Source organism: Mchenga conophoros, linkage group LG12 (assembly GCF_057382185.1).
Source record: "Mchenga conophoros isolate Kocher_MC1m ecotype Shallow Benthic linkage group LG12, M_conophoros_male_GT1.1, whole genome shotgun sequence".
NCBI lineage: Eukaryota > Metazoa > Chordata > Actinopteri > Cichliformes > Cichlidae > Mchenga > Mchenga conophoros.
Window position 1 is genome coordinate 15,177,117 of NC_140537.1, and position 140,127 is coordinate 15,317,243.

Here is a 140,127-nt window from a genome sequence, read left to right on the forward strand (position 1 = left end):
TCTATAAAACCTGCTGGACAGTCATGCTTGGCAGATTCAGGCAGCATTTACAAAGAATCACAGACACGTCTTACCTGCTACACCACATTTCTTCCTGAGTTATCTCCTGATGCATCTGCGCCGCTATCTTTCTGCATTATGAACGGTGAGGCGCTCATCTGCAGCTGTTAAAATAGCTGCTGTACGTTCGCTGAGTCCTTCCAGAATAGACCACTGTAAGAGTTAATATCATATTTACATAAAGTCAAGGTTATTGTCATTCTTTGTGTCTGGCGACAGTGACTATTTGTGTTCTTTGCTTCTTGCGCTTTTTACATAATACAGTTAAGTGTGGCTGGTGCAGTGTGTCTTCTGAAATAGACTGTGGTCAGAAAAGAGGGTTTAGCAGCACAGCGAAAGCCTACTGTAAAAAAAAAAGTCCTCAGAGTGAACAAAACCACCTTGAAGTTATTACCTGTAAACAGAGAGCAACTTTAACCATATTAAAATTATCTCAACCAGACTGCTGCTCTTGTTTCGTTCTAATTCCACCATACAATTATCACTCAGTGAATGGAAAGGTACGTGGCAATAAAAATAAGTCATTTCTGTTTTGCTTTGGCCCACCTCTCTGTAATGCTTAACTCTGCAGCTGCACTGTGAGCTGTGGAAAACAAACAGTGCAGTGCAGCTGGGCTTCTCAAGACAGCAAAAGGGGAATTTTAATCCCTTTTTTTTTTCTTTGGCACCAGTCTGATTTATTTGGTCATAAAGAAAGGAAAAGCACCCCACCATCTGAGAAGGATTGGGAGGTGAGAACGCAAATTATGCCAGAACCCCAGTTGCAGACTGAGAAGAACAACAGACCAGGAAATGAATCCCCAACAGGTCAAAGAGCTCAAAAAACACAGAAGAGGTCATTTAACTATAGTGACATGTTACTGGGATGCTGGGACAGCGCAAATCAGTTTATCATATGCCCCCTAGCAACCAAATATGCTACAATGCGGGTTTTTTGCAGCGACACTATCTCTGAGATACAAAAGAACTACAAGGAAAGGCTAACCTACACGTGTCTCTCGTCCAGTCCCGCAGTCTGCTCTGAAAACAAACTATCCGGAGAGCCTCAAACCATTTCCAGCTGTCACGTCCCAGCTCCAGTATAAGGCCTAACTTGATATGACAGGGCAAGGCGAGGTAAGGGTCAGGCTTCGGGCTTGGACGAAGATTCAAAACATGTAACTCAAACTATGAGCATTATATTCATAATTGCCCGTGGTTGAAAAATGAAGATGCTTGTTGTCTCTCATGTTACCTTTAGCACCTTCTCATCTTACATCACACAGCGCGAGCCTTCCCACAAACAATAACACGGCAAGGAAGAACGTATAGAACAAATTTGTAATATTATATGATAATACACCAGAGCTAGCTCCTTTTAAGTATGCTACACTGACACACACAAACACGCACTGCTGATGAACGTTTTAGGGGCAACGGAAACTTACACCATGACTCCTTTTTTTAATACTAAGCTGCTACACAGTATATAATTGCCTGTAATTTAACCATGTAACTATAAAGACCTACTTCTACAATGCATGGGTTAGGATGTAACAATAATGTAATATTGCTACATTCTCTCACAAGCCTCTTTATTAGACTCAACAAGTTGCTGGAACGTTCTTGAGAGATTTTGGTTCATATTGACATGATGACATCATACAGTTGCTGCAGATTTGTTGGCTGCACAGCCCTGATAATAAATAATAATAACTGAGATTTGAATAGCACCTTTCAAGGAACCCAAGGATGCTTTACAAAAGCTTAAATAAAGCCACGATGTGAACCTCCTGCTCCACTATCAGATTGTGATCTGATGACTGTAGAGGCCATTTGAGTTCAGTGAACTCATTTTCATGTTCAGGAAACCAATTTGAGATGATCTGAGCTTTGTGACACTGTGCACCCTACTGGAAGCAGCCATCAGGTGATGGGTACACCAAGGACATGGTCAGCATCAGTACTAAGCTGAGCTGTGGTGGCATTTGAACATTGCTCAGTTAATATTAATGTGCCCATATCTGGGTAACTGAAGCATGCCAAGAAAATAATCCTTGCACGATTACACCAGCAGCAGTCTGAACCGTTGATACAAGGCAGGTTGGATCCACGCTTTCGTTTTCTTTGTGCAAAATTCTGGCCCTACCATCCAAACATTACAGCACGTCACGGTGTCAGTATGTCAGAGACTGAAATAACACAAATAGGAAAAAGTAATAAATACAGTACAACAAATTTAAAAGAAAAAAAAAGCTTTGCAACAATCATCTGGAATAAAGCTCAAAATTCTGGTTTACTCAGCTTCATAAAGAAGATAAATGTCCAGAGAATAGCATGTCTAATCAATCGACTCCACCAGTGCACTGAGGCACAGGACAGGCCCCAGAAATTCTTTGGTTAATGTGCAATAAAAGACTACTGCTCAAAACATTTTAAAACTAAACTTCACAGACGACATTACAGCAACGCCGCTGCATAAATGGAGGAACTCAAACGGACACAAACCTCAGCCTCCGCTATCGCTCAGTACCGAGTGTCAAGAGACGTATAAGATGTTTCCTCACGGGCATCGTATTGTCAAAAACTGTCTCCTTTTCTGAGCTGACGTGTTTAATTGAGCAGCAAAAAAACCTGCATCTGACATGAAGTTCTGCTTAAAAGGTTAATGCAATCAGGGGGCACGCATCTGCCCCATGTCACAGCCATTGTTTAAGATCCATCTGAGGTTAACGTATGTAAAGGAATGAAAACAGTACAACAATCCCTTTCTGGACTCTTTTTCTTCCTTGATACGACTATCCTGCGTTCGCTGCTAAGATTCGATTTCCAGGTTTTGCACGAGAAGGTGTGTTGACTGTCCATTGAAGATATGCGAAGAATGCACATGAGAAACAGAAAACAGAGAGCGCTGCGCTCAAACTAATCAGGATGTTCAATATGAAATAGTGAGTTGGAGCATTGTCCTGATTTCATTTCCTGAAACTCTTGATAATGACTCAGAATTGACAAGAGAGGGGAGGGAGGCAAAAGAGAGGCGATTTTGACATTTTTTTTTGTTTTAAGAAGTGTGTGTGCGTGTGTGTGTGTGTGTGTGTGTGTGTGTGTGTGTGTGTGTGTGTGTGTGTGCGTTTGTGCTGGCGCCTCACTATCCAACCTCTTACCTCCCTTTTGGGGCCTTTAGGAGCATCCTGTGACCTCTGACCTTGCAGACAATAGAGGCCGGGACGTTTCCCAGTGAGCGCCGATGGAGCCAACAACAGGAACATGAGGGGTGCTCCTGGGAAACAAACTGTTTATTGTGCAGCAGGATGGACAGCCCCCCATGTCCCAGTCACTTACTTTCACACACAATCAGCGGCACTCACTACGCACCTCTGCACAGTAAAATCCTGTCAAACAACAGGTGGCTGCTTTAAAGGCCGATGTACGCACCAGCAGCAATGCTCAAACGTCCCGTATCTTCCGAGGAAAGGGGTGTGTGTGTGTGTGTGTGTGTGTGTGTGTGCTTGGCAGTGACAAAAGCCCAGAGATAAGAACACGTCCCTTTCACCTAAGTCACAAAATATTAGCATGTGTTGCAACTCCATATATACTCTTTTCTTCTTTTATCATTCAGTTGTTACACAAATATGCAATCTGTGTCCCTGTGTGCAGCCTACAAAAAACGTGTTTCAGCTGCTTTTTTTTTAATTCTGTACTGGTTTGGACTACAGATGATAAGTTTATATTTAGTGAGACTTTCTATTTGATAACAGTACCAGGCCATTTGTTGGTGCTGCCACTGCCTGTCTGTTTCAGAGGAAATCCCTCCTTTGTCTCTCAAGGAAGCTCAACAAACTGGGAAAACCTGAATTTGTCATCAGAACTCAAACAGCTGGAACGCATTTGATTAGGGAGAGTCACCACTGAATGCAATAGTCAACACTAAAGATTAGTTATTACCAAGACTCAGGAGACTAGTCATTTCAAGAGCAGCACAGTAAAACGGTTTCCAGAGCTGTCAATCACCTTTCCACAAGTGTGGCGCAACGCAGAGTCACAGAGGCCTCTGGGGATTCTTCTGTAAGTGCTAAACCCCGATGGATTACTGGTTCTTTATGACTACATGTGTGGTTTGGGTCTGTGCTCCACATGATGCACATCTGATAAGGGTGAATCAGACGGGATAGGCGCAGGAGGCCTGGATCTGCTGTCTCCGGAGAGACATTAAATCATGATAATCAGAGATCAATTGAAATAAAGCCATTAAGAATATGAATCCACAAATAAGGATTGTGCAGAGCCTCTTAAAAGGCAAATATGGCTGTTTTAATAGCAACATTGTTTTAATATCAATATTACTGAACCTCCCATACTTGCGAAACATGTGTTAAAGCTTTAAATCTAATACAGTGTTTGTTTCTTAAACAACAGTGTTTCTACTCTTCAATTGTTATTCGGGGGGCTTTTTTTTTTTTAGATTTGCTGGAAATAATATATAGAACAAATTGTACAAAAGACTGTGATTCAGAAAACAGGTCATTAGTTGCCCTGTGACTGTAAACACTGCACGGCCTCTCAAAAACACTAAAATGTTGTAACGTTTTTCTTCTAGGCCCCCTGCTGCTTGTAAAAGTGAAATTCCACAAATGAAACCTGCAGAGCTCTCTATGTCCGCAATTATAGCATTTAATGTCATTTAATAATAACATCCTCGAAGCTATAAAAGTTTACATCATTGCATCATGTAAACTCTGCGAGCCAAAGGAGCACACAGTCATGTACCAGCTTGTTTTTATGTCCAAGGGAGCACAAAAGGGAAAGCTCTTATCATGCCTGTTTACTTATTGATGCGAGCTGTAAAATTCACAGATACCCACAGAAGCAAAAAAAAAGAAAAAAAGGAAGATTTGAGGAGCAATTTGGAGATTTTTCTAGGTCAAAGGCCAACTTAACACTGACAAGCAAAATCAAATCACAGCTGAGGAAATGAACCATGAAACAGTGATTGCTTCATACATAATGACCCTTTTTCCAGTTTCTTAGCTCAAGAATTATTTGATTGTGCAGAGTGCTGACTTCACTGCAAACATGAGTACTACTTGCACATATTGCCTGAGTATATAATCAAATCTAGACCATTGATACAAGGGGCGAACAAATATCTCTTAGTATGCATGAACAATAGATCTTTGTTCCATAAGAGAGCCCTCAGAAAGCTAACAGGCTGACCTGAAGGTAGAACACCTCTGGGGATTGTGAGCAAAGCTTGTGCTCAGCATTAATTGGTTGCGCTTTTATTGGATAATTTAGACATTAGTAAGACCCATTTAAGTTAATTTTGAAAATGACATGCAATATATGTGCTTTGTCACAGCAGCCATGGGAAAAGGGCCATTGAAAGGAGCATGGGCACAGACGCAGCTTTTGCATGATTGCTAAAATAAGTGGAATGCTTTCTGTTATATAATTGAACTTCGACTAATGATGATTCATGTGACCAAAAAGACAGATCACTGGAGTCTGCTGAGCCCGTGGTTTCAAATAACAGCACTATAGGCTATATCCCACATGAGACAGGTCAGCTAAGCTCCTACCCCCACCCATATCATCCCAGTTCTGACACATTCACACTTTGAGTCATACATCACTGGAACTTGGGGCACCGGTCATGTAACTAAAAACTCAACCTCTGGGTATAGGTGGGAAATTCCCCATACAGGTCAATGATCTGTTACCTTATTGAAACAGAGACATTTTACTTATTGCCTTCATCCCCTAAGCATCCCCTCCACCCCCTTTAATTGCACTTATCCCTATGTCAACTACAAAATCCCTATAGATTTGAAGGACACAGTAGCAAACAAATCATTGTGATTTGAGATTTCACAGGAAACTGTACAGCAAGGCGAGCTCTGTGCACTGAGGCCTTAAGCCAACAGTGTAGGCTTGGCTTTGTCTGAAAACCTCATGCTGATAAACAGCCTCTCCAAGAAGACAAACTCAGGCCCCTGCTGCACAAGACTCAAAACTTCAGCTACCTCTGCTGCTTGCTGAATCTGATTACAGGCAAGCCCCGAGGACAGGCAGGTCATTGAGAGCACAGAGATGAGCAAACAATAAGATATTATCTGAAGGAATCTTCAGTTTTCCAAAGGAAAATGGTCCCTCTCAGTGTCACATTGACGATAGGATCCTCAACCTGACACTGAATCAGCCATTTAAGAAGAATGAACACTGCGAGCCATTCATGCATACTCACTAAAATAATGAGAGCTCTTTTTTCACTCTTGTTTAAGACATATAAAGAGAAGCTCATGAGGCTTTGCAAGACAAGGCCATGCAGAAACTGGAGCATGCAGCTGACTCAAATGAATATGACTTTACAGTGATTGGGTATTGAATGAACAATTCTTTAGTCTTTTTCTCTATTCTTTATGTGCGTGTAAATAATAGACGTGTTTGACCTCATTGTACTTTACTCATCGATTGTTATGCACTTGAAATAAATAATTTGAAACAACATTGTAAAATACAATCCTTTGATTCTGGGAAGTGCAGTGTTTGGTTAGAAAAATTGTGCTTTAAACCCCGAAAAACTATTTAAAGTAAAAGTTGAACAGCATAATCTATTCTGACCATGTGGTTTCCTTGTGCATTAGCTGTTTTCAAACAGTGACATCTTGTGGACACCTCTGCTCAATTATTGTTGAAGCCTTTGTGTGTAATAATGCTTGAAGACATGTCGCTTGCCACTGTCTGTCTATTTAAACTTGAAGGATGCGCATTGAGGGATCACGCTTCATTTTGTCTGGGTGCTTTTAAAACAAACAAGCAAGCAAAAATCATGAAATCATTAAAATATGAATACATTTTTAAAACAAAAAAGTAAATACGTTAATTTAATAGTTTTTGTTTTTAAACAAATCGAAATCAGATTTCTTTCTCTAGTTTTCTTTTTTATTTATACAGATTTTTTACTTTTATCGTGACTCGAAACTGGTTAAATTACAGTTTGAACTACAACAATGGAAGTTGTAGGTCGGTCAATTCGTGAATTTTAAGTAAAGTCTCGCGATATTTAAACTGGCTGCCAGGCACCCAAAGAAGAGCAGTAATGAGAAGGAGACAGCAGCAAAATAGCTCAGTTGTTCCTAAGAAAGATCAACATATAACTCATTGTTGGTCACATTGCTTATACTAGAAACCAAACGTTCAGACTTAGACGGCATTTGTCGTTTATACGCACACTGAGATTTGAAAGTACGCGGCCTCAGAAGCCAAATTTTATGTGTGAAGTGCTAACTGTTAGCTGACAGGCTACCTAGCATAGCCATTGAAGCAATGGCGTTGAAAAGAATTCAGAAGGTGAGTGTATATTTGCTTACAAGTGCTAGCCATATCTTCAATATATAAATTTTTTAAGCTTGAGTCCCCTCTGTAACGATGTTGCCTGTGTCTAAACTTTTCTTTGGGTCGAATTAGCAGTGCTAGCTTGATTTTTCTGCTCCTGTTTAAAATAATTTATAGACAAAGAATGGCTAACCCACCGGTGGCCCCATTGGTGCACTGCTACAGTAACGGTCGCAGTTAACAAACACGCTGTTTATTTTAAATGTTTCTTTGTGTGAAATTATGCCTTTTTCTCCTGAAAGGTTACTAAGCACTCTTGTTAGTGTTTCTAGTTGTGTTTCACAGTGCAACGTATAGCTCGGCTTTGACATTATTGAGTGTGTGCTCTTTGTTTTTATTATTGTTAGGTATGTAGATGACCTGTTGATAAATCAGTGGGCGGACAGTTGTCTTTATCGTTGTATCAGTAACTGTCGCTGATGATGTTGCTGAATGACAGCTGCTTGTTGGTTGCCAAAATTGAACCCTAGTGTCAGTGTTGCCATATATGGAATGGCAAATGGGGCACTGGAGCAGGGCACTGTGTATATTTATATAACAGAATAGATAGGCTTTCATTCAAGAGATGTTTAATAACGGGCCTTATTTCTGTTTGAATATCTGCTGAATATCTTTCTGTGTTCAACCAAGCTTTGATTTGAGTTAATTACATATCACAGCATGCCTCTTGGGGGGGAGGAGAATTAGATTTTAATTTAAAATAAATGTTTTTAATCCGTGGGTATGTAGTTCATCAAACTACTGATGAGGCTTCAGTTTTGGCCTATTTTCTCCTGCTACAGATGTGTTATTTCTATATAAAACAGCCTGTCAGATGGAACATATGGGTGGGACAAAATATTTATGACATTATATTGCAGTGCAGCATCTTGTGTTATAATATTGTTCCTTTTAGAGTGCAGGCACTCTAAAAGCGTTCCCACACCAGTTTCACTTACCAGCGTTAGTGGCTCATAAGACCTCCAGGTTATGCTTAACGATTGAATTCATCTCTTATTTATGTACACAGAGACTGCAGTGTTTTGTAGACTGTTGTGTAGTCTATCAAGAACTGTTGATGGTGCCAGTATGCTGGTACATGGATTGTGATAGCATCACATCAAGAGTTAATTTGTGTTTTCTTTGAACTTCAAACGTTCTGATTCACTTTGTAATTACCCTGACTTTTAGGAACTGTCGGACCTGCAGAGGGATCCTCCTGCCCAGTGCTCTGCTGGACCAGTTGGAGAGGATTGTAAGTAGTTTAACAGTTGTTGAGTAATCTTTGAAGATTTATGTGTGATTTACATAATTTTGTTTTTCCTCCTCTCAGTGTTTCATTGGCAGGCAACAATAATGGGTCCAGTAAGTGAAACACTTATCACACCCAATACAGTTAAAGTGCGCTTATAAATGAAAATCATGACCCCTTACTTTATTTCTCTTCCTATTTAAACAGAGTGACAGTCCATATCAGAGTGGAGTGTTCTTCCTCACCATTCACTTCCCAACGGATTACCCCTTTAAACCACCAAAAGTGAGTAAAACAGTGAGGCACAATGCTTCTTATTTTTTAAATTTATTCTGTCATATAATTGGCCTTACATCATTTTTTTTCTATGTTTTGGAACAGGTTGCATTCACAACAAAAATTTACCACCCAAATATCAACAGCAATGGAAGTATTTGTCTGGACATTCTGAGGTCACAGTGGTCACCTGCACTTACAGTTTCGAAAGGTAAAAAAATAAATTAAAATGTGTGGTGTGGGTGTACATATACCCAGTACATGAGCCAAAAAGTGTTTGGGGAAAAAAGATTTAGCCAACAGATTTATGATAAACAGATTGTTGCCTGCTTGTTGAGAGAATTGAAATGATGCCAAAGCCATAACATAAAATTACACTCTACGTAAAATTATACCTTCCGTTTCTTTGGATTGTACTGTAGATGGGTCCAATTCATCTGCTAATTTTGGGCTAGTGCGTCGATGTAGTGATTGATTAACAAATTATTATTGAACTTATTTGTAATGGCACATATGAAATGATTGGAGTGCTTCTAGATGTGATTTTGATTATTTAAGAAGTTAAAATGACATCTTGCTGTGCTGATGGTAGGAGTAGAACACAGTTATGTCTATAATAAATCCCCTCTCAAAGATTTTTAACTTTGATTCTTTCTTCCACAGTATTATTGTCCATCTGCTCTCTTCTGTGCGATCCAAACCCAGATGATCCGCTGGTACCAGAGATCGCCCACACGTACAAGGCTGACAGGGAAAAGTAAGTGTAAAACATGACTGCTTTTGCCACAGTTGAGCTCACAGCCAGGTACACTCATGCTGCAAGATTAACTTCTGAGTTTGAGGTTAAGTTAAACTTTTCACATTGCATGTGTTTTACAGGTACAACAAACTAGCAAGAGAATGGACACAGAAGTATGCAATGTGAGAACACCAAGGAGATCAGAACGAGATCAGAACTACAAGAACAAAAGAAACACAGATGATTTGTAACTTGAAGTAAATGAGCATCAAAGTAGTTGGGGGACTTTGGGGGAGGGGGGTAAACTAAACAACAGCCCACTTTTTGGAGAAGGAAGCGGTACTATGAGGTACAGTGCCACTTGGCTTTGTGTGTGTTGAGCTGATACAGTGTGCTCTGCTTCATGACTTGTATGGATCTGCTGAGCAGGACCTAATGGACTCCTTAAAGCACTCCCACATGGAATACCAGAAAACTCTTTACAATCCCTACCACCGTACTCAGACTTTAAACTGTTACTCTTGCTATTGTGATGATCATTATAATTGTTGCTTTCTATAAGCATCATTTTTACCATCATTGAGTCATATCGTCGTGCTACTCAGAAACAAAATGTTTGATTTAGGAGATTATTTCTCCCTTCATTTCAGAGGTACTATCTGCACCCCACTGGATGTCTTGTTACTGTATTTCATGTTTTCTGGTGGCCTTTCTGTGTTATGTTGATGTGCAATTTAGACAGAATGTTTCCTGTTGAACACAAAAGTGTGCAGTGCCATTACCAGCAGCTGATCTGTTGGCACGTAACTGTCTCTGCCCTGAAACAATGTGAAAGGTGTTAAGAAGGATTTGTCTCCATCATCCGCTGCAATTGGAGTTGTAACAGTATTGAGTTGTTTTGAAAACACTGGGGAGCTGCTGTTTATAAGTTAGCGGGTAGGTTAACGTCCACCTCCATCTTTCTCACACATGCCATCGTTCTTCTGTCTTGAATAATAAATGACGGCTGGTGTCCATAGTGCTCAAAAACTACTGCTGTTTAACATGTTATGCTGTGTAGCTATGAATGTGGCTACTCTTTGTCGTGCAGTCATAGCTGTGCGCCACTTCCTCAGTACAGTTACTCAGGTATCTTTAAGAAGATCATCAGCCTTTTACATGCGGTGACCCATGGTGAGAAAAATGATCAGGGTTAACACAGTCCGACTTCTAAAAATAGCACTTGCCTAATTTTGCTGTTCTGTTCAAATAACGACCCATCACTGACTGCAACTTACTGCAGTGTGATCAAAGACATACCACAATGGGTCTGTGCTGCACAGAAATATATGCTGTCCGAAACATACTGTTACTCTCATTATTTCTCTCCACTTATTTCAGTGTTTTTAAAGCGACTGGTTGTGTGGTTGTGAACAGCTTGCAAATGATGCTGTTTTTGAACAGACTTGATGTTTTGCAGCTCTGTGGCACTTACAGTCATAACATTACAGTTTGGTATGCTTTAAATATCAGGATTTATGTTCATTTTCATCATTGTTCTGCCTTTTTTTTTTTTTTCTTCCCTCCTCCATTAATAAGCAACACTGACAGTAAACTTTTTCCTTTTTTTTTTTTTTTCTTTTTTTTTTTTTTTAGGGTATAATGTTTGGCTTTTTTTTTTTCTTCTTTTTAAATTGTATCTTTGAAAGTGTGGGTTTTTTTTGTTTTGTTTAGATTTTTTTTTCTCATTTGTGTCATGAATATTGAGCACGATTTTGATGTGTCATAATGTAATAGTAAGATAATCCATTGTAACTGTTGGACAAAGTAGTTGGAAAAGTTGTCAAAAATCACAATTCAGTGCGTCGACGCTGCCAGTATAAAGGGAATTATTGGATATTAGGAGCAAGAAATTTCTGCTATTGAGCTATTATTTAATAGATTCATACAGAAAGGTAAATAGCTAAGCATGATTATTTAAGAAGCTTTGATTGTAGAATTAACACCATTGTTTAGATGCTGACTATAGATTTTTAATATTCTACTGTAAAAATAAAAACATGTCAAAACAAGTTGTCCTAAAAGTATACCGTATATACTAAAATGTTTTGAAAATGTACCCACCGAATGCTCCGACACCTCCGCTGTAATACTACAAGTCCAGTCTTTGTGTGCATTGGTGTTTATTCATCTAGCTATTTATTTATTAGAAAGCTGGGTATCTTCCAACTATTCAGCAAGAGCCTCAGTTCATAATATGAGTAATGCTACATTGACTTCCTTTAACCCACGTGTTCATTACGGTTTCATATAGGCAGCTTGGCATGCTTTGCACTCTGGTGATCCTTCTCAGCCATTTTGCAGAATATCAGGGATTTCGTTGAATTTCATCTGCCTAACACCTCTGACTAAAAGTTTAGCCTTAACCCTCCTTAACCCTCATTTTTGTGTATATATATATATATATATATGGAGAGAGAGAGAATGTGTCATATAAACTGTAAATTTGCTATCAGGGCTGTATTCCCAAAATGGGTGATTCATTATATCAGTAGAACTGGAAGCCTGCATAAAGAGTTCACAATGTTTTGTTTAAAGAAAAAAAAATCAGCTTAGCTTTTACTGAATGCAGGACCAGCCTTCACGCATCTTAAAATCTGGAATATATGTGTGCTTGAACTGCCATCATGAACAGTCACGTCTTCGCGTAACCTACACAAGATAATTATGACCTTGTTATAACATGAATAAAGTTCATCTTGATTTCTTGTTGTTTGCAGTCATTTCATGGAGAGCCTGACTGATTTCTCAGCGTATCACACAATGTTTCTGTACCCAACATAATCAGAAAAAATGTTTGGGGTCATTTAGAAATGGTGTCACCTCACAGCTTGTCCAGCAGAGTGCTCTCTGACTCATTTACAATGCTTTTGGCAACCACTGCAGCACCTGTTTGCATTTGTTCCTCATCACGGGGGATTTTAAATTGGGTATTTATGATTTTTTTTTTTTGAGTTGGCATTGACTTGACATTAAAAGACATTCAATTAACATTTTGCAGACATTTTTTTAAAAAAATACTTCTTAAAGACAAATGGTAAATGGTTCCTTTATTTTATAATAAAAGTTTAGGTTCATCTCTGGAGAGAGAGAAATATGTACTATAGTCACAGCAGTGATTCATGTCTCAGTCCTTTAAATGTTGCTATGAAGACATTTTCAGGGTAGAAATAGAGAAATGTGTGATCTGGTTTGTTTTAGGGCCTTAAAGCGGGTTTTATTATACCTAAATTACATACACTGGTGTTTATTTTTACTGTGAGTCCTATTACTGCTAAAATTTATTCACTGTTACGATTCCTTCCACTGTGGTTGGATATTGACTAAAATGTGTCTTACTTTTCTTTTGGAGCTGTCTACTCGGCTCTTTTGTGGATGCCAGAACATCAAGTAACCCTGCCATAGAGTATCACAACCTAGTTTAGGGTGTGGGCACATGCACAGTTCAGTGAATTAACTTTAAGCACATTATCACCATATTACAGCAGCTTTGCCAGGTATTGAGAAGCAGATGTCTGTGTGATATATTTATCAAAATTCCCAGTGTGAATCAAGACAAATGTTCATAATTTTCCTTTACATTTGATCCCTATAGTTGTTTCCTATACTTCCTATATAGACACTTTTGGGGGAAATGTATATCTTAAACGGGAGAGAAACCATATATTTTGCACCATTTTTTTTTGTTGGTTTGTTTGTTTTAAAGTTACACAAGTTAAAAAAAAATAATCATGTAATATGCTCTAATAACTGTAGGGTTAAAATTTTGAATTTCTAATTTATTTCAATGAGTTCCCAGTAAAAGGTGAGGCCTTTACTGGTCCTGTGGACGTTTGATACGTAACATTATGGGAGATTTTTGCGGTGCAGACAGCAGTGATTGCGTAAAGGTCAGTTTCGTCTGATCTCACTAAACCTTTGATATTTGCATCATGATTTTTCGGAAACATCGCTGCAACTAATTATAGTCGACCCGGTAAATTATTAGAAACAACGCACACAACACTGTTATCATTACCATGGCTGACATCTAGCCTCTAGGCTAAACTAGCCCCCCCTCCTCCGGCTGAAAGTCAGCAGCATCATTGCCACTCCTCCCAATAGGAAGGGCGCATCCCGGTAGCTAGCTGGCTAGCTGTACTCAGAATAACGATGGCAGTTAACCTCAGCAAAAATGGCCCTGCATTAACAGCTGCATATAAAGAAGTGGTAGATGAAAAATCCAATACCAACTGGTAAGGAGAAACATTTTCATAGCAGTATTAGCTGTTTGTACGAGGGAGGTTGTTAGCTACATTGTTGGCTAGCTTTGAGCGAGTCGACAAGTAACTTAACCTATCGTAAAATAAACTTAGCCAGTTACCTAGAAATAATGGTAGTTTGGGAACCACATTAGAGTTTGTAGTTTTTATATAACCGATAACGTTTATTAAGAGTCATCTTTGTATAATGTAGGAGTTTAGTTTCTGACATTTATTGGTGATCTGTTGATTAATAACCTTAAAGATGTGCTAACGAGATAGCTAGTTACAGTGTTGTCAGTTGACGGCTATACTGAGCCAACTAAGATGCTCTGACTGTATTTTTAGCTCAAATTAAATGAAATCATGAAAGGGCGTGAGGTAAGTCGCTAGCGTCCTTGCCCACTTCCTGGTAACATATCAGAAGTAATTTATAACCAGTAAGTGATACTAGAACTTCCTCTTTGTTTTACCCAACGTTACAGAAAGTGTTTGTGGTTTGAAATTTAAACCTGTTGAAGTTCAGCCGCCGTGTTTAATGATGACCCGAATTAGATAATCCCCGAGAGGACGTGTTCAGAGAGAGGACTACTGGCTCTGTGTGGACTCTGAAAATGTCTCTCATCAAACCAATGTTTGCCTTTCTTCCCTCATTTTAAGCAGTCGACAGCCACCGCCTACCAGCTCAGCAATTTGCTTTTTTTTTTTTTTTTTTTAAATGGTGCTGCTAACAGGATTAAGTAAATGTAGAATAAAGAAGTGAACTTTCGGAGTGAGCAAGTTCCTCTGATATGAACTGCTACGTGCTGTGTCCTGATAACAAGCAAATGCCCTTTAAAATCCACAGCACACTGGATTTTTACTTTGTAAGCGTTATTGTTGGGCTTAAATTAGCAGCCTGTGTTGAGCTATAATTAGCATTATAACATGTGGCTGCTTTTTATGAATTCTGTGGAGGAACAGATCAGTTCATCTGTGTAGTAAATCATAAATGCATCCTGGGTTGTCTCTGGAAGGAGATCTCCAAGCCAAGTGAAATAAGAATGTCACAACACGTCCCTGAATTACACCATACACCTACCTACAACTTACTAAAAACTGACGCAGTTATGAGTTCATATCAGCCAAATCTCTGTTAACTTCATGTGGAACTCCCCTGCTATTCATCACCTAAATAAATATTTTGTTGCATACAAATAACCCACAAAAACTCGTTTAGACTGACCCCGACACGAAAAACCAGACTCTATGAAAGGCTTCTTCAAATGCCTCCATTATTAATGTATTTACACACAGAAAATGGAGCTATGTATTAACTAAAGCTTGTTTGTTTAGGTCTGCTAGTCTTTATTTTTACTAGGATTTTCACAGCAAAGAAATTTCAGTGGAACTTTTCTTCTTGGGCCTGCGGCCTGTAAAGATTACTCAAAAGGCTGCTAGAAATGAGGGTTAGAAACTGCAGCAGTGTTTACACTACACCTGTTTCCCCTGTATCGTGTGTAAATGGGGCTTAAGTGATACTTTGAATAGGTTTGCAAAACAACTCTTGTTTACTGTGAAATGATGCGTATCCACTTTTCTGTCTGTGGGATCTGTTTTCAGCCAGTGGCGTAATTAGGTGTAATCTGGTGCTTTATACAGGGCCTTGTTCACCTATGAGGGAAACAGCGATGACATCCGACTGGCAGAAAAAGGGGGTGAGTAACCATGTGGATATTTTAATCAAGTTTTTATGATCTCGACACGATATTAGCAAATGTGTGCAGGAATGCCACCGTCAGCATAGCGGTACTGGAATATCAGCACAAAAGGACTGCTTGCCTCTGCTTTCTCACCCCATGATTTGCAATGGGGAAAAAATGCCAACAGTTACACAATGAACCACAATAACCATTTGACTTTTCCACGATGTTTATGCATCAGATGGAGGACTGGAAGAGCTGGTTGAAGAACTCAACAGTGGAAAAGTGATGTATGCTTTCTGCCGGGTCCAGGATCCAAATTCCGGCCTGCCCAAATATGTCCTCATCAACTGGGTCAGAGCGACACTCAGCTATTAAACATGTGTTTGCCGTCTCTGTTATGGTCACTAACCCTCTAAATGTTGTTGCATTTCAGACTGGAGAGGGAGTTAAGGATGCCAGGAAGGGAATATGTGCAAATCATGTCAGTGCCATGTCCAATTTTCTGAAGGTAGTGTGAAACCTTTGAGTCTAGTTCAAATACACATTGGAATTTGTACTGCTGTCTGCTTGTGTTTGCAGAGGAGGCCTAACTGCATGCACCTTAATGCTGACTTTACCGCATGACATTCAGTAAATGGATACACATTCCTGCTCCTAGAATTGTCATTAATGTAATAGCTTTGCTGGAATGATGTCAGTGTTATTAATGCCACACTTGCAAGGAGTTCATTGCTGTGGCTGGTTTGTGTGTCGGAACCAAGATGAAACTAGAAGGGTGTCCTCCTTTGTGTTTTAAAAGGAACTGTTCTTCTTTGCTGTTTCAGGGGGCCCATGTCACAATAAATGCTAGAGCAGAGGAGGATGTGGAGCCCGAGTCGATTATGCAAAAGGTGGCTAAAGCCTCAGGAGCCAACTACAGCTTCCACAAAGAAGCTTCCAGCCGCTTCCAGGACAGCGGTCCGCAGGGTCCCGTGGTATGCACTTCCACTTGCCTGTCAACAATAGAACAAGATAAGCAGTGAACTAGATCTTAACTAGACTCCTTTATCTCAGATCATGCACACATCTTAAATGTTTTGTTTTTTTTTTGTTGTTGTTGTTGTTGTTTAATGGTCATCTGCAATCTGATTTATAAGAGTTAATTGGATCCATATTAAAAATAGTCATTATTCCTTTTACAAATCACAGTCTACCTCTGCACACATGTTTCAGCATCATTTCCCTGCCCAAACATCTGCATTCAGTCATAAACAGTCACAGAAATGAAGCTGCTGATCCAGACATCCAAATATTGGCACTCGTACTGCTGTATGAGCATTTTCACGGTGAACTCAATCTGCATTATATTGAAAATGTGCCATGCAGTGATTGTGTGAGATCTCTCACTGTTTTTGCACAGTGCGTGTGTGCCAAGTGAGAATGCAGAAGGAAGAGTGTATTCAAGCCACCCTGGTGTGGAAATGCAGTCACGTTCACACAGAAAATAAACAAAGGCAACATTGTTCTTGGTCACTTGTGCACATATTATAAAATGAGTCATCCTCTGTTCTGATTTTCTTCAGCGCTCTTTGATGTATCAGATTTTTTTTTTTTTTTTTTTTGGTTTATCAGTTAGCCTTGTTAATGTGATGTGAAAGCTGCTTCATATTGAGGAAAGGCGAGCCAGGCCTTCATGCATCCTGTCACATCCTGGCCTCATTCTGCATTTCAGCTGCTGTGTGCTGCTGACCGCCGGTGTCAGCAGCATACAGTCTCGCCCTTTCCACTGCGCTCTGTGTTGGGAATGATGACAAAGTGATGACACAGCACTGATTAAAAGCTGAGCAGATTTTTAGATTTTGTGTCATATATGATGTGTTTATGAAGTTTGTCCACAAGTAACCTGTGAAATAAAATACTTTTTTTGTATTTTAATTTAGTCTGGCAATTCTGCCAACACTGGACGGCATATCGATGTTTGTTTCCTTGTCATACAGGGCTCAGTCTACCAGAAAACCAACGCCATGTCAGAAATCAGAAAGACCAACAAAGACAACTTCTGGGCCCAGGCAGAGGTACACTCATTAAACAATATGTACTTGTCTCTTATCTCTGTGAAAATGCAAGAAATGCCTCAAATATTTTAACATATTACACATCCTGCCTTTTCTGTTAAGCTCCTTAGTGCCATGTATTTTTCACTCTATAAAAAATACATGGCACATAGCCTTTTCCATCACAAATGTAACTGTGATGAATAACCGCTTAGTTACAACTTTTTGGTGGTGCTAATTTCCCAGCAGTTTTCTTTTGTTAATCATTGTAAAATCAAGCTTTTCAACGACTGTGACGTTTGACCTTGTTGCTGTGATTGGCTTTTAGAAAGAAGAGGAGAAGCGTCGACTGGAGGAGCGGCGCAAGGCAGAGGAGGAGCGCAAGCACCTGGAAAGGGAGAGGAAAGACAGAGAGGCCAAGGAGGCAGCGATGAGGGAAAAAAGGGACAAGGAGAGGTCCTCTCAAATTGACCAACAAAAGTAGGCTTGTCTAATAATGAGGCCAGTTTGCAATTGTTTCTTTTTATCTTTTCTTTTTTTAAACAAAGGTTCAAATTACATTTTCTCTGTTTTCTCATTATTAATTAGGAAGTACCAGCAGCAGCAGGAAGCTGAGAGTAGAGAGCAGGAAAAACCCCGTTGGGTGAGTGCCTCACTGGGCCACTGACACGACTACATTTAATTAACCGTGTTCATTTTTGAGTACTTTTTGGTGGTGCTTACACCTTCTAAACGCAAGTCAGGAAGGTAGCAAAGTCAGCAGTGCCAATATTGATATTAACATTATCAGGAGGAGCAGGAGGAGAACCAGGCAGCCCAGACGAGAGCAGTCAAGAGAGGTGAATCTGTGGAGAAGGCCAATGTGAGTTCCCCTTCACCCAAGTGCTCTTCTTCTGGCTAATTTACTCTTTTCTTTTGCCTAAATCAAAATCTCTAATCCAGTGTAAGCCCTTTGATGCTCAGGGGAACGCACCTCTCTTCCAGCTTCTGTCTCGTATGACGTCAATCTTCAGATTGATTTGTTATTTTTGTGTCGTTTGACAAACGCTTTCCACCACATTACCGACGACCTCGGTCTAATGCTTTTTGTACATATTATTGGTTTTCTTCCTCTCAGGAGGCTGCTTCTCTCATCTCTCAGCGTGCTGTGAACCCCAGAGAAATGTTCAAGCAGAGAGAGAGAGGAATAACTCCCAGTGACTCAGATGTACCTCCTGCTGCTCCTGCAAGCCCTCAGCCAGGTATTTTCGCACTGTAAACAACGACTTGGTCATGTAAATCATTGAATGTCAGCATCTTTTTCAGGTAGTGGTAGGTATAAATTCTGTAAGTGATTATTTCCCCATCACTGTCCTTTTCCATAGTTGAAATGTTCCATCAGACTGTCTAGTTGTCTCGTAGTTCATACTTAACTCTGTCGCCATAACGCTGTCTCTTCCTCTGCTCAACCTGTCTGGTCTTTGTTTTCTGTCTCTTCAATTTTTGTTTTGTTTTTTGGGGGGTTCTGGGGGCTCAATGTGCATCTCTGCTCAGGGCGTCTTCAAAGCCCCTTTCTGTCTAAGCAAGTGTATGAATCTAAGCGAGCCAGCTCACCTCAGCGCCAAGCTTCTGCTGTACCTGCAGGCTCTGCCTCTCCTGTCCATGCCACAGGTGTGAGCTTTAAACACACACACATGCGCACACACACACAAACAACAAGTTGGGTGTCAGACTGACACTTAACAACAGCGAATCGCTTCGTGTCTCGTTGTTCTGGTGTCTCATCTTTCACATTTCTTGTAATCTGCCATTTCATCATGAGTCATGCTTCCATTCTGTTTTCTTAAGACTTGTTTTGATACTCCTTAAGTTAAGCAGACCAAGAACGCCCTTATGTCTGAGCCTGGTGGTGGAATTTAAGCTTGTGTGCTCTTGTGAATGTCTTCCACATGCATGTCTGTGCTGGTGTTTTGGGTGATAAGAGCCTGATGGTGGTGGTGATGATGATGATGATGATGGGCCGTCCCGGTGTGAGTATGATGAGCAGGACGCAGCCCCTCAGGAGCAGCAAGGTGGGGTTCATTTCACGGGCAGTGTTATCCTTTATATCATTTTCCCAACCCTTCCATCTGCTTCAGTATAAACACATTGTCGTGATTTGCTGTGATAAAACAACTAAACTTGCATCTTGATAAAAGGCTGTTCCTGAAACCTGCTGGTAAGGCTGACAGCCCAGGCCCCCCACACACTCATTCTTACAGTTCTCTCTCTATTCCAGAAGAAGCACCGACTGCTAACTCGTGCGTCACAGAGCCAGTTTATGAAGACCCTCCTCAAGTGAGTGTTTACTTACCTTTGGCTGGACAGTGATAGACATAAGCAGCCACTATTAAAACCAATTTCTCTGTTCTCTCCTAGGCAGAGGAGACTAACACCTATGAAGTGACTGCTGAGGAGACATCAGACAGAGGCATCTGTGCGAGAGCTTTATACGACTACCAAGCTGGTCAGTCTCGGGTTAAAGTTCTTAGATATTTGACCAAATTCCAACACATGGCCATTTATCTATGGGACACATTCTTGATAGAAGGAATATGGGTGTATATTAATTTTTTTTGTGGAAAACCTAATTATCCCTACTACACATGACAGTCATCAGCAGCTCTCACACAGTAGCTACTAAGTAATGCAGAGTTCAGAATTGCTTTATCTCGCTGTGCTTGTTGTTTCCAGTTAGCTTCAGTATCTCAGTTAAGTTGAAAATGACGCTGAAAAGTCACCCTAAAAGTAGCAGTATGTTTTGTAAAAAAAATAAACTGGTAAAAGACAGTAAAGAGTGACAGAAAAGGGGGACGTGAACAAAGATTAGGGAGAATGAAAATAGAAGTTGCAGCATCCACGCTGCCCTGGCTCAACATCCCAGATATCCAACCTATTCAGCCCTTCAGCTATTCATCTTTTATCTAAGTCAAGCGCACCTCACTGGCTCTGACTCATTTTAATTCAGCCTTTATGTTAAAATGTGTGTATTTCATACTGATGCCTATCAGGGTCACAATGACTCTTTTGGTGCTTCTAGGTAGAGGTGTGTTGTTTTTTCTTTTTACCCACACACCCTAGAATTCACTGTATGATTAATAAACCCATTTTAGGAAAAGTCCTGAAATCTGAGATCATGGGGTTTTATTTTAGTGCCAGAGCACTTTCAGTGACACCTTTGATGGTTTTAGTGTTTAGGAAGTTTGACTGAAGTATGTGTTGAGAAATTTCTTAAAATAAACCCAAACTTCTTTTCTTTTAGCTGATGACACAGAGATCTCTTTCGACCCCGACGACATCATTACCGGGATTGAGATGATAGACGAGGGCTGGTGGCGAGGCTACGGCCCAGATGGCCATTTTGGAATGTTCCCGGCCAATTACGTGGAGGTCATGTAAGCCCGGCGCGCCGCTTTCCCCACCGATCATCGATCGGAGCGGCAGGCCCGTAGGACCTCTGCAGTAAACACGACACACAGCAACGTCAGTCCTCACACACTAGATATCAGGCCGAAGTGAAGCAAATGAGCCTCCACTTCCTGGATAAAAATAACATGAATGGTCATCGCGGGCCTGAAGCTTTTGATTTCAAGAAAGTATTTCCATTAAATCGTTGATGTTATAAGCAAGTGATGGCATAGTGTAGGGATTTGTGAAGACCTACAGGCCAACCAAACACCTCCCTTTGTCATTCCAAAATTAAGTCCTGTAAATGTGATGCAGTGTCAGCCTCTTTAATTTTGTTGTGAGCATTTCTATTTCACGTTTCTTCCAAAGTGGCTTCAGTTTGATTTCAGGTATAATTTCGTCGTTACTTTGTAGCAATTGCTCCTCTCCATTTCAGGAAAGAAAAAAAATCAAAGGTGGTGGTACCAGCTACAGAATAAACTTTTGCCTTGATTTTTGCCTTTCTGTACCGGCAGACTGAATAATTTTTTATTATTATTATTGTTATGTGACTGAATTTGCATCCTGTGTGAATTTGAAACCTTTACTGATACGACTGTGGTTAATTACATATTTAAAAAAAACAAAACTTGTTTGCTGTGCTCTGAGTGGTAGGCTCTGTAGTAGGAAATGCATAAAGTGGTTCCTTTTTAACTGTGAGCAAACGTTTTTGCTTTCATTTCATTTCAATTCCTTCCTCATATGGGCCGCATCATTTCACCATTTGAACATATTGAACTTTTCAGGGAGAAGTTGAAAAGAAGAAGGCGTAATCAGCATTATTTCTGTTCTGTTATATTTGGATCTCGCTGGACTGAGGTTGACTGAGTGTATAATAGATGTCTGACGATAAGTGACGATATTATGGTGCCATTATGACAGGGCGTTAATGCAGTGATAACATTTTATTGACACGTTTAAGCAGCTTGTCGGCACATTTTATGCAAGACCACTATTTTTTATCATGGAACAAAATGTTTTGCTCTTTTGAACTTTGAGGTCAGTTAACAAAAGGAAAGAAATGAGTTGATCGCAAATAGCAAAGGGCATTGTTTATCCATTCCAATGTTTCATGTTTGAGGTTTCTTTTTCCAGAGTCTATTGTAATGCACAAACGTCCTTCATAATAAAAATAAATAGGCAATCTGTGTTGTCATGTTGTTATTTTTATTTTTTTTAAACAGGCGTACATTAGAAACACATTGAAATAACATAGAAAACCTTCAGGGATTTTCAGAGGTGTAACAGGAACTCAGATGTATACACAAGCTTTAACGTCAGTTTCCTGGAATGAGACAACAGCTGGGGAATTCACCTCTAATGCATAGGTTTCATTTTCACACGAAAATCAGATTTTGCTTCTCCCACATCCTTCAGTTAAATCTTGTGTTCAAGTGAAGAAATTACCTGCTTTATAATATTGCAAACTTGATTTCCAGAGAAGAGCAGTTCTGTTGTTGTTTTAGCAGTGTCACATTGTCACAAGGCCTCTTCGTTGCATGTGTCACATAAGTGCCTTATATCTTCTCGCCTTTTATGAGCCTTTATCATTCGTATCTTGAGTTTAAATGCAGTTAAAGAACTTCCCACAATGAGATGGCACTTTAATAACGGTCTGAAGAGCGCGCTTCTTCCTCCTGCTTCGCTTTAAATACATGAATATTTTGTCTGAGCTTGTTTAAATTCAAAATTTTAACTGAAACTCTTTTTTTCTAATGTAAATTAATATTGGCTTGTCAAGAAATTAATCAGCCAGTTTAGTTTCAGGACAAGTTCCACATACGCCTACACAATCTAGAAACTAAATTTTAAACCTCTGCTTTAAATTATTGCGAGTTCACTTCTGAAGATCCGTGCCGATCCCTAAAACAACCGGGGAGAGGTGCAGATCTTTTTTAAATCCCTAATCTACAAAAACAAAAAAGCAAACGCAGGATTTTTTTGCAGCCTCCTTAATAACCATTTGTCACCGTGACTGGAATCGTTATGTGCCAGTTACACACTCTGCAGATTGTTCCCAGGATAGTGAGTCACTTCAGACAGGAAATCAGTGTTTTGAAATCACAATATTCTCTCCATCTCATTTACATTGAGCTGCCCTCCTCTCAACCTCACAGTGTTTATGTCAGTGAAAGTCACAAATGAAAAGCTGGGGATTTTCTCATTCTTACGAATGATGTTTTTGCTCATCTGCACATCAGGTCTGTGCGTTTGTTTTCAGCGGCAGGAGATACAAAAGCTCACAAGATTTCTGCAAAATTCATTGTCACAGTTACTTGGAATTAAGATACATTTCCTATAAATCCTCAAGGGGAGGGCGCAAACATTTTCTCACACCTGATATTTCTAAGTTCATTTTTTCTCAGCTTGTCTTAACGGCTACGATCACGTCTTCCACTGTTTTTTGAGCAGCTTTGCTCGTGTTCTCAAAAAACCAAAACAAGAACATGACTATCAGTCGTGAAAAAAAAAGCCCTTTGAAATTTGGGCAGTTTGTAGATATTTGGTTATTTTGACATTTGAAGTGTTAATCATTTTGAAATGTCACACTCTATCCGCAACAGATGGAGGAATAGGGCATCCCCCTTTCAAACAGATCAAAAACATGCGGAGGAAATGTGGATCACGTCAAGTGCAGCATCTCTTGACTCGGGTGCTTTATCACGAGATCTATATAGGTTTGCTGTGTGTGACATAGCAAAAGGAAAATTAAGGGGAAAATACACTTTTAAAATGAGATTCAGGTGAAAAAAATTAAGAGCAACAAAATATATATATTACTCAAATAAGAAAAACAACTTGTGTTGAAAAGTCACTCCAGTGCATCCCGAGTTGCAGGAAATCTCAAGACTCTGACTCATAACTGGTAATAAGGAGACAGATGACCGTTTTTCTTTCACGCACTTTTTTTTCCTTTTTTTTTGGGGGGGGGGCACTCATCTCTAGTGGAAAATTCTGTTTCTGCCATATCCTGGCATTTTATTTTTAAACGTGATATCTTTCTGCAATGGTCAGTAGAAACCGTTTTAAAGAAGTAGAACATTCACACTTCCTTAAAATACAACCTACGGGCTTAAATCCCTGCAGCTGCCAGGAAATTTCAAAGCTTTCATTTACCTACATGTTACTACTTAGAGTATGTCTTTAATTTCTATAAGTTGCTATGAGTCAAAGGCGCATACATGAGTGAATCCAGTCTAAAACACCTTCACCCAAATGGTGCAATTTTAAAATACCATTTCAGGTTTGCATACATCCCACTCTAGTAACAGTGGAAAGTTGAACCTTTTAGACATGATGCACTGAAAAACGAACATTCTGAATATACTCGAATGATGTCAATAAAACAGACACTCCTACTTGCATAATAACACTCCTGTAGCCTGCATGGATTTTGGATGACTCCTATCTTTGCTGTGTTTTATGTTACCTATACTTTGTTTGGCCCTATGTTTCCTCCGTCACACATGTGAATAAGTGTGCTGTCACTTGATGCGTGACAGGGATTTTTTAACGCTGGACAGCCTTACGGGTGTAATGATGATTCACCTTACATCTGCTGTAAGGCTGGCAAATTTGAAAACCTGTATTCAGTACATGCAACAAGCAGATAAAGCTGACCTTTTAAAATAATAAGAAACTTGACTGCACAGTTAGCCTAGCCTCACCGTTATATATAGGGCAAGCATTGATTACACACAAAGATACACAGTCTGTGGTTCAGCAGCTTGATTGAAGTAAATGTGCCAGGTGTGACCTTTTTTAAGGGACAGTACGCAACGAGCAAAAGATGCAATAGCTTACATATAAAAGTCTTTATAGATATATGTATATATATGCATAAAGATCCTATTAGCTTTATTATAGAAACCTTCAAATCTTACGAGTCAGAACGCACATCATGTGGTCAGAGTATAAGACCTCTATGTGAAAAATAGTCCCCATATCTTCCATTGCTCATGAAGTAAACAAGCATTCCTCTGTGATTCAATTTACATTGTTGGCCACGTAAAGCCCGCTTTAATCTTAAGCAGGCCAGACCATTGAAACTGGCTTTTCTAACAGTCTAATTTAGCTACACACTGAATGAAATAAGAAGTGCAATGAAATGCTGCTGCAGGGAATGCAGGAAACCTTTTAGCATGACTCTTTGGGCTTAAATAGTAAGAAATAAAAGTGTAAAATTACGGGAAAGGTTCTGGTAGCACATTGTCCAGAATGATCAGTAATTATAAAAGAAAGTTTGTAAGGTTTTTTATTCACAGAAAATGTATTTTTGTATCTTTGTTCTAAAAAAATAGATATTTCTATGGTATGGAATGAAAAAACAGGAACTTGTTAGTCATTTAAATGTTTATCTAGTTATTTTAGTGCACTATGAGTGGTCATGGGGGAGGCCCTTATCAGCAGGAACTTACAGCTACTTCAAAATCTATGCCCTCCCTCACATTTTCCATTGGGCCAGATTGGAGTGTTCGGCAGGCCGAATCTGGTCCCGGGGCCCTATGTTTGACACCGTCTGCTTTAAAGAAATATTTTTTACCTACTTAAGCACTGATGTTAATAAGTGATAGCTTCCTATGTTTACCTGAGAATAGTCATTAGTGTACATGTTCAGGAAATGTTACGCCCCCATTTAAACTATATTTGAACTTACATGTGACTGGAGGTATTTGTGAGTCGGTATGTTTGTTTAAAATGAAAGCTGTATAAGAAATCTTCAATAGAATCACTTGTAGTAATCTCTACAAAATCAGAAATATGTGTTTCATGTGCTGATGACACCACAAGTATAGACAATAGCATGTCCTCAGGAAAAAAACAGATGAGAAACAGCACACTGTGAGCTACAGCTGTCAGACTGTAAGATACCCAAATGCAGATTTTAATAAAGTTTTAAGCTGACTATTCAAACACAGCTGATGGAAGAAGAAAAAAAGGACTCAGTTTCCCAGACTCATTTGCGGTGTTACATCAGTCAACCAATGAAACTGTCCTGTGGAGACACCTTCCTATTTTGTGGTGTCAAGTTGACGTGAGTGCTGCATGAATTACTGTCACAGTTAAGCCGGAGACTAGAAGGCAACATCTGGAAATGGGTAAGAACGATCTTGATTTTGTACTCAAAAGTAGATGCTGTTTACATGTGTTGCTTTATGAACGTATAGAAACGAGTTAAACACATCATTTTAGGGATGATTTTAGTTCTTCTGAAGTTTTTTATAAAGACACTTTGAAGATTTTTGCAAAAGTAAATTCATGTTCATGACATTCATCTGTGACAGAAGCGACTGTTAGACCCAAAACGTCACAAAGTGTCACAGGAGTTCTCGCTGGCTTTTAAAGTGCCGCAGTTAATCTGTCACAATAATGTGACTCCGATCGATATCTGCTTCAAACAACAAGCGCGTGTTTTATGTGAAGCTAAGTAACCTCTGAGAGGCAAAGGAACGTTTTTTAAAAACAATATGTCAAAAATATTTCTCCAACACTCAAAATGGAGAAGTTCAGGGCTACTGAAAGCAGAATTAAAGGTTCAAGCCGCAGCACAGGAAATAAATGATCTCAAAAGAGAAGCATATTGGTTTTGCACACAAATGATATCACTGTGGGTGGAGGGCTTCATGGTATTGAGCTGACAGTTTGTGAAGAATGACATGTCATTCTCAGAATTGCATTTCGTTCCCAGCCTTGGTATTTTCTTCTTGTTTGTTTGGCTTTTTTAACATTCATATTATTTCCAGCTACATTCATAAATTCCTATATTTTGCAGTCCTGAACGTGGAAGCACTAAAGTAAAAGTTAAACTGTTGCCAGGCGAAATATCACAAACCACTAACGTTCACGTTAATGCAGGGCAGGCAAATGAATGAAAGTGCCTCAGTGGATTCTCATCTTGCTTGAGATTATCTTGCCAAAATACTGTAGTTCTTGTGTCACAATATCATACAGTGCAGCGTACAAGTGGTTGTGTTCATGAGCAGGAAGTGGTTTTGCAACCTGTGGTTTTATATCACACCCAGTTGACAATATGTTCTACAGATTACTGTTTTTCTTTTTTTCCCCCTGAACTTATCAAACATTATAACTGTTGACCAAATTACAAGAACAGTGATGAAAATCACCTTTAATATTATTTATGAGGGATGCTTTTAAATTTTGATCAGATTGCGCACTTCTACCCAAGATATGTCTTGAATTAAAAAAAAAATAAATCCAAGGTGGCTCGGGTAAATTCACATACCCAAATGACTCGATTTTTGTTGAGTTTACCGTCTCTGTCTCTTTGAAGCTCAAGAGGACCAGAATGAAACGTCACAACAAACGGCAGCCAGTGACGAAGAGAAGGGGACCGCAAAGCAGGTACTAAACTCTGTCACTGCTGATAAAATGACAAAAAACAAAATGACAGTTGGTCTTCTGGCAGCCGTCTGGGCAATTTCCATCAGTTACAGTTAATCAGTGACTACAGACATGACTACTCAGAATGAGTTATGTGTTGTGTTTTCATTTCCCCTTTTCAGTGGATTTGAGTGGCGATTTTTTGAAGTGCTGATTATGTGCGTACAGTCGTTTCATCTCTATGGTCGATTATGAAATGAGTAAGGAGGAATAAGTGATTCTGCTTTGTTTTCTGAGAGGCCTCGAAAAGGCGCACACACACACGCACACACCTCACACGCCACAATATTTCGTTGCACATAAAGAAACTGCGGGAGCACTGCCACTCACAGCCGCTGTTCTGGTAAGTGAAATGAGAGGAACAATATGAGAAACACAAATTAGCTCATGAAATTTCCAAAGCTGATGTTAGTTGAAAGCATGGTGGTTAATGTGGTGACTTCTGGCCTGACGATAGCATCAATCCAGAACGCCGCTGACAATCATTGTGAGAATTGTGTATCAACACATTGACATCAACATCACCCACACAGTTTTCCAAAAAAAAAAAAAAAAAAAAAAAAGACAGAAAAAAGAGAAAGAAAAGAAAATTCATCTGTGAAAATCAACCGAAAGTTTCACGATGATATTTGTTCTCTGGTCTTGAGTGCGATCTTCGGCGCAGGGGCTTCATTATGTGGCTTACAGTGAAGACATTTCCTGTAGGCGATCATTGATGCGTAAACCTGAAAGTTTTGTGAATCAGATCTAAAATACAATGACTGAAAACAGCCGAGCTGAATTCTGTGCAAGATTCCAATCACCACTTTCTCACATTTTTAGATGAATATCATTGCGCGCGCGCATTCTGCCGCATATTCAATCAAAATCCCCTGATTTGTACAAATGTGGCGAGAAAAGCAGGTCGCCCGGGGTGCTCTTTTAGGTGGTGCAGAAAATATTGCCTATGAGAAAACCTGTAGAAAACAGTGGAAAGTCAGAGCTGTTTGCTGCTGGCTGGGAACAGGAGTGTAAAGCCACTGAACTGTGACTCAGTTGGGCTATCTTGGTTAGAGGCCTGCACCTTCACTATTACTCACTCTAGGGGTTTACTTCTCGGAACCAGGAACCACATAGAGGAACTTGATTCAATATGAAACCGCCTCTAGCTGTTTTGTTGTACAATGAGTGCCACAGAAATAGCAGCTTCTATATGTGGTGATTCAAAGTAAAATATTGACAGCGTCCACTGCGGTATCCCTTGACATCCAATCTACCGAAATTGATCAAATGCAGCTGTGATGTGAGATCTCACATTTAAATAGATGCTGTAAATTCCAAACTCTTTGTTTTCACTACGAGAAGTGACTATATCAGCGTTTGTGATGTATGAACCAGTGTTTACACAGTGTGAGCGACACTGTGAACAACGGAAGACTATCACACCCAAGGGTTCGTTTTTAGCTGCCCTTTTTTTTTGTTCTTCTTTTTTTTTACTTCAACAATAGAAATATCATCTGAGCTAAAATTAAGCAACAGTTTCTCTTCTTGAGTCTCAGCTTTTTGAAATCTTTTGAAGCGACGGTTTTAATTCTGCATGCCTTTTCTGTTTCATTTCTGTTTTCTTGCAAACCACAAATAGTGACATTGTGAATTTCCTCTGCTGGACTTCTGAGTAATGTGAACTTGACGCCAAATTTCTTGGTATCTTAAATTCCTCGTTAGTGTCACTGACACTACTTTTGCAGAAACGTATGCGATTTTTGGAGCTCTTGCAAAACAACATATTTATTCACCTACTGACTTGCAACGACTCTTCTCTTCTTGGCTCAAGCTCATTTTACTGAGTGACATTTGTACCAGTGACTGACAGCTCCAGACCAAAAACCCCACAAGTCTGCTGCGTTCTCTCCAGACAGGATGTATAGCGGTTATCTATTGAAAGTAGCGGTAAAACCCTACTCTCTGATTTTGACGTTTCATTTCAACATTTGTGTCTCATGAGACAACTCTGCATGTCGTTTTTCCCATTTCTCTCACAGTACCTTCAGCTGTAAAACAGTGGACTGTGACACATTTACAAAGCATACTAATGTAGTCCTTTCATGCATCTGTTTCCTCTTACTGTAGGCTTCTCCTGCTGTTATTGAGATTCACGACTCTACAACTGAATGTGAAGATGAAGGAAGGGCCAGTGTGGTGCAGATGGAGGAGAAGGCATTTGTCTCAAGTTTGCACTCTTTTATGAAGGAGAAAGGTACACCCATTGAAAGGATTCCTCACCTGGGCTTTAAACAAAGTGAGTTTACTCTATTATTGCTTTTATATAAACACATTAGTAAAATGAAATTAGAAAAAGAAGTAGATTATTCATGTGTGTGTGTCTCCCCCCCACTCTCAGTTAATCTCTGGAAGATCTACAAAGCTGTTGATAAACTTGGAGGCTATGATTCAGTAAGTACTTTATTTAGCTTATGTAACAGATGCAAAAAAAGGCTTCACTGCTGGCGGGCTTTTAAGTGGAAATGAGCTGTAGGTTTAGGTGCTAGAGATGCAGACAGCGGTGCTGTCAACACATCGCTCCCCATGCTCTGTTTTCTTTGATGTTGACACTGTGGCATAAGTTGTGAGAGTGAAACTCATAATGAAATGGAACTAGATCGAGGCTCGTGTTGACCACCGTTGCTTTGTCCCAGGTTGTAAATACACCAATATGAGCCACCTACGTTAGCACAGGTTTAAAATTGAAAGTGTAATTTCAATACCGAAAACTAGCAGACATGGCATTTAAAGGGTAAGCAACCACTGCCCTTCCTCAAAAACATTTTTACAAATAGATCTATAAGTAAATATTTTAGGGTCCAAGCACCTGAGGTACAAAAATGAATAAATTAATTCACACAAGCGCAGTCTGCTAGGTGTTAGTCCAGGTCTAGTCTCTGACTTGGACCTTTTAATCACACTGTTGCTGCCTTGGTATGTTACACAGAACTAATACAGGGGTGGACAATTAACTTTTCCAAGGGGCTCCATGATAAACTGGGACTTCCGTGGAGGGCCACACCCTCACCGGAGTCCTATTTTTAGCCTGCCCTTTCAAAGAATTAATATCGAGCAGAACTGACTCCACCTTATTGGTGAATTTCCTTGTTTCTCAGTTTCTAATGTACCCCCTTGGGAAAATGAATTGCCTGTGCACTAACAAGTGGCAGTGCACCCATACCTGCAAGCATGTTGTTAACTGTCAATCCTCTTGCCCAATTCTGATTTTAATTTTGTCTCCAAAAATAAATAAATACAAAATTGAGGATTTGTGGTTTGAATGGACCAGTAGGTGGTTACATCCATCTTTTATATACAGTCTATGGTTTCATGATAGAAACAGCATAAGATTAGGATACCAGATACTGCCATCCTAGTGGGAACTGTTTAAATAGTGTAATGATTTTTAACTGTTGTACACGTTCATTTTTGTCAACAGGTGACAGCACGACGCCTTTGGAAGAAAGTCTACGATGAGCTGGGAGGAAGCCCCGGTAGCACCAGTGCAGCTACTTGCACTCGCAGACATTATGAGAGGTGAGGATGACTCTGTTTCTCAAGAACCTTTTTTGGTTCAAACACTATAAGATCAGCTGAGACTCAATTTAAACTGTGCTGCTTATGTGACAGGCTGGTGCTTCCCTTTGAGAGGCATATAAAAGGAGAGGAAGACAAACCCCTGCCTCCAAGCAAACCACGAAAGCCATACAAGAGAAATTTGGATGGCAAGATGACTAAGGCAGAAGGGAAGAGGAAAAGAACTCATTCAGATAGAGACATTGATTCAGAGGTAACAAATTATAACTCTGACAAAACACCTAAAAGAGAAGTGTTTGTTTATATTGTGTTCTAAAATCCCTCCTCCTCTATGTCTTTCAGTTACTCACCCAGAGAAGTCCAGAATCTTCCTGTCAAAGTGAAGCAGTAATTCATCCTCACTCTGCTCTCTGGGCTGACAGACACCACACTGAGCCAAACAGAGCCACCAATAATGTCTGCCCTTCTGTTTACCTTCTCCCCGCATCCAACTCGTGGATTGCTCAGTTATCGACTGCAGCCGGAGAGGTCATCTCTCCTCTGGAGAAAAAAAAGAGAATGGCTCAGGCTAGCCTCAATTTGCCGCCCAGTTCTCAGAGCGAGGATAAAGAAAGGCCCTCCGTCATCCACTGTTCCCAGTCTCCAGCCAGGGCTTCTTCCAGCAGAAACTGCAACTCCTCTGATGGCTCCCCACTCCCTTTATCCTCCTCCTCTTCCCGCAGCCCCTCCCCTTACTCTGTTTCATCAGAGGAAGGTCCAGCAGGAGGTGAAGATAAAACTGCATCAAGCTCAGAAATGTCCCAAAACGCTTCTGTCAAAAATCCATCGGGCCGCAGTGACGATAGCAAGACTGTTAGTAAGACACACAAAGAACCTAAAGGACAGAATAAGGATGTTTCTCAAATCGTCTCTGACTCGATTAAAAACCAAGTTAAAGACTGGAAGTCCTACAAAGGAGCAAGCAAACATTACCTTTATCCTTTCCAGCTACCCACCACATACTCTGTGAAACCTGGCTTTTCTCCAACATCTACCTCTAGCTTCACCAGAGTTATTCCAAAATCTGGCAATGTTCTACGACCCACTCCAGTTCGGCCAAGTACCAAAGGCCAAACGGGTAGGTTGCTTCAGCAGGACGACTCTCTGACTTGTGCAAAGAGGATGTCTCTGTGGCCCTGTCAGACAGAGAAGAGAGAGAAATCCAGGACAATGCAACAGAAAGTTTCTCCCGCTCAGCAGAGCCTGTCCTATTCCGCCGCCAGCATGCCGTTGCCGTGTGTCCTGTCAGGCTACGAGAAAACAGCCAGAGACTCCAGGCTCCAACCTCCCCTGCCCCCTTCATTTATCCCCAGCAGAATGAGACTACCTCCCTCTCAGCTAATGTATCGCAATGTACCAATGGGTCCACCTCCCTCTGCTCTCATCGGGTCTGCTTTTTACTCCTACCCCTACCCCATTCCGCTGTTAAATCCCCAAACTGCATATGCCATTCCTGCCATCAGTCCCATTTACCCTCAAAAGTTGTGACAAAATCACAATGATAATCACAAAACAAGACAGTGGGTTGTTGCCCAGTTGAGTATTGTTGAGGCCTCCTGACATGTTTTAAACATTAAATATTTTCAAGTTATTCCAGTTGAGTGACTGTATGGATCCTGGGGATTAACACCGAGCAGTGACAGCTGCAAATATTTATAGGAGCCAGTGAATCATGTTGAAGACTTGCTGTCCAAGTGCACCTGAAAGGTGCACTACTTAAAAAAAAATTACAATATGCAATATTTCTTTAGCTGCTACACTAGGATCAAATAATGTAATCTGTCTAATATAAATTTTGGAAAAACAGATTAAGGTCAGTTATTTTCAGTTTTAATTTCTTTAGATTTTATCTAGTAAATTTTAATGATATGTTGCTATGATTATTAAAATGAATTTTATATTCAATTCAGGTCAAAATTGAATATCGTCAATTGCACAGTTTCAGTATTTTGTTTTTGGAAACAAAAAACTGTCTAATGTTCCCTGATGTACTGTAGTTATGTCTGAAGATTATTATTATTTTGAATGAATGTTGGTCAGTGTTTGATATAAAAAAATATCTATATTGTTCTCATGTTATTCAAGTGTATTTAAACGAAAGACTAAAACAGCCAACAAATAAAGAGAAAACATGAAAACATATTTGTTCTTTTTGTTCAGTTCAATCACAGCACTGTAAGATTGTGAAAGATGAAAGCTTTAGCACTAGGCTCTCTCCTCCGCCTTCTTGATATGATGTTCTTCTGCTTTCCTGCCCGCTGTATCTTCGGCGATGCTGTTAGCTCTTTTTCGTAGCGTCCTGATGACACACAGTTTGTGCTCCAGGGGGTGATGGCAGTCAAACCTTAATTAGAAAAAGTTGCATTTCCTGAGAAAATGCAGTGTGAATGCCTTGTAGTGGAATCTGCTGAAAACAGCTGAAAAAGCAGAAGTTTCAGCTGAAAAGAAGTAAAAAAGCAAAAATTGCCACAGGTCAGATTTGAACCTGTGCCAACTGCTCTCAAAGCAGCTGCTCATCTCACTGAGCAGAAGAGGCTGAGATTTGTGTTTATAAGAGGTGAAAAGCTGAAAATTCTGCTGAAAAGAGGTGAACTTTTTGAACTTTCTGCTGAAAATAGATGAAGAAACTGAAAATTCTGCTGAAAAGTTGTGCTCAAAACAGGTGAAAAAACTTTTTGCTGAAAAGACATGAAAATGCTGAAATGGATATTAGAAAATTTGCTGAAATCATAAAAACATTGCAGATATGTAATAAATTGGCAGAAAATTGTAGTGTGGTCCATTCATTTTAATGGGCCAAAAAATGGCACAAAAAGTTTAATATTTCAAAAAGTATAGCAGTTATGAGCACCAAAAGATATAGCACACATCTGCAGAAGGAGCAGAACAGTTTAAAGTTCGAATGGTGAAAATCAGTTGAAAACTGAGGGAGGAGTTAAGCGGCAAAGAAACGGAGCAAGTAGAATAATAAAGGATCAAAGAATAAAGAGAAACAGGATCACAATATTTTACGTTACCCATCAACTTTTAAATGTCCCCCATTACTAATGGAAATCTCACAGTCTAAGAAGGCAGTCATTTTTCATAACCTCCATGGTGAACTTGATGTGTTTCTCCACCAAGTTAATCTGATCAGTGAATTGTGGTACATCCTGAGGTTTGATTTTCAACCAGGTGTCATCCACATACCTGTACCAATGACTTGGGGGTGTTCCAGGGTAGGATAACAGAGCCCCGTTTTCCACTTCTTCCATGTACAAGTTGGTCACAGTGGGTGAAACTGGGGAACCTACGGCACACCCATGTTTCTGCTTGTAGTACTGACACTTGTATTTGAAATAGGTGGAATGAAGACACAGTTCCACAAACAAACACACTTGGTCGGTGCTGAGAGTGGTCCTGCTGCTGAGGTTGGGGTCATCCTGTAATCTCTTATGAACTACCTTCACTGCTTCAGTGACTGGAACACAAGTGAAGAGAAACGTAACATCATATGAGACCATTGTTTCATCTGCCTCCATTATGACATCTCTAAGCTTCTCAACAAAATTCAAAGTGTTCTGGATATAGTGTTTAGAGCTGCCTATTAACGGGTTGAGGATCAAAGCCAGAAACTCTGAGTTGATCATGCAGACAATTGGTCTTAAAGGTACACCCTGTTTTTGTATCTTCGGTAAACCATACAGACTTGGTGTAGTTTCCCCTGGGTGTAGCCTGTGGTATGAGGTCTGGTCAGCAGCATTGTCTTAATCTAAGTGCTTGACACATTCTATGACCCTTTTCCTGTAACCACTACCTGTGTCTCGATTCAGAGCCTCATAAGTATTTTTGTCAGTGAGCAGTGACAAATTCTTCTCAATATAGTTTTTCTGTTATTTGTGTTTGCTGATGTGCATTAAGGAAACTGCAGCTGTCTGAGGCATGTGGTGAGAGCTGCAACCTTGCAGGTCTGATGTAGTCCAGATAAGTTCAGAGGATGCTGATAGCGTGCAACACTGAACATCACTATGGTGGCCGCAGTGCAGGCAAAAAATATGAAAGAACTATGAAGCAAGTGCAATGAGGAGTGATGAGAAGGAGCAAATAGGACAAATGAGATACTGCAGTAAGGTTGTCTGAAAGAGCTGCAACGAGCGAAGCAGATGATCTCTGAATTCACACGAATGAAACTGCAGGCTAAGAGCCCAGATAACGTGTAGATCTAGCTCCCAGTTTGGATTTGTGAGACAGAAACCATCTCTACTTTTAAGATTAGCTTTAAAACCTTTGATAAAGTATATAGTTAGGGCTGGATCAGGTGACACTGAACCCTCCCTTAGTTAAACTTCAATAGGCCCAAGCTGCTGGGGGACTTCCCATGATGCAATGAGCATTTCTTCTTAATTCAACTCTATTCACACTCTGTGTGTTTATATGCTGCTTTGTATTTAATCATTAGTTATTTTTAATCTCCGGCTCTTTTCCGCAGAGTGTCGTTTTTGCTTCCTCCCTCCCCACTCATCCACGACCACTCATGGCACAGCCTCCCTGAGCCTGGTTCTGCCAGGGGTTTCTTCCCATTAAAAGGGAGCCGCTTCCTCATAATGATTAATCTGATTGTTGAAGTTTATTTTTATTGGTTTTAGAGTCTTTACTTTACAACACAAAGCATCTTTACTGTTTACTGGCAATTAAATTTTATCAAATTCAATGACATGCTGATTTAGGAAATCAAATTGACTTCTACGGCATCAGTTATGTCTTTGTGTGTTTGTAATAATCACAATCTTTTGGTATTTCTTGAGTGAATATGCAGTACCCTGTCCTGTCACTGTCTTTTATACAGTGTCTATTATATTATGTCTATTAGTGGTATGGGAAGCATTTCTATGAGGGGTTTTCTAGATCATAAGTAATGCTTGTGTTATATATTTGATAGTATTAGCAGTAATTATCTGTAAATATATAAAATATATAATAAATATATATATAAAGATATCTCTCGCAATATAAGCACAATAACATAACTACTAATTATGATCCGTGAAAACACAATAGAAATGCTTCTCCCACCACTTCCTACCACTCTAGCATTACTTACAACAATCTTCAGCAACATGCAATATTTTGAGTGTATTGCTTGTATTCACAGCACGTGCTATGTAGAGAAGATTCCCTCAGTGATGCATTTCAGGAAAAACCGGGCTCATTGAACTTTTAAAGTTTGCGCTCCTGTAGCAGAAAATCCTCAACATCCCCGATCAATATTCTTCCTGAATGTCTAGAAACGAATTTACTGTCTTTTATTGAATGCTCCGTCCAATTATTAATAAAAAAATATACTAAGCCTACGAGAAGGCTTGCCTGACAAGCTAAACTCGGGGAAACGAGCACAATGTAAATCTCGCGAGAAGAATCCCAGTGGCGCGAATAAACAACGAGTTTTTCCGCTAACTTGTGGCTGCTGTGACAGTAGTAGTCGCATTAGTACATTTTTTCTCATATTATTCAGTTTTAATTGCTCTATTTTTATTATTAATTTATTTTTAATTCAACAGATATTCTGCGTTTTGGTGAAATTTTGTATTTTTACTGAAAACCATGTCGGACGCTTTGTCTGACGACGGCAGCGACTTCAACCAGGATGACACCCAGGAGGATGTTATGACCCCGGCCGAGCTGATCGCTAAACTGGAAGAAGTAGGCCAGATTATTCCCCTGACGTGCAGACTCTTCACCTCTATTAGATATTCAGCACCGTCTTCACTGTTGTGTCCGTGTGTGTCGCCCACAGGCTTGGCTAAATGAGAAGTTCTCACCGGAGTTGCTGGAGAACAAATCAGAGGTGGTGGAGTGTGTGATGGAGCAGCTGACTCATATGGTAAACTACCCGGGGAATACCTCCTGCTGTGGGTTTCTAATGTTCAGTGGCATGCATGGTTATAGTTGAGTTTCTGAATTGCAAAACAGCAACTGAAACGCGAAGGACTGCAACCTATGACAATGTGCATGACTGATTCAAATGCAGCAGAGGGAAAACTATATTCAGTACTGTGCAAAAGTCTCGAGCCACCTCTCACTTTTTTATGTTTTGCTATGATGTAGTGAAATTGATGCAGAATGTAAGGCAAAAGCAAAGTTAGTACAAGTCTAATGAGCTTGAAAGTCCATATTCCGTATGACCACCTTTATGTTATACACAGCCTGAACTCTCTTGGGCAAGCTTTCTTGTAATTTCTTTAAGTAATCTTTAGGAATTGTTCTCCAGACTTCTTAAAGGACATTAAAAGCTCTTTGATGTCGGCTGCCTTTTGTTCTGTTCTCTGTCAAGATGATCCCACACTGCTTCAATAATGTCGAGGCCAATCCATGACTGATAGTGTTCCGCTGTGTGGGTTTTTTTTGTTTTTGTTTTTTATGTTTGGGGGTTTTTTTTTTTTTGTTGTTTTTTTTCCCATCCAGGTATGCTTTTACTGCATTGGCAGTGTGTTAGGGATCATTGCCATGCTTAAAAATGACTTGTTTGGAAAAAAAAACTTGTCTAGTTTGCACAATTTTATTTAATGGCACACATGCTGAGATATACCAAGCTGATTCTCAGTGAGAATCATCTTGTTGGTGTAGAAATATAATTTCATACCTGTAAAATGTTTTTTTTCTTTGGCATTTTTAATAGATTCAACTAAAGGAGTGAAAAGAAAGAATGTGTTTTTTGCTACAGGCTCCCAATAGCAAAGTGCCTAAAGTAGCACGTTAAAATAGCTTCTTTGTTAAGTTGTCTGTTGTTTTTGCAGACACGTTACTGGCTTTTCCTTCGAATTCGGTGCCTTTTCGTGCTCGGATGATTCATAGGTCAGTGTTAAGTGGCTTAACAAACAAAAATAGGTGCATTCCACCTCTTCTAAACTGTGAATTTTTTTTTAACCCATAAGAAGCAAAAGATTGTAGAAAAAGACCCATTACAATTCACTAGAGCTCAAAATGCCACTTTATACACACAAATTAATTTATTTTTCAGTGTGAGTTTAAAGAAAGTAATTTCCTCTTCAGTGGGTCAAAAAACATCAAATGTTCAAAATATAGAAGTTGAATTCAGGAATATCTGAGATTTCTTCTTTTTGTTCGTTTACTTGAATTATTACAAAAATGTTTTAATTTCTTCTGTCACCTGACAGATCAGCACTTCATTGCTGGTTTTCTTACTATTTAGTTTCATTAGTATGGATAAATTGATCTATAGGAAGCCCTGCAATTGATATCAAGACTTTGATGGTAATGTCAAATGTGTAATGTGGTGGTTTCAAAATAAAATCTCAAACAATTCAGGGCAATGTGGTTTGCTCTGTGACAAACTACTAACTAAAGCTGCTGCCTGTCAGTAGGACCTTGATTACATTACTATACATCCAGATGTGGAGAGTCATTCATTTCAGATGATTAGGATGGTATTAACACTGATATTCAAACATATCCCAGGGCTGTTGCTTTTCTGGTCATTCTGAGTAGCCCTGAATAAAAGGACCCTTTAATTTCTGACAGTTTTGTCACCAACAGGAGTCCAACTTGCAGCGGGTGAAGAAAGGCGATGCAAAGGCCAGCATCCATCGTATGGAAATAGACAGGATCCGCTACGTTCTCAGCAGCTACCTGCGCTCTCGTCTGCAGAAGGTCGGTTGGGTCGACGCCACAAAACTGAGTTTTCGCTAAGTTGGTGACATCTGCCTGACCTTTTGTGCTGTTCATGTCTAGATTGAAAAGTATTTCCCACATGTCTTGGAGAGAGAGAAGTCTCGGGGTGAGGGCGAGCCATCTCTGCTGTCGCCTGAGGAGTTTGCTTTTGCCAAAGAGTGAGTGTACTGGAATAAAGTCGTTTAAATCGCTGCGGTTCTTGCAACACTTGGGATTTTTTTTTTAAATCACATGCCAACACATCTGGCTTGCAGGTATTATGCCAACACAGAAAGCTACCTGAAGGCTGTAGCACTGAAGCGCATGCCAGCCAATGTACAGACTATGGATATGCTCAAAGCAGGTAAGGTGTCGTTCTGTGTCTAAAATGGTGATACTATTAGCCCATGCAGACAAATGGTGACATTTGCTGTGACATTTTTACTGACCATTGCACTGGATTCACCACTGTGTATCCTAATGTTAGTGCCTGAGCCCTGCCTGGACTCCTTTGTGTTTCTGCGAGTGAAAGAGAGACAGGAAAACATCCTGGTAGAGCCTGAAACGGAGGATCAGAGGTTTGTTTGCCAATATTTCTCTGGATGTGCTATTATTTAGGCATCCAGTAGGTGACAGTGTTGCCTTCTTGCATTCGCTAACCTTTTTCTGTATAGATACTAAACTGATAAAATCTCCACTGTGTCTCTTCTATCAGAGAGTATGTCGTGGATCTCGAAGAGGGCTCTCAACACCTAATGCGTTATCGAACTATAGCTCCACTTGTGTCAAGTGGAGCTGTGCAGTTGATATGAATGCAAAGGTCAGTACCAGTGAGCCTTGACTGAGGCATCTTTGTCATTAACTCAATACTGCCCTCACACCCTCTTCTACAGGCATCTAAAAATTCATTTCTGCAGCTCTTACATAAGCCATGGCTTTGCGGTGACATCTGGATTTATTTTTAGTGCTTACTTTTTTCTCTTTCCCTTTTTTCCCTTCTTGAGTGTTCATTGTCTCTTGGCAACAGATAATAAAAAACAGCATTGAAATTTTAAAGCACCATGATGTGTTTACAACAAATTTTAGTTGCCATCTCTAAACTAAACTACTGTTAACAGTCAAGGGCAATTAATAGTGGTCTTTTATATGTTGCAGGTTGCTTGTTACTTTGGATCCAGGAGACATTCCTGAAATAAAGACTGCACAGAGATCACATCAGGAAGCATGCCCTTCATCTTCATCTTTCATCCAGAATAAGGACTGACTTTTGGGATGTAAATATAGAGATGTTTGCAGCACCATGGGACCAGAATTTAATTCTGTGGGGGCGGGGGACACACAATCGAGGTCACTGCCAGCGGAAACTAAAAGCTGTGGATGAACCCTGTTTACTAAACTAGGTTTTTTGCAGCGCTGAGTTTGTATTTTTGGATCTTTTTAATCATGCCATGACATATGCTTTGTTGTGTAGTACGTTGGTGTGCGTGTGACTGATAAAGACAGCTCTGTCTAATCTGTTTATTCATTACTCTTCATGTTGCTTCATCCAAATGATTCATGTTATTGGATGATTTCTCAGCTGCTCCATAACCGGATGCATCAGATGACCCGATGGTGAAATTTCATCAGTTCACTTGGCATCATAATGCCTTCCATCCTGTGCTCATGCTACATGTGCATGCCTCTTTGCAAGATCAGGGTTTGTTTGCTGTGATTTAAGGACATTCACACTTGAATTAACATGCTTTAATGTCATTGATTATCCTGTTAATGCTCACGTAGCTGTTGTACATCGTGACATTACTCTTTTTCACATGTTGAAAGTTTCCTTTTTGACTTTGCTTTAAACTTTAACCTAAAAGATGTTATGAGAACATTGTTATGTAAGTGTTTCAGCGCGAGCAATCAGTGCTTATTGTTTGCCTTCACATAAATTCACCAGTAATTAGAACTAATAAGGGATTGAAAGAGTGGGCTTAGACAGTCGTCTTGATTACTCTCTGTTGCTAACTCTTAAACTGCATTCATAGAAGACCTGGAGAAGAAATGTTACTTGATGTTCTGATTATCACACTGCTGTCATATAGTGTGGGCCTTGACCTGGTAAAACCAGGAACAAATCAAGTTGATTTAGATGTCTGATAGCATACAGTGTGGGGAACGGCCCTGTTATTATTCCTATTAAAATGTTGGAAAATAAAGTAAATATTCCCTCAGGCATCGAAGATAGTTTGAAATGTGAGTTGGAGAAAAAAATAAAATGATTGTGAAAAAAAATTGCATTTATTAAACACTACACCATTTTTTTAGGCTTTGTAAAATCTTGACATTTGTAACAGTTTTTATCATTTCACACTAATTGTAAAGTCATAAAAATGTCCTGTAGTTTGGTGGCAACAGTCTCAGTAAAGATAGGTCTTCCATGTGTGGATATGTATGGAACTTGATATACTCGCATACGCACATGGACTGATTCCTGAATAGCTTCTTCGGCTAAGTGACCAGCCTGCTGAGAGTTGTTTGTAATCCGGCCCTCCTCAGGTTTGCACATGCTGATGGACTGTGGGGCAGTGATTCCTTTAGAGCAGGCGCTAGATAGCAAAGGTTTGGAGCCATGCCCAGGCCTCTGTGGGATCTGTGTCCACTAACAGGTGTGAGAATAAAGGGCAGGATAACCTGGATAGTTTCCATAATGCAGAGTGGAATTACACAAAGAAGACTTTGATGTATGTAACGCAGATCGTCAACACTGGACAATGAATGTGCAAGGTGACGATACAAATATTTAACTTCACATGGTTAACATTTAGGTGTGTTCATATGTTTCTTTCCCATAATTAAATTATTTATTTATGCAAAGTAATGGCAACCTATGAAAACATAAAACTTACTGAAATGCAGTACCACAGGGAGACATAAAGAGAAAAATAGTCACAAGCTGATTGGTCAGGACAGCGAAGAGGGTGGAGTTTACAATATGACATCTAAACTGAGGTGATATAAATGTGTTGTGCCAGATTCTCCTGTGGGGAACAACTGACAACACAACTGCAACACGCTACTCATGGGAGATTGTAAGTACATTTTTAAATGTCAGAATTACACACAAAGATTGTTGCATGTTGTCACACACCAATCTTTGTGTGCAACTTTTTTTTCTTTTTTAAATACAGATTTTCTTGTAATTGTGACAGATTTTTTTCTTTTTTCCAGAACTCCAAACATTGAGGACAATATTCCCATCACTCAGCATAGGAATACCAGCATGGAGATGTCCAGTACACCGTAAGCAGACACAACACACACACAAACTGTGCAGATTAGCTTGCACAACTTCTTTAGGGGTTAAATTAAAATTACCATAATATTTTTTATCAGATCCCTTTCACGTTGTGATGCCTTCCTTAAAAGCCCTGCATAAACATGTAATGACACAACTGCGATATATACAAAGATATATTCACATTTCCAGTCAGTACTGAGGTCCACGTGTGTTTCTTGTTAGTGTCCTGCCAGTGGTTGGCTTTGGGTCGATGGCTCGGACAGCCGGACTGCTGGAGATTGCTGTCAGGCTGTGCTTAAACCAGCGTAAACAACTGTGTCCTCATGTCTGGGTTCCCATCCTGAAACCCCAGCGATCCTGCATCCGTCCTCCAGCTTCAGAGCACTTATCCTCTGACATCTTGAGCCAAGTCTTTCCGCCCCATCCTTCCTCACCTTTCCTCGATGACTTGGACGACGGCGATGATGATGTGTTGTTCCCAATCAAGAGCAAACGTGTTGTTTTTGCCGACTCGCGGGGATTGTCTCTAACAGCCGTGCGAGTGTTTTCCGACAAAGAAGAGCAGTCTGACCTCGACCTGCTGCCATCACTGCAGTCTCTGGGCAGCATGACAGAGGATGGCTACAGCTGCACAGTCAGCACCTGCTGCCCAGGAACACAGCTCAAACTGGGCTTCCCGCAGCCATCTGCAAATTTCCAGGCCTTTCGTGCCAAGCTGGCAGAGAGCATGGTCATCTTGGAGAACTGCAGTATCAGCGAGAAGGCCCTCCGGGGTACCGTAAGGGTTAAGAATGTCAGCTACCAGAAGGATGTGCGTGTGCGCATCACCTTTGACTCGTGGCAGAGCTACAGAGACGTGCCCTGCACGTACCTGCAGAAACGCTTCGGAGGACCTCAGACGGACATCTTTGAATTTGACATTACTATTCCTAAAGTGCTAGATGCCAAAAGGAAGATTGAGTTCTGTTTAAGTTATTTGCCAGGAGGGCACAGCGAGCCTTTTTGGGACAATAACGATGGACAGAATTACAGCATTACAGTGAGCGTGAACTCACATCTGTGCCATGGGAAGAATCTAAGTGAAAGGTCATGACTCACTAAACCTAGAAGTGATCCTGTTTTTTTCCCACCTTCGTGTATACTGTATCAGTCCTGGGTGAAGGTTTCGTGTACATTTTTGTGTTTTTCTGTGAAATGTTACTTCTTTTATTTTTGATCATGTTTATACTGCTTAGTAACAGTTCTATATTTTAAAAATGTCTTTAAAACAGATCAGTTTTGGTGTCAGTTCCTTTCACGTTAAGCATCACACACTGTGTCCTGCATTTTGGCCTGTCACCACAGGATGAATTATTGTTGTGCGACAGGGAGGGGATCCCTTTCACTTTAGGCATTTCTGGGATTCCCATATAGGTCAGAGATTACTGGGCAGGGACAAACAGGAGGCCAATAGCAGAAGCCGCTAATCTTAGCACAGCTGCCAAAGAGCGACTGCAGGGAGCTTTGAGAGCTTCCTCATTACCTTTCTCTTATGTTCAAACACTGAACCTCCTCCTAATGGCTTTTACTGTTACAAAGTATCCTACTGTTCTGCAGTATGACAATTTCTTAGTCATAACCTTACATTTAAAGTGAAGCAGGAAAGTATTCAGTGAGGATGCTGGAAACTAACGTTCATGTTTCAGTGTAGTATAAGTGATTAGACTTCATTTTGTAGGAGAAACATGGCAGTGTATGTTGTTTGAGAGGTGATCACAATAAACTGAAATAATCTCCACAGGAAAAAAAAGAAGAAGTTTACATGCCGTCACACCAGCTTTGACTTGTCACAGCAAAGAAAGAGCAGGAGGACTGATGATGGCTGAGTAAGCTATGAAAGTGAGCAAGTGTCCATATTAGAAAAACGTCATCTTGACTATTATTTCCCTACTGCAACAAGTCAAAATGTCAGTTGTGAAAAAAACACATCAAAGGGAAAATGGGCAAAAACAAAAAGAACATCACCATGATGATTCCAGAAAAAACAGTCTTCTTAAGCCTGCTGTGTTTTCTGTGCATTTTTTTTTGTCATGGATGCATGTTCATTGTATTTCCAGCTGTGATTAGGATGGAGTAATGCTATACACACTTTTATAAGTCTTCTAGTTTAAATACACTATCTGGTCCAGGCAGGAGGGAGGAGGGAAAGCAGCACGAGTGCACCCTGAGAGGTGACTCTTTCCACAGTGTTCTGACCTACACATGATGGGCTCAACCATCTTTTTGCATCACAGCGTCTGTCTTGGCTGCAGACTTGCACACTTCAAGTTCTGCGCCAGCGCTTCCCTCAGCGTCCCACGCTGATGTTGCACACTTTGCAGCTCGGGTCTTTCTTGGCATTGGCGGTGGTCAGACTCATAAGCTGGTGCCCGCTGATTTGCTCCACGCCGCCCTGATCCAAGTGAACCGGCTCGGTGAACAGCACCTCGAGGATGACGTCGCTGGCGTGGCAGTACAAGGGCTCCTCCCCGGGTCTCTGAGAGGCAGTGTAAGTCAAAAAGGGGTTGGAAGCCAAGTCCAGCATAGGGAGGCGGGTGCGGCAGAAGGCATCTCCCTCTGAGCCAACAGGGGCAAGCACCAGCACCACATAGTGGTAGGCCGTGTACATGCAGTAGAAGTCTGCAAAATACAGGCAGATGTTGGGGTTCAGCAGGTGTCCAGCCGGGATCTGAAACCGCAGGGGTCCGTACGGGGAGTCTTTGGGAGGGAGCCCTGTATCAAACTCTGTGTTGCAGCTGAAGAAGACTCCATGCAGTTTGCCGCTGATGGGTGAGCCGTGACTCCCACTGGTGTCTTTGAGGGCTGGACGCATCAGACCTCCACACTCCTTTCTAATTCCATACATTAAAAAAGGAAAATGAGTTATTGCACTCCGTTCATATGGGAATGTATAATAAAGAGAAAAAGTGAAGTGCCTACCTGACATAATCAAAGTAGTCTGGGTGCTGGTTGCGATAAAAGACAGAGAATTTCAGCAGCCTCCCCGCTGAGCCCTTGGCCTTGTCGAGAAGCTGCTGTAGGTGCTCCATTGCGTAGTCTGCAAAGTTTAAGTTTTGAAGCTGTGAAACTACTTGAAGTCTACACTACTTTCAAAGGTTAATGACTATCTGGTGCTGAGACAGAATTGTGGGTTGTTGTCTTGCCATTTTTGTGCGCTGCACTTTTTTGTTCCTCTCTTGTATCACTTTGGTCAGATCTCTGATGTGTGACTGCATGCATAATCACTGTTATTTTAGTCACAACACACGAGTGCATGTCTTACCCCCAGTGCAAAACTCCACCACCTGGCTCCACTCTGAGACCAAGTAATCACCATCTGGCTGTCGGACAGCAGTTTGAACAGCAACACAATATTCTGTCCGCGGGCTGAGGAACCAGTGTCCCCTCACTGCCATGGGGAGAGGCACGGCTTTGGCCACCAGCTTGGTCGGCACGTCCTGCAGGATGAAGCAGGAAGCAGGTGACACCAGGGTACAGGATGCAAGCCTTTAACGGTCTGCCGCATGCATCATTTACATTTCAAAGCCGATGCAGATGCAATTGTTAGTCAAGCATTTCCTTCCATAAACTTTGCCTTTATTAGTGTGAGATTCCATTTTTAAGCCCCAGCTGCTGTAACTAGGATACATCTAATCAAAACAGCAGCTTCGTTTTGACCAAGGCCTCTAAGCAGCACAGCTAATTACTACAGGCTCAGAGGTCCATATATCCATAGCAACATCTCTGATGCAAGTTTGTTTGTGCCTCTTCGTGTATCAGAGAGAAATCATATCCTCCATCTAAGAAGAGCTCGCTCAGCCTGCCTTGATTTCACAAAAGCACTTTTTAGTTTGTGAATGCGTGCTGCAATAATATGCCATAATTACAGTCGGCATTTTGCATCTGCGGAGATAGCAACTGTTTCTTTTCATTATCATTATTTCAGGCTACAGGCATGCCATCAGTATAACTATTAAAAAGAACACGAGAAAAAAAGGGAAGAAAATTTAAAAAATGATTGGAAGGAAAAAATACGTTTTGAAATGTATAAATAGAGAATAAGGCTTGTGGTGGCTTTGGATGTGTGGAGCAGGCAAGAGGGAATGCATAGCTGTTGAAGTCTTTGGAGTTAGTAGGGTTTCATCATTAAGTTTAAGTTTAATTATGCCACAGTTTATTTTTAATGTCTGAGTAATAGCTCATAGTGCTGGCGGGGGCACAGAAGTGACCCTATGTGATAATGACTTCTCTAAAAGCCATCTGGGGTCAAACGTGCTGGAAGTGCTGGTAGAAGTTCATCATCATTTGGGGCTGCTTTGTTACCACAGTGCCTGTCAGCTTGCAGACACTGAGGGAAAAAATATTAATTTGAAAGCGGACCAAGAAAATTTCCATTTGAATTTCAGGACAGAAGTCAATATGAGAGCGGACTTAACAAGATGATGATCAACAGCAAGTTAATGAACCACAGAAAAGCTGCAGGTTTCAGAATGGCCAAATCATGACTTTAGCCCACTTGAGATGTGACTGTGACCTGAATAGAAGATGCACAATCATGAAATCTCAGAGTCCACAAAGGCCTCACAAGCAGCTACAGGAAATGAGCGATGAAGTTTTCGCTGGTAAAGGAGATAAAACAAGTTCATGAAGTGAAGAGTTCACAACTTTTTCCGCCTTGCACTGTAAGATGTGACTCAGCACTTCAGGTACAGATATGAACTGCTGTTGTGTTGAGTCATGTTATGTTTGTCTTTAATTGGGACGTCAGTGCTGAATGAAAATCAGACCGGGCTGTATGAGTAACATAGAGGTTCTGGTAACCACAAAGGAGTTCACCAGCTTCTGTGGAACTGCACACTGCATGAGTATTTCTAAAATTCATCCAAGTCAGCAATCTATCTTGCTCACACTGAAAAGTCTGCATAGCTGGAATAATGTTTAGATTAACTTAAAGTGGAACTAAGTTCAACAGGAGTTCCCGCCGTTCTGTGGGTCTGAGCCGCTATCATGGCTCAGAGCAAATGAGGATATGTCTTATATATCTAATATGACCCAGAGAGAGCAGATGGAAAGTAGCTGGTAGCTACACATCTCTTCCCTATGCTCAAGATTAATAGACTCTGACCAACATTAAAGATAAAACTAAAAAAAGATTTGTTGTCACATTATATCTGCGTTTCATGAAATCTTTTAAATTAATGAATTTAACCATGCACACGGGAAGGAATTAACATGAAAATACGTCTCCATGCTGCAGCTGAATTTGTCAGGTTTTGTCCACTTTCAAAAAAATATATAATAAAAGAAACAATGTGCAAGTGAGTCACTGGCCCGAAGCTGTTGACTGCACACATTTTCCTTTTCGCTTGTATTGGAAGTGACTGAAAGGGCACAACCACAGTTTTCTGTGTTCCGAGTAACAACGTGTAAGGCAGTCATCTGCTCAGCAAAGCAGACTTCGATGAAAATCAAATGATTTCCTGCCTCGTTCGTGCTGCCCGCTGTTAATTAGGAAATGACGCACAGTAAACGGATGATGAAAACGAGCACTGTGACCGGTGTGAATCTGGAGCATGAGTCTAGATGACACCAATACGGAGCAGGCTGCCTTCGGGGAGAAGGTGGGGGAAAGGTATGTGAGGTCATGCTGGAATTACAGAATGATCAGACCCTGTGTTTGAAGCGGTTGGGGTCCCTGTTGGCCTTGCGGCTTAAGTCGATGAAGAAGTGTGTGGCTCTGGCCGTGTCCTCGGGGGTCATATCCCACATGATCCGGAAGGAGTCGCAGGTCACCTCACAAATCTGGATATTACAGGGGGTCGAAAGGGGAGCATCCATGTCTGTAATCTGCCATTAGAATTAGAGATAAAAGCACTGAGTTAGATTGTAATAAGGGGATGTAATACTGGTGCCCCAGATAGGGGTGGGGGTGGGGGATATCTGCTAAGAGATTAAACCGTGCCACTGTACAACAGTTCAAAACAAAACACCTCAGCTGAATGAAATTAACCTTTCATTTAGAGATCTGTGTCCAAGCTCTTTCTTCACTGCCCCCCCCCCCCCCCCCCACCCTTAACTGACATTTCCCATCATTGCACAACTCGATACGCTCCCAGCTGAGTGACTGGCCCCTGTCCCCCCCCTCCTGCATTTCATAATCCACCTACAGCAGTCTCTCAGCAACCACACGTCTCGCTGCCTCCCTCAATCTTCTCCTGTAATTCGCAAGGAAGGGGTCACAAACAAAAACCTTTCCGCACCCGTCAGCAGGCATCCAAACGTAAAAGGGAAAACTTTCTAAACATTTCTGTCTCCTTGCTGATATCTGCTCCTTTTCAAAACTGCAAGCGACGCGACTCCTTTCAGCTCAAGGAAAGCAGGGAGGTTTAAGCATCTGTAGCAGGTGATGTATGATCATATTTCCTGAGTTGCCCATCAGCAGTTCGATCTAGGCTGCTGCACATAGCCTTGAGTGTCAGGCTGGGAGCAATCTGTTGGCCAGCCTGTGTTTGTCCCATTAACTGTCACCTACCCTCCTCTTAAATGATGGTAACTCTCTTCAGTGTGTCCACAGTGCTCCTGTTTATCCCAGCTTGCTTGCAGTTTTCATCAGTCTAGTGTTACTGCAATAGTCTCCTCCACAGCTACAGTATATTTACTGATCTCTTGCAGTATTTTCAACACCAAAAGCAGCATTTTGCATATTTCTCTTATTAGCCCTGGCACAGTGAGCACGTGGCAAATATGTGTTCAAAAATAACTCCCCCCGTTGTGCTCCCTGTGATCCTACAAATTGCCTGGTTTAGAGTCATTGTCTGATTGCCGGGTCTGCTAAGGTGCGCCCCACCCGTCAGTGTGATGGACAGGCTGCGGTAGCTCATTAAAACCTGTGAACTGTGAAATTTGTGCGATGGCTCGTTCACACGGGCAACCGGGGCAGGGAGCCGCACCGTGCACGTGCAGTTCCACGCGTCTGTTTTCCAGCTGCTGTTCTCTTTTCTTGCCATAGTGTGCCTTTTTTTTTCAGAGATAGAAACTGGGGCAACAGAAGATTCTCTCAGGACAAGTCATCAAAGCTCCCCGTGCGTCTGCATATGCTCCACTTTTGGATGGCAGAGATGTGAACACAGTTCAAATTCAGGTTGTTATACCATTCACACAATTACATTTCTCTCACTTAGAAAAAAACACACCAGTGTGAGCCAATTATCTCCACCACATTACCAGCTTTAACAGACAGCTGCTCCACATAAGGCAATGTGGTCTAACTAATAATTATTATGAGTACACATCATAACTCATAATTCATCTAGAAGTGCATAATTAGGCTACAGTTCACATCTCTGGCTGAAGTACATAACACACACGCAGATGTTGTGCTGTAATCATGCATATGGAGCAGGGCATAGAAAGCAGCTCTCTGGTTCAAAGCTACGTTTCTTCTTCTTCTTCTTTGAGGAGAATAGTTTAAAAGACATTTACATAGCTAGGCGAGAGGGGAGGAAAAGGCGCAACCTTCTCGCTTTAGTTCTTAAACTGGGATGCTGAAAAGGCAGTCGCCGGGTATGAAAATGGAAATATTATCTCTTCGTTAAAGTAGTTTGAAGCGATGCACAGTTGGCACTGACATTTACCAGAATGACGCCCAATCTCTTTACACGAATCAGTCAGGGCTGCCATGTGAAATGTCCTCGCAGTCGCACGCAAAATGTCATTGGTGGGATTTAATAAATACCCAAAGTTGGCAGGGGGGAAAAATGCATGTTGACACCAAGAGAATAACAATCTGTAAATAAAACTCCAGCATCTGCTGCATTCATCTGACTTCATGTCAAATATATTTGGAGAAAACACACACACACACACACACACACACACACACACACACACACACACACACACACACACACCCAGGATAAGATCATTTGATGTCAACAACTTGTAAATAGACTCGTTTAATAAATTGATTCATTTTCTGGGACTCAGAATAATGTAATGTGAAGAATAATGTAAAAAAAATTCCTTACTTGTATGAGGCTCAAATTTGAGATGGTAGAAGGTCGTCTTATTTCGCTTTCTAATTGCCTGCTATCGTTCAGCCGATGATAGATCCTCCAGGAAAACTGATTAGGAGGTGAAACGAACACACAGCCTCCTCTCTTCCTCTTTCTCCGTCTGTTTCTCTCTCTCTGTGTCACACAAACACTCTAACCCCCCACCTCCCACTTCCTGCCTCCCTCTCTCCCCCCCCCCCTCCCAATCTCATTTTTCGCTCTGGGCGCTGCACGATGATAACTTGACTCCTCTGCACCCATAAAGGATGAATTAAAAGCTGAAAGAAGGAAAGGGGGGATTTAAAAAAAGAGAAGATTTTTCCAGTTGCAGTGTGACCGCAGCGAGACACTCAGTGTACCTCGGCAGCATCGGAGCTCTCGCCAGCCAACCGTGCACAGCACATCACATCACTCGCTTGTAAATCTGCCCCGAAGCACAAAATCCAAATATACTCTAATCTGAACACTGAACTGCCAACATAAATGTCACCTCTCAGATATGGAGAAAGTCTGGGCTCTGGGAGTCTGAAGGTAGAAAGAATAACTGCTTTTTGCGCACTCAACTTGCCACACATTATTCTAAACAAATTACACTGTGAGTGGTGGCCCATAAAATTACACAGAGTCCTGTCAAGACCTCAAAAAACATACATGTGCCAACTGTCATGCCATATGGACCAACTCCACAGGGCATCTCCTTCTGGCCTATTCGGAGGTGGGGGATGCCACTATCTAAGTCCTGAGTAATCAGATTTCCACTTGCATTCATTTTCTGTGGGATGTTTTTGTTGTTTTTTTTGTGCTTGTTCGACCTCACTGGACAATTTAATTTAGGATTGCATCAGAGATTAAAGAGACCCTCCCCAGATTAATGCATATAATCTGCTACTAAAACAATAGACATGAGTGTAGGCTAAAGAGAGATAACAAAGGGATGAATTCATAGTGCTAGTGAAGTCCTTTCACTGTGTTTTATTTCGAAAAAAATGACAAAGATATAGTGCCTTAATTCCACACACTGTTTGGCATATTGAAAAGCTTCATTTATTTCCAGACAGCCACAGATAAGTGATACCCCTAGAGTATAATTAAACTGCAATCATCCATCATTAGTCATGCCATGACAGCCTCTGTCCAAATAACCTTCCCTGCTTCAGAAATGGGAATAACCAGTTTTTTAGGAGAGCAGTAGGTGTGCGTGTAGAAAAAGCAGAATCTGGCCCCATGTTATGGTTACAAATTGGCATATTTGAGTTGTGTTTTTAAAACAAATATTGTAAATTTATTCTAGACTCATTCAAGTATTTGCCGAGAGGTCCTTCCCTTATCAAAGGGACCAGGCACTGTTTGACCCAGGTTACCAAAAGTCTGTGGCACCCCTAGGAGGAATATACTATTACTACATTTACATAAGCGGATGCTCCCAGAATAATGTGTTACACAGATGTTCAGTCCGCATACTGGGAGAATCTGTGTCCACCAAATTATGAACAAACGCCATAAAAAGTTTTATTAGCAACTTGGCATTTTCTCTGAATAGATGAAATATTCTCAGCACATTTGCAAAACTCGAATTACACATTACGTGTTATATGTAAAGACTGTTAATCCTCATGTGGCCACATGGGAGCTATACTGATATAAATAGTGTGATGTTCAAAATCTTAAACTAAATTTGGGAACCCAAATTCAGTATAATGCAAAAACAGAAGCTGTATAATTTGTATCAACCTTGAAAGTCAATATCTGGAATGAACATTTTTATTCTTCAGCACAGTCTGTTAGGTAGTTTCATTGTAATTTATTTAGTCTTCAGGAATAGCTCTCCAGGATTCTGGAAGGACATCCAAAGCTGTTCTTTGGATGGTGGCTGCTTTTTGTTCCATTCTCTGGCAAGATGATTCCACACTTCTTCAGTAACGTCTTGTTTCTTCAAGACACGACTCTTTGAACTCGTCTGCAGTAGATAGTATTTTAAGTATGCCACTGAACAGGCTGAATCGGAGGGCCAGCTCTGTTCTAGGATGCCCTCTAGACCCAGGGGAGGTGGTGAGTGACAGGAGAATGGTGGCTAAGCTGTCATTCCTGTTGGACAACATCTCCCACCCCATGCAGGAGACTCTAACAGCACTGAACAGCTCCTTCAGTGGCAAGCTGCGGCACCCCTCTTTCCTTCCCACTGCTGTCAGACTCCACAACAATGACTTCGCAGTATTTTATTCTGTTGTATATAGTATCTTGTTCTTATTATCTTATCCTATTCCAGGGTTTTTCTTATTTTTTGGTACTGTAACTGTGCACTGTCCACTTTCTGCTGTGACACAACAAATTTCTGACATGTGGGACTAATAAAGGTTATCTTATCTTATCTTATCTTATCTTATCTTATCTTATCTTATCTTATCTTACTTCTTCAGCCTTTCACTTGTCCAGTTTCCTCAAATTTCTTAAGGACACACTCCACACCATGTTAAGATATGCCAGGTTGTCACCTTATACTTCTTTGGGAACCACATTGCTGACTCCCAATAATAGTATTTTATGTTTATCAAACTGTGTTATGTTTGGCATATTTTGTAGATTCAACAAAAGAAACAGGAACTAGTAACAAAGTACCTAAAGACACAATTTAAAATTTAATGCCAAATGAAACACGATTCTTTGCTAACTGGTCTGTTATGTGTAAACACAATAGTGGTTCAAGTGTTTTGGCTACAAATAACAGACAGACCGAACTGAAAATGAACCAGAAAGCAGCAGATCTCCAAAAAAAAGAGAGCTTTGAATCACCTTCAGAAAGCCCAGGAAACTCTTGCTCTAGACTACTTAAAAATTAGCAGAAAGTCTGGCTTCTTGGAAACAAAATATAAAGAAATGAGGGGTGAGTCAAGACTTTTGCATGGACCAAATACCAAATTTACAATTTGGTATTATTAGTCTGTCCTTTCCTGCTCTGTCTTTCTCTCATCCTTCTCTGCATCTTCTATATTATACATTCTATATTATGTATTTACACAATTACAGGTCAGGAGAACCTTTTCACACCCTGCTGCCTAAAATGAAGTTCAATTATATAATCTAGAACAGTATTATATTATGAGATTATTAAGGGATCTTAATAAATTTCAAAGTGATTCAGCTGTGTTCGACCTACTCACAGCTGCGCATAGGAGCGAACAACGGCCTCTTCCGTTTACTTATGATTATGAGCATCAGTGAATAGCTACTGCAGATCATCGCATTTGGTGTGTTTTATAACAAAGCATATTTATATGTCAGTAAAATAACATTTTTCATATATATACATAAGTCGATCTAAATGTATTAATGTACGCCGGTCTATCGAGTTCCGTGGTGAACATGCGTATGTTTCTGCGCAGGTTTGATCCACCTGAACTGAGTGGACGGTGACAAATGCGGAAGTGTCATGGCGTCGTGCTGCAGAATCATCAACACTGTCATGCAGTGTCCCACACAGCACTGGTAGAAACAGTCTGTAATGACTCTGGGGTTTTGGATTAATATTTCATAAGGACGTCAGAGGGACAATAACGTAAGTAGGCGAGAAAGCACAGCATATGAAAAGTTCGTCCTGAAAGTTAAAACAAAGTCTCCCGTGTCATTGTATTTCACTGGAATGTGGCCACGTGTTGCTGAGGTAGTCTAAAATCATTTCAAAGAATTAAAATGTGTCTGCAGGATCTCTGTTTATAGTGATACAATAACGTGTCAGTAATTTATGTCACAGTGTTATAAGCGCTACTTTAGTAAAAACACAAAAAGTAGAAGCTCAGATTTACATTGTTGTCTGTGTTCAGAACAAAAAGATAATGTATATTACAACGAAATTAATAAGTACATACTACATGAATCAATTATGTCAACAGTATGTTCTGCGGTCTTATAGAGCAGGGTATATATCTATATTCACCCTTTAAAATCTGAAGTCACATTTAAACATATAATACTATATAATATAAACATTTAATCCTTTTTAACATTAAGATTTTAATTTAAAAAAAATAAGAAAATTCTATTTCAGCTTTCATGCTGCATTGGACCAATGGGACAAGCTGTACCATTTAAAAACAAAAATAAATAAATAAACCAGTAGCTAGTTTAATTGAGTTCTTTTTCTAACTTCGCTCGGTGTTTCACTATGGGAATCGCCTCGGCGTGACCAACTACGGAAGCTCCAATGACACCACGTCTGTCTATGACAGACCTGTCGAGCCGTGCTCAGGGCTCCGCCCCCTCGTACTAACACGGCCGACCAGCTCCTCCTAACTCATTCTTGCTTTCTTCCCGTGAGAAACTACTTTGAGCTCCCTCAGCGCATCCAGGCTAACTTGATTAGCTGCTTAACAGTTCTCAGGCGTCCCGTGTAGGAGTACGTCGCCGAACGCAGTTTTTCCGGTTCCAGTTTGGATCGTGCTGAGTAAGTCCTTCGAAAGAAGTGTACTTAGAGTTGCACTGTGGAACAGCAACCGCGTCAGGCGAGCTGTCCCAGCGGTTCCTGGTTTTAGTTAGCGAGGTAGCCGACGTTGTGTGACTCGGGCTAACGCGTTACGGCGAGCTGTTCGTTCAGTGTCCGGCTAGCATTAACTTGTTAGCAGGCCACGAACCACATTAGCGTCTCACTAGCATTAGCTTGTTGGTCGACGTAGGGTTCGGTTAGCATTAAGTTGCTAACGATATTGGCTAGCGGAGTGCAGCCAACGTGTCACGACGAGCTGACTCCCGCCGCGACTAGATCGGATTTAACACCCGCTGCTAGTCCTAGTTACTTACGGGCTAACGTGTCGAGACGAGCCTGGTGTAGCCTAGTCTCACCCCTTTCCGCTAACCATGTCTACGGCTCCTACTCCCGCCAAAAGGTCGGAGCCGAAGGCTAAAGAGGCTGCATCCCGCCCGTGCCCCGCATCATGCGGTGCCACCATCTCGGGCAGGGACCCTCATCCAATGTGCATCGTCTGTATGGGTGCCAAGCATGCTCAGGCTTCACTGGCGGACCCTCAGGGATGCCCACACTGTGCTTTGATGCCAGAGAAAGTCCTGGAAAGGAGGCTGAGAGTAGCAGTAACGAACAGTCAGGACCCCTGCCTGTCGGCTGCTACTGCTACGAGCGATATCCGTCATCCGCGAGCCTCCACAAGCTGGGCGGACATGATGGAAGAAGAGTCCCCGCTCATGCCCCCATCGTTCGAGGACCTCCTCGATCAAAACGTGGGCGAGCCGGGTGGCGAGGACGCGGAGGGCGATGCCGACTCCGACCTCCTCGACCTGGAGGACATGGATGAGGAACAGGAGGATGACTCTACCTTTCCTCCCCAGCAGTCCAGGCCACCGAGTGGGGCTGAAGTTGCACCCCTGGTGGACAGCAATTTGTACGAGGTCTGTAAACGGGCTGCTGCCAAGCTAGGCATCCCATGGCCAGCCGCCCAGGATGCCGAAGGGGCAGAACGTGACTTGTATGACGGCAAGAGGCTCCCACCAGCCTTGCCGCCATCAAAGCAGCTTCTGCCAGCAGTCCCAGCCTGCATGAAAGAAATGAGTCGCTATTGGTCAAGCCCTTTTAAAAGCAAGCTTCCGACCAAGGGCTGCTCTAAGCTTGAGATCCAGGGGATGGGTGAACTGGGGCTGACTGAACCCCCAGCAGTGGAGCCTTCAGTGGCGTATCACCTTCACCCTAACCGCAGGGCAATCTCAGCTTCTTCTAGCATTTCTTTGCCCAACAAGATAGATCGCCTCACGGCATCTATTTATCAAAGGACATACAAATATGCTGCACAGTCAGTGTGCTCGCTTAATGCAGTCACACTGCTATCAGCATATCAGGCAGAAATTCTGGAAGACATGGGCCGTCAGCTTGACTCGGGTTCCCCGAACCCAGCCCTCTGGGATGAAATCTGCGTGGTTAATGATCTCATTCTTCGCTCCTCCAGGGGAGCAGTCCAAGGGTGTGGTCGCGTTATGGGCCTTGCAGTCTCGGGTGAGAGAGCCTTGGGGCTAAACCTGTCAGGCCTGGGTGATGCTCAGAAGGCTGAGGTCATGGATGCAGCCTATGACCCAACCAAGGGTCTCTTTGGCCCAGCCCTGGAGAGAATGAGAGAAACAAGCACCCGCAGAAAGCAGGAGGGTGAAGCATTCAATCTCTGCTTACCCAGAAAACCTAACTCTCAGCCCCAGCAGGTGCCAAGAGCTGGCTTTGCAGCAACAGCAGCAGCTGCGAGAGGGAGACAGAGTGGGGTCAGAATGCAGAGAGGAGCAGGAGGCCAGCAGGGTGCCCACCAGGCCAAGGTAGAGAACCGAAGACCTTGGGGCAAGCATTCCTTTGCAGCAGTTGCTGCAAAGAACAAGCCGTCACACCCCGGAGAGGGAAAAAAGAAGCGGTCAGCCTAGCACACCTGCAGCATTCTGTGTCACCCCTCTTTTCTTCCCCAAAGAGAAGGAAGGTGTTAGAAGGGGTAACCAAATCACTCCAAAGTTCAGGGTCTCCGGAAGTTTCCAGTTCACCAGGAGCACCCTCTCAGTCTCCTCCTCCAGTTCAGGGAGGACAGACTTGTGGACAAATGGCGCAGTGTCACCAAACACTTCTAAACACTCTGTCTGTGTCACCAAGCGCTGCCCAGAGTCACCAGACACTTCACTGTGGTTTGGGGGTAACAAAAGAAATAAAACGTGCATTTCTGCAGCCAGGCAGTTTGCCAAGGGCAGAATGTCCCCCCAGTTTCAAAATAAAAACAAAAGAAAATCACTGCAATTATGTGTTCCCAGCTCACGCTCTTCCCGAGGGGGAGAGCCCCAACTCCTTCCGGGAGACAGGGGTGACGTCACGCTACCGCTTCTTCAGAGGCCCACTCGCAGAGCGGCTGGAGCGGTGGCGCGCATGCGCAGTTCATCCCTGGGTCTTGTCAACCATTTCCCATGGTTACAGACTACAGTTTGCGGCAAAACCACCGAGATTCGGCGGAGTGTCAGCTTCTGTGGCCAGTCGCGATTCAGCGAATGTGCTGGAGGAGGAAATATCCTCCCTGTTACACAAACAGGCGATCGGAGCGGTTCCGAGCGAAGAAGCTCAGCAGGGCTTTTACTCCCGCTATTTCCTCATCCCGAAAAAGGATGGAACGTCGCTCCGTCCTATTCTGGATCTGCGTGTGTTAAACAAGCATTTGAGAAAGTACACGTTCAGAATGCTCACACACAAGACGCTTTGTCGCTCAATTCACACAGGCGATTGGTTTGTTACAATCGACCTATCAGACGCATATTTTCACATCGCCATTTATCCTCCACACAGGAAATATCTCAGGTTCGCTTATCAGAGCGTAGCGTACGAGTTTCAAACTATCCCATTCGGGCTATCCTTAGCTCCGAGGGTGTTCAGCAAATGTGTGGAGGCAGCGCTGTCTCCGTTAAGGAACAGCGGCATCAGAATATTTTCTTACATAGACGATTATCTAATATGCTCACGATCGCGCGAGCAGGCGATCAAAGACTCCGAGGTGGTGGTGAATCACCTCACGGAGCTTGGGTTCACTATCAACCTGGAAAAGAGCCACTTGGAACCCGCACAGTTTACAGAGTATCTGGGGCTCAGAATAGACTCCATCTCTTATCGTATCGCACTTTCAGAGCGGAGGATCGCATCCTTCACTCACTGTCTTTCCCGTTTTCAGCTGGGGAAAGTCGTGCGGTTCCGACTCTGTCTTCGCCTCCTCGGCCTCATGGCCTCGGTGATATCGGTGGTACACTTGGGGCTGCTTATGATGAGAGATTTTCAGCGGTGGGTCGCTTCTCTGCAGCTGTGCCCTCGCCGACATCTCAGTCGTGGTGTAAAAATAACGCAGCCGTGTATTGCGGCTCTCCGGCCCTGGAGGAGCCCGACAGCTCTCGTGGCGGGGGTACCGCTCGGGGCAGTATCATCCAGGGTGACGCTGACCACAGATGCATCCCTGTCAGGTTGGGGTGCAACTATGATGGGCAGAGCAGTGAATGGCGTTTGGTCACAGAGACTCACTCTGAATCACATAAATGTGCTGGAGCTCCGCGCGGTGCTCCTAGCCTTAGGGCATTTTCTGCCGTATCTCCAGGGTCAACATGTTTTAGTGAAAACAGACAACTCCACTGTAGTTGCTTATATCAACCGCCAGGGCGGCACCCGTTCCCGGCAGCTACACAGGTTAGCCAGGGAAATAATTATGTGGAGCAGCACTCGGCTCCTCTCCCTTCGGGCAACTCACGTGCCAGGAATTCTGAACAGGGGGGCGGACCTCCTGTCCAGAGGAAATCCACTGTTCGGAGAATGGAGGCTTCACCCACAGGTGGTGGAGCAGATTTGGCAGAGATACGGCCGGGCTGCCGTAGATCTCTTCGCCTCATGAGAAAACACACAGTGCCCCCTGTTTTTCTCCCTGTCAGACGCACACGCGCCACTGGGCGTGGATGCGCTGGCCCATCCTTGGCCAAAAACTCTGCTGTATGCTTTCCCTCCCCTCAGCCTGATCTCCCCAACACTGATCAGAGTGAGGGATCAGGGGCTGTCTCTGATTTTAATAGCTCCACGGTGGCCATCCAAACACTGGATAGCAGAAATCATCCAGCTTCTGGTGGACGAGCCATGGCCACTCCCCATCCGCAGGGACCTTCTGTCTCAGGCGCGGGGGGAGATATACCATCCCCATCCAGACCAGGTTGCTCTCTGGGCCTGGCCCGTGAAAGGTGGAATTTGAAGGCAGCAGGCATGCCTCCGAAGGTTATTGAAACCATTCAGAATGCCAGAGCCTCCTCCACCCGTTCCATTTACAGCAGTAAATGGCGTGTTTTTGAAGAGTGGTGCCATGAAAAGCAGATTATCCCTTTTCAGTGTTCAGTGGTGGAGCTGTTGTGTTTTCTTCAAGACTTGCTGGACAAAAGGAAAGCTTTTTCCACTATAAAGGTCTATTTAGCAGCTATTTCAGCCTGCCACGTGGGGTTTGGTGATAAACCTGCTGGGCAGCACCCCCTTGTAGGTCGCTTCATGAGAGGAGCGCGTCGAACGCTCCCAGTTTCTAGACCACTGGTCCCTTTATGGGATCTGTCAGTCATTTTAGACGCCCTCTCCCACCACCCCTTTGAGCCTATTGGGGCAGTGGGGTTGAAGTTTCTCTCTCTTAAAACCACTCTGCTGTTGGCTCTAACCACAGCCAAGCGAGTTAGTGAATTACAGGCTCTGTCTATTCACCCCTCTTGTTTCACTATGGGAATCGCCTCGGCGTGACCAACTACGGAAGCTCCAATGACACCACGTCTGTCTATGACAGACCTGTCGAGCCGTGCTCAGGGCTCCGCCCCCTCGTACTAACACGGCCGACCAGCTCCTCCTAACTCATTCCAAGCAGATTTCTTTCCGTGCCTAAGCAAGGAGGGAAGTGTTGGTGAAACACCTCACTCTGTTATCAAAGAACCAGGGATTACGTTAAGTAACCCAACGTTCTACAACATACTTCTAAATTGGAAAAATAAAGCTCCCCCAACTCACTCTGCCTTGTTAAGAGACACAATGTATCATTTACAGTTGGAGAAAATTACATTTTCATTGAGAGATAATGTTAAACAGTTTTTAATGTTAAACATTTCATTTGTTCTACAGACAGGCAACCCAACATTTAGCTTCATCATTATTAGGATTTTTATGCGTGATATCTGTTTGTAGACTTATATAATTGTATGTAATTATACATGTATATTGTATATTGAGGTAGGATCAAATGAGTTTACCTTTAAGTCTGTTTGTACCAACCCTTTCTTTATCTCATTATTGTTTAAAGTGTATTTTGTTGTTATTTTAGTCATGTTCAAAATAAATCAATCATTCAGTGGAGAAAGAAAAAAAAATATATATATGTCTCATTTTCAAGACCTATTCTACTTACCAGTTCCAGTCTTTGTGGAAGTAGAGTTTAAAATGTGCTAAGAGGCATAAGTACCAATGTAAAAATGTTCATACATAAAGTAAATATAGCTAAACAGTTAAGAGTAATCAATAGGCAGTAGCAGTAAGTAGCCTTGCAAGGCCAATTTGGCCATGTCCACATAGTGTGATTGGTAATCTGATCCAGGACTGTAACCATTGGCAATCGGCATGCTGACTGTTGAAATGTATGTTATATATAAATATGAGAATGTTATAAGAAACAATGTTAATATTTGTAATATCCATCCCATGGTCGATCCCCTGCCTTTGCCCCAATTCAGGATGTCGGACGCAGGTTCAGGCGACCCTGCTGGTCGGGTGCCGACTCCTGGAGGGAGCGGTAACAAAGGACTCCTGATGAGCCGTCGCCCGTCAGCTGGCATCTCTCCTGGCCGCCTCCCCACGATGCGATCCAGAGACCTCACATTAGGAGGAGTGAAGAAGGTCTGACATGCCTCTGTTTCACTAACTCACTCGCTTCATTTAACAACAACAGAAAAAAAAAGCGCAAATGGATACTTTAAATGAATACATTTGTTGTCTCATCTCTTGCATTTATCGTTCTTCTTTTTACTCTTTAGAAAACGTTTACACCCAACATTATTGGCCGAAAAGTTAAAGAAGAGTAAGTTCCCGAAGCGCTAAATAAATAAAGTGCAGACATCCAAAGCCAGCTGTTTCTTTGACTGTTATTTTCTCACACTAGAACAAAAGTTGAAGATGGGCAGAGGAGAGAGAGGAAGGAAACGGATCGAGGTCGGGGTCCCAGAATGAGAGGCAGGGGCCGAGGCCATCAAGAGCTCATCCAGTCGCACTCCATTTTTGAACAGGGGCCCGGAGACATGATGATGAAAAAGAGAGGTGGGAGACCCGGTGCTCCTCACGCATCGTTTACGTGTGTGTCTTACAGAGTCTCTATCGCACCAGCATAATTCTGTGTCACCCACACACACAGGCGGCTATGAAAGCGAGAGAGACGCTCCAAGCATGGGACCCTCGCCCATCATTAATATCAAAAAGGAAAAGCGAGAGACCGAGGAGGAGACCAAAGAGATCCTGCGCAAGCTGGAACGAGACAACGTGAGTCTCTTGGTTTTCACTCGTCTTTGTTTGCGTAACTAAATACGTACAATTTCATTTATATAGCACCTTTAGAATAAGACCTAAGGGACTTGCTTGGGTCATATAGCTGTAAAACATTCACTGATGTAACCTGGTTCTAGTCCATGATGAGCTCTAGTCAGAACGACAATCTTGAAATGGGCTCCGAGTTCAGCGGGGAGCCGGTGCAGCTGGATCAACAACGGTTTAAATGTATTTAGAAGATTTAGTCAGAATCCTCGCTGCAGGTTTTTGAACAACCTGCAGATGTTCCATGGGGTTTTTGCTTAGACAAGTAAAGGATTATATCTTTTTCCCAATGCTTATTGTGTTCTTTTAGTTTGTGGATGATCCCTTCCTGCGGAGTGAGAAGAGGAGCTGCCCTGTCCAGCTCCCCCTCGCTGTGTCAGGATGGGGATTCAAGGATGAATTTAGTGACGCTTCTATTAAAAATGAGAAGAAAGAGGAGGATTGTGAACCAATGGAGCCTGCAGCTGAAGGTAAATGTTTGTACCTGCGTTGGACTCAGAACTTGTTTAATTTCCTTTGCAGCATCATGAAATTAATCGTAACTTTGTCTTCAGTGAAACAAGAGCCAGAGGAAATTGAAATAAAGAAGCCCGAGGCAACTTGCAGGCCTCCTCCTCTCCCCGAGCCCGAAGTACTCCCTGACCTGCTGCACAGATGGAGTCTGAGCAAAGTGGAGGAGCTTTTCTTCATTCAGCTACCAGACTCGCTGCCCGGCCAGCCTCCCACAAAAGAGCACAAGCCGGTGAAAACAGAGGTGCAGTCAGAGGATGGGCAGTCTGTGCTCCTGAAAACAGAATCAGAGGTAAGCATACAGCTGGGGTCCAAGTTTAAGTCCACGATGTCGTCATGTTCTTCTGAGTAGGTGGTGTTTTTATACCAAACAGGAGGAGAAAGCTGAGGACAACAGCTGCAATCTGAAGGATCTGCGGGAGGGTGTTGTGGGAAAGATGCTGGTACGCAAGTCTGGCCGAGTGCAGCTCATACTGGGGCAGGTGACGCTCGATGTGTCTCTAGGAACATCCTGCTCTTTCCTGCAGGTACAACACAAATTTATTTCTTTGAGGATTTTTTATGTCTTTTTCTGAGTAATGTATTTATTTCCATCTTCCAACATTCTCCTCCGATCTGTTGTATTTGCACGATAAAAACATTTCTGACGCGCTTTTCCTTCCATCCCTTCTATTCACAGGAACTTGTCTCTATCAATACAGAGGGGAAAACGGGTAACTTGACTGTATTAGGGAACGTCAAACACAAAATGGTTTGCTCACCGGACTTTGAAGCTCTGCTGGAGAGCAGTTCTTGATGCTCATCAGAGGAGCAGGCGACTGATCCTCCTCAAGTCCGATGGACACTTGCGGAGAAGTTGACAAAAGGCTAGATACTACAAGGCTGCTGCACCCGTAAGGCTTACAAGTAGAGAGGTAGCTGGCTGAGATTTTGTGTTTACAGAGTGGTTATAAAACACTATCTATAATTAGGAAACAAAAGTTTTATTTTCTCTCATTCATAGAGTTTATTAATTCATGGTTGTAAGCTTGAATGACGTGCCAAGTATCAGTACCATTTTTCCTTCTCTGTATCTGAAATTACTTGAAAAGACTTTACATGGATGTAAATGTGTGAATAAAAAGGGTCTGTTTTTGTTATCAAAGTATTTTCAATTGTTTAAAAGTTGGTTTGTGGAAATTACAAAAATAATTACTTTCTTTTTGTAGATAAAAATATATATATATTTAAAAAAAACATAAACAACAAAGGCTTTATTTTTTGTTTTGGGGGAATTTGCTATTACGTGAAGAGTAATATTAGAAAAGGTGTATTAATTCTATCATTCTGATGCAGTACAAATGGCAGGTTTGTACTAATATTTCCTATTTTGTTTAGTTGTGGTCAAAAAAATTTAAATACAGTATGACAGTTTTAAATATAGTGCAGAAATTCTCAACAGGACTGAGCTTGGGGCTTTGGGAAGGCCATTCAAGAAACTTAATGTTAGCCTGCTTTATCTAATCCAAAACCAGGTTTGATGTGTTTTGGGTCATTGTCTTGTTCTTGGTTGGCATCCAGCAGTTTCCCGTTCATGGCAGGCTTGAGCTTTGGTGATTCCTGGGTTGTTCTAACAATTTACTCTCATCTAAGGGTGATAGTTTGACCTCTTTTTAGACCTTAAAAAGTAGTGAGACATCTGAATAACTTTTATTTAAGGACAGCTGGTTAAACTGATGATCTTAGAATTTGCAGTGTTTAGAAATGGCTCAGGGAGGTCTTGACAACTTGTGTAAATCTACAATTCTCCTTTTTTGGTCTTCACTGAGTTCCTTTGTTTTCTCGTTGTTCTGAGTGGTGGTCCAATGAGTGTTGTCAAACATCCATATGCTAGCAAAAGAAACTAGCAGTTAAAGTTAATAGGTCGTGAACTTGTCAAGTTAAAAGACATTGTAGAACCTTGAACACCATGTATTAAAGGATTTAAGAAAGTGGATGCATACTTTTGAGCCTGCTTGGACTGGAAAAAAAATCCAAAATAACTCCTTCCATCCTGAGAAAAAGAACGGTTTAAAGAAATCTTTAAAGCCCCAAATTATCATGATATTCCTGCCCATGGTTAGTGGATGTAAACCTCTGACCACAAGCGCGTGTGGCAAAGTTGCTCTATAGCGCCACTAGTGGTTAGAAAAAATAAAATCCCAATAAAGTATTCAACTGTAATAGCGTACATGTACCACCAGAGGTCAGCACCGCTCGGTGGGGTGGGGGGGTTTCGGCAGGAGTTGGTCGTTTCAGTGATCCTCGAGCCGCCAGCTGTACGCTTGTGCTGTCCGACGGGTGGAGTTTGGCTGCAGTCCAAAAGACAAAGACAAAGTGATGGGGGACGGAGCGCTGCTATACCGGAGCCGGACTTAACGTGGCTGAAGGTTGGTTAACTGTGAAGCCTTTTAAGCCTCGTGTAGTTTTGTTGTTAGGATAATTACTGGAAACACACCAAGTCCTCGTACCGAATTCAAGCTGGCAACTGAAAGGCTGTCTTAGCGGAGCGTGAACTACCGGACAGCATCGTGGAGGACTGAGCTGAGCGCAAGCAGGCTAACGTTAGCAAAACGAGGCAATTCGCACAAGGAGGCAAATTTGAGCCTCACTGTTAGCTCAGAGGCGACAAGCTAACTTTATCCTTGGCTTCTTGTCATCAGTGTGCGTTCAGGAGTCTTTGAGTTTCGCAACCGAGTTCTTGCTTATATCGCTTTAATAGCCTCCTCGGGGTTGAGAGGCGGCCAAATTGTCCTGGAAAGCGTCAATAGCCGTTAAATAATGCATGAGCCGCGCTAATCCAAAGTGTTTTGTTTTTTTTAATTGAGGACGGAGCCTGTCGTTAGCCGCCCGACTGCAGCATCAGCAGCTGGTACGAGAAGGGCCTCTAAGCTAACGTTATCGTTGCACCCCAGCCCATAACCGTAACATTTAAAGTTATCTGCTCCTTAGCAGAAAATAGGTGGGCGCTAACCTTATAAAGACCAGTGGTGTTTATTTATGTTCACGTTAGCATTAAGTTTGTACACCGGTATATGTAATATGTACTGAGCAGGCGCTGACACAAGGACACGTTGTCTGTCTTGCGTTATTAAATTACACAGACAGCAATCCGACCAAAGAGGTTTTAGTACTGAGACACAGCTGGTCCTGACCATGTGTTTACATCTTTCCAGGCCTTTGTGACTCCTGCCGAGCTCCCGGATCTTCACCACACAAGAAAAACCACCTGCTGTACCCAGCTGTTTTTGTCCCAGTGTTTACATTGTTTCCGCCAGCGGGAGGCATTTCTCAAACCGCAGAAAACATCTGCAACAAGGGACAGGCAGTTTGTTAGCACACCTGCCTTAATCGTAACCCCCCTCCCCTCCTTTTCCCGGAACTCTTCTCGGAACTCTTCTCAGCTCAGTTTCAGAATCCAGTTCGAGGTGAATCTACTGAAATACTTAACACTGCCCAAGAGGGCAACAACAAGGTGGTCTCCTGTTTTTGTAATGATTCGCATTTCAGTGCAAGGAGAAGCTCCATCCCCTAGTTATCTTGATGAAGACCTTTTTCTGACAAAAAGGTAAAGGCCACTTGGGGCCGGGAGGTGAAGACCTGCACCTCTTCTCACATCTGCTCAATCCTGGGATTTTACACTGTTTTTGAACTGAACTCATCCAACTTTAAAGATGGAACTCTTCTTCAATCCTTTTGATAACTTGGTGTGTATCCTGCTGGGCATCTCCTTCACCGTGTGGTTCACCCTGCTGCTGGTCTTCATTATTGTGCCTGCCATCTTTGGGGTGTCCTTTGGTATCCGGCGTCTTTACATGAAAACACTCTTAAAGGTCTTTGAGGTAAGAGCGTGCTTCCTCGTGACTCAAAGTTTATTGCAGTCTGATGTGCTGTGGCAATCATAAATGTTGCGGATAAAGGTGTGTTTGTGCTTTTGTACAGTTGACCGTTAAAACGATTGCTTCTGCTGCCAAGCACAATGGCAAGGACATAAAAGTTGCTAGCATTGTTCCTCAAATGTGTCATTAAAATTTTATCTTAGTTGTAAAAAGGAAATAAGTTGTAGAAAACAGCGATTGTTCACTGGCACGTCTCCAGCTTTATCTGTGCCTTTAACGACTGACCAGTAGGCATTGTCTGACTGATAGAGATCAACACCACAGCCACTTCCCTTGTTATTCAAGTTTAGAAAACAGTGCTTGTCAGTAAGTGTTGTCTCTGCTTACTGAATTGCTGTCGTTACTTTAAAGAAATGCATTTGAACTCCTAATAATGGCACAGTGCATCAGCTGCTCTGCCCAGTTGTGTCACTAGTAAAGCAGTCATTACTTTCCATCATGTACCTCTGAGAGCAGAACTTGTGCCAGAAATAAATGAACCACTGGAAGATAATCAGATGTTCTTAGCTCATGATTCAAGGAGCAGCAGTGAGATTTCCAGAACAGAACAGATACGACCGAGAGCGTGCAAGGCAGAGAATGAAGATGTAGCACATGGATTTGGTTCATTAGGTTTGATGGAAATAAAAACATGAAACCTGCCATGTTTGTGTATAGACAGTATAGACAGTTTTAACAGAAAACTTTGTTTTTGCAGTTACTTGTCTGAAGAATTTGCTTTACTGTTAACCAATGAGTGTATAAATGGCAATACTTCATAAGATATGTGCATGTAGCAGTTAGGACCTTTTCGCTCGCATGCAGCTTGGGGGCTACATGCTGCAAAGCAGCTGCTTTATTTTGGTCCTCATCTTTTTACTAGAAGGAGCCGCTCTCTGTTTACTCCTGCAGTCACCACTGACAACTGCAGCTGCATTTTCATATGATGACTCGGTAAGACAACTTGTCACGACACAGTTCAAAGGTAGCTGTAAAAGAACAAAATAAAAAAGTGAAAAACCTTGGTTGACTAGTGTTGCTTGTATCAGATTTGACTAATGATGGCTTGTGTAGAGCCTTCATTACTAGAGTTAATGTTAATTGTTGCTGTAAAATAAAGTTATTTTTAGGAAATGTAATAAAACATCTTGGTTATCCAGCCTAAATAAAGGTGTTTAGGCTTTCTGTGATTTAGAGCCAAACGTTTGAAAGTTTGTGAGATGTCCAGCCACCAAGCGTTCTTGTTTGTACCAGTCCTTTTGACTAATTTGAGTTTTAGCAGACTTTCATGCCTTAATGTGTTTGAGTACTTACAAACATTCGGTTTTGTTCCAGTGTCAGTTGATTTTCTTATGATTGATGCAGAAAACCCTCAAAGTTGCCAAAATTCTGCAGGCTGTACCCATATGGAAAAGATATATATAAATCTTATAAAGTTTGTATCTGTCTTGTGTGAAACTTGTATGTAAAGCATATAAGAGTGAAAACAGATATAAGATCCCTTGAAAAATTATATAATGAAACTTGTATGTTTTGGATACTTACGAAAACAATGTATGAAAGTAATGAGAAAGTGGCCACTTTCATGAGTAAATCATGTAAGCCTTATATGATTTACTCATGAAAGTGGCCACTTTCATGAGTAATCACATATAAGTTTTTACTATTTCTTTTCCATATGGGTAGGCACAGGTGAAACTGATCGAGCACAACCAGGTTACTCATTTCCTGATATCCCCCCCAAACACACGCACACAAACAAACATGTTGTTTTCCAGCTTGGGAGAACACTGCGTTCTTTGATGCACTTCATTTAGTTTTTTATCTCACCTAGCACAGCATACGTAAATGACTAGATGTTTGCGTCATAGGAAATATTTTTGACATTTATTGCAGTATAATACATGTTAAACAGGGAGTAGTCTGCATTTTAGTGTTTCTGCAAGCACAGATAAGTCAGAAAAATTGGAGAAGTACTACACACGGAAATCCTCTTTTTTTTTTTTTTGAATAAGCAAACATTAGGTGTCTGAAGATAAGCACGATATACTTGAACAACACTGGGGAATTCTGCCATTTTTAATCATTTGTGCAAAAAGGAAAAACAATAGATGTAATATTTCTTTTTGTGGGGAAAGTTCATTCATATTGCCTCTTGAGCAGAAACGAGTATCGGATATTGGCTTGCTTAAAAATGTGACCATTTGTCCATATAAGATTCCTTCTGCTGCCAGATGTTTGACCTTTCTTTCATGTAATGTAATGTTGCAATGATGATTGAATGCAAGGCTGAAACCTGTCTTTAAAATAACAACTCTGCTGATAACCAGTGCGCACATGTTTTCATTTTAGATGCCTTTAGGCCAGGGTGTGGAGAATATTTGTGCACCTCTCTAGAATGAACTGTTTTTTTTTTTTTTTTTTAATTTCTCAAACATTTTTGCGTCTCTTTCTAATTGTAGATCCATTTCTTTCTTTGTTTCTTTCTAGTGGGCCACACTTAGGATAGAGAGAGGAGCAAAAGAAAAGAATCACCTCCTGTACAAACCCTATTCAAATGGTAAGATCATTCTTGGAAATATTTGTTCAAAAGATGTATTTGTTTTAGAGGTGAATATTTTTGACTTTCTGTCTGTCTGAACTATTCCAGCTATCATTGCCAAGGAGCCAACCTCCTTGGAGGAGGAGATCAAGGAGATCCGGCGGAGCGGCAGCAATAAAGACCTGGACTCAGCCACTGAGTTTGAGTTATCTGACATTTTCTATTTTGCCCGGCGAGGAGTGGAAAGCATCATGGATGATGAAGTGACCAAGCGGTTTACTGCTGAGGAGCTGAAGTCCTGGAATCTGCTGACCCGGAGCAACTACAACTTCCACTATATCAGCCTGAGGCTGACTGTCCTATGGGGGCTGGGCCTGCTGATCCGCTATGGTTTCCTGCTGCCTCTCAGGTATTAGCTGTACTTTGAAGAGTCACAGGCAAAAGCACAGTTGCTGCTTTTGAAATACCAAAAACATGGATACACACAATACATTAGCCCCTCCTGTACAACTAGGCACTGGTATAACCTTGTCACAAATGCTAATGCTAGCATAAAAATTTAGTTTGAATACTTTTCCATATTTTAGCTCGTCACAAACGCTCAACGACATGAGAAATATGTTACGTATGTAACATACTAATAATCTCCTTCCCTAGCATGTATGTTTGTATCTTTTGTCATGTAACTCTATCTAAATAGTCCAATAAAAAGTTGCAAATGTACCACCTGTAGGCCAAACCAGCCTCACAATCGATGCTTCCAGTAGGGATATTTCAGAAAGGTCGGGTACACCCTCGATAGGTCTTTAGGCCGTCACAGCATTAACGCACATGTTCGCATCTATGGGACGTCTAGATTCCAGCCCTTGGGTGTGTGGTTTGACTGTGTGATGCAGCAGTCCTGCCCAACTGAGCAATGATAGAACGCTTTTTTCTTGTATTAAGTTCTTCAGTTTTAACAAACTGTCCCAGAGAATGTTACTAAAGTTTCACATTTATGTTTTAACCACATGCAAGTCTAACTGGTTACTCAGTTTTGTGTGGTTACTTGACATGCGAACTTGCTGTTACATAACTAAAGACGCCACATACAGAGATCCTCTACCAGCCTCATCTTAGAAAGACACAGAGATGGTGACTCAGTGCTAAGTGTGGCTGGCTCATTTCCAGTCGCCAGTGGGGAGACAAATCAGGCCACCGCTGCACAGACACCCTCCTTTCTAGTCTCCTGTCAAGCCTAATAGATTCTCTCTTTCAGCCTTTGTCCAATTGAATATTGGCTTTGCTCATGACACTGTGAAACCTTCAGCTCTCTTATATTTTTCTTAATCCCCACACAATATAATCAGCACCTTTTCCAGCCCTGGATGATTGGTTCATCCAGATTAAGTCGACGTGTCGGCCAGCTTAACTGTCACCTAATATGTCCTCCTGCAGGTTCTGCAGTCTTGTCTGAGACAGTGGAGTGTAGAGGAGGGCATGATACTTTGAGTTTATGTCAAGAATCTTACACTACTGCTTTTTACATGAGCTCTTCTAAGTGAAAGCTTGTGGTTCAGAAGAAAGCTTTTTAAGTAATATATCTGCATGTTAATGTCCATACAAAGACTAATTAATTAAACCAAAACAACTACAGTGTTCTGTTGTAATGCTTCCTTATATATGCTTCTCTGAATTGTCCTGTCTCCCTCTATCAGGGTCACTCTTGCCTTCACTGGTGTAGGTCTGCTTGTGTTCCTCACCTCTGTTGTTGGGCTGCTGCCAAATGGAAGGTATAACTGATGGTTACGACTTTAACTCTATCAAAAGTATCAGATCAGCCCTGCAGATGTGTTAATCCTGCTGTGTACTCTTTCCAGGATGAAGAATTTTCTGAGTGAGAAAGTCCATTTGATGTGCTACAGAATATGCGTCAGAGCTTTGACTGCCATTATAACCTACCATGACAGGTAAGGACCTACACTGTTTTCCCATATAACCACCAAGTCATGTGACTGTTTTATTCCATTTGTCAACCACTGGAAGTGTTTACTTGACATTGCTCATTTAATTGCATAATTTTCCATTTTTTTTTTGGATCAGTGTCCGTCATAGAGGACAGGATGATGGGTGGTGCATCTGCTGGTTGATTGCTTCACACAACTGCCCCAGTGTTTCTCTGTGCTTTCTCAACATTGTGGTTAATTTCCCAATTTTTTTTCACTCTTGCTCTTTAATGGCATACACCCTGATAAGTTTTCATTAAAAATATTGATTGATGTGTCTGTTCGCACTCAATAAGAAATTGCATGAAGCCAAAGTTCTAACAGTGCAAAAGTCTGTCCGAAAAGTGTAACAGTGCTGCTGGTGATTATTGACTTCGCTAAAAAAAAATCAAATTACAATTAGATAGCGCTCAGAGCGATTTACTTTTTCATTGTCAAGGGGAAAACTATGTTTAACAAAAAGAGACCCCCAAAAATTGCATAATGTCAGCAGTCACTTTCAAAAATGCCACTGTAGATTTAATGCTGACGTCGACTGAGAAAATTGTCAGGCGGTGGAAGGAATACTTCGAGGACCTCCTTAATCCCACTGACACGTCTTCCGAGGAGGAAGCAGAGTCTGGGGAGGAGGGGAATGACCCGCCAATTTCCGGGGGCGAGGTCACTGAGGCAGTTAAACAACTCCTTGGTGGCAGAGCCCCTGGTGTTGATGAGGTCCGCCCCGAGTTCCTGAAGGCTCTGGACGTTGTAGGGCTGTCCTGGTTGACACGCCTCTGCAATGTTGCGTGGAGATCAGGGGCAGTACCTGTGGACTGGCAGACCGGGGTGGTGGTCCCCATCTTTAAGAAAGGGGACCGGAGGGTGTGTTCCAACTACAGGGGGATCACACTCCTCAGCCTCCCTGGGAAAGTCTATGCCAGGGTGCTGGAAAGGAGAGTTCGTCCGTTAGTCGAACCTCTGATACAGGAGGAACAATGCGGTTTTCGTCCTGGTCGCGGAACACTGGACCAGCTCTTTATCCTCTCCAGGATACTTGAGGGTGCATGGGAGTTTGCCCAACCAGTCTACATGTGTTTTGTGGACTTGGAGAAGGCATTCGACCGTGTCCCTCGGGGTGTCCTGTGGGAGGTGTTGCGGGAATATGGGGTGTCTGGCCCATTGCTACGGGCCATTCGATCCCTATACAACCGTTGCAAGAGCTTGGTTCGCATTGCCGGCAATAAGTCGGACTCGTTCCTGGTGGGTGATGGGCTCCGCCAGGGCTGCCCTTTGTCTCCGGTTCTGTTCATAATTTTTATGGACAGGATTTCTAGGCGCAGCCAAGTGGCGGAGGGCTTTCGCTTTGGTGGCCTCAGAATCTCATCTCTGATTTTTGCAGATGATGTGGTTCTGTTGGCTTCATCGGGTGAGGGCCTCCAGCTCGCACTGGAACGGTTCGCACCGAGTGTGAAGCAGCGGGAATGAGGATCAGCACCTCCAAATCTGAGGCCATGGTTCTCAGCCGGAAAAGGGTGGAGTGCCCACTCCGGGTCGGGGATGAGTTCTTGCCCCAAGTGGAGGAGTTCAAGTATCTCGGGGTCTTGTTCGCGAGTGATGGGAGAAGGGAGCCGGAGATCGACAGACGGATTGGGGCTGCAGCTGCAGTAATGCGGACGCTGCACCGGTCCGTCGTGGTGAAGAGGGAGCTGAGTGTAAAAGCGAAGCTCTCAATTTACCGGTCGATCTACGTCCCTACCTTCACCTATGGCCACGAGCTGTGGGTAGTGACCGAAAGAACGAGATCGCGGATACAAGCGGCAGAAATGAGCTTCCTCCGAAGGGTGGCTGGCCTCTCCCTTAGAGATAGGGTGAGAAGTTCGGCCATCCGGGAGGGGCTCAGAGTAGAGCAGCTGCTGCTCCACATCGAAAGGAGCTAGCTGAGGTGGTTCGGGCATCTGACAAGGATGCCCCCTGGGCGCCTCCTGGGTGAGGTGTTCCAGGCATGTCCCACCGGGAGGAGGCCCCGGGGCAGACCCAGGACACGCTGGAGAGATTATATCTCTCGGCTGGCCTGGGAACGCCTTGGTATTCCCCCGGATAAGCTGGAGGAGGTGGCTGGGGAGAGGGAGGTCTGGGCCTCTTTGCTTAGGCTGCTGCCCCCGCGACCCGGCCCCGGACAAAGCGGATGAAGATGGATGGATAGATTTAATGCGTTTTGGGGTTACTTTAGGCTACGTAACACTGCAGGCGAAAGCGCATCAAATATGACTTTTTTGACCCTATGCGACCCATATCCGATCATGGTATGACAGTGTGAACGGCACAAATCCGATATTTTCAAATCCGATCTGGGTCACTTTCGTATGTGGTACTGAATCCAATAGATATCTAATGTTTTAGAAAGTGACTGCTGTTTGAATGGTCATGTTGCATTAAATCAGTCTTTTATGTCACTGACACAAGACAGAAGCCAATTATCAGTGCCAGAGAAGACAAATGAGAAAGCATGGCGGCGGAAACTGGAGACGGAGCGAGTCAATGGACAAAAACTGAGGTTTTGGAGTTGATTAGCATATGGGGAGACAATTCTATTCAAGCTAAACGACTCCGTGTCCATATATACCTCTGCACGGAGGTAGCAGCCACTGCTCCAAACAAGGCCATTGTTAAAGCACAGGCTATCTTTTTTCTCAGTGTCCTTCTTCCTCTAATTTGTCAAAATTCTGTCAGTTATGACTGTGCAGAAATTAATAGACTGCTGCAACAACACCTGCTAGCTCTGTAGCTGCCATTTTTACTACCGTAAACGGAGTGCGTTGTGTGTGATGTCTTCTTTTGCGCGTGCGGGCCACTCTGAGGGCCGTGAACCGTTCACACTAGAGCGGTTTTGCGGTCACATTTTATTTGTAGTGTGAACAACCAGACAGAAAAATCGGATTTGATCAAAAAATCGGAATTGAGCATTAAGACCTGCAGTGTGAACGTAGCCTATGACACTTTGGGCTAGAGCAGGACGATATGACCAAAAGTATTTATCACGATATACATTTGAAAATTTGCGATAATTATATATAAGATGATATAATTGACACTAGACAAAACACTTTACAACTTTATTAGTGCAAAACAAAAAAAACATCAATGTATTTTCACTTAAACAAGCAGCTGTTTTTTTTTTTTTTAATTTTTTTAGTGTGCATTAAAAGTTATATAAAAATGTAACTGTGCAAATGCAAATTCCTTGCTGACAGTTTAACCAAAATGCATTTCCAGTGGAAATTGGCCGACATATCCTCAGCATAACCATGTATAATATCTACAAAACTTAAAAAGAGGTTATACACACACAATACGGTAATATTATGTTGAAGCACAGTACATATCACTCCACGAGGCTCCTGCGTACGACAGCCGTAATGCTCCGACAATCCATCAAGCGGTGCGGGTTCGTAGCTTAGCAAAGTCGTACTAAAACATTTGACTGATTTTCGAACGCCGTGTATAATACATAAAATCGTTTCGAGGTCAGTAAACACAACCAGAATTCATATATAAGGCACACGGGATTATAAGGGGCACTGTCGATTTTCAGAAAAATCAAAAGATTGATTTTAAGTGTGCTGTATTTTCCAAAATATAACTTGGTAATAACGACGGCCCACTAGCATGCGCTACCAAAAATAGTTTTTTGATGTGTATCTGACAGACGAAAGCTAAACCAGTTCCACACCACTGAAGTTGCAGCATTTTGACAAACTAATTCTGGTTCATCCGTTTCATTCATTCCACTTTCGCCCTTCTCATTCTCTGTCACCGCCATGCTTTTTCCGCCATTTTCGTATGAAAACAAAGGCACTGCGCATGCGTTTTACCCATATTCTATTGCGATATTTCATTTTGTTATCGTTGCCCAACATTATACCGGTATTACCGTGAACGGTATGATATGGCCCAGCCCTACTTTGGGCAATGAGGATGTCAAGATTTAAGCTTTGGTTTGAAGTTATCATAAATCTAGAAGGATGCAATAATCCCAACCATGCAGCGGCTGCACCGCTTGTTCACATGGTCCCATCATTTTGCCTTTCAGAAACATAAGGCTCAGTTGACATCTTGTCCTGAGGGGAAAGGTGTCAGATTACATGATGACAGATGACTTATGTTCAGAGAGCAGAAGCCATGGTGTTAACAATGGAAATCTGTGCATATAGTGTGTGAGCATGAAAGGAAGGGTGTCTGTAGCTAGACTCAAGACTTTCTGAATTAATTTTCACCACAGCAGTTATTCTGATGCAAGATGAAGTACAGAAGTCAGCAACAGATGCTCACACAACCATTGTGAGCTCAACCAAACTTTCCAAGTTTTTACATATGACATGCTTGGAGCCAAGGAATGTGTTTCATGAACCATTACTGATTCAATTAGATTTGGGTTTGAGAGATTTATTAAGTGATGCAAGAAATAATTTAAATATATATATTTTTTTTGCAAGAACGTTGGAGGAACATAAAACGTGACAGAGGACTTTGATCAAAAGGGTTGCACATGCAACCGATGTGGAAGAGGAAGTTATTACTCACATTGTGCACTCTCTAGCAGCTGGTGTTTTCTTGGCAGTGCCAAGTGTATTGGAGGCTTGAAGGAATTTGAAATAATCAGCTGACATTTTTAGTGATATTTGTTACGTTTCTGAAAGGAAATGTGACCTGATATGCTTTCACCTGCAGAACAATGGTGGTTTGTTGTTGAAATGAGAATATAAATTCAGATTCTGTTGAGACTGAGAGATACGAGTAGAAGTCGAGTCAGTACTTGTTTGACATTTGTTGATTGGACTGATGCACATTAGGTGCACTTGTAGGTAAGCCAGAGCTGTAACTTTGAGTCTGTTGGGCCTAGCCTGTTGTAACATGTATTCCTCCCCAGTCTGGTTCTAAAAATACTCAAGTGATACAGTAAGCAATGTTCTCTCCCTATTTAAGATGGAAACTCTATCTGTGGAATGTAGTCTTAGCTGTCAGATCCTCCATACTCAGGGGGTCGCACATTTCAACATGGACAGCATGGGTTGCTTTGTTTTCACCAGAGAAGAGGGTGGGAGGCACTGCACCAAATCATACCAAAATTTCTATTAAGCATGGTTTTGCATTTGATTTTAACAGTTGCTTACCCCCCACACTTCATAATCTTTATTAAGTCCCATCATAATTTAATTGTTGTTTCCCCCTTTTCTAGTGAGAATAAACCCAAAAATGGAGGCATCTGTGTCGCTAACCACACTTCACCAATTGATGTCATCATCCTGGCAAGCGATGGCTGTTATGCTATGGTAACTATACTGGCACAAAATGTAGAAAAGAACAAAACATTTACGTTGGTCACTTCTTCTACTGCAGGTATTTGTTGGAGTGGAAACTCTCCCAGAAATAGATCTGTTGCTATCTTTGTGTTTGTGTTGTTAGGTTGGACAAATCCATGGCGGCTTGATGGGGGTCATTCAGAGATCCATGGTCAAAGCTTGTCCACACATTTGGTTTGAACGCTCAGAAGTAAAAGACAGACATCTTGTGGCCAAAAGGTAGAATTACAGTCTGTGTTTAAAGATATTTTTTTTGTACGTTTTTATGACGTTTTACCTTTTTAGAAATTATTCCATGGGTTGTTTTTGGATCATTCAAAGTAAAACTTCAAATTGGAATAAGTCTACTCAAATTTTTGGTTTAATAGTCTTTAAAAAGTGATCTCTTTAGAAATCTTTTGCATTAACCTGCATACTTCTTTCACTACAGATTGAGCGACCATGTAGAAGATAAATCTAAACTGCCTATCCTCATTTTCCCAGAAGGTGAGCTCATATAGAAAATCATATAGTTATCTAACTGCAAGTTTCATTTTATCTTACATAAACCTTGTGTTTTATGAATTCTTATTTCAAGGTACCTGCATTAACAACACATCGGTTATGATGTTTAAGAAGGGCAGTTTTGAAATTGGTGCCACAGTCTACCCTGTGGCTATTAAGGTAACAGTTTTTGTTCTAGTTTTTAACTACAGTCTTGTCCACAGTAACACATGTACTGATTAATCATTTTGGTGTGTGCCTGAACCTCATAGTATGATCCCCGCTTTGGAGATGCTTTCTGGAATAGCAGCAAGTTCGGGATGGTCAACTACCTTTTGCGTATGATGAGCAGCTGGGCCATCGTCTGCAGCGTGTGGTACCTTCCTCCCATGTCTAGAGAGGTGAGACTCAACTCGAGGCATCTCAACAAAGAGAAGCTTTGTGTTTCTTTTTTTTGTTGTTTTGTTTTTATATATTGAGAGCACGTTGTTTAAAATCCATATACTTGTAATGGATTTTTTTTTATCTTGATTTATTACATTTTATTTTGACCAGCCATCCTCAAAATTTGACCAGCAGGACCTGCAGTCACAATAACAGAATATGCGTTTCAGCTGTAGACCCTCTGTATTGTTTTGTCGCCCTGTTTACAAATTCCTACAATGAGAATAATACCAAACTTTTGATGGTATACATTTTCAAGGCTTTATACTTTTTTAGACAAGGGCAACAAAACACATGAGGGGAATAAAGCACTTAGTGAAACATCTCAGCATTAATTATCTTAACTGGCAACAGGTCATTAACATTATTGATTATGCAAAGATCATCTCAGAGAAGCAAAGTCTTTGAGAATTAAAACAAGATTCAGAAATGTTGCTAACTCTCTTATTTAAGATCGACTGAAATGTAACATAAATCTGTCCGGTGACCTGACCAATCAAAATCTATTCATTCATTCATCATATACATAGTCTTAAAGAGCTAAAAAGAGCAACCATCAGCACACAACTCAAAAACCAGCATCCTCCATGGTATGTGGTGCATTAGTGCATATTGCATGAGCATGTGCTGCATGGCATTGCTACAGATGCTGCCACCCAGATCTCCTTCAGTATGACAAAATGATAAGATTTTAGGAGAAAAGCTGTTCATTGTTTATGACCGCTTGCTTACCAGAACTGTATTCATGTTTGTCCTCCCAACAGGAGGGAGAGGATGCAGTACAGTTCGCAAATCGTGTTAAAGCAGCCATAGCCAGGCAAGGAGGACTTGTCGATCTCTTATGGTAAGATAACACTCTTTCATTTTCACATACACATTCAATGAAGGACAAGGCAGAAAAACGTGTGACTATTCATACCAGACACTGGATCATAGAAAAGCACAAGTGTAACCAAAAGCAATAGCAAAACCTTACAAAATAAAAGGTTTTTTTCTGTCAGTCACATACACAATCATTGCTCCAGCTTGTTGGAGCTGTTAACCAAATCCATCCATAATTATGTTACATGTACTATAGTCCCACACAGATCATTTTAGATGTCTAAAAATATACTGGATTTTCTTTACTGTTTCAACTGCATCCATTAGTTTCCATGAAATGCATTGAGCAAATTGATGCAACCTAATAACACTGCTTTCCTTTCTTTTTATGAGCTATGAACTACTGAAATTTCCTTTAGTTACTACAGCGTTGTAGGGTGCCATCTGAATTACAGTTTATCTGCTTGTTACATGATGATGTCCCTCCTGCTTCCTTGTCCTCCTGTGGCGTTTGTTTAGACTCTTGTCTTTTTAATGTACTGGGATACTTTTTTTTTTAGTTAACATAAACAAGCCCCTAAGAATAATCCATGGTCGTTGTCAATTTGTCTGGCTTTTTATTAGCACTGGTTATGTGCAGCACGCCTTTAAGCTCAGTTTGTATCTACTGTATCTACAGCTCACGGCTTGCCAGACACCAAATATTTTAACGCATCAGAAAAGAATCACTCTCAGGCTGACTAAGATTTCAGTGGGGACCTGAAGCCTAGAATCAGAAATTTTTCCGTTAGATGGATTATCTGAAATGTTCTCTTAACTAAAGTTTAGTTAAGAGACCCTCACATTAACCTTTATTAAGTTTATATTACTCTAACCATAGCTCTGTAGGTAGCCACCAGGTAGCACGCCATTGCCAGCTAGCCAAACTTCAGTAACACTACAAACATCGCTACTCCCAAAAAGTTGATTCTGTTCATCTGGACATGGTGTTTTCATTGGGAGAAACATTTCGTCACTCAGAACAAAATCAACTTTGGGGGATTTCCTTACTTGGATGATTGAGCATGCAGACAAACATTGCTACTGTTTTGTTTTGTCCAGAGTGACAACAGATCTGTCTCCTTTCTTTCTTTCTTTCTTTCTTTCTTTCTTTCTTTCTTTCTTTCTTTCTTTCTTTCTTTCTTTCTTTCTTTCTTAACTTTCTTAACTTTCTTAACTTTCAGAACATGATTTATAATTTTTTGATGGAGAGTATAGTTAGCTAACGTCTTACTCTGTTAAACAACTTTTTCATGGATGTTGAACTTTTTTGTAACACCAGGGTGAACTCCCACACTCATCATTTTATTGGCGCTGCAAGAATTTGGACTGTTGTTACTCTCAGTGATGCCAAAAATGTTTGATTTCTGGGAAATGAAGAACAGTTTGACATCATTAGCTATTTCTGCGTCTAGACTTATGAAGCTGATTGGATCTACAAGGCCAATCAACCTATAATTTAATTATTCAATTATTCTTACCAATTACATGGAGACATTATTATATTTAATTCAGTTTTCATAGTTGAATATTTGCTTCCTTATACCATTTGGTTGCCATTTTTTTTAAAGAATAAGAATTTATTACAGTATTGCCATTTACGATAAAGTTTAAGTTTTTTACATTTTAATTGCTTGGATAGAAACTAATCAGTAGAACATGTGTGGCTACATTGTTACTAATTCAGGCTCTTTTATAGGGATGGAGGACTGAAAAGGGCAAAGGTTAAAGATACCTTTAAAGAAGAGCAGCAGAAGTTGTACAGTAAAATGCTGGTTGGCACCCAGGAGGACCGCAGCCGCTCCTGAAGGACCTTTATGGAGATGGACTGGCTCAAAGCTGGGCACCTCTTACTGATTAGGCGATCAGCAGCGGTCCTTTTCTGTCGGAGCCCCTGGACTGGAAAATTCTGTCCCTGATGTCAAAAGTACTCCATTTGGCTTCCTCGGTCACTGCCTCAGCCTGGCATGTTAAGTTGGCTTCGCTGTTACAGGTCATTCTGAGTCTGCTGCCCTGTGTTGGAATAGCTTGACCGAAGCCTCGCTTGCATTAGAAACGGAGCAAAGGAGAGTCTTCCTTGGTGGCAGTCTTTTAAGGAAAAGTGTTTATTTTTGTTTGTTTTTTTCTTTTTCACTTAATCGTTTTATATTTTGTTTTTAAGATTTTACAGTCATGTTTTTATGTTATGTTTCCGTTTCAGACTTGATTATACCTGGGTGTATAAAGGAGTTATTGTAGATAAAAACTAAATTGTTCTAAAGCTGAAACCTGTGACTGACTTGGGGTTTTTCATGACCGGCTTGTACCCTTGATTCAGGGCACAGTGCCAGATTTTGTTACATTTCAGATATTTTTATGGGCTTTTTTCCAAGATGAAAAAAAAACCTTGTATTTTAAACATTGAGTTTTACATTAAGACTTGTATCAACACATGGCCACTGTAGGAGCTGCGCTTGAGACGTGTTCCTGATATGCTGTCTGTGACTTCTTTTCTTTTTTTTCTCCTCTCTCCACTGAATGTGCAAGTGCTCACATTATGAAGTGGAAAATGTGCACCCACAGTTACTCTGATGGAAGTCTGTAGATTTAGACACCTATTCTTCTTCCAGCTAATAATGTATAACTGGAAAAAGGGATTATTAGGAATTTCGTCAGCATTGTTCCTGTAAGGCTTGTGTCACGCAGGTAGCGATGTAAAATCATAACAGTGGGTCTCTTCACTAAACACATAGATATAATGGCAAATAACCAAAACATACTCATACACCTTTTAAAAATACATCTTTTCATTGACTTCCTGCCATTGCAGTGAACAGTGGCTAGTTTATTTTAAGTAAACTCTAAAAGCTATTGTGTTTATCTGCCCCGCCTCACCAATGACCTTTTTCCTAACTTAGCAGCCTCAAGGAGGTTTCATGAACAGACTGCAGCTTTACTTTGAACTCAAGAAACTTGGTGGACGGCCTCATTGGTTTCTCCCTGGGACCTTTGTCTCACTGGTCTGCTGTTATCAGGGATAGTCGTTTTAGATTATGTCAAATCATTTCATAAAAATAAATGTTCAAGAATGTTCACTACTTTTGACTTTGTTTTTTTTTCACTATATCTAATGTTTATAAGTATTGCCTTGACTTGCTGTTGTTTTCTGTCTTTCTGGATAGTTTTTCGTTGTGATGCCTCCAGTCTGGCATCAAGATTGGAATCTTTATTTTTCTAGCACTGTATTCTTGCATTTATTCCCTATCAGGGTTTAGTGCTAAGGATCAGTGCGTGAATGTACAGCACATTTGAAGAGATTTAAACATGTGATTACCTGAGATGCTTATGTGTGACCTTAAACAAGCCTTTCATTCTTGAAAACCCTGCAGTGTGGTTGATTTAAAAAAAAAAAAAAAAAAAAAAAAACCTCTGCAAAGGCGAGTCGGCCAAAGTTCCTTCACAGTGATTTGAAAGACATTGCCAGTAATCACACACTTGATTTCAGTTCGTGCTGCCAAAAGTGGCAAAACAAGTTATTAGGTTTACACTATCACTCTGTCACACAGAGCCAGATAGGTTTGGGTAGATTTTATCCCTTAATTTATTAAGTCACGATTTTAAAACTGCATTGTGTGTTTTGTCATTATAATTGTCCCACATTAAATATTTTTTTGACAGTCTGACACATGTAACTGTGACAATTATGCAAAGAATAAACCAGGAAGGGGGCAAATATTTGCTGAGTTTCAGCACACAGTAGAGTCAGATGTCATAAGCTCACTTTTAGTCTGATACCTGCTCATGATATGCGTCCAAATGACTAAAGCATTTATTCTTAGAAGTGCTGATATAGGGGATAAAACAAAAGACAGACCTGTTTTAAAGTAGATTGAATAAGAATTTTGAATGCATAAAAAAATCAAAACATCTTGATCTCATGGGTGTCGATTGATGGAAAGACGATAAACATCAGCTATTTCTGGGTCTAGACTTATGAAGATGATTGGCTCTACAAGGCCAATCAACCTATAATTTAATTATTCAGTTATTCTTACCAACTACATGGAGACCTTATATTCAATTCATTTTTCACAGTTGACTATTTGCTTCCTCGTACCATTTGGTTGCCCTTTTTTAAAGAATAAGAATTTATTGCAGTATTGCTATTTATGATAAAGTTTATATTGTTTACATTTTAATCGCTTGGGTAGAAACTAATCATTAGAACATGTGTGGCTACATTGTTTACGAATTCAAGCTCTTTCATACGGATGGAGAACTGAAAAGGGCAAAGGTTAAAGATACCTGTGAAGAAGAGCAGCAGAAGCTGTGCAGTAAAATGCTGGTTGGCACCAGGAGGACAGAATCGAATTTGAGATTATTGGAACTTGACAAAATGTGGAAAACTTGACAGTTCAGTTTTATTTATAAATCACCACAACAGTCGCCTCAAAGCACTTTACATTGTGCCCCCTTAAAAAGAAGAACTTGGTGTCAGTGGGAATGAAAATCCCCCTTTTAACAGGAAGAAACCTCTAGCAGGACAAGGCTTAGGGGAGGACAGCCATCTGCCATGAGGGGAGGAAGACAGGACAAAGACGCACTGTGGAAGTGAGACAGAGATGAACAACAACCACAAGGTCTGAAAACTTTCATACTGCACTGCCTCATCCAAGAATCCATGGCTGCAATAAACCACTTCTTCCTCCTTTCAATGAGGCGTCCTTCCAAACCATTTGATTGCGATAGCTTCAAGTGGATTCGTTGATGCGGGTAAATAAAGCACACAGTGCTTGGAGGAGGAGGAGAAAGAGGAAGCAGACAGCGGCTTTCGATTGTGTAACCCATGCCTTGGTTGAGTAGCTCACTAACAACATTACGGAGTGCCAGAGTCCAACCCTGCCACATGGCACACATCCATCGACTCCAAATAAGTCTTTTATAGCTTCTGGCTCCACTGGAAACTAAGGATGGGGAAATGTTGTTATGCTGCTGTGGTGATGAAAAGATACTGGAGAAGGCGGGTTTTCTAAAGAAAAATGACTAAAGTGGAAGTCATGCATCTGTTGGCACAGGACTGCACATTACAGTGTAGTTAATGGTGATAGCAGCAGGGTATAATCACTGATCATACAGCTAAGGGGAAGTGAGATTAAGGCAAGATGTACCTGTTATATAATTTGATTGTGCGCTGAAGAAAAGCAACCTGCCCCAAGTGAAAAGAAGTGCTACACAGAGAGGAGATCACTAACTTCCTGTTTTGTGTCTTTAGACAACGAGACTGTGGTACGCTGATTTGCGAGTTTAAAATCCTTTCAGGTCTTTTTTTTTTTCAACAACAAAAACTTTATGTGGTCTATAAATTACATGTTAGGTTATAACACCTCACAAAGCATTGTTGTAATAATGTAATGCTTAGTGTGGTTCAGGAGTGGTTGCGGTAAAAGCTAGCTGTTTTGTACAGCAAGTCATGTATGTATGTATGTAAAGGTTTCTGTGACATTCAAATGCTGTGAGATTACCTCCAGGTGATTTTATTATTGAGTGCTGGTTGGCTTATCACTGATAAACTTGTATTGTATTTTATTGAATACAGCAAACCAGCAGCGATCGGAGCAAATGGGCGGAGCGCCAGGAGTTCATAACGCAACACCGCCCGCTTTCAGAAGGCTCTCCGAGGGTTTGTCAGCAACAGATGCCCAGTCCAGGCAGCTTAAGAAGCCCTTAAGAACCTACTAGTCCAATTAATCCCGAGGAGGCGGAAATCCACACGTCTGAACGGGCAGTTACACAAACTTGTTACCTGCTCCCTGACTCCACGACGATGATGAAGACGAGCGCCTCTCTGCAGGCGTACGTTAACCGTGCGACACCGAAGCCCGCTATCAGCAAACGATTTGGACCAGAAGCGGGAAGGCGTCCGTGAGGGATAGCTGCTAGTCGCGACTCAGATTCTCTCTCAGACACTCACACACATTATAAGCCTCGGTAAGCTCCTGCAGAGTTGATCGCAGGCCTGCATGAGCATCACTGGCGACGCTGCTGCTGCTACTACGGAGTTTCCTCGGGACTGCTCGCGTCGTTAACATGGAAACGTTCACCGGTGTGCTGCTTGTCACCGCAAACGTCGGCTCACTCTTTGACAATGTAAGTAGAACGGCATCACAATTCAAGTCACACCATACTTAAGGTACAGTCAGAGGATTATATAAACGCTAATAGGCTTAAGTAAGCCGGTAGGAGGGTGTAGGGTAGGAGGCAAGTTTTTTTTTTTTTTTAAATATTGAATCGGCTACATTGCTAGCTTACATCATAGGTATAAGGATGTAAGCAGTGAGCTGAGCTCTTCTGGTGCTTTATGTTTTTTTTGTTTGTTGTTGGGGCTTTTCGGTAATTGACGTACATTTGCCTCGTAATGAGACGCTTTCAAGTTACCAAGCAATGTTTCCTTGTCAGCTGTCAGCAGCAGATACTGTTAATTAAAAGGAAACAGTCAAAGTTGACTCATAATTAGACAAGCTACCTGTTGGACGCGTCACGTGCCAGACTGGAACGGGTGGCTGCACCTCAGGTGGTAGAGCAGGTCACCTACAAATCGTGAAAGTTGGTGGTTCAATTCCAGTCTGCATGCCAAGCATCCTTGGCAAGACGCTAACCTCAATTTGCTCTCCGATACATCCATCGGGGTGTGAATTTTAGATAGAAAGAGCGTGCTTTTCTTAATGAGGGAAGCTACTTTGAGTGCTCAGATAAAGTAGTTATATCTACCAGTCCTATAAGAACCAGTCCTTTTACCGTTTACCAAATCCTTCTGAACCTGTCTGCAACACCCAGACATGAACAATAACAACACACAGGTCAAATAAATGTTGTCATTCAGAAGTGTTTTTTTTTTTTCGTTTACAGTTATGCTTGCAATTCAATTATACATTCATACTGATAATAAATAGTGAATAGACCTCTTTAACCCTCGTCATGTTGACATGAAGTAACAAATTGCCCTTTTCCTATAAAAAATAAAACAAACAACAAGAGTGCAGTGTAAACAGGTGAACGAGAAAAAACAAAAACACCACCACCAACACAATACTGTGCAATTTACATGCTGGAAAACTTTGTAAACTTTTGATGCTGTTTGATAATGATCAGCTCAGCATCTGTGCACACACATGTACAAACCTAATGATCTCCATACACACAGATGCATACACAATGCAGTGCATAATTCACAGAACAAAACATCAAGTTGCATTGAGTGTTGGGCATAACTCATTCCAAAGTAAACTAAGGTCAGCAAAGGTTTAATAGAGGATTGCAGGTTACATAAAGTTTATAACAGATTTAGTGCAGAAGTTGATTTATTGCCAAGGATGTTAACTCATTTGAGTTAACATCCTTGGCATCCTCTCAGTCTGCAAAGGTAGCTGTGCCTTTGCAGGAGTCCTCCAGATCCTCTATGAGGGTAATGAAGTTGCTGCCTCTCAGATTGCAACCATACTATTTCTCATCAATCCCAGGTGTAAAATCAGTGCTTATGATGTCACTACTGGGAAAGTGTGTTTGTTTTGTATTCAGTAGTCAGTTTATAGCAGCCTTGTAAAACTGCGGAGATTTAGAGCGCCATGGTAGCTCTATGAGTCTGTAACAGCCCAGTCTCACTTTTTTGCATGTGTCCAAAAACATACAGTAAAACTACCATTTTAAACACAAGATTAAATAATTTAAACTGTAATTTAACTGTCCCAACGGGCTCCAGCTCTTTCTCTGTTTTACCTCGGCTTTGCTTAACTTTCAGGGAGGAGAGCTCTTAGACTCATGGAAATTTGGCTCAGGACCCGTTTCCGGTTGCCAGACCTTGCTCCAATGAAAACATGTCAGGTCCCATTGTGGGAGATATGTAAACAGATGAATATCTTCCGCGGTGGACTTGAACTTTTCCACTTACTTAAGTTAAGCCCTCTCATTTCTATAAACAAACATTCCTAAATTATTCACCCAACTTTTGGGTGAGAGCAGGACCTGCAGCACAAGACAGAGTAAATCCTTTTCCTTTGCAGTTCTGGGCTGGCTGAGTGTCCTGTTAGAGCAGCTCAGCATATGAGACATTAAACTCTCACCGATATTTACTGCCATCTTGGCTACCATGTTTATTACTGAGCTTGTGTAATGACTAAATATATACTTATTTATATATTTTCCCTTGTATAAAAACAAATGCCTTCATTTTCAGTCATTCCCAGCTGACATAGGACGGGATGTGGTCACCACTCTGTGACAAGACCAATCAACTTAATCAGCCTGTTTAATTCAATCAATCAATCAATCAATCAAAATGTATTTCTATAGCACATTTAAAAAGACCACAGCTTCACACAAGTGCTGCAGTGCAGATTACAACAATAGACAAAGAAAAGAGTTTAATTTCTACTATGCCTGCTGTCTGACAGTTTGCTTATTGCTCTGGTCAGAAAGAAAAAATAAAGTGTCCAACTGGTTGTTGTAAGTTTGCCTCATCCAGTTTTTAACGTTGTCACGTCTATAGAAAGTATAAATTAAAAGTATGTCAACTAAATGCAAATGTATTACAGCTGGTGGACAGAGTGTTTGGAGCAAGGCTGACGTGAGAGGAGTCCTATCGGTCACAATGGCTGAGTCGCTGTTATCCCTGGCATGCAAATGCACTATGCAAAGTCATTTCTCAGGTGCTAGGGAAAAAAATGGCCTTGCAGGAGACTGCATATTACTCTGCGCCTACTCTGGGCTGTAAATCCAGTAGTGTCACTGTAAGAAAGTACATGATCAAAGTTGGTATCAATTGATGAACTACAAGACTGAAGATTGTGGCAAAAGAAACAACTGTTTTACCTGGTAGTACCAGCTACTAGCTATACAAGTTAACAAAACATGACCTTAAACAGCAACAACAAAATCATGGGATGAAAACAGAATTTTATTTGATGAGATGGGTGGATCAGTATTGTCAGGGTACAGCACCTCACATGTAGCATCTAAAATATCTGCCTGCTTTTCTAAACCTGGAAGCACTGAACCTGTTTGGCTTCTTTAGCTGTGTATAAGGCTTATCTGCTGACTTTTTTGAGTAACATTTTACTATTAAACCTGAATATCAACTGTCTATGAAAAAAGACACAGACCTTCATAGATGACAAGCTGATGTTGGCTGGACTGCAACAGGTGCAGCTGTACTTGTACATGGCACAGGATAATGTTTCCAGGAAATCCCTAATGTTTATGTTAACCTGCTCAGAGTTTGAGATGACTTCCTGACTTCCATTTGAGCTGATTATCCATTAGCTGATATGGCAGTGCAATTTTAAATACAGAAGCTTTTCTTTGTTTTGCATTAATCTGAGGTTTCTACTTCTGTCCTTATGTCCCTTCTGTTGGGCAGCATAAATGAGCAAAAATACATCATCATTTGATCATCATTTATGGACTCCATGTAAGAATTAGGTGGAATATTTGAAGCTGCAAGTTATGTAACTCTTAAGCATTAAAAAGAATTTGACCATTTCTGTCACATTTACTAGTCACTTATTTTTTTACTTCAATTTGCACTTGTAGCTCTGTGCATGTTTCCATACATTTCTCTGTAGGGGACTTCTGTTGTCCCCTAGAGAGATTGTCCATATATCTTTCTTTCTTTCACTCAGTATCATATTTGATCAATAATCGCAATCTTTCGGGCATAATTGTTTTTTCATAGGACGATGAAATGAGCATTTGCAACATTAAGTCAATGGGTTTAAAAAAAAACATATAACACACACCTTATATGCTAGATAGATCAGGCCATGGACTGTACGACTAATCTGGCACATGAAATATAAACTATTGTGAACCAAGTGCCCTGTTAGAGTCATACATAGCAGTAAAATAAAGAAAAAATAATTGTATAAAATAAATAATTAGTTTATTCTAACAGAAGTCTGTGACATTTTCTTTACTGCAAAATGTAAAGCAGTATATTTAAAATTAAGTGTACCCTTACTGCTTCCATAGCAATTAAGTAGGGAAGTAGCTGCCAGGTGCTGCTAACTAAATGAACTTGATTAACTGATCATCAGCAAGTGTGAGCACCTTTATAAAAGAAGATGTTCTGGCATATGTTAACAAAGACAGAAAGACACCAGCCATGATCTTGAAATGAAATGCAATGAAATTGCAAATAAAAACCTAAGATTCTTAGGTTTCAGATTCTACAAGCCTCAGTTAGAATGTTAAATGTTAAAATTCATGACAGTACAATTAAAAAAAGACTGAACAAGTACGGTTTGTTTGTGTTGCCAGGAGAAAACCTCTCTGACAAAAACATGGCAGCACAACTTTGGTTTGCAAATTTGCATCTCATCAAACCACAAGATTTCTCAACCAATGTCCTTAAGAAAGACCAGACCAAAATGAAGATGTTTCGCCATCCACAGCTCCGCATTTGACAAAAACCAAACACAGCGTATCAGCAAAGACCTCATACAAGTTGTCATACACGGCGGTGGAGGGATGATGATTTGGGATTCTTTTGCAGCCAGAGGTTGTTGGGGGACTTGCAGTGATTGAGCAATGAACTCTACTGTATGCAAAAGTATTCTACAGTCAAATGTGAGGCCATCTGTCTGACAGCCCAGATTGGGTCATGACGCAGGGGAATGATACGGTGGCCCTGAGAGGCCAAATGGAATGCAACTTCAGAAAACACTTGCAAAAAGAAAAATGCTGCAAAAAGAAAAACACCTGCAAAAAGAAAAATGCTGCAAAAAGAAAAACACCTGCAAAAAGAAAAACACCTGCAAAAAGAAAAATGCTGCAAAAGCACACAAAACACAACGGAAATGTTTCTGGGGAGACAATAACCCGACTGTGTCACTACCCGATCCGTACCGGAAACCCGATCGGTACCCCGCATGCGCGAACGGTGTCTACTTTCGGTCGAAGCGTTTTACGATAGTTACGGGTCAGAGTACCTGTTAAGATGTTAAGAATAACAAGTATCTCTTAAAATGTTTCCAATAATGAAACATTTCAGTATAATGTAGACAAAAACGGAAAAAAAACTGTGCGGACCGTACAAATCGGGTCTACCCGATCCGTACCGCGCATGTGCAGGGGTTTTCTTCTTCTGTTCGTTTAATGGCAGTTTACTCCCCAGTGTACGAGGATACTGCCACCTGCTCACCAAGCGAATGAACCCTATTGTAAACTGAATTAGCGTCATTACAAACGTGTGTTAAATTTGATTTAGTGATAGTTGAGTGTGTTTATGCTTGTCTGTGTGGAGAGGATTGATTGGAATAATGATGATGATGTCCGCTATTAGGGCTGGGCCATATTATACCGTTCACGGTAAAACCGGTATAATGTTAGGCAACGATAGGAAAATGAAATATCGCGATAGAATGGGAGTAAAACGCGCATGCGCAGTGCCTTTGTTTTCATACGCACATGGCCGATTGTTGAGTGAAACAGGTGAACCAGAATTGGTTTGTAAAAATGGTGCAACTTCCGTGATGTGGAACTGGTTTGGTGTTTGTCCGTCAGATACACAACAAAGCACATTTTTTGCAGAACATGCAAGCGGCCGTTGTTATTGTCATATTTGTCGGACTAAGATGCTCTTAAATCTGGGAGTAATCTGGGTCCTAAACTCTGTATGCTTCAGGTCAAACAACACTGCAGCATCACTGAGAGTTAAAAACTGTCTAAATTCTTTCATCTTTAATAAAACAATCAGCATTGCTGCTTTACCAGGTGTAACTATAAAGTTTAACTTCCAGGCATCCATGAAAACAAAACTTATTACATTTAACGGAGTTAGAAGTTAGCCGGAAGCTAGCGGAAGTTAGCTCGCTAGTTTCGCTAGTTACCTAAGCATGATATAGCATGTTCTGACTGAGAGATTTCTGAAAAAATTCAAACGTACAGCTCTGCTATCACTTCCAACATAAATGAAGACAGGAAACTAAACAGTAGTGACGTTTGTAGGGTTACTGAAGTTGGGCTAGCTGGTATATAATGATGTGCTACGTGATCGCTAGCGACACAGCTATGTTAGCATAACATAAACAGTGAAGCTGGAGGACGAACACTAACACTTTTCCACTTATAAAAGTTAACGTGAAGGTTCCTCATGGTTAGAGACAAATGCAATCGCATGGCAGGATGCTGTAAACGGACCAAACTTCAGTCAGGATAACAACTGAGATGATCCATCCACGATAGGTTAGTTATACTGCAACAACATGGGAATAGAGCAGCTGCCAAAGAATTCAACATTAATGAATCAATGGTACAGAAGTGGAGGAAGCAAGAAGAATGAGTTTAATAAAGTTTGATTTATCTGACTGCTTTGATTCGCTTAATGTTCCTTATAATCCCGTGCACCTTATGGTCTGAAAGATACGTACTGCACACTGCAGTTTAATGTTGCAAAGCACCTCTTTTTAACTTCAGTGGATATTATACATGGTTATGCTCAGGATATGTCAGCCCATTTCTACTGGAAATGCCTTTTGGTTATACTTTCAGCAAGGAATTTGCATTTGCACTGTTACATTTTTATAAAGCTTTAATGTACATAAAAACCAGCTTCTTGTTTAAGTGAAAATAAATGGAAGGTTGTCTTTTTGCGCTAGTAATGTTGTGGAGTTGTATTTTGTCTCCCATCAATTATATCGTCAGTTATATCGTTATCGCAAATTTTCATATATATATCGTGATAAATATTTTTGGCCATATCGCCCTGCTCTAACCGCTATCACTGTCAATTGTCAGTAAACACTTCATCTGGCTCATGAATCTTTACATGACACATTACAAAGTCTGTATTATTAACTCTGTAATTAGGCGCCATTCTTCTTATTTTACGGCGCTGTTGTTCAATCGGGGAATGCTCTCTGTTGAGGAGAAAAGCATGAATTTGTTTGTATACGGATTATCCATTGTTTAAATGTCCCGGTAGTCGAAAAGGAGGCAGAGCTGTTGAGAAATGCTAGGTGCTAACTGGGCGCTAAACGTATCATTCAAATATATTGAATGTCGCAATGTTGGCAAAGAGAGGAATTGACGTAAGATTTGCGCATGCGGGGTACCGATCGGGTTTCTGGTACGGATCGGGTAGCGACAGGCTGTATCCCAATTCAGGGTCTGCAGCCTTAACGGTCCTCAAGGGCCGTGTAAATAAATAAATAAATAAATAAATTTTTATTTATACAGCACCTTTCAAGACAGATTCACAAAGTGCTGAACATAAGATTACAAGTCATAAAAATATTTAAAAAGAGAAAATAAAACAGGCATAAAATACGTACTCAAAGACCGCTGAGGCCGGAAGTGCGAGGCTTGTAGGCTTGTGAAATGGGACGGTCTAGCCTCTGTCGTGCTGCCCAGGTTGCCTAGCAACCACGATACTAACAGCTGGAAACGTTTCATACAGCTTTGTTTGACAGAAATGAAGGAGAACATAATTTGTACATTTGTTTCAGATGATATCATACTTACATAATAATATCATAATATCATACATACATAATTGTCCACAATAATACTGTTATCATGGCACTGTGATAATTGAGACATTGCAATAGCAGTGTTATATGATTATATCTGTGCAAGTGAGGGAGAAAATAACATTTAAAAGGAAAAAACATGAATTAAATATCTATTGTGTTGTCAGTGTTATGAGTTTCTTCTTCTTCACTGCAAATTGGTTAACCTCTGCTGCCTTTAGCCTCACGATCTGTGAAATTTAAATAGGGACATCATGTTCTCATAGATGATGAAAACGGGAAAGTAAATATTGTCCATTTTTGACACCTACAAATAAAAAACCTATGAAAAAAATTCTGATTTCCAGATGTACTGAAAAAATGTGTTGATCTGAGCCCAAATTATATATATATATATGTTTGTTTGTATGTTTTTACATTTCATAGGTCGGTGAAATTCAAAGTGAATGGTTAAAACAACTGTACAAGGTAAGCTGAGCTTCTGCATGTTGCAATAATAATATTACAGATTTCAGAATGTGATATTTCATGTTTTTGGGGGTTTTTTTGTGGGGAGTATGGCCACTTCTAGGAAGCGAAACCTGTGTTGGTGCTGGACTAACACCGATAGTCAGTAATAGTAAACCTTCACCTGGCCTCCATTCATAGATGTAGTGTTGAAATTCAAAAATCACAATTAAAAGACCAATCGAGACAAACTGAATGGTCAAATATTTAAGATGTGCTGATTGATTTGCATTGCCCACACATTGGACATACTTTGTGTATCTTGTATTTCAAATTAAGAGTCTTCCCTAGAGAGAAATCTTTAATTTTTTAAACTGGATTATATTATGAAACATTTGCAGGAACATTCTGTGGAAAACGCTAATGTTTCGAAGAGGTTTTATGTTAAGAAATTACATCCTTCAAGCAGCGACATGTGAGGATGATGATGTATAGCAGATGAAGAGGGATAGGCAGTAAGAGATGTGAGAGACATATGATTTCATGAAGTCAGTCTGATGTGGTTACATAGATTTACGGAAGGAACTACAACTCAGCCGTGTGCATGCATGTGCGTCATCGGTGCAATCCAGTACTTAAACTGATAGCATTACCAGCCCTTCTCTAAAGGACAGTTGCCTTCATCCTGTAACAATCATTATTGACCTTCTACACCCCTCAGTGCTCTTTAGTGTAAGCATGTACGTTGCACTGAGACTGTTTGCTTTGCTTTATAACAGACTATCCAGAGCTACAAGCCACAGTTCATTGCCCTGCACTTCCAGGAGGTTGGAGGAAAGGACTACATGTTAAACATGGGCCATGCAGAAAACTTCTTCTGGTAGGATTAATATGCTGATTATAATGCATTTCGCCATTTCCATTGATTCATTGTTGTCAATTAAACAGTTCCTTATAATGTGTCAAAAAAATGAAAACCATTTACGGTTTGATGTCATTCAAGAAGCGAGAACCAGTCAAGTCATTACATCTTTATTTAAAAACATAACATTAATTGATGGTTGTATAGTTGTAGTCAGAAGACTCTTAGTTCGTTAGATCTGTATACAAAGAAACCTCCAGTGCAGTGATCATACTTTTTTGCTCTGCTGTTACCAGGAATCTCGAGTCCAGTGAAGAAATGAAAGACTTTGACAGGTCTTGCATTTATGTGGACAACCAGTTCAAAGTAGAAGATAGCTTCACGGTAAGAAACACAAAAACGTTTCATACAGAGTAGTTGCTGTGTGTTTCCACTAGATGGAGTTCTCTTACATGTTAATGCACAATGATAAGTGGATGCATTCAATGCACTCTGCTGGGGAAAATCAGAAGTTTCTGAGAGTGACGCAACACAGTGAAACAAAAAACGTGCTTACTGACTCCAGATTGCATTGCAATCTTTGATTTTATTTATTTTTTGCTGTGTTTTACTGGCATCTATTTAAAAGTGTGAGTGTAAACACAAAACATTATTTTAGTGTCTATGCTGCAATATGCAGAAAATAGGTTTAAATGTTAAAGACAGTTGCATATAATTGCATTTTTGCTTGATGCAATGTGCATGAAATTAAAGGATTAAAACAATCTTTAAAAGAGACTTTTTCATTTGATTCAATTTTACATGATGCAGAAAAAATAGAATTAGGGTGAAAAGGTCTATTGTGTTATTACATATTCAGGTTGTGTGTCATGTTTTTTAAAAGTAACTAAGTAATAAAGTAACTAATTACTATTGAAAATAAGTAACCAGTAAAGTAACAGGATTGCTTTCTTGGACAAGTACTTAGTCATTATTAACTAATTACTATTTTCAAGTAACTTGACCAACACTGGTTGCCACAGACTGCCCAAACAGACTTTTCTGTGAGTCTAACTGTTATTCTGATCATCATGTTAAAGATCAGGACATTGCAAATAAAATCTGCTGAAATCTGAACATACTATAGTAGTACTTCCTAGCTGGAGTCAGTTTTCAGTTCACTGCAGAATGTTAGATGTGCAAAACAACAGCCTTGTGTAAGTGACATTGATCTCAAAGATGAAGCACAAAACAGCGCTAAAGCTGTTGCGCAATATGAGCACAGGGAGAGGAGGTGCTCTTAAAGACAGGTCTGTTAAATCTCATGCTGCTCCCGGCATTTCTTAATGTCATGAGCTGAATCCTTGGTCTTTCGCTGGAATGCTGTTCAGTCACAGATTAAGCCTCATCGTCCACACCTTTTATGAAAGACGTTTTCTGTATGCACCTTCGTTTTTATTGTCCTCATGTAATACAAACAAGTTTTTAATATCTTTCTTAGAAAGTAATGAAAATGATTTCTTAAAGTTCACAGTGGCTCTTAACTGGTTCAACAGTATTAGTTTCCTAGAAATTTTGCCCCTAGCTGGAAGTGCAAAAGTTGTGACTCACCCCTCATTTTTTTTATTTCACTTTCGAGGAACCAGACTTTCTTGTAATTTTTTAAAAGTTGTTTGAGCAATAGTTCCCCAGGTTTTCTGACGAGCTTTTAAAGTTTTTCTTTAACCACTGGCTGCTTTTTTGCTTATTTTCAGGCCAGTCAGGGCAATGTTTTTGTTTTGTTTTTTTGTTACGCTTCTTAACACTCGCCTATGAATCATTCAAGATTTTAAAAAGCCATGAAATTCAAGGGATAAGCCCGTGTTATGGACAGCTTAGCAAAGAACCAGTTTTAAATTGTAACTTTAGGCACTTTGTTACTAGCAGCCTGTTGCAATCCTACTATTTGTTTCTATTTTTGTATCAACAAGTTGAGTCCGAAAAAGCTATGAGCCAAAAACATGTCTCGGCATACTTTGTAGAGAGGAAACTGAAGAGTCAGGCAAAAAATCTATATACAGCAGATCAACAGCATCTGAAAGTCAAATCATTTAATGTTATTTATATAGCTCTAAATCACAACAAGAGTTGCCTCAAAGCCCATATATTGTAAGGTAAAGACCTTACCTTGCTTCAAATGGATATGTCAGTATGTACAGAGGTCAGGAGAGAAGAACGACAGTGAGTGTCTACTGCATCTGTAAACCAGGGGGAGGCTGGAACTGCATTTTGGCCAGTGGTATTGGACAGATTTTGGGCTTCTGCATTACTGAAGCAGTGTGAGATCATCTTGACAGAGAGCAAAACAAAAGGCAGCCAACATCCAAAGAAGAGCTTTGAATGTCCTTCAAGAAGCCTGAAAAACTATTCCTGAAAACTACCTAAAAAAAAAAAAAACACAAGAAAGCTTGTCTAAGAGAGTTCAGGCTGTACTGAAGAATAGAGGCGCTCACACCAAATATTCACTTTCAAGCTGTTTGAATTGTTCAACCTGTTTTTTCCATGCATGTTTGCACATTTTTCAATAAATCGCAGTGCCTTTTTCCCGCTTTCTTAGCAAAACGGAAAGAAAGGACAGTCAGCTCAAGACTTTTGCACAGTAGAGTGTTTTTTAAAGTATTAACCCACACTCCTCCCAGGTGATACCCTCACGCTGAACATTTGACAGTAGGGGTCAATGGCTGCATCTGTAGACTGAAGGTGCGTGAAGTAAAAAAGGGGAAACTCAATGGCCAGGTGAGAGTAGAGACAGGCCAAAGTCAATACATTTAACTCTAGATTAAAACTATTGATCCCAGCCTATTTGTACACAATAAATAAAGTGTGTTGGGGGCAGAAGACAGCCGGGACTAAGTTTCCTCTGCACTTGAGTGTTTGCACCCCCCGCTGTTTGCCCTGGGAGGGTTGCAGCCACCCCACCCCACCTAATGCCTCATTCTCATTTCGTCGGTGCCACCTGCATTGATTTTCAATTTGTTTCCCCTTGGCTGCGATCATCAGTTATACGGCCATGAGAGAATTTGGGGAGGGGTGGTGGGTTCTCTTTTCAGAGGGGTTGCAGAAGCAGAGGGGGAAGACTTGCATGAATTCCCAGTACAAATGGTGTTTTGATAAAAAATCACTTGTAAGTCAATATTTTTTTATTAAACTGTGCACAAACCTGATTGATGAAGATAGGTGTTTGGCAGAGTATGTGGAGGAAAACGAGGAGGGAAATGTGCCTCTGTGTGCGCCGACGTGTGTGCACATACTTTACAGTATATAACATTGTTACTAATCTAGCATAAACAAAGCGAAAAGGGTTGGCCATCTCGTGTTTTATGAATTGTTAGAGTACATTTCTAATGTCCCAATTTTGTGAAAAAAGTGCCAACATAACTTCAGTGGGATCTGACTTCCTTCCTGAGTCTACAAGCTGCTATACAAGTTAAGGACAATTTCAGACTCGGTTAAATAACTCATTGCTTAAATCTTCATTCAGACAAGTTGGTCACCAACTGCAGTTCGCAGACAAACACGGAGACATATCTAATTTTATTTATTGTGGACAACTTTGGCACTGAAGATAAATGAATTCTTCAGGGAGAAATTTCTCATGTAGCGGCTGGATTTGTGTGTGTGTGTGTGTTTGGGGGGTGTCTGTCACCGCGGTCTGTCACGCCCTGAGCCCTCTTGAGTGCCGGCTGATTTTTCTTCAGCTCCCAGTTTGCAGCAGCGGTGTTGGCAGACAGCGGGCTCACTGCTTAATACCTTTTAAATGGTTTTAATTTTCTGTCTTTATTGATTTCACGGGCCGCGATTAATCAGATCAGTGGAGCAGGCAGTTAGTACATTAAAAATGGTCAGCCCCACGTCAGGGATGATTGGGTACTGAAGTGTGCGTGTCTCAGAAGCAGCGCGTGGATGTGCTGTGCAGTTATACGTCCTCTTGGAAATACTTTATTACTTAAAGTTTGCCATCTCTTTGGAGAGTAACAATGCACTGTGTCATACATTCCCAATGCACAAAGCATACCATGTGTTCTTGCTTTCTTTGAAGAGGATCAATGAAACCAAAAGCCTCTGCAGAACGATTAAAAGTCCAGTTTCACTATGATTTTTTTGAAGTGGTTTACCTAAAACTGATTGTAACTGCTATATCTTTTCTATCCACAGGCTTTGGGGAGCATGTACTTCATCCACAAGACACTGAAAAATATACAACAGTATGACTTTCATGGTAAAAAAAACACAACGCTTACATGGATTTCCTATTTCATCATTCATCATGTTGTGCTAAATTTAGTTTATTTTCCAAACAACGTGTTGGAACGCACCAATGGTTATTACTCAATGCATTGTTTTGATAGAATCCTCCCTCCTTTGGTGCAGTCGGTTGTGCTGTTGCAAAATCCTTGTCGGTGTTTAATTGTTGGACATTTCTCTGGCAAACTGTGCTGGCAGTTTGAAGGCTACGTCTCCTATTTGCAAAGAACTCGAATTTAAAGTGGAGCGGCTATTTTGCTGTTGCATAGTCCAGTCACGTTAGATGTGAAAAAGCTCCTCAGAAAAGCTTATGGAAGGACCATAAACATCCCGAAGCTGCCACTCGCTGCGTGGCCCGAAACGATTGTTGTTCGCCGAACACAGTCTAATGGCCCGCTTATAGATTTGCTCATCATGTATGCTCCTCTGATGAGGTTAACACCAGTTTATTGATTGCTGTTTGCATGTTTTCTCACTCTTTTACATGTCACCTCCTTGGCTCTGCCTCTCACAGTTAAGAATTTTAAAGCAGTGCTGGAAAAGAACAGGTATATGGGCTCTCTGGACAGGGTCACCACCGTGGAGAAAGAAAAATTCCCAAAGAATTTCTGGCCTGATGTGAGTATGTATGCATGACTGTGCATCTGAGTATGCCTGTCGGGAGGGGCAAACATGGGCCAAAGGAGATGTTGGGACAAATGAGTCTACTGGGGCTTTCGGGGGGCCGTCTGCCTGCTCTGACAGGGTGATGAGACAAATTATGTGCAAGAATCAATAATTATCAATTTAGCCCTTTAAAGACACAGCTCACTGCTGTTTAGTGACTCACTCCAGTTTTTCCTCTGTTGCAGTTCAAGTGGTCCAGAAAGGGTTTCATGAGGACCCGCTGGATTATACACAACCAGTACGTAACAAACACTCACCTTCACCGTGATGCACCAGCAGGGTTGAACACACTTTCATGTGTGGCTGTTTGGTGACGTTTTTGGAAAAATACATTGACAATAAAAACACCCTTGGGAACAAATATGTAGCCTGTTTTTAAAAGATTGGAAAAGCAGCGTAAAAGATTGTTATGAGCCCAAAGTCCTTGACTGACTGTCAAAGTTAAATAAATAAAAAAATGTCCCATGGGTCAATGTTCAGATAAGACATCACATCAGAGGGCTGGGTATACATTTCACTGATAGGACCTAACCTTTGATAATAATTAAAAAAAAATGTTATTAAATCATATTTGGTATGTCCACATTGGCTTTGTCCATCTTTTACAGTATTTGGTATCAGTATGTTTAAGCTCCTACAATATGGAACCATAACTGCTGGAGTTAAAGCAACTGTTAGCCACTATGTCATACTTGTTTTTAAAGCATGCTTCGGCATCCCTCAGTAAACTGAAGGTCAAATATTGTAGTTCCTTGAAGACAAGCAAATAAAATTTTACTCAGTAAACATCTAAGAGGACATTTAAAACCTACTTTGATCTATCAAAGCTGATATAAAACAAACAGTGAGGCTCACATTCAGCTGCTCCGATGACCTTGTGGTTTCTTATCATCCAGTTATTAATATCTTCTGGGTTTTGTTTTGACAAAAATGTCCTCTTTACTTCACTGGTTACACTCACAGAATATAAATAATTAATTTAATGTGGTGCTCTGTTGGGAGCTTAGACTCGGCATGTTATAGGATGGTGAGCAGGGTTTTAATTTCATAGTAGTAGTCAGTATTTGCTCTGCTGTGTTGTTACCTTGGGACTGGAACAACAGGAGCTCAAAATCGAATGTACCACAGCATCATACTGTGAGTCAACACACCTCATTTGTGAGATGCTCATTAATTGCTTTCTGGTGACAGCCTAAGAAAAGGAGCCAGTGAACTGCACTTGTTTGTAGACTGAACATTAACCCAAGTGTGCTCATTGATAAGAAAGCTCCTGTAAAGACACCTGTTATTTCACACACAGACTCACATACACACCTATCTGATGTCAGGCTTTGGAGTTATCGGATTGTTTCCTGTTTTTTTCCCCTCCATCTGCCACAACTCACCTTCTTTTGCCTGTGTGTGTCGGGGGTGTTTTCACAGAGGTCTAGACCTGGTAAATGTCCACCTGTTCCATGATGCCTCTAACCTCATTGCCTGCAACTCCAGTCCTTCCATTTACTCAGCCAACCGCAATAACGCTCTCAGATATGTCATCAGCAGGTGAGACTAGCAGCTGCACGCTACTGTATGAAAACATAATATTCAAAATGTGCTATCATGTAGCTCCTCTTATCCAGTGAATTAGCATTTTAACAGAATCAACACATACAAAGTACATTGGGATTAAGAATTAAAACCCTGTGTTATGGCTTAAGGTAGTATTTTTATTTTTCCAGGATATCAGACAGTCGGCAAACTGTGCTGCCTTTCTTTGTGTTTGGAGATTTCAACTTCCGTCTGGATACACTTAGTCTGGTCCAGGTATGCAAGAGCATTCATTTTCCCCAAAGTTCAAGTGTTGCAATCATGTACCAGTCTGTAATTTTGACATAAACCCTCTCGTTTGTGTTTTTTGACCAGGATTTGTCCACTGCTGCCGATGTGCAGATGGTGAAGAAGGACAGCAGTAACGAAGTGCAGAGAATCATATATGAAGAAAAGGATAACGACCACCAGGTGATTGAAACGAGAGAATCTCGTTTAAAAAAAGAAAAGGCAGAATTATCTGCTTCAAAAGTTACTTTCTCTGCCTCCTTTTCACCTCTAGGTTCTGCTTCGAATTGAGGAGAAGCTTTTCGCCTACCTGCACCAGGCGGTTTTCAGAGAGGACAATGGCAGAGCAGTAAGAACACAAGCTCACCTTTCACCCATAAAGATATCATCAGTTGCACTACTGAGAAACTCAAGGGAAACTTAGTTTGACCTGTCTTCAGAGATTTTAGATTAGATTAGATTTTAGATTCCATCACCAGGAATACTTCAAAGAAATGACAGCGCAGTAAACACAAAAAGGGAGAAACATTAGTAGCAGTAACCCAAATTATCCCCCATGTTAAATCTGCACTCGCTCACATCATGCTTGTTTTTCATGTGTTGACGTTTGTAGTCATTTGTAACCATAATGGCTTCTGTCGCTCAGCTTTTGAAGTATGACAAAGAAGTTGCAGCCTTCGATGATGTTATTAGGGAAGAGGACATCAAGTTTCCACCAAGGTCTGTAACTCTGCTACTTGCTGCAAATTTCTGCCATTTACTTTTCATGCTTTAAGAATTTGTTCCCTTCTTGTCTTGTGCTCAGCTACCCATACAGTGAAGAGCATGCTAAACCAACCCAGTACATGAACACTCGCTGTCCTGCCTGGTGTGATCGCATCCTTATGTCACATACAGCCCAAGATTTAATCCACAGGGTGAGTCTTTGCACAATCACATCATTTCATGATGACAAGAACACAATTTGATATAATACGTGAGTTAGCATGACGTGTTAAGGAAGCACTTTGGCAAGCTAGCCAGCCAACATTTCTAGTCAATGTGTTTTAGCAGTAGCATTAGTTAGCAACATTTTAAGGTTAACCAATTATGCTGCATGACTCTGACTCTGGTTAGTTCGTAAACCTTTGCTGATAGTGACGGGTTAATTTATCAGCCAGAGCAGTTCTAGGGGTTTAAAAAAATTAGCTAGCATTATCTATTTAAGATAGTGTTTCGGTACAATATGTAGCTTGCAGTTTGTCTGTTTTTGCAGGAAAGCTAATGTTAGCTAACAGATGGTGATACCTGTGTTTGCAAAAAGACTTCTTTTCCTGTAGAAGTCTGTGAGCCAAAGTCTGTAAAAGTCCTCCTGAGTTTTTGGGATTGTTCTGGATCATATTTTGAAATTGAGGATTAACTTTGGTGTAAAACTACATCTTCATTGCATAAGAAGTTGTCAATCACAAGTCATTAGACAACGGGCTTCGCATACTTCTCTTTCTTGTCTTGTTTGTGATGGAGTCTGTGTTGTGTGGGAGATGGTCGTTAGTTGAAGTTAGTGGGCTCTGGTTCTAAAATAATGTTGGCTGGTCTTACACACCGTTGGCACAGCATGCAAGCAGAGCATGGACGTCACTTTCTTCTGATTTTACTAGAAAATTAAGACTTTTACAAATAAATCAGCACACAGGATGTTAGAGGACACACAGATTTTTTAATACTACACGACACTTCACTCACACTGCCAATTTAAAAAAGTATTTACCTGGACACGGTTTTACATTCGTGCACACATACTGTATAACCTTTAATATGTAATGTGATGTAAATCCACTATGAACATAATCCAGCCCACACAAATGTGATACTCAACATTTAACTTAATATAATTTAAGAAGAATCTGTTCGTTATGTTTACATATAAATGATCTTCAAGTTCATTCTTCTTTTCAGAGAGACGATGGTGAGAAGAGTGTTGTTTACAACACAATGGGTCCTAATGTCTGTATGGGAGATCATAAGGTAACAGATTACATAAGCAGTGTGTTGTGCACATCAGCCATGTGGACTGACTCTGATGTGTTTTGTTTTTCTTCTGTAGCCTGTGTTCTTGTCCTTCTCACTGAAGACAAATGACCACATCTGATACTTCTAAATGGTAAGAAGTTTCACTGAGAGTGTGTGTGTGTGTGTGTGTGTGTGTGTGTGTGTGTGTGTGTGTGTGTGTGTGTGTGTGTGTTCTGTACTGCATGTGCAAGTGCAGCTGAGTCGATGTGGTAATTCCAGTGAATGGATTCAGTGTGAGAGAGTGAGCGCAGTAATCTTTCTCTGGTCCCTGGAGAGCCATAACCCTACTGGCCCAGTGGAGTCGGGATATGAACTAAGAGTAATGCGTGCGGGACATAAGAGATCCTTTGTGCACATCGTAGTTGGAGTGCAGGCGATCTGCACTCTCGCTGATCTATGTCTATTGAATCCTCTTTGCTGTCACTGTGGCTACACATTAGGTGTAATGCTGGCCTGCTTTTCATTAATTACCACATGGATGGCTGGCTGGAGACACATTCATTGTGCGGGGCAGTATATTGGCATTTTTATGGCCATGATTTTGTTTTGCTGCCATTTCAATTTATTTTTTTAAGGAAGTACTGCCTTTTCATGATTGTCCTTCTTCAGAAAGCTTCAAAATGATGAGATCCACACAATGGGAGTGCTTGAAGAGGCTACAACCATCACCTTTTTTGTTTTTGACATTTCAAAGCATATGAAAGGTTTAGCCTACCGCTAGTACTTTGAGGCTACATTTTAGCTCTTGCAAGGTGTGCTTTTTATGTAACCGTTTACATTTCAAATGATACTAAAAATCATAGTTAATTTTACCTCATTGACCTGAGAAATGGCTTTTGCAGGACAGTCAGTCTTATGTACGCTAATTTAGACTTGATTTTCTTACAATAGCATTTAGATGTCTGAACCCACTGTGTCCTGTATTTGCACTGTAATCCACACTGGTTAAACAGTAGCTGAAGATCTGGTGGTGGAGCAGGTCGTCTGCTGGTCGGTAGATTGATCCCCGACTCCTCCAGTCCACATGCTGAAGTATCCTTGGCCGAGATGCTAAACCCCGAGTTGCCCCTGATGTAGCCACCAGAGTGTGTTCGCTGTGTGAATGTGTGCGTGCACAACAATGTGTGTGTGAACAACAATTAGAAAGGGTTTTCAGTGCTCATTTACAAAGTGTGTTTCTGTCTGCTGCAGGTCTGTAACCACAGCATCCTCAGAGGCTGATCAGTGTGATTGTTCTCCACTACAACCGTCCCATCAGCCACCAAAAATAAGCCGGCGTTTCACTCAGCCTCAGCTAAGCTCCCTGCCACACACTGCTGACCACAGCTCTTGTATCATGTAACCCAGATTTATCAAGACGTGTCAAGAGTTTTTGAGAGTTGTTCCTATTCACCGCTTCCTCTGGGATTTTTTATAAGTCCCCTCTACCCGAAACCTCGGAGTCACCAGGGATAATCCTGCAAATCCTACCTGCAGCTGCACATTCATGAGACACATCAAGAATTTTAAAAATCATTTTTAGCTCAATTGATTGTATTTCATGTTTTTTCAATGCCGTCCATTTTACAGGCAGTGTCGAAAATAACCAAACTTTGTATGAATGTCAATTTACTCATTTCTTACTGGCCCTAACTAAAGGCATTTTTAAATATTCTAAAACACCCAACTTAAGCAACAATTAACAAAAGATTCAGGAGAGTACTGGGTATATGATGAACCACACTTTGTGTAGTAGTGGTGTCTTGAAAAGGGAAATATCAAACCCTCGTGGCCATGTGTGCACGCTTTTAGTTAGTTTTTTTTATGCTCTATTTAGTACATGCATCTTTGCTTTGCCATCACCATAGCATTTTTTAAATGACGGGGGAAGCACAGCTGTCTTTGCTTCCAGGTGTCATGTGTGGATGATCTCCGCTGATAAAACAGGATTTGTGACAGATTTCCTTCCTTTTTTCATACAGGTTGCTACTTCATACACATCAGCTCCAGCCATGACAGATTGGATTTTTAATAGTGGTGTTATGATGAAATGAAAGTAGACAGGCAAAAGAAAAAAAGGCCGGTAACATTTTAGCAGCAGTGGTGAGAGCTGAATGGATTACCGCAGCATCCAAAATGAACTTGTGTATCTCTCTTATTTCCCGAGCTGTATTATACACATTATACCAAGTGCTTTATTACCTTGACTTTGCATTTCTTCTCCGATTAATTTGAGCTGTCCTCCTCCAGTTTACTATGCAGGATGTCTGGTCAGACTTCACCCTGCTGTGGTCGGCGTCAGCTGTATTTCATTGCCAAAAAGAATCACGCTGTAGTTATGCTGTAGTTAAGAAGAACGTCTGTTTTGATTACCTGGCATCAAATAAATTGAATTAAAAAAAAAAAAATCCTGTGCATAATCACACCTGTGTACCCACACTCAACAGAGGGGGCGCTGTTTGCTTTTGAATTATTGCATTTATCTTTGATCCTTGTCTCTTACTGCAGTACCAGTGTAGTAATATCATGTGTGAGTTAACAAGGCTTTGACAATTTTGACTAATGGATTCTGTTTAAAGTGTGTTTGTTGCTTTTTGGGTGTTTTATGGGAGAGCATTTTCCTATATTCATGCTTTTTTGATGCCCAGATTCAGAACTTTGGCATGATGTTTGTAAAGTGTGACTGTAGCCTCATCGCAACGAGAAAGAGTAATGCAAATGTCTGTTTGTGATAAATGCTTTGTCACAGGAGTGGAGCTGGTTATAAACACTACATTTGTGATATTTCATTTTTGTAAATAAAGTATCACCCTTTGTTGCACTTTTGTTTTTTGTGTTTACAATCAAGTCACACCTCTTATGGGAAAGCAAAGGCTGTAAACTATGTAAATGACCTCATTTCCTGAGAGCAGTTAACCCTGACAGGGTATCTATTGTCTTATCTGTATACCAAGTTACTTTTTTTTATGACTTTAATGACTTATAAAAATATTATAAGTAAACTATATTCTCACTTATATTTGTATATATATACTTTTGTGTTGATCACATTAAAAAAATGTCAGATCATGTCAAATTTAGCCTATCGAAGTAACACAAGCTTTACATTAGTGTCTGCGTGTGTTATTGCATTTAGTTCCTGTAAAAAAACTGTGGTTACTTTGGGTCAGAAGAGCAAAATGACAGCTAAAACTGAGGAAATATTAAACCTGTGCTTCAGACTGAGAATCACAGTCAGGATTCTTTCTTTTTTCACTTTGTGTTGATGCAGCAGTTGGACTCAGATACAGATTTAAGTCCAGAATAAACAACAACAACAACAAAACAAAAAAAACCAGATAATATCAGTAACAGCAGAGACCAAAATATGTTTTTCAGAATAAAAGACTTGGAGCCACCTCTGTCACTTTGACACTCAGATAAGAACAATCACATTTTTGACTGTTCGTGTACGTGACTGATGTGAGGCTGAGCATGTAGGAGTTGGGTATTTTGTACTGGCACACTGAGGTGTGAGAGGAGCTGGTCGGACTGGTTAGCAACGCAGCGAACAAGCTCCAATTGAAAAATGAAATTTGGTGGTCAGAGAAGGAATTCTCTCACCCACACATGGAGTCTGAACTTGTGTGCCAGACCAAAACACATCTTTCTTAACACTTGCAAGAACAACTACCTTTTTTTCAGACTTTTCTTTGAAGCAAAATGTGATTGTCTTAGCGGCGTTCCCATGCTTTTGTTCGGACACTGAGCCTAAATGGTGACCAAGCTGCTCTGCTGGTATTGATTTGAAGTTGAAATGGGTTGCAGAGGTCATTGTCTTCAATTAAGCCCCACCACACTAGTAAATCACACTAGAATTGACCTTTGACCTTCTTTAGCTTTTGTGCCTTTGCTTTGGCCCCTTTAACCAGCTACCACATCAGCATAACTCAAGACCCAAATTGTCTACATTTAAGTTTGATTTTTCACATTACAAAAGACAAAAAAAGACATGTCTGATAAATAATTAATTATAATTTAATGTGCACAGTAATGTTTTTTTATATCATACACCTTGATATTTTTACAGTGTGGTTAAAAAGTAAGTATGAGTACAAAGCAAAGTCAAAGACCTGGATTTGAGCCAACTTCAAGCTAAAATGTAATTAAAGCAAACAAACTGTAGACGATTAAAACACTTTACAGCACGTCAGCACTGTCTGCTTACCTTTTATTGTTCCGGCCACACCCCCACCCCCACTTTTAAAAAGTCTACCTTTCTAGTTTGTTGGAAACCGTATACGTTAGAATGCGTGTCATATGATCACGCATTCTCTTCTCTGGCCTTTTTGTAACGATCACGGAAAATCTCCTTGTTCTTGGAAATTATACTCAAAAGTAAATTCAGAAAATTCACACTGCCTTTTAATTTTAGCGTCTACTTTAGGGGCGAAGGCTCTGTGATCTTAGTGTTTTATGGTATATAGAGTTTACTAAAGCATTTCGACAGCATTATGCAAGTCACACAAGGATTTAGAAGAGCTTTATTTTGAAATACGCATAACTGAAAACGACCCAGCTGTTCAAAATTGGAGTGCAGGAATAACTTAAGGTTACTTTCTGTGACATAAGTAACTGTGTAACAAGTCAGAGATATCGATTTTTTTTACAGTAACTTTTTAAAGACTCTGCGTCAGTTCGACCTTTTAATGTTTTTTGTCGGGCCTTTTCCGATCATGCGAAACAGCTCAGCAGTTAAACGTATTGCAAACTAGTTTGAAATTTATTACAGCATGCATATGTGCTGAGAGAGTTTTATGCCTGTACGTGTGTCTCTGTGTGTGCCTGTGTAGCCTATAGCCTGCAGGAAGTGCATCAGATGTGGTGCGGCCCGAGGCGAAGGACAGAGAAAGCCCTGCGGTGTTTGCGCAGCAGCAATCGGATCTTATCGTCGTCAGAGTCGGGGTCTAGAGGCTTGTTGTACTCCTCGTCCTCCACCTCATTCTCCGAGGCCTCTCCGGCCGGCCCCGAGTGGTTGGTCTGTGTGGAGCTGGGCTCAGAGGCGCTCTTCTTCCTCCACTTGGTGCGCCGGTTCTGAAACCAAACCTGAAAACACACAACGCACGGGGGAGTTGTCATCTAACTCCTGTAGACCGGAGCCCTGCAGCTTATCGAGTATTCTTTTAAGCATTGTGTTACGTGAAAAGGTATGGAAAAATAATCTGTGTCCCCATTTCTGCTTGAGGGTGAGTATGTGCTGGTATATGATCTGCAGATTTCTATCGCTGCACTTGAATTTACACACGACATGTATGCTTTTTTTATGTGGCAGCTTTCAAAACAAGTCAACACTACTGGGTATAAAAAACAAATATACCACAAGGAATATATATCAGTGGAACTGTCGAACACACACAAAAATAAAAATCTTATTTACACTCATCTCAAATGTAAGCAGATTCTGGCGACGTTACCTTGACTTGTGATTCAGTCATTCCCAGAGAATAAGCCAGTCTCGCTCTCTCTGGCCCTGCCAAATACTTTGTCTGCTCAAAAGTTTTCTCCAGAGCAAATATCTGATGTCCACTAAATGTCGGCCTGGTGTGTTTTTTCCTGCTGGACATCTCCCCAAGAGGACCACTGCCTGAAAAAAATAAAAAATAAAAACACATTACAGGAAACGGATGTATGACACAGGACTGAATTTCTGCCTGAAATGCCACAGCATTTTGGCTCATTGCTCAGGGAAAAAAATGACCACATATATATTTCCCTCATAGACTGCATGTATTTGTTGTTTATACACTGAACCGAAGTAAAATGTCTCCATTTGTGAATTAAATGAAACATAATTTTTCAATCATCTACATAATTGAATGAAATCTTTTGAATGAATATTTGACATGTTTATTAAATAAATTGTTTTTAAAAGATCTGTTTGTATTTTCCTTTAGTCTGCACAACCTCTAATAAACAACAGATTGTTACATTTTAATAAATGGATTTTCAAGGTTTTAATACAAAAAGAGAGAAAAAGTTTTAGTCATATCAAAAATCTAACCTCGAGTCTGAACTCAATAGATAACAAGTTTATAACAGATCTGATTCTGAAATTTGTGTATTTACTGGATAATGTTTCCATTTTTAAAGTGGAAGATCAGAGTGTGATGACAGTGCTGAGGAGCTGCTGCTGCTGCTGAGCCCGCTCTGCAGTATTTAGACTCACTGTTGGTGCACTGCTGCCTCCCTCCTCTCCACTCACAGCTGCTTTCTGCCCAGCAGTTTACACTGCGACTCTTCATCGGGCACTCAGCGCTGGGTTTGGAGAAGCCGCCCAGTGAGGAATTGTAGTCTCGATTGTAGTACATGGAAGTGCTGGTGACAGAGGGGCTGAACCCCCCCATGCTGGAGTATCCGGGCAGCAGGGTGGCGGTGCCCGAGGAGCCCACCCCGACCATGGAGCGGCTCAGGATGTCACTGATGCCATGAGGCGTCCCTGGCTGCAGCTGGCTGTTCAGGCCCGGGCTGAGCTTGTAGAAGGAGTTGGGCATTGAGTACTGGCACACTGGTGCCTTGATGTCTGAGGGGAACTGGTTGAGGCTGTTGTTAAACAGGAAAGACCCCTGGATGTTTGGATCCATGGGAAGTCTGGTAACTCTTCCTCTAGGTCTTATCAACACATCCAATGAGATCCAAGTAGAAAAAGATATTTGGTGGCCAAAGAACGAGCTCTCTCACCAGCAGATGAGGTCGGAGTTTGGTACCACACCCTCCGTCTCCAGATAGTCAAACAATTAGGAACACGAGCAGCAAAGTCTCTGATCTTTGTCAAAGTTGCCACCACATCCGAAAAATAAACTTCACTCGCACATTTGATTTCTTCTTATCCACAGCTTGGCATGTGATAGCTCCATATCTGAAGTCTCCTGCGAGTCCTCTGGACACGGATTTTAGTGTTCTCCGAAAGACATATGCCTCCCGCTGGCTCCCTCCTCAGAAATCATAAATAAGCAGTATCTGGAAATGGAGTGGCACCTTGATAAAGATAGGCCACATTAGAATGCAGCTTGGGATTGGCCTGGGTCTCGCAGCATTAATGCCATTCTATTGGCTCCTCGGTGAAAGCCAAGCCTTTTATTGGAAGGCAGCAGATTAATAGCGTTTTGAACAGGTGGAGTGGGAACAAGTTGATTTTTTGATGGCCTGCCATGTGTGAGTGCAGCTGGAGTGAAGAGGAGGAGTGGAGGAAGGGTTCCCCTGTTTCCTAGTTTGATAGCAGAACAGTCCAGTTTTGTATATAGAAAATGTTAAATGTTTGTTGTATATTATATAATTATAAAATGAAAAACTAAACATAAAGACTTGGTTTACAGATAGACATTCTTAAATCTGTGATGTGTGAGGATTTGGTCTATCATTATTTATTTTCCTCTTTCCTATTCCTATTTATAAATCTATTTACCTCCACCGAGGCATTATCAGAAAGGTGATCAATCTAAGCACCACCCTTAGTCAAATATATACTCACTGGCCACTTCATTAAGTACACCTCTACAACTGCTGGTTAATACAAATATCTAACAGCCAGTTACCAGGCAGCAACTCAGTGAACTGAAGCATGTAGATGCGAGTAAGACAATCTGTTCAAAGCAAGTATTGAAATGGAGAAGAAAGATGATTTACATGAGTTTTGAGGCTTTTGAGGCTGGTTCTGAGGGAGTCTCTTCCTGTTAAAATGCCATTTTCCTTCCCACAGTCACCAAGTGCTTGCTCATAAGTAGGTTGTTTTATTGTTGGGGTTTTCTCTGTATTATCGTGAGGTCTTTATAAAGCACCTAGAGGCAACTGTTTTTGTGATTTGGTGCCATAGAAATGAAACGGGATTGAACTGAATTGCCATTATAAGATTCTGCTGAGACATTTGGTCAGAATTTGGCATGAAAACAAAATGAAACCATGGATCCATCCTGGCTTCTTGTTGTTGGTAGGATATTTTCTTGGTTTTGAACCCCTTAGTGCCAAGTGACATGATTTAAACTCCACAGCCTACCTGAGTGTTGTTATTCACAACATTTGTTCCTTTATAACCACAGTACACACATGTTCTGGTGGGTGTCACAGAGCTCAAATAATCTCAAACTGGTTTCTTGAACATGAAAATGAGTTCACTGTACTCACTTGGCCCCCGTAGTCACCAGATTTCATTTTAATAGAACACCTTTGACATGTGGTGGAACAGGAGCTTTGCATCAAGGATGCACAGAAACGATGTTGCTGCAGATTTGACAGTGTGGGCCAAAATCTCTGAAGAACATTTTTAGCACCTTGTTGAATTAGGACACTGAGAATTAAGGGAGGAAAAAAAAATGCAGTAAAGTTGCTCCTGTGGCCCAGCATCTTACAGAGTTTTACTTTAATTTGTCGCACATCTATATCTTTAATCTCTTTAAACAAAATGTGTCTTACACAGAGTTGTCAGGCAAAGGACATTGGTTAAATTAAATGCCATATTCACTGGCAAAATCTCATTTCTTATTTTATTTATCAGTGTAATAATGTGTCATGTAATCCACTCTGTTTTTGCACATTAACAAACTATTGAGGAGGACAGGCAACTGTGTCATTTAACTATGTGGCATAAAAAAAACCCCATCAGATTTTATAATCATGCAAATGAATTGTTGTGATTTATATTAGAGTTATTCTGTGGACTTGTTTCTGGGAAACAGCAGCAGCACAGTGGCTGCTTTGAAAAGAGTTAATGACTCAGGCAGACCTTGGTTTCTGTGTTGCAATAGCTTTAGCACAATTTCCTCACCCATTATCATGTAGGTTAAACATGTCCTGTGGGAGGACTATTTCCGGCCTCATATCTGGACTTTTCTTTTTCGTGTTTCTTGGAATTTCTTTAACTATTTGATTACAGTTTAATAATAAACCTTTATATAAACTTACAGATATCAGGTTATGACTTTTATTATTTGTATTTTTTTGTTTTTTAAATAAAGTACTCAATGCTTTAAGTGCATGACATATAGAAAGTATTGCATTCTTAACCCAATAGGCGCAAAATACAAGTTGAATGACATAATTAGTGCACACAACACGCTCTTCTCATTTCACAATCAGTTTTACACGTTGGAACACATCGCTGCTTTTACGTACAGTCTATCAGTGACGAAATGTTGGGATTTTCTTGGGAAAAGGGGGAGAGCTGGTAAATTTCCGAACGTCATGATCTCACAGCTGTTACAAGCTATAATTTCGTCCTGTCACGGGACCTGAGCAGCCAATCATAGCGCCTGTAGAGGGCGACACATCCGCTTTAGAGATTAATCACAACCAGCCAGAGATGTGTAATGAAGCGTCACGTGCTTTCATTGCAGGCATGTCTAGATTCTCCTTTAAGTTCACACTCACAGTCATTCCGGAAATAATATGTTTGATATGGTGAAAAATTTCCATGATGCAAATCTTAAAACAAGATAATATAATTGGTATTTAATGTGTTAAATGGGAAGGAGGCTGCACTGCATTTCTGATAGAAACAGCAGTGAGTGCAGCATGTTAAGTGAAGAAAACGATACTGAAAAATCTTTTTGAGACAGTGATACAGGACCAAACACATTCTTATTCGTCGTGAACATTGTCTTTTGTCCTAAGCCACAAAATAATTACAGATAATGAAAATGAAACTAGTTGCACGTGAGCAGAATTCACACAAATCATAATGTGTCTGTGTGCTTTTTTGTTTGAACTTTTACTCCAAAGGTCAGTACCTAAAAAGAAATCACGAGACAAACAGTAATCTATGGGGGAAAAAAACCAAAAAACTACCCTGGTCTTTTTTTTTTCGGGGGGGATTTTAGGTGAATTTCCAAAGTATGGCTCCTCCCTCACTCCCGTCCGTCCCACTTCTTTAACTTGTCATGCTGGAATTGTTTCTGTTTCCAAACCACATGTGCTCCAGACCAACACACAGACGCGATCACATCTTCTATTCAGACGCATATGAGAAATATTACTTATCTCTTCAGGATGGTGAAGGAGAGCAACAACACGAACTCCGGTAAGTCCTTATAGAGAATTTGATGCATAAAAAGCAACAAGAAAAAGTTGTAATTGATTTTACTAAATGAAAGAGCAATGCAAATTCAATTTCACATGTTAGTAGCATTTTTTTTTTCTTTTTGTGTGTAAAAGATATTTTCTAAACTGTTGATTAAGAAATGTTTTATGGCTGTGGCACCACTGCAGATAAGAGAGGGAGAACAGAAAGTTTATATTTTACAGGAAATGGTCTGCTTGTTACTGATGAAGGTATACACAATAACTGTGTGAGTCACACCTGCAAGATAAATCTTTGAAACTGCAGACGAAGCTGACTGCAACTCACCGTTGACAGATAGATGAGGCAACTTGTAGAGTTCGCTTTAAGCTTAAGGTTACTAAGCGTGGATGAAACTTCATGTACTAGTCAAAAGTGAACACTCTTGAACTACTATATTAGTTACGTTAACATGATTTAAAGTATAATTACTAATACATAGATCAAATATTAACAAATAAAATTTCACAAGAATGTTTTGTTAAAGTAAATGATCACACTCACACAGCTTGAATCTGACTGATGATAGATCATAGAACCTGTTAATTAACCATTAAATGCAAGTATATTGTTACAGTAGTGATTTTCATTTACTAAACCATGTTCTGCCTGTAAAATAATTTGTTGTGTTTGTGTTTTTATTCTTTGTAGTTCTCCAGTCAGAGGTGTCACACAGATGCAGTCTGCTCTGTCTCGGTCCTCTGAACTTCCACCGTCAGGCTGTGGGAGAAAAGATCTGCCTGAGTCATGGAGGTCGACTCGCAGAGAAGACTGAGGCCACGTTCAAGAATGGGCTGGTGTTCAGCAGCCGTCCAGTGAGAGTCCAGGAGAGGATTCGTCTGAGAGTGCAGAGGGATTCGATCATCTGGGATGGAGCTCTGCGTGTGGGCTTTACCAACGTGCCACCCTCAGCCAGATCTCTACCTTTGCCCTGCATGGCCATTCCTAACCTCACTGACAAGCCTGGACACTGGGCTGTTCCACTGGATGAATCTGTTTGTGAAGCAGGTTCAGAGCTGGAGTTTTGGGTTTCTCGTGGTGGCAGCATATACGTAGCTGTCAACAACAGGCCGTGTAAGAAGCTAACAGGAGTGAACCTCAGCCAGCCGCTGTGGGCCATGATAGACATCTACGGGCAGACGTGCTCCATTTTGCTCCTAGGCAAGTTCACTAGAACCACAGTTATATTTGCCTTACAGCAGCTTTTCTTGGTGTCCAAAGGCACAGCATGCTCTGACAGTGATAAATGTCTGAATGCCTATTAAAACATTTTTTTCTCTTTGCTGCAGGTTCAGAGAAACGTGAGCTGTTTTGCACTAGAAGATCGTGTCCTCCACCTGAATCTCTCACTTCACTTGCTGGTTCAGTTTCTGATGTTTCAGACTTTACTGATGATGACTGCATCTCCTGTCTTGACACAGAAGTCCCAACAGGTAAAAAGAGTTCCTTTAAACATTGCTGATTTCAGTTGCACATTTCACACAGAGTGTGGTCTCATTTCCTGATGTCACATTTTTCTAATTCAGGATCTCTCTCTTCTGCTCACAGATATAACCTGTGCGGTGTGCATGGTGAAAGAGGCCAGAATCACACTGCCGTGTGGCCACCGGTGTTTATGTAGACACTGCAACTCCAGAGTTTTTCAGGAGTTTGGCACCTGCCCGCTGTGTCGACACAAGATCAGAGCTCCATCGGCAGAGGAGCTGGTCTGAGCTCCGAGACAGAAGCCAGAAATCACCAAAGAGAAGTTACAGAGTGACTGTAACAGTGAAAATACTGCACTAAATGCAAAATATGCTGCTATTTCTATATTATTTATAATGATAACTTTGTCTGTACAGCGTACTTTTCTACCTCGATGTAAATCTTAAAGCAGTGTTGTATTTTTGTCTAAAAATTGTAATGTGTTGATGGTAAAAAAGATAAACTCTGTTATGTTTTAAGGGTTAAAAATAACCTCAAAAACAATATTTTTCAATGAAGCGTGTTTTGGAAAAGAAGCATCTGTCTACAGCTCATATCTCTACAGTCAGGAATGAGCGGACGTGAAAATAAATGTTGGTTTTCAGATAAGAGCAGACTGTGTGGCTGATAATAGAAAAACTACACTCCCAAATCACTGATCAGGTCATGTTGTGGCCACCAAACATAACCATAGCGATCTTAATTTAACACAAACACATTTTTTACCTTTTAATTAACAAACATGTGTTTATATAATTCTTTAAATGTGAAAGTAAATGAACCTAGTTCCATCATTACTTGATTTTTACATATTTCAATATTTATAAAATGTTTCATCAAACTAAAAATAAATAATCAGAGTGAATTATTACATAAAAGTGGTCAAAATAAACTGAAACAGCAAATATTTGTTTGCACTTTGTCCTTGAAGGCTAAAATTAACACAATCAGACATGTTTGTGCTGCCTTTGAGTTTGTGTTCAGTACTTAAAGTTGGTGTTTATGAGTAAAAACTAACAATATTAAATCAATCTGTGAACAGAAAACGTAACAACAGTAAGACCTTTGGTGTGAGCAGAAATGGGCAGTAACGCATTTAAGGTAACGTGCTTTCAAGTAATGAGTAAAGCAAGGGATTACTATTGCAAAAAAAGTAATTAGATTACTGTTACTTTCCTGTAAGCACGCTGCGTTACTAAACCGTGATTTTGTTCGCGGGAGTGTCTCGTGACAATGACGTACGAGCGTGCGACGCCCGTGGCAACAACAGATGTGTGTTGATCAGCAATGGATAATATGAAGTGTGGGAGACAGTACGGCCATCCAGCGTTTAAAGCGTGGACGTACTGACCTTACTTTGAGTTTGATTCCGTAAAAAGTGACAAAAACATTAGCTTCCACTGTACACACTGAACAGGAATGTGAAATTCACAGAGAAACCCCGGCATCCCCCCACTGACATGACCGCTGCAGCACCAGGCAAACCTCCGCCTGCTCCACTCCTGCTAAACAGGTGAAAATAGACTCAAGAGTGACAGGACTTAGTGCTACTGAATCTTTGATTTTATTTATTTATTGCTGTGTTTTACTTGCATCTATTTGAAAGAGTGAATATAAACACAAAAAAATAATTTTATTTTATATGCTGGAATATGCAGAAAGTAGGTTAAAAAAATGTCTCCAAGTCAAAGACTTGCATGTATAATTTTTGCTTAATGCAATATGCATAAAGTTAAAAGATTAAAACTAATAAAACAATTTTTAAAAGAGACTTTTTCACTTGATTCAATTTTATATGATGGATTTTGCAGAATAAATAGAATTGGGATAAAATGTCTATTGCTTTATTAGATATTCAAGTTGTGTATCATGTTTTTAAAAAGTAACTAAGTAATAAAGTAAATAATTACTTTTGAAAAAAAGTAACCAGTAAAGTAACAGGATTACTTTCAGTAGTCACTAATTAGTAACTAATTACTATTTTCAAGTAACTTGACCAACACTGGCCTTTAGGTTTCCTGATGTCTTCATTTAGCTGATATTGGCGCTCCAACACACCCAACTGTGAACACAAGTTAAAATTTAGATGACCATAAATGTTGGTATGTCCACTGTAACAAAGAGCTCAAAAAAGCCCCAAATTCAGGACTCCGAACTCTTGGAAAAATTCCAAATTCAAAAACTTTAAATCCAGACGATGGTCGTTTCAATCATTTTGTGGATTCAAACCATTCAGGAGGAGCAGAGGATGCCTGAAATCCAAAAAACTGGCAAAAGATCTACAACATGTATAAAATAGAAGAAAAGTTCAAACTTGAATTCAAAAGGGGAATAAAAGAAAATTAGAACGACAGCAGCAATACGTCACTACTGAAAGAACAACACAGGAAATAGGAGAAGCCACAGAGGTGGTACAGATGATTAAATAATTAAAATAATTTTCTCAAACCAAGGTGGAGAATCTGACGAAACTAACAAGGGTGCAAAGAACATTGGAATAAAAAAATAAAAGAGGAAATGACTAATAATCAAATCACCAAATTATGTTATTGTTCACATCAGGTAATTTTCCAAACTTTGGTGCCTCCCTCTGTCCCTCCCCATTCCCTTTACTGGTGATGCTGGGCGTGTGTTCATACTTCACGTACTTCATCATTCAAAGGTAGTTAACACTCATGACTTGATGACTCTCAACCTCATCATCCATCAGGACTCGCATGACAAGATTTATTTGCACCTTCAAGATGGCAAGAGAAAGTAAGAACAAGAACGCTGGTAAGTCTTTACAGAGAATTTTATATCTCAGTTTGATAAAGGAATCATTATCAAGATGATGTTTGGTTGCAAAAATCAACTTACAGCAGCTCATTTCATTCTTTTACAGAAACATAATATAGAAACAAGACAATGCAAAAGTAAACATTGAAAAACAGCAAAGTGCCATAAAGCAAGTGATTAGCAAATGAGTTCAAAGACAGAGTGCTAATAATGAGCTGCACACTGAAGTTTCTTATAAAAAGAAACTAGAAGCTTTGTTTCTTTGGAAATTAAAATCTTTCCAATGATGATAAAACACAGAAAACAAATCAACACAGGCCATCTAGTGGACTGAGACGGCAACACAGACTTCACCAAACAAACACTGCAATCTCCAGCACTGAATTTCTCAGCTTGGATGAAGTCCAGACCAAACAAGCTTCTTTGTGAAACCACAGCAGTTTTCTGTTTACATGTTTATCTATTTCTAGACTATTAAGAGGAAACTTTGGCTTTAAATGTATTATTAAATATGAAGCAATAACTTTGATATGTAGCTTCTTTTAATTAAGTAAATGTGATATGTCACCTACCTGAAAAATGTGCAGTTAAAAAATCTTGAATAAATCTTAGGACACAGACATGGTTTCATATGTTTCCATTTTCTATCTTTGTAGTTCTTCAGTCAGAGGTGTCACACAGATGCAGCTCTCTCAGGAGTCAGGAGTTTGGCACCTGCCCGCTGTGTCGACACAAGATCAGAGCTTCATCAGCTCTGATCTTGTGAGTAGTGGTGTGTTTCAAGTCTGGTCTGAGCTCCTAGACAGAAGCCAGAAATCACCAAAGAGAAGTTACAGAGTGACTGTTACAGTGAAAATACTGCACTAAATGCAAAATCTGCTGCTATTTCTATATTATTTATAATGATAACTTTGTCTGTACAGTGCACTTTTCTACCTCGATGCAAATCTTAAAGCAGTGTTGTATTTTTGTATGTCTGAAAATTGTAATGTGTTGATGGTAAAAAACATAAACTCTATTATGTTTTAAGGGTACATGCTGTAACAAAACCCTCAAAAACAATTTTTTTCAGTGAAGTGTGTTTAGGAAAAGAAGCATCTGTCTACAGCTCATATCTCTACAGTCAGGAATGAGCGGAAGTAAAAAGAAATGTTGGTTTTCAGATAAGAGCAGACTGTGTGGCTGATTGTAAGAACAGAAATGTGCTACAATGTGTTCATTTCCAAACGTGCATTTGTGTTTGCACGTAGGAAGAATAATGATGCAAATATGCATAAAAAAATTACACTCTCAAATCACTGATCAGGTCATGTTGTTGTCACCAAACATTACCCTTTATCCTTTAACATTTTTACCCTTTAATCTACAAATATACGTTTATATGAAATCCACTTGTCCACTCCGGTGCTATGTGCGCTGGTGTGTTGACCTCCTAACTATAATAAGAACTTTATACAAGACTTTTCTGAATTCTTGGCTGGTGTTCTACCAAAATATGACAGTGTTTTAATCATACGAGATTTTAATATTCATATTTGCTGTTTAGATACCCCACTGACCAATGATTTTTTTAAACCTTATAGACTCCTTTAATCTTGTCCAGTCAGTCAAAGGCCCAACTCACGAACACGGTCATACCCTGGTTCTCGTACTCTCTTACGGCCTATCAGTCACTGACACTGAAATCTGTAATATACATTTTTCGGACCACATGCCTGTCCTATTTGAGTTTCCCTTTTCAGGTCAGCCTGGTAGATCTGTTGTGCCCAAGCTCCGATCTTGCACGATTAATTCAAATACAGCAGATCGCTTTGCCCATTCCTACAAAAATCTAAATCCGGCATCACCTACTGACAGTACCACTCATTCGACCACTGATAGTCTGCTTTCCTTGTTCAGCTCAGCTTGTCTGGAAATACTGGATTCCATTGCTCCTTGTACCACTAGGTATCTAAAACCTAAAACCCAACCGTGGTTAAATAATGACACCAGGGAATGCAGACGGGCATGTAGAAAAGCGGAAAGAAAATGGAAAAAATACCATCTCCAAGTGTCGTTTGAGGCACTTAGAGAATCCCTGTCAAGTTGCCAGAAAGTTGTAAGAGCAGCTAAAATAAAATACTTTTCCAAGATCGTGTCCAACAACTGTCATAAACCTCGGATTTAATTTGGTATTATAAACTCAGTTCTTAATCCTCCCACTGCTGATCCTCATATAGCAGTGAACATAAGTTGGAATCTAATGAAATTCTTCATTAATAAAATTGTAGATATTAGATCCCACATTATTCCTCCCATTTCTGACCCAGGTGTTTATACTCCAACCTTGGCTGTTTTTGATCACTTCGAGCCAGTATCCCTTTCATTACTTAATGAAGTTGTCAGAAACTTGAGACCTTCAAAATGTACCCTGGATATCATTCCACCTAGGTTACTGAAAGATGTTTTTTGACACTGCTGGTACATGTCTTAACAGTTAAGCCCTTTCTCTGTTTCAGAGATTTTGAGAAAGCGATCCATGCCTTCATCTTATCTCGCCTCGACTTCTGTAATAGTATCTACTCTGGTTCACCTCTTCATCAATCGGTCGACTGCAGCTAGTTCAAAACGCTGCAGCACGGCTCCTAACTGGCACACGCAAGCGAGATCATATATCTCCTATACTTCCATCACTACACTGGCTGCCAGTCAGCTTTCGAACTGACTTTAAGATCTTAACACTTGTTTTTAAATCGTTGCATGGACTAGCCCCTACACATCTTGCTGATCTCCTAACCTGGTATTCTCCCCCAAGATCCTTGAAGTCTGCAGACCAAATGCTTTTTGTTATCCCTAGGTCCAAATTAAAACATAGAGGAGACTGGGCATTTGCTGTGACTGCCCCCAAACTTTGGAATACATTGCCTTTGCATATCAGATCCTCCCCAACACTGGATACTTTTAAAAGTCGTCTAAAGACCCATTTTTAATCTCTGGCTTTTGGTTCTTCATGAGTTTGTTACTATTATTCTTTTTTTATGATTTTATTCTCCTTTTAAGGATGTTATTCTCTTCTAAAACACTATTCAGTTTTTTTATGTTTATTGCCTTGTCCATTTTATTGTACAGTACTTTGGTCAACACCTGTTGTTTTAAAAGTGCTATATAAATAAACTTGAACTCGAACTTGAACTATATAATTATTTAAATGTGAATGTTTGGATTTGGATCGAAGTCATCAGAAATGTCGATATGCCCACTTGGAAAAAGGATCCATAAAAGCCCCACATTCAGGACTCCAAACTCTCGGAAAATTCAAAACCTTTAAATCCAGGCGATGGTCCGTTTAGTCATTTTGTGGAATCAAACCATTCAGGAGGAGCAGATGAAGCCTGAAAACCAAAAAACAGGCAAAAAATCTAAAACATGGAGAGGGTGAAAAAATAAGGTTGAGGAAAGAAATGAGACTAGAGGGATAAAACAAACATGCTCAAACTTGAAATCAAAAGAAAAAACATGGAAAGGACAACATGGCAAATGGGGGAAACCACTGAGGTGGTACAGGTGAGAGAACAGCAAAACATGAGAACTTAGTGCAACAAGCAACTCCTCTTGAAAGGCCAGGGCTGTAGTCATAGGGGCGTTGTTAAAACCCCCAAAAAGTGTGTTGTACAGCTCACTCCATACCCTCTCATGTAATATATTGTTCTTGGTATGGTTTGTAAAAGGAAAGAAATAGACGACTGTTAAAACTCTGATTAAGTGACACAAAAACAAGACAATCCAAACATAAGCATTAAAAAGCTGCAAAGTGCCGTAAAGCAATTAGAGTTCAAAGAAAGAGTGCTAATAATGAGCTGCACACTGAAGTGTTAAATGATGGCGATAAGAAAAAGAAACTACAAACTTTATGGTTCTGTGGAAATAAAAATCTTGTCACTGACAATAAAACACTGACAAGGTACCTGCGTGTGGGTGTGTCACATCAGCAAAACAAATCAAGACAAGCCATCTAGTGACTAAAACTGCAACTCAGACTTTACCAAAGAAACGCTGCAGTTTCCAGCATTGACTTTAATTTCTCATCTTGGATGAAGTCCAGATCTTCACATTCTTCTCTAAAGTGAAAGCACAAGAGTTTGCTAGTTTCATTATGACTTATTACATGTTTAACTACTGTATATCTACACTGCTAAGAGGTAACTTTGGATATATTTTCCACAATTTACATTTATTAAATAAATATGAAGAAAAGATTTTGAATACGTAGTTTGTTTTATTCAGCTAAAGCCATATGAAGTATATCACCAACTCAACAACAAACTTGTATTATTATTATAAAACATTAAATGTAACTATAAAAAATAGAAGAAATGTTTCAATTTTCGTGTTTTAGATTTTTTCTATTGCATTTGCTATTGTGATGAGTGATTGCAAGATTAGACTCATGTGACATTTCAAACTGGAAGAGCCATAGAGATGTTACATGTACACACTGAATGGCAATCAGCTGATTAAAACAACAACAAACTACTGGAGGGAAATGCACAAAGAGAAGATACTAAACTAACAAGGGTGGAAAGGAAACTGGGAATCCACAATAAAAGCCCAGATCACCAAGTTCTGTTATTGTACACTTCAGGTAAATTTCCAAACTTTGGTGCCTCCCTCTGTCCCTCCCCTTTGTCTGGGTGTGTTTCTGTTTTCAAACCTCACGTACTCCATGATTAAAAGGTAGTCAACACACCTGACTTGAGGACACTCGACCTCATCATGCATCAAGTTTTTTCTACATCTCCAAGATGGCAAGAGAAAATAAAAACAAGAACTCTGGTAAGTCTTTAGAGAGAACTATATTTCTCAGTTTGATAAACAAATCATTATCAAGCTGATACTTAGTTGCATAAATTAACACATAACAGCTGTTTATGTACTTTTATTGTAATACACAGTAAGGGGGTGCAAAATGCTGCAGCTCAAAAGATTTTGCAAATTTCCCCAAATCTAGCATGTGCTCCAGTGCAGCACCAGTTTTGTCATTTAAGAAGTAGTATCCCTGTTAAGACAACACAATACAAAGCAAAGTGCCAAATAATGAACTAAGTTTACCACTCAGACAACTTGTACCAAACAAATGCAACTTTGTGCAACGACTTTAGCTCGTCAGCTTGAAAGACGTCCAGATTTCCGCATGCTTTGCAAAAACAAGAGTGCGGGAGTTTGCTAGTTTTATTCTGACTTATTTATATGTCTGCTTTTGTACTGTTAAAATGAAAATGAAATTTTGGCTACAGTTTGCACAATTTAACTTTAATATGAAGTATTAAAAACAGCTTGACATATGTAGCTTCTTTAATCCAATTAATATGGCAATTCACCTATTAACACAGCATTATTTTTATTTTTATTAGTATTATTATCATTATTATTATTTTATAAGAATGAAAATTATAAAAATTTGCGACATGACCAATTGACCTTTAAACTGAAAAAATCTTTGTTGAACTTTTTAAAATTTTAAACCTCATTTCAATTCAAGTCTGTCCTGTATCTAGCAAGTGAAAATAAAAATAAAATAAAATAAAATAAAATAAACAATAAAAGGTGAATCAAATAGACCATTACGGCAAGGCTGTGATGGTCAATTTGGTAAAGTAAATCCGTTGGGCATCTTTCCTCGCCTTAAGACAATAATTCTGATGGCAAAAGAACCAAACGGGACAGGCAAAAAAAAAAACCCAACCTAATTTCAGTTAAAAAAAATAGTTTTGAGGTTCCTACACATCACAAATGTAAGGGACACTTATTGTTATTGTGATTGTTGCTATTAAGTAATTCTCTGGAAATAACATGATTTGACATCAACATTCATAACTGTGTGTTTTTATTCTTTGTAGTTCTTCAGTCAGAGGTGTCACACAGATGCAGTCTGCTTTGTCTTGGTCGTCTGAACTTCCACCGTCAGGCTGTGGGAGAAAAGGTCCGCTTGAGTCATGGAGGTCGACTCGCAGAGAAGACTGAGGCCACGTTCAAGAATGGGCTGGTGTTCAGCAACCGTCCAGTGAGAGTCCAGGAGAGGATTCGTCTGAGAGTGGAGAGGGATTCGATCAACTGGCAGGGAGCTCTGCGTGTGGGCTTTACCACTGTGCCACCCTCAAGCAGATCTCTGCCCCTGCCCTGCTTGGCCATCCCCAACCTCACTGACAAACCTGGACACTGGGCTGTGCCTGTAAATGAATCCTACTGCCAAGCAGGTTCAGAGCTGGAGTTTTGGGTTTCTCATGGTGGCAGCATATACGTAGCTGTCAGCAACAGGCAGCACAAGTGGCTGACAGGAGTGGACCTCAGCCAGCCTCTGTGGGCCATGATAGACATTTACGGGAAGACGCGCTCCATTTTACTCCAAGGCAAGTTCACTAGAACCACAGTTTTATCTGCCTTACAGCAGGTTTTTCCTGTTCTGTGAAGGCAGAGCATTTCATATGCACTGACAGCAATAAACAATGACTAACTGTTGAAATATGCTTTTGTCTTTGCTGCAGGCTCCAAAAAAACAAAGCTCCTTTGCACTAGAAGATCCTGTCCTGCACCCGAACCGCTCATCTCACCTGATTCTTACAGTCACTTTGGTTCAGTTCCTGATGTTTCAGACTTCAGACCTGATGACTGCATGTCCTGTCTTGACATGGAAATCCCAGCAGGTAAAAACAGTCCCTCCAAACATTAATGTCTGATTTCCGTTGCACATTTCTGACCACAGAGTGTGATCAGTGAAATCAGTTGTAATAGTGTGGTCTCACATATGCCTGATGTCGCATTTGTAATTAGAGTCTCTCTCTTCTGGTTATAGATAACGTCTGTGTGGTGTGCATGGTGAAGGAGGCCAGAATCACACTGCCTTGTGGCCACCGGTGTTTATGTAAACACTGTGACTCCAGAGTCTGTCAAGAGTTTGGCACCTGCCCGCTGTGTCGACACAAGATCAGAGCTCCATCAGTAAAGGAGAGGCGGTTTATAGACGTCTAAGCTCTGACACACCAGCCAAGAATCACCAAATATAAACTACCGACACACAGTGAATGGCACTTATTATGACGCTTTGTCATGTTTGGCTTTTCTGTTTTGTTAAACATGTAAAAATTTCAGAGTGATGAAATGTCCTCAAATTCATGTAAAGATGTCAAACTGGACTATTTTTATGTAAATATTGCAATTAAGTCAGTATGTGACGAGACAAAATATTGCACTAAGTGCAAAATATGTATGTATGTGAATATGTAAAATAGCATTATAACAAAAAATTTCTGTACAGTATATTTTATAGGTTGGTGTAAATCTTAAAGAGATGTTTGATTTTCATAAACTCGTTTTGTCTTAAAATTGTTATAGTGTTTGTGCTTAGACAATGGAAAGAAAACATAAATAACCTTGTTTCAATCATCATATTTTCTTCTCTAATGTGTTTTTAAGGATGTTGCTATAAGAAATAAATCAATAGCAGTGCATATTAAATAGAACATGTTGGGGGATAAAGAAATACACACGTGTGAACAGCGGTTAAACATACCTTAAAGATTAACAAGAGAACCAAATTGCAGTCATGACTGAACTGAACTATAAATAAATGGAGGGCATCATATAAGAAGAGACAGAGTAGCTTGAAAACAAAAGCTTGCTTGGAACACAAGAGCATTTTCAAACACTTAGTTGTGTCAAGACATCGCAGGAATAATGATGCTAAAGCAAAAAACGAAACTTTCAATCCAGCGATCAGGTCATGTTGTGGTTAGCAAAGATTACAAACAATCTCGCATTTTGTTTTTCAATAATTAATTGTACAATAAAGCATGCAATAAGAAATTCATTAATTCAAAACAATTATTTTTTATTTTCATGAATAAATTACGTGTTGCGTGGAGATCAGGGGCAGTACCTGTGGACTGGCAGACCGGGGTGGTGGTCCCCATCTTTAAGAAAGGGGACCGGAGGGTGTGTTCCAACTACAGGGGGATCACACTCCTCAGCCTCCCTGGGAAAGTCTATGCCAGGGTGCTGGAAAGGAGAGTTCGTCCGTTAGTCGAACCTCGGATACAGGAGGAACAATGCGGTTTTCGTCCTGGTCGCGGAACACTGGACCAGCTCTTTATCCTCTCCAGGATACTTGAGGGTGCATGGGAGTTTGCCCAACCAGTCTACATGTGTTTTGTGGACTTGGAGAAGGCATTCGACCGTGTCCCTCGGGGTGTCCTGTGGGAGGTGTTGCGGGAATATGGGGTGTCTGGCCCATTGCTACGGGCCATTCGATCCCTATACAACCGTTGCAAGAGCTTGGTTCGCATTGCCGGCAATAAGTCGGACTCGTTCCCGGTGGGTGATGGGCTCCGCCAGGGCTGCCCTTTGTCTCCGGTTCTGTTCATAATTTTTATGGACAGGATTTCTAGGCGCAGCCAAGTGGCGGAGGGCTTTCGCTTTGGTGGCCTCAGAATCTCATCTCTGATTTTTGCAGATGATGTGGTTCTGTTGGCTTCATCGGGTGAGGGCCTCCAGCTCGCACTGGAACGGTTCGCAGCCGAGTGTGAAGCAGCGGGAATGAGGATCAGCACCTCCAAATCTGAGGCCATGGTTCTCAGCCGGAAAAGGGTGGAGTGCCCACTCCGGGTCGGGGATGAGTTCCTGCCCCAAGTGGAGGAGTTCAAGTATCTCGGGGTCTTGTTCGCGAGTGATGGGAGAAGGGAGCCGGAGATCGACAGACGGATTGGGGCTGCAGCTGCAGTAATGCGGACGCTGCACCGGTCCGTCGTGGTGAAGAGGGAGCTGAGTGTAAAAGCGAAGCTGTCAATTTACCGGTCGATCTACGTCCCTACCCTCACCTATGGCCACGAGCTGTGGGTAGTGACCGAAAGAACGAGATCGCGGATACAAGAAATGAGCTTCCTCCGAAGGGTGGCTGGCCTCTCCCTTAGAGATAGGGTGAGAAGTTCGGCCATCAGGGAGGGGCTCAGAGTAGAGCCGCTGCTGCTCCACATCGAAAGGAGCCAGCTGAGGTGGTTCGGGCATCTGACAAGGATGCCCCCTGGGCGCCTCCTGGGTGAGGTGTTCCAGGCATGTCCCACCGGGAGGAGGCCCCGGGGCAGACCCAGGACACGCTGGAGAGATTATATCTCTCGGCTGGCCTGGGAAAGCCTTGGTATTCCCCCGGATAAGCTGGAGGAGGTGGCTGGGCCTCTTTGCTTAGGCTGCTGCCCTCGCGTCCCGGCCCCGGACAAAGCGGATGAGGATGGATGGATGGATGAATAAATTAATGAACAATACAAAGAATTATAAATAAATATTCCTAAATAAACTACTATTCATAAATATTTCATATATAAAAGGGATTTATGTCAAATGAAGGCTGTGTGCAGGCAGGAATAGAGGACCCAATGTGCAGACTCACAGAGATGAATATGAACTCAGAACTCAGCTTTAATGCTACACAGCAAAAGAACAGAAAACTAACTAAACTTCAAATATTAACAAAAGAAAAACAGGCTAACTGGCAGAACACAGTATAGTAAGATGGAGACCACAGCACAGACAAAGGAAAACACAGCGCTTAAACACACAGAGGAGCAATCAGGGAATGGGGGACAGAAGGGAAACACGCTGGGACAGATCAGGCCTAACGTGACAAGGGAAGCAAAACACATTAACATAAGACACAGACCTTCAGAGTAAAACAGGAAACTTATAGACACAGACTCAGAAGCAGAGACAGACACTGCAACAGTGGGAACACAGAGACGTGGGACCAGGGCAGACATGAAGACACAGACTGGACACAGAACAATGGCAGATTGATTTTCAACAGCTCTTAACAAAAGAAAAGGACCCAGAACATCAGACACGTGTGAAGTTCAAGTTCCTGAACCACAAATTCAGGGCCATCTAGTGGACTGTTTTAGACTGCAGCTCACCCTCTGACAATCAAATGCAGCAGCTTCCAGCTTTTGTTTCAGTCCAGACCTTCATCTGCCTCTTTATAGTAAAACATGGTAACTTCCTGGTTTCTTTATTACTTTTTTATGATTTAATCTGTTTTATAATCACACTAAAATCATTTCAGAAGTATAAAAGAAGTATAAAAAAGTATATGACTATATGACTAACCAGCATCTCACTGTGACATCCAAACATGAAAACGTTACGCTTTTACCTTCCTTTTTGTCAAAAGGTGCTGGCAGAGGGAACTGTAGAAACATTACAACCCCTGCCAATATCTGTTATTAATTTGCTCTGGCGCAGATGTCTGATAACGCTCTCACTGATCATTCCTGTGTTTTCTCTGAGATAAGTCTCTCCATGCACAGATGCTCAGTAAATTCGATGAAGCCCAGAAAACATTAGTGAATTATATTTGTAGGCATGAAGGGGGTATTTTCAACCATAATGAAAATATGTGGTCATATTTGAAAAACAAACAATATTTTATTGTACACTTAATTATTTGATGTGTGTGACTCCTTTGGCTCCATACAGGTGGTGGTCGAGGCCTCTTCTTTGATGAATGCTCTTTTTCCAAGAATTTTAAAAACAATTACTTATATTTTATGATTTCATATTTTTGATTTTAAATTTGATCCATTGTATCAATTCATAATTTTAAAAAGTAATGTCCAATAACTATTTTTTATAACTGGTCCCACCTTTAATTTGCAGACAAAAAAATGCAGTAAAAGAAACTAGAAAAAAAGGGCAACTACAGCAGGCAGCAGAGGGTAACAGCTCTCTTCTGTTGTGCATCAGGCCATATAACAGTAAGAAGGGTAAGGGAGATTTATTATCACCTGAAAACTCTATGTAAAAATAATGAATACAAATACCATTGTCTCCGTGCGAACTTATAATTCTGTAGGAGTCTGCTGGGTTTGAATTTTGATGTGATAGACATCTGCATCAGTGTATCAGTGTTAAAATAAATAAATTCATAAGCATGTAAAGGGACTGCTAATGAGCTCAGCTTATTTATCTTGTAAAAACCTATGTGCCCTTTGCTGGCTCAAGCACCTGCTCTCCAAAATCTCTGTGCAAAATTGTGGTTCTCAACAGGTCAATCTTAACATTCAAAAGGAAAAAGACCCAGGACATCAGACACATGTGAAATCCAAGTTCCTGAACTAGAAATTCAGGGCCATCTAGTGGACTCTTTTAGACTGCGGCTCATCCTCTTACAATCAAATGCAGCAGTTTCCAGTTTTCTCTTTAAGTGCTGTCTTCAGATAAAGTCCAGACCTTCCTGTGCCTCTTTAAAGTACAAACACAGGCTCTTCCTAGTTTCATTATTGTTTGTTCATAAATTCTTCTATTTTTATAATCACACTAAAATCATTTTCAAAAACATAAAAGAAATATAAAAAAGTATATGACTATCTGACTTACCAGCATCTTACATCCAAACACGAAAACTTGTAATGTTGTTACCTTCCTTTTTGTTAAAACATCAGTAATGTGAAAAAGAAAGCTTTCACGGGACTCTCTGCAGTCATACATGCTGCCATGTTTAATACACATTTCTCTGTCAGCCCTGTCAAATCAGCCATACCTCTTCATTCTTTTTCTAATTGAACTGTTTTAACATGTAACAATGGTTACATAGCAACTGATGCCTTTAAAGATTTAACTCTTGGGTTGTTGTTTCTCTTTTTTCCCCCAGACACGATACATTAGATTAAACTGCCAAAAAAGTCTGCTTTGGTAGGCAAAGTCTAACTTTAAATAAGGTCATGTGGTGTTAGCAAAGATTAAAATACCAGTAAATCAACCAGTCAAGTGCATGAATCTACTTTAATTAGTGTCCATCAAAATTGCTTGTCTGATGACTTATTTTGATTAAGTTAATCTTCCTGAAAGTATAAAAAAAGCAAAAAAACAACAACAACACACACACACACACACACACACACACAGGTCCCCAAAATCAGTTGTCCAATAAGGTGGCATTTTTTATCAAAAAAAACTAAGTAAACTATTTGTCAAAAAAGTAATCCAATTCCATCGAAATATTTTCATGATCATATTTTTGACTATTGATTATTACTGAGTTATGAAATATCATAATTTTTTGATATTTCACAAAAGTTATGACTGTCATTAACTTTTATTCCTCCCTTTATTACTTCCTAAGTCATAAATCATTTGACAGGTCAGCTATAAATCACTGATTTGATATAAAGGAGGGCGCATTTCTAGGCTGCATTTGGAGGAGCCGTCGAATTTGAACAGCCTTCGTAGCGTTGGTGTGACGTAATGTGTCCTCCTAAGGATACAGCCCCTAAATTTGGAAACAGCCTGAGAATCAGACTCGACAAACAGAAATGTACGTCTGAAACAAATGCATCCCAAGTGAAAAATACAAGTCATATTGGAAAAATTATTTTCCCTTGAGCAGGGAAAATTACTCCATTTTCATATTTGTAGAGTTTATTATATGGACATTGTGACAGTGTAAAGACAGCTTCCGACTGAGAAGTTAAGCCAAAATTCGGGAGCTGTTTTAAAATTGTTTCCTATGGGAAAGAGAGATGGGGGAGGCACTTTGATAACATTTATGACAGAACTGTAAATCCCATCTAAATGAGAATGACACTGCATGAAAGAGGACAGTAATGGCTACATTTTAATGTAAATATTATACATGTCAGAGAAAAGGTTTGGGCATGAAAGAAAGAGAAATATTTTTTTTCACATTATTCTCCAGACTCAATTTTTAGAGCAGGTCATGTGATCATGCAGTCACAGGAAAATTCCATTAAAAATAAAAATTCTTCATGAAATCTTGGAAGAAACCATAAACATATCAAAACATAGATTTTGTCAAGCCAAAGTCTTGTGACCCGTATAAACCTTAAATCATGTTTTTGTGATAAGGTATTACAGAGCAGTAGGGATCCAAAGTGGCTGGTTTGGTGTACTTTTTCAGACGGTTCCCTTTTAAGTGAATGGAGAAAAAAAATCACAACTTTTGTGTGTGTGTATGTGTGTGTGTGTGTGCGTGTGTGTGTGTCTATCTGTGTGTGTGCATGCGTGTGTGTGTGTGTGCGTGTTTTTCTGTCTGTGTGTTTATGTCTGTATCAGTATGTGAGATGGTCTGTGTGAGTGTGCTTCTGTGTTTGTGTGTCTGTCAGATTTAAAACAGAGACATTAAATTAGGTTAGATTAGTTGAAATGTGGGAGAATCCACTAGAAACGGGTAAATGGTTTCAGTTCTACAGGGAGTGCAGAATTATTAGGCAAATGAGTATTTTGTCCACATCATCCTCTTCATGCATGTTGTCTTACTCCAAGCTGTATAGGCTCGAAAGCCTACTACCAATTAAGCATATTAGGTGATGTGCATCTCTGTAATGAGAAGGGGTGTGGTCTAATGACATCAACACCCTATATCAGGTGTGCATAATTATTAGGCAACGTCCTTTCCTTTGGCAAAATGGGTCAAAAGAAGGACTTGACAGGCTCAGAAAAGTCAGAAATAGTGAGATATCTTGCAGAGGGATGCAGCAGTCTCAAAATTGCAAAGCTTCTGAAGCGTGATCACTGAACAATCAAGCGTTTCATTCAAAATAGTCAACAGGGTTGCAAGAAGCGTGTGGAAAAACCAAGGTGCAAAATAACTGCCCATGAACTGAGAAAAGTCAAGCGTGCAGCTGCCAAGATGCCACTTGCCACCAGTTTGGCCATATTTCAGAGCTGCAACATCACTGGAGTGCCCAAAAGCACAAGGTGCGCAATACTCAGAGACATGGCCAAGGTAAGAAAGGCTGAAAGACGACCACCACTGAACAAGACCCTTCAAGAAAAACATGATTTTCATGCAGGACAATGCTCCATCACACGCGTCCAAGTACTCCACAGCGTGGCTGGCAAGAAAGGGTATAAAAGAAGAAAAACTAATGACATGGCCACCTTGTTCACCTGATCTGAACCCCATTGAGAACCTGTGGTCCATCATCAAATGTGAGATTTACAAGGAGGGAAAACAGTACACCTCTCTGAACAGTGTCTGGGAGGCTGTGGTTGCTGCTGCACGCAATGTTGATGGTGAACAGATCAAAACACTGACAGAATCCATGGATGGCAGGCTTTTGAGTGTCCTTGCAAAGAAAGGTGGCTATATTGGTCGCTGATTTGTTTTTGTTTTGTTTTTGAATGTCAGAAATGTATATTTGTGAATGTGGAGATGTTATATTGGTTTCACTGGTAAAAATAAATGATTGAAATGGGTATATATTTGTTTTTTGTTAAGTTGCCTAATAATTATGCACAGTAATAGTCACCTGCACACACAGATATCCCCCTAAAATAGCTAAAACTAAAAACAAACTAAAAACTACTTCCAAAAACATTCAGCTTTGATATTAATGAGTTTTTTGGGTTCATTGAGAACATGGTTGTTGTTCAATAATAAAATTATTCCTCAAAAATACAACTTGCCTAATAATTCTGCACTCCCTATAATCACCCAGTCATAAAAGTTGATTCTAAAAGTCATCAACTGACTCCAGCTGCCTAGATTTAATCCACCTGTCTGCTGAAGACAACTCCACCAATTAAAAATAAGCCTGAAGTCAATGTGCCAATCAGAATGATCTATCATTCACATACATTTAAATTATTGCTTTCTCTTCCATTTGCCCAAACTGAATTTGGTAAAAGAGCTTTTGTCCATTTAGCACCCTTGGCTTGGAACAAACTGCAGAACGAATGGAAAATGACTGAATTCATTTCATTAAGTGCTTTTAAATCTAAACTACGAATCCTTGAGGTTTTAATTGTTTTAATTAGATTGTACAGCGTGAGCTATCTCTTCAGGCGAACCTATTGGAACAACACGAGAAGATGCTTCAGCATATTTCTAAGGAACAGGGCACCCTGCTTCAGGTAGTAACGGAACTCAAAGGTATGTGGCACTCCCCTCACCCAGCAGCAGCTAATGTTTCACCTCATTTACCCTCCTTACCCGCCTGCCCTCTTCCTCCCTCTCCACCTCCACCCATGCGTGAGCATACCTTACCTGTGCCTGAAAAATTTTCAGAGGATTTAGATAAGTGTAGAGGCTTCTTAACCCAGTGCGACTTGAGTTTTCGCCAACAGACTCAAGCCTATGCTACCGACGGTGCCAAAATTGCTCTCATGGTGCAACTCATGACGGGGAGAGCACTGAAGTGGTCTCAGGCAGTGCTGCGTTCCAACCCCAATGTTTCTTATCCTGACTTTCTGACCAAATTCCGCAGTGTTTTTGATAAAGGTTCTAATCCAGATGCAGCTGCTCACCGTTTGTTTTCTTTAAAACAGGGCAAAAAGAGTGTGGTGGATTTCTCTGTGGATTTTTGGATCTTGGCTGAGGAAACTGGCTGGGAGGAAAAAGCACTTTGGGGGGCATTTCTCAATAGCCTGAATGAAGGAATCAGACGTGAGTTGGCCACCAAAGAATTACCTAAATCGTTGGATGCTTTGATTAATATGTGTATCAGCCTTGATGGCCACATGCAAGAATATGGAGGGCGGTCTGAGGAAGCCCGCCGGGCAACAGGAAGCCCAGGTGGTTGGCTGAGCACTTCTTCCGATGGGGGAGGACAAGGGGAGCGTGAGCTTGAGGAGACGGAGGAGGAGCTGATGCAGCTAGGGCGAGCTAGATTCAGCTAGATTCCGGGTGGAGGAAGAGATGACAGATGGGTGAGTGCTTTGCATGCGGAAAGAAGGGGCACTTTGCAGACTCTTGCCCGTCCCGGCTAAAAGATTTGGCCCGTCAGTAGCGGTGGGGTTACTGATGGGTGCGACAGGAGATGTGTTACCCCACCTCAGCTACCCCACCAAGCTTATCTTTCAGTCCATAACTCATTCCTGTAACGCACTAGTGGATTCAGGCGCAGAACAAAGCTTTATGGACGAGTCTTTAGCCAGGAGATTGGGGGTCCCGCTTGTTTCCCTGCATGTTCCTTTACATGTGTCTGCCCTCAATGGGGAAGTGCTGGCCAAAGTCACGCATCGCACGCATGAAATCACGCTTTCGTTCTTTCACGTTCACGTTCTTTCTGGTAATCATGTTGAAAATATAAGTTTGTTTCTGTTTAAGGCGCCTGATACTCCATTGGTGTTAGGTTACCCGTGGCTTTAACGTCATAACCCTCAGATAGATTGGGCCCAGGGTAGTGTGGGGGGATGGAGTGAGTGGTGTCACAAGCAGTGCTTACGGTCAGCTGTTCCCAATCTGACGCCGACTGTGGCGAAGGATGCTGTCTGTGCTCCTGATCTCTCTGTTGTTCCGGCTGAATACCATGATCTAGCTAGTTGATCTAGTTTGGCCTCATCGCTTCGGCCTCACCAACCTTACGATTGTGGCATTGATTTGCTTCCAGGAGCTACACTGCCCACCAGCCGCCTGTACAGCCTGTCCAAGTCTGAGCGCAAGTCCATGGAGCGCTATATTACCGACTCACTCTCTGCTGGCATCATTCGACCGTCCACTTCTCCGCTTGGGGCAGGATTATTTTTCGTCGAAAAGAAGGACAAATTCCTTCGCCCCTGCATTGACTTCCGTGATCTCAACAAAACAACCATCAAGAACAGGCTATGGTGAATGACGTGCTTCGGGATTTCATTAACCACTTTGCTTTTGTGTACTTGGATGATATTCTCATTTTTTCCAAGACTCGTGAGGAGCATGTTGAACACGTCAGACTGGTGCTTCAACGGCTGTTGGAGAATCGCCTGTAATGTAAAGGTGAGAAATGTGAATTTCACGTCCCGACAGTGTCTTTTCTGGGATTTGTGATTGATTGGGGGCAGTTGAGAGCAGATCCTGCTAGGGTCAAGGCAGTGGTGGAGTGGTCGGAACCTAAGACCTGAAAGGCATTCCAAAAATTCTTGGACTTTGCAAACTTCTACCGTAAGTTCATTCGTAACTTTAGCACTGTGGTGTTGCCGTTGACTACTCTCACTTCTCCTAAACAGCAGTTTGTGTGGTCACCCCAGGCCCAACAGGCTTTTGTGCAACTGAAACTGTTGTTCTCGTCTGCCCCCATTCTCGTTCAAGCAGATTTATCTCAACCCTTCATTGTGGAAGTGGATGCGTCGGTTCTGGTGTGGGAGCAGTCCTTTCCCAACGAGTGGAAGGTAAACTCCATCCCTGCGCCTTCTTCTCCCATCGTCTTTCCCAGGCGGAGCATAATTATGATGTCGGGGATCGGTAGCTCCTGGCGATCAAGTTGGCCTTGGAAGAATGGCGCCACTGGCTGGAGGGGAGTGTGCATCCGGTGCTGGTCTGGACGAACCATAAGAATCTGTCGTACCTGCAAACAGCCAAACGCCTCAATGCCCGGCAAGCCAGGTGGGCCTTGTTTTTTACTCATTTTGATCTTGTCATCACTTACAGGCCAGGGTCGCGTAACACCAAGTCAGATGACCTCTCATGCCAGTTTGCTCCCAGTGGGGAGGGGGAGGAGGAGGAGAGGACTATCATCCCGGCCTGCTCTGGCGAAGGACGTCCAGGAGTATGTCGCTGCATGTACCATCTGTGCTCAGAACAAAGTTCCTAGCTCTCCACCCTCGGGTCAGTTACGGCCACTTGTTGTCGCCAGCCATCCATGTTCTCACATAGCAGTGGACTTTGTCACTGGCTTGCCACCATCTTCTGGTAATACTGTCAAAACTGCTAAACTCCTCGTCCAGCATGTTTTCCGTTTACATGGCATTCCCCAAGACATTGTGTCGGACCCAGGGCCCCAGTTTACTTCCCGGGTGTGGAAGGAGTTTTGTGCGGAACTGGGGGCCCAGGTCAGTTTGTCTTCTGGCTTTCACCCGCAGACAAATGGTCAGGCTGAGAGGGCAAATCAGGAACTGGAGGCTATGCTCCGCTGTGTCATCTCATCTAACCAGTCCACTTGGAGCGAGCAGTTGGCCTGGATTGAATATGCCCACAACGCCAGTACGTCAACCGCAACAGGAGTGTCACCTTTTGAAGCCTCCCTGGGTTATCTACCTCCGCTCCTGTCTATCATTGAGGGTGAGCTTGCCGTGCCATCTGTCCAACATCATATTCGTCGATGTCGGCGCGCCTGGAAGGCAACTAGGGCAGCCTTGCTTAGGACGGTGGAACGGAACAAGCATTTGGCGGACTGCCGCCACACCCTGGCGCCCGCTTACCAGGTTGGCCAGAGGGTATGGCTCTCAACCAGGTACATTCCCCTTCAGACTGAGTCCAAAAAGCTGGGTCCCCGCTTCGTCGGGCCTTTCCTTGTTCAGTCGGTCCTCAATCCGGTGACATTGAGGCTGTCTTTGCCCCGCAATATGCAGATTCATGATGTGTTTCATGTTTCTCAGATGAAACCAGTCCAGACCAGCCCGTTGTGCCCACCTGCTGGGTCCCCACCACCTGCCCGGATTATCGATGGCGCACCTGCATATTCCATAACGCGGATTATGGACACTAGGTGCCGCGGTAGGGGCTTCCAATACTTGGTGGACTGGGAGGGGTATGGTCCGGAAGAGCGGACAACAAGCCTGTGGTACGTTGATTTGTCAGTTTCAAATCCTTGCAAACAACTTTATGTGGTGTATAAATTACATGTTATGGTATGACACCTCACATTATTGGAATAATGTAATGCTCAGTGTGGTTATGGAGGAGCTGCATTTGGTAAAAGATAGCTGTTTTGATTTGTTCTGTAAGGCGCATATAAAGGTTTCTGTGACATTCATATGTTGTTAGATCACCTCCAAATGATCTTGTTATTGAGTGATGGTTGGTTTATCACTGGTAAACCTATGAGCATCTGCTACATATTATTACTATAGAAGCTACATATGCTGCCACCGAGATCTCTTCTAGCAAGACAAAATAACAAGATTTTGCAATTGATAGCAGCAACGCTGTTGATCATTTATGACCACCTGCTTACCAGAATCACATTTATGTTGGTCCTCCCAATAGGAGGGAGACGATGCAGTACAGTTTCCCAATCGCAACCATAGGCGATCGCTTGAGGTAAGATAACACTCTACCAACCTGACACATTGAGTGTCTATGTGAAAATGGTAAAGGCCAACCTGAGACATTATGTAGAATACAGTGCTTTTATTTACAGTGAACAAATGACAACACGCAAATAATTCCCAGTGCGTGATCTCTTTGAGTGAGATTTTGTTTACTCAGTTTTAACTACATCCATTAATGTTTCTATGTGATGAATTGAGCAAACTGATGAAACCTCATAACATTGTTGTCCTGAGATGAAAAATCCAATTTTCCTTTGGTATATATATTTGCTATAGCTTTTTAAAAAGCAGTTAAGATGGCAGCCTATCTGCTTGTTACATGATGATGGACCTCCTGCTTTCATGCCCAAGCTCCTATGGTGTTCATTGAGACTCTTGTCTTTTTAAAGTGTTGTATTATTTTGTATCTGTTTTATTTAACATAAACAAGCCACTAAGAATAACCAGTGGTTGTTGTCAGTCTTCTTTTTCTTTGTTAGCATTGTTCATGTGCAGAATGCCTCTAAGATCAGTTTTTAAAACCTTATCATACATCTACCACCTATGGGCTCAAGGTTTGCCAGGCACCAAACATTTTAACCCATCAGAAAAGAATAACTCCCAGGCTGACTAAGATTTCAGTGGGGAGATGAAGATTAGGATCAGAAATTCATCCAAACCACACAGCAGCATATTAATGACTTGTGTTGTAGATAATCTGAGATGTTCTCTTTATTGAAGTTCAGTTGGTTTTCCACATCTTCTTTCTGCCATGTTTTTGCCTTTGCCATCAGAGACCCTCACATTTTGTTTGATAGTTTCATCTTTTGTTTTTAAGATTTTATAGTCATGTTTTTATGTTATGTTTCAGACTTGATTGCAGGATGTATCAGAGAGATATTGTAGATGAAAACTAAATTGTTCTAAAGCTAAAGAATGATTTGAATGATTGGTGATGAGAATACCTGAGAATCTTTTGCATGACCTTTCATGCTTTCACACCCTCCACTGTGGTTTAATTAAAACAAATACGCAAAGGGGAGTGGGCCAAAATTCCTTCACAGTGATTTGAAAGAGACTACTAATCACAAACATGCAATTTATGCTCTGAAGAGTGGCACAACCAGTTATTAGGTTTAGTAAGCAATCAGTTTGTCACACAGAGACAGATAGGTTTGGGTAGCTTTTATCCCATCATTTATTAAATCACCATTTTAAAACTGCATTGTGTGTTTTGTCGTTATCCTTGTCCAATATTAAATATTTTTTGACAATCTGACACATGTAAGTGTGACAATTATGCAAAGAATAAACCAGGAAGGGGGCAAATATTTGCTGAGTTTCAGCACACAGTCAGATGTCATAAGCTCACTTTTAGTCTGATACCTGCTCATGATATGCGTCCAAATGACTAAAGCATTTATTCTTAAAAGTGTTGATAATTTTTATAGTGTATAGGGGGGAAAACAAAAGACAGACCTGTTTTAAAGTAGTTTGAATAAGAATTTTGAACGCATAAAAATATCAAAACATCTTGATCTTGTTGGTGTGTCAACTGATGAAAAAACAATCAAACAGAATTAGTTTTGAGATTATTGAAACCAATTGAAAAAAATGTGGAAAACTTGACAGCTCAATTTTATTTATATAACGCCAAATCACAACAACAGTGACTTCAAGGAACATCTATCGACTCCAAATAAGTCTTTTATAGCTTCTGGCTCCACTGGAAACTAAGGATGGGGAAATGTTGTTATGCTGCTGTGGTGATGAAAAGATACTGGAGAAGGCGGGTTTTCTAAAGAAAAATGACTAAAGTGGAAGTCATGCATCTGTTGGCACAGGACTGCACATTACAGTGTAGTTAATGGTGATAGCAGCAGGGTATAATCACTGATCATACAGCTAAGGGGAAGTGAGATTAAGGCAAGATATACCTGTTATATAATTTTAATACACCCTGAAGAAAAGCAACCTGCCCCAAGTGAAAAGAAGTGCTACACAGGGAGAAGATGATTAAGTTCCTCTTTTGTGTCTTTTTGTGGTGCATAAATTACATGCTGCTTCTAACACCTCCCAAATCATTGTTGTAAAAATATAATGTTCAGTGTGGTTATGGAGGGGTTGCAGTTAGTAAAAGATAGCTGATTTGACATGTACATTAAGGCAAATATAAAAGTTCCTGGGACGCTCAAATGTTTTGAGATTATCTCCAAATTATCTTATTATTTAGTGATGGTTGGTTTATCACTGATAAACATATTCTATGGAAATAGAAAGAAAAAAGCTGCGATCTGACCAAATGGATAGAAGAGCATGTGGTCAGCCCATTAGAACACCGCCCACTTGCAGAAGGTTTCCCAGGGTTTGTCAGCAGCAGATGCCCAGTCCTGGCTGCTTATAAAGCTCTCTCTTTCTCAGACACACACCTTGATAAGCTCCTGCAGAGTTTCGTATCGCAGGGCTGCATGAACGTCAGTGGTGACGCTGCTGCTGCTACTACGAAGTTTCCTTGAAACTGCTTGCGTTGTTAACATGGAAACAGACACGGATGTGCTTCTTGTCACTGCAAACGTCGGCTCACTCTTTAATAATGTAAGTAGAATGGCATCACAATTAAAGTCACACTATAATGATGGTATAGTCACAGGATTATGTAAAAACTCTAATAGGCTCATGCATAAATAAGTAAGGCAGGGTATAGGGTATGAGGAAAGCTGGGGGGGGTTAACATTGAATGGGCTCCATTGCATGGAAGAGGATTAAGGCCACTGGACGTCTTTTTGTTTGTTTTTCCAGAATTCCGAGGAAAAAGTTTAGAATCCTGAAAAAGTCTTCTCTTGTCTTATTCTGAAATCTTAGCAATGCCTTTCTTGCTGCAACTCTTCCAGTCAAACCTTCAACTCGAAGTCTTCTAATCACAGTTGAAACTAAGACTTGCTTACTCCGACCGCTATTAAGCTGCGCTTGAAGCTGTTGTCCTGTGAACCGCCTATCACGCAAGCTGGTAACTATCAGAAACATCCTCTGATTAAGCTGTGGCTTTTGATCTGCCAGACCTCTTCCTGTTAGAGTTTGTTTCTGAGTGCCTTTTGACGGTGAAGGAAACTGTACTGACACCTTGACTTTCTTTGTAATTTTTCTGTAGGTTTAGAATGTTATGATGGTCTGTCTCTCTTCCACACACTACATTCTGCAGTGCAGTACTGTTCAACTGACGGTCACGAGGGTGTGGTGCTCCGTGTTCTCTGCTCCCGTGTGTCCTCACACCCCGTGCTCTCTGTCTTCTTGTTTTCCCACGCTCCTTCTGGGGGAAATAACAGAGGCATCTGTCAGGACACTCAACTACAGAAAGCATACACTCACTAGCCGCAGCTCACTAGGAAAATTGACTTGGAGTCTCACGCAATGATCCAGCATCGGTGAGAGCTCAATCACACTCTTAAATAGCTCCCCTGACAAGGCTGATCAGCTGCAGGTGCGTGGCAATATCTTCAGGTGTGGCCAGTCATGCAAGCATGAAAACACAGGAACAGCAACACAGTGCAGCAAAAACGCATATTAATATTATATTTTAAAATTATTTTATAAAAATAATTTCATAATTATAATTTTATAATTTATAATTATTTTATAAAATAAATTAATTCCTTCTAACAGAACGCACACACACAGATATAGTCTTGTGAAAATGTTATACATGTACATGTAAAACAACATGTTATTATTATGGGAAAATGTAAAAACAGTGTATCTAAAATTAAGTACACCCATATTGTAGGGGTGCAACGATATTCGTATCGATATTGAACCGTTCGATACAGTGCTTTCGGTTCGGTACGCATATGTATCGAACAATACAACATTTGTAATTTATTTTATCAACTTTCCTTCTGACGATGCTGTCTGTGTTGAGCGCTCAGTGAATCTGCGTTCGACTACTCCGCCTAGGCTGCACTGTCGAGCGCAGATCCACTGAGCGCTCAACACAGACAGCATAGTCAGAAGGAAGAGCGCAGGGCAAGCTAGCAAGACAGAAGTTAAGCTCTCCTTGCAACATGGAACTCCCCTACCCTCATTCAGATCTGGCGTTTGGAATTATTTTGGTTTTCATGTGACGTATGACCCTGAAGTCATGGACTAAAGTAAAACAGTATGTTGGATGTGCCATGCAATGCTCAATTACATGGGTGGGAACTAGTGTGTTAGCGCAGTTAGCTCGTTAACGTGTTGGCCGTCTAGCCCCATGCACGGGGCGATCGGCGGTAGCTCATTAACGGAGATTTGCCGTGTTGTGGCGTTAAGGTCATTTCAACGAGATTAACCTGAAAGCACTAGTGGGAACACAACGAATATGACTGCACATTTATGCCGACATCATCCTAGTGCAAAGACAAAAACAACAAGCATGCTACTAACTTTAGCCGAGTCATTTAGACAGCTGTTAGCACATGATTCTCCTTATGCTGCTGAGAATATAGCCCAGAAGAAGCGGATAGTATCGCTTTTATTTTGGAAAGAGACATTTCTCTGTAATAAACTCTCTTTTCCAAAGATGAGTGATTCCTCAATCAGATACAGGGCTTGCAATATCGCTAGCCCGACGTCCCGGGGCTAGAGATTTTTTCAGTCGGGCTACCAGAATCTATCTCTGCCCTGCCCGTCGGGCTATTGTAGGAAGGAAAAATATATGTCAATGCTTTTGCATTCTTTCAGAAATGTAGCTGGGTAATTATGTCATTGGCATCGGTGAGCCACTCTCAATATGTGACATATTGAAATCGCGTTTGAATTTGCGCTTGTTTTTTGCTTTCACTTTGCAATCACGCGAACTGTGTATAGAGAGCGACAGCACTGATCTGTGAGTGATGATAATTTGTGCACCAATTCCTCTGACATCGTCTTATTAATCGTTAGCTTACTATGCAAACATGACAAGTGAAATCTCCCGCAGCAAGCTTAAACATGTGAGAGGTTGATCGCGCAGAGAATCGCTGAGCTTATGTGAGTGCGTGTGTAAAAGCAGCAGGATTTATATTTTAGTTCTGCTGAGCCAAATAAGACAGGTCAGGGTGAAGAAGTGACAGCCAAAGAAAAGCTTACCACAAAACGGAGAAGTTATGACAAATCAGACTATAAGGCAAAAAGAAAGTGCAGCTTTATGGTTTCATGGACAAAATCATTTCTATGGCTGCAATATGACGAGCTAAATAACCAGGGCTGCACATAAGTGGTCCGCAGGTGCGCATTCGCTGTCAAAATAAAAAACACGCACAAGGGTTAGGGTTAAATTTAAAAACTGTACTTTTGAGTTAAAATATATATTTATAATTTTAATAAATGACAAATTAAAAAGGCATGAACCTTTTTTTTGTATCGAAAAAATATCGAACCGTGACACCAAAGTATCGAACCGAACTGAACCGTGAATTTTGTGTATCGTTGCACCCCTACCATATTGCTTCCATACCAGGTAAGTAGCCGCCAGGTGCTGCTAATTAAGTGGGCGTGATTAACTGATCATCAGCAAGTGTGAGCACCTTTATGAAAAAGAAGTTTTTCTAGCATATGTTAACAAAGACAGAAAGACACCAGCCATGATCTTGAAATGAAACGCAATGAAATTGCAAATAAAAACCTAAGAACTACACATCAGATTCTACAAGTCTCAGTTAGAATGTTAAATGTTACAACTCATGACAGTATTTTGGCCAAAATAACATCTCTGATAGGCAGAGTCTCCCACCCCATGCATGTAAATGTTGGTGAACTGCAGAGCTCCTTCAGTGACGGACTGCTGGATCCTCGATGCATGAAGGAGCGTTTCCGCAGGTCCTTCCTCCCTGCAGCTGTCAGACTGTACAATCAGAACTGCTCCCAACAATCACAGATTTTACATCAGCGCTGTAACTTGCACTATTTTATCAACCGATTC

General features: G+C 41.0%; 13 protein-coding genes across 21 annotated transcripts; 11 read left to right on the forward strand and 2 right to left on the reverse strand.

The window, feature by feature from the left end:
• The first annotated feature begins 7,106 nt into the window (after positions 1-7,106).
• ube2d4 (ubiquitin conjugating enzyme E2 D4) lies at positions 7,107-12,428 on the forward strand. The gene is made up of 7 exons (XM_085293939.1): positions 7,107-7,389; positions 8,605-8,668; positions 8,747-8,778; positions 8,873-8,950; positions 9,047-9,152; positions 9,605-9,698; positions 9,821-12,428. The coding sequence occupies exons 1-7, from the start codon at positions 7,366-7,368 to the stop codon at positions 9,864-9,866; spliced, it is 444 nt and encodes a 147-aa protein (XP_085150065.1). The 5' UTR covers positions 7,107-7,365; the 3' UTR covers positions 9,867-12,428.
• Positions 12,429-13,784: 1,356 nt separating this feature from the next.
• dbnlb (drebrin-like b) lies at positions 13,785-22,289 on the forward strand. Of its 6 annotated transcripts, XM_085293940.1 has the most exons (15): positions 13,786-13,954; positions 15,602-15,657; positions 15,884-15,996; positions 16,079-16,153; positions 16,470-16,619; positions 17,622-17,699; positions 18,007-18,158; positions 18,267-18,321; positions 18,469-18,540; positions 18,796-18,919; positions 19,212-19,328; positions 19,640-19,729; positions 19,936-19,994; positions 20,076-20,163; positions 20,959-22,289. In XM_085293940.1, the coding sequence occupies exons 1-15, from the start codon at positions 13,872-13,874 to the stop codon at positions 21,093-21,095; spliced, it is 1,449 nt and encodes a 482-aa protein (XP_085150066.1). In that variant the 5' UTR covers positions 13,786-13,871; the 3' UTR covers positions 21,096-22,289. The 6 variants fall into 6 exon arrangements, with proteins under 6 accessions (XP_085150067.1, XP_085150066.1, XP_085150068.1 ...); XM_085293941.1 differs by lacking the exon at positions 18,469-18,540 and having other exon boundaries at positions 13,785-13,954; XM_085293942.1 differs by lacking the exon at positions 19,640-19,729.
• Positions 22,290-26,177: 3,888 nt separating this feature from the next.
• Positions 26,178-33,275, forward strand: arid5a (AT-rich interactive domain 5A). The gene is made up of 7 exons (XM_085293947.1): positions 26,178-26,242; positions 27,436-27,506; positions 29,655-29,823; positions 29,926-29,978; positions 31,006-31,103; positions 31,197-31,356; positions 31,446-33,275. Exons 1-7 carry the CDS (start codon positions 26,239-26,241, stop codon positions 32,628-32,630), a joined length of 1,740 nt encoding a protein of 579 aa, XP_085150073.1. The 5' UTR covers positions 26,178-26,238; the 3' UTR covers positions 32,631-33,275.
• Positions 33,276-36,546: 3,271 nt separating this feature from the next.
• On the forward strand, positions 36,547-41,065 carry gins4 (GINS complex subunit 4 (Sld5 homolog)). The gene is made up of 8 exons (XM_085293950.1): positions 36,547-36,821; positions 36,916-37,002; positions 38,676-38,789; positions 38,871-38,968; positions 39,065-39,153; positions 39,277-39,367; positions 39,505-39,609; positions 39,945-41,065. The coding sequence occupies exons 1-7, from the start codon at positions 36,723-36,725 to the stop codon at positions 39,599-39,601; spliced, it is 675 nt and encodes a 224-aa protein (XP_085150076.1). The 5' UTR covers positions 36,547-36,722; the 3' UTR covers positions 39,602-39,609; positions 39,945-41,065.
• On the reverse strand, positions 41,054-50,265 carry phyhip (phytanoyl-CoA 2-hydroxylase interacting protein). Its single transcript, XM_085293951.1, has 5 exons — positions 50,118-50,265; positions 47,761-47,937; positions 45,374-45,548; positions 45,031-45,148; positions 41,054-44,942 (listed from the first exon to the last, which is right to left on the reverse strand). The coding sequence occupies exons 2-5, from the start codon at positions 47,926-47,928 to the stop codon at positions 44,399-44,401; spliced, it is 1,005 nt and encodes a 334-aa protein (XP_085150077.1). The 5' UTR covers positions 47,929-47,937; positions 50,118-50,265; the 3' UTR covers positions 41,054-44,398.
• ppp1r3c2b (protein phosphatase 1 regulatory subunit 3C2, duplicate b) lies at positions 41,793-43,165 on the forward strand. Of its 2 annotated transcripts, XM_085293949.1 has the most exons (3): positions 41,793-41,863; positions 42,003-42,074; positions 42,295-43,165. In XM_085293949.1, exons 1-3 carry the CDS (start codon positions 41,793-41,795, stop codon positions 43,163-43,165), a joined length of 1,014 nt encoding a protein of 337 aa, XP_085150075.1. The 2 variants fall into 2 exon arrangements, with proteins under 2 accessions (XP_085150075.1, XP_085150074.1); XM_085293948.1 differs by having other exon boundaries at positions 41,854-42,074.
• A 3,261-nt stretch (positions 50,266-53,526) lies between the features above and the next one.
• Positions 53,527-62,884, forward strand: polr3d (polymerase (RNA) III (DNA directed) polypeptide D). Of its 2 annotated transcripts, none has more exons than XM_085293956.1 (9): positions 53,527-53,697; positions 60,381-60,543; positions 60,681-60,724; positions 60,806-60,960; positions 61,055-61,179; positions 61,541-61,700; positions 61,785-62,032; positions 62,115-62,267; positions 62,420-62,884. In XM_085293956.1, exons 2-9 carry the CDS (start codon positions 60,382-60,384, stop codon positions 62,534-62,536), a joined length of 1,164 nt encoding a protein of 387 aa, XP_085150082.1. In that variant the 5' UTR covers positions 53,527-53,697; position 60,381; the 3' UTR covers positions 62,537-62,884. The 2 variants fall into 2 exon arrangements, with proteins under 2 accessions (XP_085150082.1, XP_085150083.1); XM_085293957.1 differs by lacking the exon at positions 53,527-53,697 and adding an exon at positions 54,285-54,582.
• On the forward strand, positions 54,981-56,546 carry LOC146562311 (uncharacterized). The gene has a single exon (XM_085295262.1). It carries the CDS (start codon positions 54,993-54,995, stop codon positions 56,544-56,546), a length of 1,554 nt encoding a protein of 517 aa, XP_085151388.1. The 5' UTR covers positions 54,981-54,992.
• A 1,109-nt stretch (positions 62,885-63,993) lies between the features above and the next one.
• LOC146562312 (glycerol-3-phosphate acyltransferase 4) lies at positions 63,994-80,367 on the forward strand. Of its 2 annotated transcripts, none has more exons than XM_085293952.1 (13): positions 63,994-64,148; positions 64,935-65,600; positions 68,127-68,196; positions 68,287-68,587; positions 69,876-69,950; positions 70,038-70,127; positions 75,379-75,472; positions 75,606-75,721; positions 75,933-75,988; positions 76,080-76,165; positions 76,258-76,386; positions 77,194-77,273; positions 78,990-80,367. In XM_085293952.1, exons 2-13 carry the CDS (start codon positions 65,433-65,435, stop codon positions 79,096-79,098), a joined length of 1,374 nt encoding a protein of 457 aa, XP_085150078.1. In that variant the 5' UTR covers positions 63,994-64,148; positions 64,935-65,432; the 3' UTR covers positions 79,099-80,367. The 2 variants fall into 2 exon arrangements, with proteins under 2 accessions (XP_085150078.1, XP_085150079.1); XM_085293953.1 differs by lacking the exon at positions 63,994-64,148 and adding an exon at positions 64,211-64,630.
• Positions 80,368-82,472: 2,105 nt separating this feature from the next.
• On the forward strand, positions 82,473-103,694 carry inpp5l (inositol polyphosphate-5-phosphatase L). The gene is made up of 17 exons (XM_085293955.1): positions 82,473-82,555; positions 82,866-83,416; positions 91,219-91,260; positions 92,019-92,119; positions 92,398-92,485; positions 96,275-96,338; positions 96,879-96,982; positions 97,216-97,268; positions 98,453-98,572; positions 98,749-98,833; positions 98,933-99,028; positions 99,120-99,194; positions 99,492-99,565; positions 99,651-99,762; positions 100,781-100,849; positions 100,929-100,985; positions 102,086-103,694. Exons 2-16 carry the CDS (start codon positions 83,357-83,359, stop codon positions 100,971-100,973), a joined length of 1,188 nt encoding a protein of 395 aa, XP_085150081.1. The 5' UTR covers positions 82,473-82,555; positions 82,866-83,356; the 3' UTR covers positions 100,974-100,985; positions 102,086-103,694.
• Positions 103,695-105,049: 1,355 nt separating this feature from the next.
• nkx6-3 (NK6 homeobox 3) lies at positions 105,050-107,705 on the reverse strand. Its single transcript, XM_085293959.1, has 3 exons — positions 107,079-107,705; positions 106,327-106,496; positions 105,050-105,958 (listed from the first exon to the last, which is right to left on the reverse strand). The coding sequence occupies exons 1-3, from the start codon at positions 107,491-107,493 to the stop codon at positions 105,728-105,730; spliced, it is 816 nt and encodes a 271-aa protein (XP_085150085.1). The 5' UTR covers positions 107,494-107,705; the 3' UTR covers positions 105,050-105,727.
• A 3,112-nt stretch (positions 107,706-110,817) lies between these two features.
• Positions 110,818-113,250, forward strand: LOC146562315 (E3 ubiquitin-protein ligase NEURL3-like). Its single transcript, XM_085293110.1, has 4 exons — positions 110,818-110,921; positions 111,612-112,121; positions 112,250-112,393; positions 112,509-113,250. Exons 1-4 carry the CDS (start codon positions 110,864-110,866, stop codon positions 112,670-112,672), a joined length of 876 nt encoding a protein of 291 aa, XP_085149236.1. The 5' UTR covers positions 110,818-110,863; the 3' UTR covers positions 112,673-113,250.
• A 6,693-nt stretch (positions 113,251-119,943) lies between these two features.
• LOC146562316 (E3 ubiquitin-protein ligase NEURL3-like) lies at positions 119,944-122,904 on the forward strand. Its single transcript, XM_085293958.1, has 4 exons — positions 119,944-120,014; positions 121,079-121,588; positions 121,724-121,882; positions 122,032-122,904. The coding sequence occupies exons 1-4, from the start codon at positions 119,984-119,986 to the stop codon at positions 122,205-122,207; spliced, it is 876 nt and encodes a 291-aa protein (XP_085150084.1). The 5' UTR covers positions 119,944-119,983; the 3' UTR covers positions 122,208-122,904.
• Positions 122,905-140,127: the final 17,223 nt, after the last annotated feature.

Bases quoted from the DNA above. Each gene is read 5' to 3' on its own strand.
- ube2d4 (XM_085293939.1), top strand. From the start codon at position 7,366: ATGGCGTTGAAAAGAATTCAGAAG. The intron at 9,153-9,604 runs GTAAAAAAATAA...TTTCTTCCACAG, and splicing joins TGCACTTACAGTTTCGAAAG to TATTATTGTCCATCTGCTCT. The intron at 9,699-9,820 runs GTAAGTGTAAAA...TGTGTTTTACAG, and splicing joins TACAAGGCTGACAGGGAAAA to GTACAACAAACTAGCAAGAG.
- dbnlb (XM_085293940.1), top strand. From the start codon at position 13,872: ATGGCAGTTAACCTCAGCAAAAATGGCCCTGCATTAACAGCTGCATAT. The intron at 16,154-16,469 runs GTAGTGTGAAAC...TTGCTGTTTCAG, and splicing joins CCATGTCCAATTTTCTGAAG to GGGGCCCATGTCACAATAAA. The intron at 18,541-18,795 runs GTGAGTTCCCCT...TCTTCCTCTCAG, and splicing joins AATCTGTGGAGAAGGCCAAT to GAGGCTGCTTCTCTCATCTC.
- arid5a (XM_085293947.1), top strand. The intron at 29,979-31,005 runs GTAAGTACTTTA...TTTTGTCAACAG, and splicing joins AACTTGGAGGCTATGATTCA to GTGACAGCACGACGCCTTTG. The intron at 31,357-31,445 runs GTAACAAATTAT...TATGTCTTTCAG, and splicing joins ATAGAGACATTGATTCAGAG to TTACTCACCCAGAGAAGTCC.
- gins4 (XM_085293950.1), top strand. From the start codon at position 36,723: ATGTCGGACGCTTTGTCTGACGACGGCAGCGACTTCAACCAGGATGAC. The intron at 37,003-38,675 runs GTAAACTACCCG...TGTCACCAACAG, and splicing joins TGGAGCAGCTGACTCATATG to GAGTCCAACTTGCAGCGGGT. The intron at 38,790-38,870 runs GTCGGTTGGGTC...GTTCATGTCTAG, and splicing joins TGCGCTCTCGTCTGCAGAAG to ATTGAAAAGTATTTCCCACA.
- ppp1r3c2b (XM_085293948.1), top strand. From the start codon at position 41,854: ATGGGAGATTGTAAGTACATTTTTAAATGTCAGAATTACACACAAAGA. The intron at 42,075-42,294 runs GTAAGCAGACAC...GTTTCTTGTTAG, and splicing joins ATGGAGATGTCCAGTACACC to TGTCCTGCCAGTGGTTGGCT.
- phyhip (XM_085293951.1), bottom strand. From the start codon at position 47,928: ATGGATGCTCCCCTTTCGACCCCCTGTAATATCCAGATTTGTGAGGTG. The intron at 45,149-45,373 runs GTAAGACATGCA...TAAACTTTGCAG, and splicing joins GGTGGAGTTTTGCACTGGGG to ACTACGCAATGGAGCACCTA. The intron at 44,943-45,030 runs GTAGGCACTTCA...GTATGGAATTAG, and splicing joins GACTACTTTGATTATGTCAG to AAAGGAGTGTGGAGGTCTGA.
- LOC146562311 (XM_085295262.1), top strand. From the start codon at position 54,993: ATGTCTACGGCTCCTACTCCCGCCAAAAGGTCGGAGCCGAAGGCTAAA.
- polr3d (XM_085293956.1), top strand. From the start codon at position 60,382: ATGTCGGACGCAGGTTCAGGCGACCCTGCTGGTCGGGTGCCGACTCCT. The intron at 61,701-61,784 runs GTAAATGTTTGT...CTTTGTCTTCAG, and splicing joins AATGGAGCCTGCAGCTGAAG to TGAAACAAGAGCCAGAGGAA. The intron at 62,033-62,114 runs GTAAGCATACAG...TATACCAAACAG, and splicing joins TCCTGAAAACAGAATCAGAG to GAGGAGAAAGCTGAGGACAA.
- LOC146562312 (XM_085293952.1), top strand. From the start codon at position 65,433: ATGGAACTCTTCTTCAATCCTTTTGATAACTTGGTGTGTATCCTGCTG. The intron at 75,989-76,079 runs GTGAGCTCATAT...TCTTATTTCAAG, and splicing joins TATCCTCATTTTCCCAGAAG to GTACCTGCATTAACAACACA. The intron at 77,274-78,989 runs GTAAGATAACAC...GCTCTTTTATAG, and splicing joins GGACTTGTCGATCTCTTATG to GGATGGAGGACTGAAAAGGG.
- inpp5l (XM_085293955.1), top strand. From the start codon at position 83,357: ATGGAAACGTTCACCGGTGTGCTGCTTGTCACCGCAAACGTCGGCTCA. The intron at 91,261-92,018 runs GTAAGCTGAGCT...GCTTTATAACAG, and splicing joins GGTTAAAACAACTGTACAAG to ACTATCCAGAGCTACAAGCC. The intron at 96,983-97,215 runs GTGAGTATGTAT...CCTCTGTTGCAG, and splicing joins CAAAGAATTTCTGGCCTGAT to TTCAAGTGGTCCAGAAAGGG.
- nkx6-3 (XM_085293959.1), bottom strand. From the start codon at position 107,493: ATGGATCCAAACATCCAGGGGTCTTTCCTGTTTAACAACAGCCTCAAC. The intron at 106,497-107,078 runs GTGAGTCTAAAT...TATTTTTTTCAG, and splicing joins GAGGCAGCAGTGCACCAACA to GCAGTGGTCCTCTTGGGGAG. The intron at 105,959-106,326 runs GTAACGTCGCCA...GTGTGTTTTCAG, and splicing joins TGACTGAATCACAAGTCAAG to GTTTGGTTTCAGAACCGGCG.
- LOC146562315 (XM_085293110.1), top strand. From the start codon at position 110,864: ATGAGAAATATTACTTATCTCTTCAGGATGGTGAAGGAGAGCAACAAC. The intron at 110,922-111,611 runs GTAAGTCCTTAT...TATTCTTTGTAG, and splicing joins GAGCAACAACACGAACTCCG to TTCTCCAGTCAGAGGTGTCA. The intron at 112,394-112,508 runs GTAAAAAGAGTT...TTCTGCTCACAG, and splicing joins TGACACAGAAGTCCCAACAG to ATATAACCTGTGCGGTGTGC.
- LOC146562316 (XM_085293958.1), top strand. From the start codon at position 119,984: ATGGCAAGAGAAAATAAAAACAAGAACTCTG. The intron at 120,015-121,078 runs GTAAGTCTTTAG...TATTCTTTGTAG, and splicing joins AAATAAAAACAAGAACTCTG to TTCTTCAGTCAGAGGTGTCA. The intron at 121,883-122,031 runs GTAAAAACAGTC...TTCTGGTTATAG, and splicing joins TGACATGGAAATCCCAGCAG to ATAACGTCTGTGTGGTGTGC.